This window comes from Hibiscus syriacus, unplaced genomic scaffold, assembly GCF_006381635.1.
Source record: "Hibiscus syriacus cultivar Baekdansim isolate YM2019G1 unplaced genomic scaffold, ASM638163v2 tig00001349_pilon, whole genome shotgun sequence".
NCBI lineage: Eukaryota > Viridiplantae > Streptophyta > Magnoliopsida > Malvales > Malvaceae > Hibiscus > Hibiscus syriacus.
In genome coordinates, this window is record NW_024061867.1 from 475,531 (window position 1) to 596,035 (window position 120,505).

The 120,505-nt window shown below is 34.4% G+C and overlaps 5 protein-coding genes, 2 long non-coding RNA genes and 2 pseudogenes across 12 annotated transcripts; 5 read left to right on the forward strand and 4 right to left on the reverse strand.

Annotated features, from left to right (window-relative positions):
- Positions 1 to 9,979: 9,979 nt before the first annotated feature.
- On the reverse strand, positions 9,980 to 12,525 carry LOC120125854 (syntaxin-71-like). The gene is made up of 9 exons (XM_039144188.1): positions 12,234 to 12,525; positions 12,025 to 12,150; positions 11,755 to 11,923; positions 11,579 to 11,664; positions 11,337 to 11,405; positions 11,171 to 11,215; positions 10,842 to 10,904; positions 10,685 to 10,761; positions 9,980 to 10,291 (listed from the first exon to the last, which is right to left on the reverse strand). The coding sequence occupies exons 1-9, from the start codon at positions 12,390 to 12,392 to the stop codon at positions 10,279 to 10,281; spliced, it is 807 nt and encodes a 268-aa protein (XP_039000119.1). The 5' UTR covers positions 12,393 to 12,525; the 3' UTR covers positions 9,980 to 10,278.
- Positions 12,526 to 13,583: 1,058 nt separating this feature from the next.
- Positions 13,584 to 15,079, forward strand: LOC120125403 (the record flags this gene model as incomplete). The annotated part of the gene is made up of 4 exons (XM_039143830.1): positions 13,584 to 13,767; positions 14,464 to 14,522; positions 14,772 to 14,874; positions 14,973 to 15,079. Coding segments are annotated over exons 1-4 (453 nt in total), but the record flags the coding sequence as incomplete, so codon positions are not given.
- A 9,124-nt stretch (positions 15,080 to 24,203) lies between these two features.
- LOC120125875 lies at positions 24,204 to 25,891 on the forward strand. The gene is made up of 4 exons (XR_005516409.1): positions 24,204 to 24,250; positions 24,437 to 24,541; positions 24,754 to 25,113; positions 25,423 to 25,891. It is a non-coding gene; the product is annotated as an uncharacterized LOC120125875 (long non-coding RNA).
- Positions 25,892 to 26,208: 317 nt separating this feature from the next.
- Positions 26,209 to 28,669, reverse strand: LOC120125864 (calmodulin-binding receptor-like cytoplasmic kinase 2). Its single transcript, XM_039144197.1, has 6 exons — positions 28,345 to 28,669; positions 27,638 to 27,870; positions 27,383 to 27,551; positions 27,211 to 27,300; positions 26,814 to 27,115; positions 26,209 to 26,633 (listed from the first exon to the last, which is right to left on the reverse strand). The coding sequence occupies exons 1-6, from the start codon at positions 28,598 to 28,600 to the stop codon at positions 26,370 to 26,372; spliced, it is 1,314 nt and encodes a 437-aa protein (XP_039000128.1). The 5' UTR covers positions 28,601 to 28,669; the 3' UTR covers positions 26,209 to 26,369.
- A 2,822-nt stretch (positions 28,670 to 31,491) lies between these two features.
- On the reverse strand, positions 31,492 to 33,816 carry LOC120125575 (annotated as a pseudogene).
- A 522-nt stretch (positions 33,817 to 34,338) lies between these two features.
- LOC120125883 (probable E3 ubiquitin-protein ligase RHB1A) lies at positions 34,339 to 37,556 on the forward strand. 3 transcript variants are annotated; one of them, XM_039144214.1, is made up of 6 exons: positions 34,339 to 34,479; positions 34,573 to 34,577; positions 35,316 to 35,437; positions 35,964 to 36,327; positions 36,492 to 36,601; positions 36,982 to 37,556. In XM_039144214.1, exons 3-6 carry the CDS (start codon positions 35,375 to 35,377, stop codon positions 37,012 to 37,014), a joined length of 570 nt encoding a protein of 189 aa, XP_039000145.1. In that variant the 5' UTR covers positions 34,339 to 34,479; positions 34,573 to 34,577; positions 35,316 to 35,374; the 3' UTR covers positions 37,015 to 37,556. The 3 variants fall into 3 exon arrangements, with proteins under 3 accessions (XP_039000145.1, XP_039000139.1, XP_039000150.1); XM_039144208.1 differs by lacking the exon at positions 34,573 to 34,577 and having other exon boundaries at positions 34,339 to 34,484; positions 35,318 to 35,437; XM_039144219.1 differs by lacking the exon at positions 34,573 to 34,577 and having other exon boundaries at positions 34,340 to 34,479; positions 35,311 to 35,437.
- A 25,542-nt stretch (positions 37,557 to 63,098) lies between these two features.
- Positions 63,099 to 66,244, forward strand: LOC120125586 (annotated as a pseudogene).
- Positions 66,245 to 73,864: 7,620 nt separating this feature from the next.
- On the reverse strand, positions 73,865 to 100,618 carry LOC120125904 (ATP-dependent helicase BRM-like). 4 transcript variants are annotated; one of them, XM_039144240.1, is made up of 15 exons: positions 100,171 to 100,615; positions 98,625 to 99,812; positions 97,198 to 98,520; positions 96,902 to 97,014; positions 96,547 to 96,634; positions 96,340 to 96,426; positions 96,098 to 96,190; positions 95,932 to 96,015; positions 95,649 to 95,852; positions 94,792 to 95,034; positions 93,152 to 94,708; positions 92,530 to 93,069; positions 91,623 to 91,874; positions 91,487 to 91,511; positions 73,865 to 74,664 (listed from the first exon to the last, which is right to left on the reverse strand). In XM_039144240.1, the coding sequence occupies exons 1-15, from the start codon at positions 100,348 to 100,350 to the stop codon at positions 74,039 to 74,041; spliced, it is 6,603 nt and encodes a 2,200-aa protein (XP_039000171.1). In that variant the 5' UTR covers positions 100,351 to 100,615; the 3' UTR covers positions 73,865 to 74,038. The 4 variants fall into 4 exon arrangements, with proteins under 4 accessions (XP_039000171.1, XP_039000158.1, XP_039000166.1 ...); XM_039144227.1 differs by lacking the exons at positions 91,487 to 91,511; positions 91,623 to 91,874; positions 92,530 to 93,069; ... (8 more) ...; positions 97,198 to 98,520; positions 98,625 to 99,812 and adding exons at positions 74,801 to 75,052; positions 75,704 to 76,243; positions 76,327 to 77,883; ... (7 more) ...; positions 80,384 to 81,709; positions 81,816 to 83,042 and having other exon boundaries at positions 73,865 to 74,689; positions 100,171 to 100,616; XM_039144235.1 differs by lacking the exons at positions 91,487 to 91,511; positions 91,623 to 91,874; positions 92,530 to 93,069; ... (9 more) ...; positions 98,625 to 99,812; positions 100,171 to 100,615 and adding exons at positions 74,801 to 75,052; positions 75,704 to 76,243; positions 76,327 to 77,883; ... (8 more) ...; positions 81,816 to 83,042; positions 83,406 to 83,950 and having other exon boundaries at positions 73,865 to 74,689.
- Positions 74,503 to 91,517, forward strand: LOC120125935. The gene is made up of 2 exons (XR_005516413.1): positions 74,503 to 74,570; positions 91,393 to 91,517. It is a non-coding gene; the product is annotated as an uncharacterized LOC120125935 (long non-coding RNA).
- Positions 100,619 to 120,505: the final 19,887 nt, after the last annotated feature.

The window sequence follows — 120,505 nt, forward strand, 5'->3', positions numbered from 1 at the left end:
GAAATCAGGTTTACTAAACATTGATGAATCATAGTAATTCCCAGGAGATGCGACAGTCACTGCAGCTCTATATGGTCCAGCATGCTGAGGTGTTCCATACGGACTTGATACCCATGATCCTGGATTAAAAATGTGAGTATAGACCTGAATAGGATTATTTATTGTTTGAGTATTATGCCTTCAATTTCCTCTAGCTTCTGATTCATTAGAGTTGATTCCTTGGTAATTACGATCAAAGCGATAATATTATTTTTGAGCTAAGTGCACATAATGACCACAAAGTTGACAGTGAGGACGATTACAGCTGAAACGTCCACATCTTTATCCATGGTATGAACCATTTCCCCACTACTTCCTTTTGAATAATTCTCCAATTCACGAGGTTGACTTTGAACCTCATATTGTCCTTCATGTCGTGAAAAACTCTATTATTTTTATCACCTTGAGCAATCGCCAAATTAGCTTGAGAAAGTAAAATTTAGATAAGAATTATTTTTGTCGAGTTCCGCAATCAATCAACATCTCTGTAAGATTTTCAAGAGACAACGCCTCCCTCGAAGCAACGACTATGACATATTCGTATTCCAAAGGCAAGCCAGCTAGAACAACACTAACTTGTTCTGACTCAGTTACTGTACTCCCAGAAGCATTCTACATGTCGCAATCTAATTTTATATTTTTAAGATATTCACCTACAGACAAACCACGTTTCTTCTGTGAATAGAGGCTATGACGTAAAGCGAAAATATTCGCAGCCGAGTGAGCTCCAAACAACCGAGAAAGAGTATTCCATATGTTCAGCATACCATTGAGTTCAATAAGATGTGGAAGAATATCAACATTAACTGTAGACAAGATCCACGAAGCCAGGAGCTTGTCTTGCTGTCGATGAGTTACAAACACTGGATTAAGAACTTCACGTCCAGCACCATCAATAATGATCTAACTTAGCAATTGAAAATCATCAGAAATATAACTTAACAAAACTAGTTTAACGCGTCTGAAAATGTAATATATTGGGTTGTAACTATTTTAAAATAACTTAAAATGATGTAACCGAAAAACCTATATTATTGGTTAAAAGAGGAACACAAAATGTTATAAAGCATAACCAAAAAAAGTTATCAATGTAATAACATAATATGTTACCCCAAAAATGTTATAAACTGTAAAAAAAAATAAGTTGTAAACAATTAAATATTGTTATGAACATTATTAACATTTTAGGTTGCTCCTAAAATGTCACCATAATTTAAGCTGATGAAACGTTAGACATTCTCGTGATAAAAAAAAAAGATGAAAATATTATGAATATATATAAGAAATATTGTTATGCCTAAAAATACCATGTTTCACAAAGAAATAGGTTGCGATATAAAATGTTAATATTTTTATTAATAAAACTGGTTGCACCCAAGAATATCATGGTTCACTAAGAAATAAGTTACGATCTATAATGCTAATATTTTATTAATAAATTGGGTTGCGCCCAAGAATGTCATGTTTCACTAAGAAATAGATTGTGATCTGTAATGTTAATATTTTTATTAATAAAATGGGCTACACACACAAGAATGTCGTGGTTAACTAAGAAATATGTTGTGATCTAAAATGTTAATATTTTTATTAATAAAATCGGTCTCGCACAAAATGTCATGATTCACTAAGAAATAGATTGTGATATGGAATGTTAATATTTTTATTAATAAAATGGGTTGCGTCCAAGAATTTTATGGTTCACTAAGAAAGTAAGTTGTGATCTAGAATGATAATATTTTTGTTATAAAAAATCAAAAATATGAATATTTTTCCACAAGTATCGATACTTTCGAATTTAAAATAAAACATGAAAAATAAGAAGATTGTAAAATATTAATATTTTTCCAAAAGTATCAATACTTTTAATTTCGAAAGTTAAAATATCATTTTTCGTTTTTTTTAATTCGAAAGTATGAATTTTTTTCCTTAAGTATCAATACTTTAGAATTAAAAAAATGAAATATGAGAAGGCTATAAAGGATCGATAATTTTCCAAAAATATCAATTCTTTTAAATCAACCATTTAAGTTATAAGTATATAATCGTTTATATTATGCAAAAGTAAGACAAAAAAATGTTTTTCATGAAAACATAGTAGGTAGTGCATTCTTTATGCAAACGTATCGATCAACATAAATTAAGTATCAATAATTTATATTTCAAACTACTTTTTTAAATAATTCTCTCGCGATTCACTAATAATAAATATCGACACTTCTCCACAAAAATTGATACTTTCAAATTAAAAAAAAGCATGGATCGAACTTTTCTACAAAAATATCAGTGCATAAGTATCGATATAAATAATATAATATCGAACCTCATAACATATTTATCGATATTTTAACTATCGATCATATTTATCAACTTGTTCAATATTTAAAAGTATCGATCATCATCACATAAGTATCAATATTTTAAATTTTGATCTTTTTATCAACTTTTTCAATTTTTAAAAGTATCGATCGTTACTACATAAATATCGATATTTTAACTTTCGATCTTATCTTCAACTTTTTCATATTTAAAAGTATCTATGATAATAGTATATTAGGTATCAATATTTAAAATTTTGAACTTTTTTTTTGCGCAACTTATTTTAATTAATAAAAATATTAACATAACATGTTATAACCTATTTATTAGTGAACTATGATATTTTTGGGCACAACTTATTTTATTAAAAAAATATAACTTTAAATTACAAATTACATCATATTTTCTTAGTTAACCATAACATTCTTTGGTGTAACCTATTTTACTAATAAAAATATTAACATTACAAATTGCAACATATTTCTTAATGAACCATGATATTATTGGGCGCAACAATATTTCTTATATTTATTCATAACATTTTCAATTTTTAACTTATTTTCTTATCGTGGAAAAATTCAAGGTTCTATTATCTTAAATTCTGATAACATTTTAGGTACAACCCATTTTATTATTAAAAATATTAACATTACAGATTACAACATATTTCTCAGTGAACCATGGTATTATTGGGTGCAACCGTATTTTTATATGTATTCGTAACATTTTCAACTTTTAACTTATTTTCTTATTGTGGGAAAATTCAAAGCTCCATTAGCTTAAACCATGATATCATTTTAGGCACAACCTAAAATATTAATAGTATTCATAAAATTTATCGTTTATAATTCATTTTTTAACCTATATAATATTTTAGTACAACCTATTAATTACTCTAACTAATAATATTTTTAAATTTTAATTTATAACATTATAAATAATATTTTAACTTATAATTTTTTTATATCAACTATACCATTTATTAACTTTATTTTAATCGCATCACAGCCTAATGTCCCCAATTCTCCTTTCAATGTAAGTGCTTTATTAACATAGATGGGACAATTAAAGCAAAATCCGACTTGCTAATCAATATCATCACACCTGTATAGCTTTGTTGCTCCAAGTGGCATCTTATTATTATAGGCCCGGAATCTAATGATTATATAAATTCCTTCTTCGTTGATCGCTGTCATAAGACATGTATTACTAATGCGAGAATGGATAAAAATAGTGTAATAAATATCATTTTGACTTTTTGTTATTCATTACATAAGCCCCTGTTACAATGGTGCACCTTCACTGAGACCAATTTAATTAAAATTTAAGTAATATGTTAATATTTTTTACAAAATAATAAAAAGCCGATTTCACGTTTTGTCAAAAATATAGTATTTTTTATTACTACATTACACATTTCAACTGTATGAGACAAATTTTATAATAAAAACCAATAATTATATAACTTTATGTAATTTTTTCATATAAAGTTATAATACTTTTTATAAAATTATAATATTTTAAAATTTTAAATTATAGTTATAATATTATTGGGGGAAAACAATAAAATTTGACATTACAATAAAACATAATTTTGCATCTATATTTCAAAATATTAAAATTATTGAGCAAGCTTTACCGACTTATGAGTTGTTATTTAATTTCGGATGGTGAGATGTCGGATATTACTACCTCTTTGCAGGCCTATTGGTGGACTGGTGACTATTTGAGTCGAGGTTGGGGCCTTGCCGCTTAGAATACTTGTTGTCAACCAAAACATTTGGACGGACTTGGATTCCATGATTTTCGACAGGTCTACATTGCGATGTTATGTAAACAAAGTTGGCTCGTGTTCACATTGCAAAATATTATCCTACATGTCACATTCTTAATTCTTCTTAAGGTTCATCTTTCATTTGTATGGCGAAGTTTGTTTATTGCTATCCCAGAACTGAGAGGATTTTTTCCGGCGAGTTGGTCTTAGTTCTTCTTAAGGTTCACCCTTCATTTTTATGGCGAAGTTTGTTTATTGCTATCCGAGAACTGCGGGAGGATTTTTTCTGACGAGTTGGTATCAACAGTACTGTGCCCATGCATCGTGTTAGTTGGAGTGGTCTCTAGCCGGTTCGACTCACCTTTTCCTATGTCGATGGGACTATGCAACCAATTCTATGTGGGGAATTCATGCTTCCTGATACCCCTCGTTGGAATTCTGATTTAATCCAGCGTGTTTACAATAGTTGATGCTTAGAAAATTTTAAATTGTCCATTTCTCCTTGTCACCCTTTTATGGCTCTTTCTATCTTGTTTACTCACACTTCCACAAGTGTGAATGTTTGGATGGAGGGCTGTCCATGAGGCTCTCCCTGTTGGTTGTCGCCTCTCCTATGTAGTGTTACTTCAACTAATTGTTGTCTGTGGTTCATCTGAGGAGACCCTGTCCCATGTTTTGCGTGACTGCTCGGAGGTGAATGTTATGACCCTAGGAGATTAGAGAAGAAAATTAGACGAAGAATGGACAGAATTGAGATTAAAGAAGAGAAGAAAAGGGATTCAAGAAAGCTGAGAATTCATTCATTCATTTCATAAGGAGAAGATGACTACAAGCAGGTATTTTATTTAGTTACAAAATAGTATGGGAATCTAATTAATGCCAGCTGGCATTTTTACTAACTGAATACTAACATAATGGTTTTGTTTCATTTCTTCTCTTCAGCAGATATTGGACCATCTCGCTTGGGCTGCTCCAACCTTCCTCTGATCCGTCTGGCCTGCTCTATCTCATCGGGTAAAATAATCACATGACTGCCTCGTGCTTTAATTCCCAAATTACATTTTCCAATCCCTAACCCTCATGCATCCATTCCCAATTCCTCTCCTCTCTCGTTCATTCCCAAATCCTCCTCTCCTCGCCGTTCTTCTTCTTCTCCGACCATAACAATACCCGCCCCACGAGAAGATCCTTGTCCCCAAGGATCGAAGCCAAGAAACCGTCCTTTTAGAACCAAATAATCTTCCCACGTGTCGTTCGACTCATCCAAATTTTCCCATCGAACCAAAAGCTTAGTTACTGGTTTACTGTTTCTGTTCACTATTCGTCTGGCCAAAATCTTCAAAGGTTGAATTCTAAACTGTCCATCTTTATCTACTGCAGGAGGAGCCGTTGCAGCACTGGAGGAATCCCCGATGTATTTCTTCAAAAGGCTGACATGGAAGACGGGGTTGAGGCTCGATGAATCTGGTAAGTTTAATCTATAGGTTATTGTTCCTATTTTTTCCAGAATTCGTTAAGGCCCATAAAATTTCGCTGCTAACCTCATGTTCTTTCGCAGGGCGATGGACATCTGCCTGTAGGGCTGCAATTTTAGGTATACTTCTTCTCCAATTTGAAACTGTCGTTCACTTCGATTTTTGTCGGTATGTTGTTTAATTCTGTTCTGCAACATATATGAGACCTTATGCACTGTGAATTCTAAACACCATAGCAGAGTAGGTGGTTTATCGGAATTCACATTCACTTCATACAACACTTCATCATTGTTTTGTGAAACTTTGATCTTCCCTATATATTTTGGCCTCTCATTTATTCATTTCAAAGTAACAAGTTGCCCAACTCGAAGACCATCAAAATGAAGAAGTAGAAACCCAATAGCTAGGCATGGATCATGAATTGGCAGCTCAATATACCCAAACTTATACCCCGCATATTTCTTATATTTGCCCCAAACCCATTGTTGAGTTTCAACTTTTGGAATCACTTCAACAACATTTAGTACATCACCTTCTATTTTCTTTCCGATAAGAGCAAGCATCTCTACCATTTGAAGTTTTAGAAAAAAAATTCAAATGGTTCAGACAATCTAAGTTCTCCAGCAACTGAATTTGATCGAACCAATGTGTACCCAAATATCAAACGGCTGTTATAATCTGCATCAGTAACCTCATAAGTTTTAGCATTAACCACATTGATGAGAATGATTGTTTTGTCAATAATTTCTCTATACCAGCTAAGAAGAGTTGATCCTTCATAGCCACTAGAATATTCTTCCTCCCTAGAGTATATCCTTGAATCCAGAATAGTCCAACGTAATACACCCTCATATTCCATCAGATGAGTACACATAATTTTCTTATCTGCCACCAACCCACTTAACATGGTATTTGCACTATACCGCGTATAGTTTCCAACACTACAAATTCCCCTCTCCTTCAGATGAACCTTGCTCTGAAATCGACCTCTTTCTTCCTTTACTACCATACAGGTTACATCATCATCAACTAGTTTGACATATTGTAATAACTCAACAACAACAACATGTTCTAGTCCTATTTTTTTAATGGATTCTGTTAGCACAATACCATCCTGCTTTGCAACAGTAGAACTTTTTTCTGCACCTGTTGAACTATTCTCAAATTTTGGAGATTGAACATAACTTCTTGACCTTGTGAAAACATCTTCACTCCTTGCTTTGCTCCGGCATTTTCCTTTTTCTTCAGTTTTTATGCCACAATATACAGTATTATAAACTGGTCTGACAAATTTTGACTCCAATAACTCATGAACATCAAGCTGTTGTCTTGATTTGCGGATGGATTCTGTTGGTACCGTACCATCCTGTTTAGCAACAGTAGAAGTGTTGCATGCACCTGAAAGCCCACTCATATACATGGAAGGTTGAGCAGAACTTCTTGATCTAGTGACTTGACTAGAGACAACCTGTTCATTTCTTTCCTTGCTTCTGCAGTCCACACTTTTACCCTTTTCCACCTCATAACTCACAACATTATTCTTCTTTGCAACAAAAGAATTATTGCCTTTACCCAACGGCCCACTTTCAGATTTGAAAGGATGGATAGAACTTCTCATTCTTCCAAATTTATTGGCAACAATATACCTATATCCACCTAAATCAATTACCACGATCTGTTCATGCCCAACAAACATATAAATAACAAGAAAACCTTTTCTCTTAAATGTTCGGATTATGCATGGATGAAATTTAATTTGTTGTTCCCCCTGACCTTTAGTACTACTTAGTTTCTTCCTAGTCCCATTGACTTTCAAGCTACACCATGCATGAAAACAATCTATGCCAAAACAGAGACTACCCAGTACATTCTTGGAGTTATGAAATAATTTTAGGAGACCACTGAAAATGCTCGATATACCCAACTTTAACAGAATAGAAAGCATAATGTGCAACCTTTGATTCACACTCCAATTCTTAACCAAAAAAATTGTACTCCGTCCCATCCACAAAAGTCTAAACATATAAGGATCAAGGGTCAAAATATGTTCATTGGCATTCATAAACATCATGAAATAAATTTCTCTACGCATGGATTGAACTAGAGAATTCAGCTTATTTGTGTTACCAGTTGTTTGACACTGTAAAAAATGAACCACATTTGCCTTTGAAGAAGAATCAACTAATTGTTTTTGTGAGTTTATAACCATTTGAATCTCGCCCTCCAAGAGTCCGGATAAATCCACGACAAATGGTTGAAAGGTAGCAACTTGAACCGACATAGGCAATTCTTGATTTTCTTGCGAAATCAGTTTGGTGTATCCAACTAGACTGACGTTATGCAGCAGTCGATTTTCTCTCGAAATCAGTTTGGTGTATCCAACCAGACTGACGTTCTGCTGCAGTCGTGAATTAGCTTTCATGGTGCTGGTGATAGATGGAAATACAACACTAGCTACACTTGCTGACATTTTATCGAACATTTGAGAAACATTATATGTGCCTTCTATTGCCACCGAAAACACCCTTTTAGGAGTGAGGAAAATGGGTTTAGACTCACCCATCGAAAGTTGACCCATTCATTTCTCCCCATGAATTTGTTGTTCTTGTAGTTGAGTAAAGCAATCCCCATGAATTTTCTTTTGCTCACTCTTTTTATCATTCAGAATCTGTAAGATCTGTTGCACATATCTTTGATTTGTTTCCAGTTTAGATTCCAACGTACTCAATCGGCTTTCCTGCTTTTTCCACCATTTAGGAGTAGTTTCATCCTGTGATTGCTTCATCAAAGCTGTTAAATCTTCAAGTTGTTTTCGTATTGTAGAAAGATCAAGATTTTCTGGCATTGTTTGGTTTCTTTTTGGCATACCCAGGCGTTGATTGCCAGGAGTGATGGCTCTGAATACCAATTGTTATGACCCTAGGAGATTAGAGAAGAAAATTAGACGAAGAATGGACATTATTGAGATTAAAGAAGAGAAGAAAAGAGATTCAAGAAAGCTGAAAATTCATTCATTCATTTCATAAGGAGAAGATGACTACAAGTAGGTATTTTATTTAGTTACAAAATAGTATGGGAATCTAATTAATGCCAGCTGGCATTTTTACTAACTGAATACTAACAGAACGGTTTTGTTTCATTTCTTTTCTTCAGCAGATATTGGACCATCTCGCTTGGGCTGCTCCAACCTTCCTCTGATCCGTTTGGCCTGCTCTATCTCATCGGGTAAAATAATCACCTGACTGCCTCGTGCTTTAATTCCCAAATTACATTTTCCAATCCCTAACCCTCGTGCATCCATTCCTAATTCCTCTCCTCTCTCGTTCATTCCCAAATCCCCCTCTCCTCGCCGTTCTTCTTCTTCTCCGACCATAACAGTGAATCCTTAGTTGTAGTCGATTTTTCCACCGTCTCTGATCCGACTACTTTTCCATCATTTCGTGATTGGTTAAAACATTTGATGGTCAAGTTGCCGGTTCACAGGTTTGTTTCACTTTTGGTGCTGCTTCGGAAGCTTTGGCATAGGCAAAACCTTTTCTTCCACGAAGGTCAACTGCTACCTGGTTGGCAACTTATTGCTTCTGACAACTCGTTACAGTCTGTGTATTGCACTGCATTGGCTTCTTCATCATCCTCAGCTGCTGCTTTGTCTACTAGTCTTCGTCCCCATCGATGGGCAAAGCACCTGGCAGGTACCTTTAAGGTGAACGTTGAAGGTGCATGTCCTGCCTCTCTTGCTTCTCTGGCTGTTGGAGTAATTTTGCGTGACAGTTAGGGACCAAGTAGTGGCTGGCAGTGTTCTCCCGGTTACTGAGTATCATGTGCCTGGTATAATTGAGGCCCTGGCAATCAGTCATGGTGTCCATATGGCTACAGAAATGGAGCTTCCGGTAGCCATTGTTGCGAGCGATTCTTAGGATGTCGCATGTCAGTTGGAGAATCATGTAGCTGATCGTTCCGCGTGTTTCTGTCGTATACGTCTGCCGTGAGGCCAATGGTGCGGCTCATGCACTCGCCAGTTCCACAACGTCTGTGCCATTATATTTTGAGTCGAATGCCCCCAACTGTATTTTCGTTGTAGTCAGTTCTGACATAACTTATAGTTACTGAAGATCGTTTACTTTAAAAAAAAATTATGCAGATGTTACAAAAAAAAATTAGAAGAGATTAATTTGTTCACATTCAAAATTGAAATACTTAAAATGTGTTTAAACAAAAATATATTCAATCCAACTAACAATAACTTTAATATATTAGATCAAAATATTAACATTAAAAACATACAGACTAAAATGTTCGATTTTCAATAGAGGGATTAAAATAAACTTTTAACCATAAAATAACTAAAATATTCTCTTTTATATATAAAAACGGATCAAAAAAAAACTTTTAGATTTAATACGAAAACTTCTAATAGACTTGAACTCCCCATGTAACAACGATTGCCCGTTCACATGTACCACATACTTTTGTCACTACTAGTATATATAATTCCGGAAAGTATAGTACATAACTGCAAATATCGTCAGATTATATAATACGTACAACAAATATCAAGTCAGATTATATAATACCGGTGTAAAGTCGAGACAGACTCGAGAGTTTATTTAAAATCCATACAAACTCGTACGCAGTAATGGAAGGAGCGTAATCCTCGTCATGTAGAAGAGTTTTTCATTTCAACACACTGCAGCAGAGAAAAATGAATCACAAAATTTGTGATAAGAGTAATATTTATGTTACTCTAATAGTCTTACTCAAAAGTAACTGTCGGCTATGGATATAGTCGATTTTTCAAAAAACAAAGTCCGAATTATACTTCCGCACCCATGTCTAGATGCTCGGATTTATTAGACATGAGCACTTTGGAGAGGTGAAGTTGAAGAATGGTTTGAAAGATTTTAGTTGAGCTTAGTAGGGGCACATGAGAAGCAATCGTGCAAATATATTAGGCAACGATATTTCTATTCCCTACATGCTTTAGAGACGACGCCCGAATACTTTATGGAACATAGAAAGGCAAAACCTCAAATACTAAATGCTTCATACCATATAATTCAAGAAGAATCAGAAAACTTACTTGTATAAATATGCAGCGATCCCGAGAATTATACATAAGAGGATGATATCAATGCAGAAGTTGCGACTTGATCTCAGCTGAACAAAATCAAAATAAGCATCAAGATATAGAAAGCATCTTCCATCCAAAATCAAAAGATATAAGGCAATAGAATTACCTTGTGCACAGTATCCTTAAGTCTCACATTCGTGCTTTTCAGATCCGAGGCTGCTCTATCTACCTGGAAGACACCGGAAAACAGGGTCAAGATTGGAATTCTAATCTGCCGAAACTTTCAGATGAAACAGGATAAAGATCCAGCCTTACCTTTTTATCTCAAAAAGACTAAACATCAATAGTTAGATAATCATCTTCGGATATTTTAAAAAGTGTTAAAAGGCTTCATATATGAATTTAATGTTTTCCAGAATGCTATTATCAAAATAACAGAAAAGTTGCCCATGTCCATGACAAGGAAAGAAGGATAACTTAAAACTAGAAAATCACCTTGTCATCTATTTCATCCATAAGTGGAACTTGTCTGTCCAATTCCTGTCATAAGAAAGAAATGGAAATCTTAGAACACAAATAACTAAAACGACTGGCATAAGATCTCAAAGTTTAATCTATGATTTATACCAAAACGAAAAGAACAATATCGGACAAAATTAACCTCGTTCATATCGTGAGCCATGTTCTTCAATGTGTCCAAACCTTCAGCTATAACCTCCAAACCTTGATCCTACATTAAAAAAAGAAAGGAAAAAAAAGAGTATTGCTATCAAATATAATCATTATAAAGGAAGATGAATTACTATAATCCTCCAAATCCGATACATTACAGCCATTAGAGTTATAAATGTCAATCTCTTAGCAACAATAAGACAAACAACAACAAAGAAAAGGAATTACTACCTGCTTCATTCTGCGCATTTCGTATTCTTGCCTGAACCGATCAGACTCTTCGGTTTGTTGAAAGTACTCGTTATCAAATCTCCCATCTGATTAATCCAATTACCGAACATTCAAAACAATTGATCATAGACAGATATCTTGAAAATAATATGATCCAATAAATAAATTGTTATTACCTGAAGACGAATCAAATTTAATTCCAGTGTAGGAACTCGAAGTTGCCCAACCACCACTACTTTGTTTAGTTGCAGCTGTTGATCCATCTGATATTGCTTCAATCTTATCTTTCAGTGCATAAACCAAATCGTTTCGAGCTTCAAGCTCTTCTTTTGAAATCCCCTTTACCTATAACGCCAGGGATTAATAATACCGATTAACGAATTCTTAGTCCAATCAAGCAAAGGAAAAATAAAATTCTTTCAAAATAATGAATATAAAGGAAAGACCTTTTTTTGAGCGAGTCGTTGCAATTTGGGGATTTCTTCAAGCAATCGAGCTTTGGTTCTTCGAACTTCCGCGTTCATAGCAACCGCCGAAGCCCTGTTCTTTTCCGTTGCAGCAGCTTCCGATTTCTAAAGGATTTTTGTAGAAAAAAGTCGGAATTTTTTTTGACACTAAGAAGCCAAAAAAAGTAACTTGAGGAAGAAGATTACACCTGAATAGCGGCGTCGACTTCGGCCTCGAAGACGCCGTATAGGCGAGCGAAAGCGTCTTCGCCGCCGGCGGTGTTGGCCTCTTTCTGCTTATCGATGTCGTACTTCTCGTATTTCTTGCAAATCGCGTCGACTCTCGTGATCAAGTCTATCACCGTCATCTTCTACCCTTTTTGTCTTTCAAACTACACCGTTTTACGCTCTTTCTCTGGAAATTCCTTTTTGCTTTTCAGAGGAAACTCTCTGCAACAGTTTTCGTATTTTGAGCTTGAAGTGGAAGAAGAGAGAAGGACAAAAAGGGACGGAGACAGCGAGAGTCAAAAGAAGAAAAAAGAGGGAAGAGGGAAACGAAGACTGCCGTTCGATTTTTGCCAACTGGGCTCAATCAGATCTTACGTTTAAAAGAAATAAATTAAAATGAGCTCGGATCTAGAAGATTACATCTCTGTTATTCTTCTACAAGTGCATTACCAAACGTTCGGTTAAAATACTAATTTCTTTTCTGTTCTTTAAATGGGGAATGTCTAATTTGTGAGCTTAATTAAAATGGTTTGAAAATTTATATTGATTTCGAATAAAATATTAAATTTTAAAATTAGAAATGTTCTCTCTACTATTATAAAAATACACAGACATAACCTACCTGGGTCCCTACTTATATAAATAAAAAAAAGCAATTTAAGGTTTTAAATATTATATTTAATTAAGGTTAAATTCTTATGTTAATATATATATTATATACAATTTATAAATTTAATTAACGTACTCTAATTTATTCATATTATTAAAGTGCAAATTCTTATATTAATAATTAATCCACATTTCAAATAAATATCCAAAATGACAATAATCAATAAAAGTAAATCATCAATTTCTTGTTTTTTGTTTATTTATTTATAATAATAAAATTCCAAACCTTAGCCTTTAATCTTGTTTAGTTAAGAGTACAAATTGCTTTGCTTTTATCCTCGCTTCACTACTTGTGGCTTTCTCGAGCCAAAGACCAGTGGCAAAGAGCATTGTATTCTTTTGAACGCCGGTGACGCGTGGTCCTACACGCTCCTCCAGCCTGAGCGTGGCCTTGCCTTGGACGTGACTTTTGCTGATATTGACTCGCGCCATAGGCAGCAGTCAACAGATGGCCATTTTTGAGGATATTAATATAATTTAAGCAATATCCCACTGAATTAGGGACTACAAATACAGTCCGGAAATTAGATCTTTTAATGCCTATTTAATAACCAATAAACCAAAAAAGCTATATGTTTTTAATTCCTTGGTATAAATTCTCTCTCTATTCATTAATATTATTATTTATGTTTTAGCTCCCTATTAAGAATTACCCCCAGAAAATGGCAGAGAATTCGATTAATTGTTGGCTTTCCAGCTCGATTCTAAGTATTTTCACCCTCTTTTCCTGTTTGTTTGGACATTGTAATTCGGTTGAGCAACTTGCTAGATATGATACCTTTACGATTTCAAGCTTCAATTACCCAGAAACCCAGATCAGACCTTTTGATATGCGTTATATAAGAGGTATGGGAAACTGATTTCTTTTGTCTTTCTAATTATTCAATCTGGCATTTTGGTTTAATGTTTTTGATCATTTAATTGTGGAATGCTATGAATAATGGGTAGCTTGTTTGAATTTGAACTTCACCAACAAATGCACATGAGAATCGGTTGCTGTTTCTATTTTGTGATTCACCCCGGTCTAATAAATTTCGATTTTAAATTTACTATGATTCTGTTCTTTTATGTCTATTTTAATGATGAAAGCAATTAGAAAATTTCCTAGTCAAATTTCTTGTCAGTTTAACTTACACTAAAAGAAATATGTTAAAAAATAACTCAATGAATTACTTTTCAAACTGTTTCAAACTAATTTGCCTTAGGCCGCAGCTGAAACTGTGCTATACTATAAGTAATTCTTTGATTTTTTTTAACTGACAATGGAATTTGACCCGGAAAATTCTAATTGCGTCAGCATTATAATAATTTCTCAGCCATGATGATTATTAGATTGCTTTCCTTTTATGGAAAGCTACTTCATTACTGTTGTCCTGGAAGTTAATTTCCCGCTTCTTGTATGCAAGAAAGAATAAAATGTTATATATTTTATGCAGTGCTTAGGTTAAGAAAAATGGCAATGAATTAGATTCTCTGTGTTGTCGTTTGAATCATTTTTTTTTTTGAAGTGTCTCACTGGGTTTAATATCTGCCTTGTATCAGTTGATTTACCTTCGTGGTTCTCTTCAATGTCAATAGCATTGAAGTCGAGTGTCAATCTTGTAAGTATGGTTGTTCAAGTTAATTAGTCTTTTATGTTTATCAGGTTTCTGTTTTATTTTTTGGCTATCCTGAATTGCTGATTCTTGAATTTCTTTTGTTTGTTCATGGTACATTTCTACTCTTTGTTGAGACAAAATCATGGATTAAAAATCACATTTCTAATCACTGATTTCTGGAGTCTAAACTTCTTGTAGTTTCCCTACTCACTCTTGCTCATCTCTTTTGCTGATGCTTGAAAATGCTTCCAGGATATAAATAGCTTCGAAAAAATTCCTAGAAATGTGCTGCCGATGATGTGCTTCAGATATGGCAGCCTCCCGTTACCAGATGTCTTGAGCAGTTCAATGAAAGGTATCCTGCAAGCAAACATCAAATCTTAGTTTCTTCTTTCAGTCACTGAATTCATTGACCAGGGTGAATCTTAGACGTTTCTGTTGTTGGTGCACTAGTTGCACTATCTAACAGATCTTTTGAAGGAATACAATTACTTCAAACTTCAGAGCAGTGCTATCCTGTTCCAAGAAATCTGACAATGAAGTTGATGAACGAGCAGGTTTGCTTTCATTACCAAATGAATTTTCTGAATTCTTAGGCGGGTATTACACTACATCATCCATTTGACATTTTTTAACCCACAATCAGGGGTGTGGGGGTAATATGTTCAATTTGGAACATAGGTTATTCCCCGACATCCTTTTTATTTTATTTTATTTTATATTATTATTAGAAATTCAACTTTAGGCATTATAACTTGAAAATTTGCTGTTCAGATATCTGCCGGGGTTTTGTATTTTGGTCTTTTCAATGGTTTTGGGCCTACTAAAACACAGTTGAAGATGGTAAATGACTAGCTTCATTATTTTGCACCTTATTCATCACTTGATCTATTGCATCATCAGTTTCATAGTTGCATCTATACTCGTAATCAATCCCCACGTCATCTGTTTAAGCATTTTACCATCGATTATATATATATTTGTTGTGTAATTCACTTCTGAAGAACATAACCATGCTCATAGATGGATATTCTAATTTTAAGATCGGCACAATGGAAACTTGTTAGTTGGTTATTAAAAAGATATATCGAGACCGGCTTCGGATCCCATACAACAAGGTTTCTCAGCATAATATATTTCTCACTTGCATTTAGGCTTGTGGAAATCTTATGAAAGTCAAACGACTGTTTGAAGAATGTTTGCTTTTGTTCCTATTCATCTCATTGTTTTTCATCACTGTCTGCTTATCCTCTTCTAGGAGAGCTTTGATATGTTTGTTTTGTACGTACGTTTAACAAAGAAATTGAATTCACGGCTACTGCTCTGGATTGCTGATGGTTCGGATCCCTGCTTACTCCTTTGCAGCCAATATAAGTGTGGAAGGATGTACCAACTCATTAATGCAAGGACAGTACTGCAACCAAACTATTGAAATGAAATGGTTCGATCTGGTAATGGCTCAAGAAATGGTTCTGTATCTGGCTTCAATCAAACCATGCTTACGTGCAGGAACAATTTTGAGACCTCTTGCCTCGGGGATGGAGAAATGAAAATCTACACCTTAGAGAGACTACAGATAACCGAATCCTTAACACTTTCAATACAAAATCCAAGGTTAAAGCCCCTGAACAGCACTGAGAATAGTAGCAGCGTTGATTTAATGTGCTTTGCTCGTTATGGTGCAATGGCATCAGCTACCCTACATGACTATTCTGGTAACTGTCCCCTCCGGTTATTCGCTTCCCAAAGGTTGGTCTCTGGTATTTTTCTATTCTAGCGCTTAATCTTTCAAAGGAAGTTGGAGAGGCTCCCAGTAATGTTTCAAGTGTTTGCTATTCCCTGGAACTGCAAGAGCTTGAATGTTCTTCGAGAAAGGCTGGAACAAACTGTTCACCCGAAAGATACATGCTTCAGGTGGGCATTGTTAACATATATTTATCTTATGTATTACTTCTTTACAGATTTCATCGATCCGATTTTCTTCTTGCATTATGCTTGGTGTTTGTCCGTAAGTTTTAATTCTATATTTTTACCCTATTAGATAATTATCTCCCTATTTGAAATTAAGTGCCTTAGTGTTTTAATTAATTCCATATGATTTTCATGTTATGTATTAGTTCATTTTATATTTGAGAAGTTTGCTATGGTAATTCAATTTTGATTCTAAATGCATATACCTGAGAATTAGATAACAATACAAGACATACATTAATATAGATATTATGTTCAAAGCTTTGACCAGATTTTCTGAAACATAGCGAGGGCATATTCTAGTTTCCTTAAAAAATGAGTAAATTCATGTTAAAATGCAATCCTTCTGAAGCCAATAGGGTAGATTTCGGTTTGGAAAATTTGATTTTGAAGCGTTCACTTACACATCGAGTAATGGGATGCAACCATAGATTTATTTTAGTTTAGTTTCTTTTCTTAACTTTATTTTTTCACTCTTTTTCCTTTCTGTTGATGCTTTAAGAAACACATTCGCAGGATTATTTTATTGACGATCTGAGAATGGTTGTCTGCAGACAGTTGTCAGGAAATATTCCGTCCCTTCTGAATCCTATTATTTGCCAGATGGTGAGAACCTGAGGTCAGATGCTGCTGATTTTCAGCTCCATCCCCTTTTAAGCAACTACTCAGTTGGAGGACTAGATACCTGGACATATTTTCTTCTAAATGTTCCTCGAGATGCAGCTGGTGGAAATCGCCATGTCCAGCTAATGTCAGATAGAAGGATAAATTATGAAATATATGTTAGAAATGGTGGATTGCCATCACATGTTAACTGGGACTATTATTATGTAAATGAGACAAACAGTAGTAACTCCATGTTTTTTGAATTATGCAATTCAAGTGCTGAAAAGGTCGAATTTTACATCTTATATGTTAGAGAAGGAATCTGGAGTATCGCATTAAGGCATCTAAACGGAACTGGTGGCATTTCCGATGGTCGACTACTATATCTATTTCACTTGAAAGAATATATGTTAGAAATGGTGGATTGCCATCACATGTTAACTGGGACTATTATTATGTAAATGAGACAAACAGTAGTAACTCCATGTTTTTTGAATTATGCAATTCAAGTGCTGAAAAGGTCGAATTTTACATCTTATATGTTAGAGAAGGAATCTGGAGTATCGCATTAAGGCATCTAAACGGAACTGGTGGCATTTCCGATGGTCAGACTACTAATATCTATTTCACTTGAAAGATGCCCAAAAAGATGCTCCCATCATGGCGATTGCAATTCTGCTCTTGATGCATTTGGATTGACTTCATACAGGTATTACATTGTTCTATCATCTGTTTTTTTCCTACACACTCATACATATATTCTAATTTCCATTTTTATAAATATTTGTTTCTCAGCTTTTGCACTTGTGATCGGAACCATGGAGGTATTGACTGTAGCATTGAGATTGTATCATATCAAGGTAAATGCCTTTTAGGAGTTGAATGCAAAAATATAGATGCCATTCCTGCCACATGTTTTCATCAACATTATTGTTTATGGTTTCAGTGTAGCTATTTCTTCCCTCTTTTTAGGCTCCAAATACTTTTTTGGGGGAATTGGTGGGGGGAGGGGAATGGAAAAACTATAATCATAGGCTCGGGTTATGGCCTTCTAAAGTTTATGATTCGGAGCTGTAGCATACAAGTTTATTTGCATTTAAGTGATTTCTGGACTTGCTTTTATTGTAATGCTATAAAAAAACAAATTTAGCCAATTATCTTGATACGGTTCCACTACCAAGCAAAGTCTCAACTACTTGACCTACACAGTCCCCATGATCTACAGGATAGGAGTTCAAGTCCCACCTTAACTGTCCTCTATGTTCCCACAACTATCATCTCTGCCATGTTTCCTTCCCCTATTTTATAGGACTTTAGCTTTGTTTTCCAACAAATAATGGTCCAGGCTATTACAAAATATCCTAGGAGTTATTTTCAGTTTCAGGCATGATTAATATTACTATGGGTTTTCTAGATTATGTTACAGTTGGAAGAGATGAGATTGAAGAGAACGATGATCGTGAAGAGAACGAAGAAATTGGGGAAAGAAGAAGTCTAGGGTTAGGGATTGAGGATGGAGAATTGGGAATCGAGGCGAGAGAAGGAATGGAAAGAGGGGAATTAGGGATTAAAACTAGAGAAGAGGGAAGGATGTATTTACCCTCTGAAGTGGAGTGTTTTGCTAAACCGATTCAAAAGATATTGGATCCAACCGAGTTTCATACCCCAGTTGAGTTGAAGCAGCCCAAGATTGGTGGCTTAGTAACCTGAAAGGAGGAGGATAAGATTAGTCTGTTATAACTGTTATAGTTGTAATGCCAGCTGGCCTATTTTGCATTTTACGTTTTTAGCCCTGTAACTAAATAAGACTGGTTGAGAGGCATTTGATTCCTCAGATTATGAATGAAGTGTTTTCTTATTCTCTAAAATTATTTCTTCCCTATTTCCTCATTCTCGCATTCTTCTCAATTTCTCTTAAACTATAACAATTTGGTATCGAGAGCCTTGGTTTCTGGCAAGTTTGGTGGGCATGCCGAAAAATCAGAACATGACTGAAGTTGATTTAGCTGGTTTGCAAAAACAGATGGAGGAATTAACAGCTATAGTTAAAAAAGGACAAGATGAGACTAGTCCACCTAAATGGTGGGAGACGCAGGAGAACATGATCACTGCACTGGAGTCTAGGCTGGCTACAAATCAAGGATATGTTGAGGAACTCTTGAAGATTATGACTGGTAGAAAGGAGGACCAAAAACAGTCTGATGATGACCAGGTACAGACCCCTAATTCATCTAATATGAGTGGCAAACAACCTGTTAAGGTGACAGTGATAAATGATAAGACTAGGTTTACTTATAAACCTGATAAACCTGGAATTCTTAATTCTAAGCCAGATGATTTGCCTAGCTTTAAAAATGACAATCTAATGGGGGAGAACAGTGCTGTTAGAAATCAGTTAGTGGCAGTAGAGGAGGATAAAAGAGGTACTGGGGGGTCTTCTAATATGTCGGGGACAATATGGCATAGACCAAAAATTGAGCTGCCAATTTTTGAAGGACTTAATCCAAGAGGATGGCTACAAAAATGTCAGAAATATTTTTCTCTCTGTAATATTGCTGATGAGCAAAGAGTCTGAAATCTGGTTTGATGGTTACATTATGAAAAAACATCATGTTACTCGGCATGAATTTGAGGCAGATCTATGTCATAGGTTCAGTGACATAATTTTTGCTGATATAGTGGAGTTTACAAAGTTAGGGCAAAAAGGGACTGTGGAAGAATATCATGATAGATTTGAGGAATTACAGCCACATATGTTACTACAAAACCCTACACTAGGGGAAGAATTTTTTATTTCTCTGTTTATTAGTAGGTTAAGGGAGGATATTAAACACAGAGTCAAGGCTTTGGAACCTAAGTCACTTTCTGAGGCATGTAAGCAATCTAAGTTATATGAGTTGTCTGTGGAGTTTGAAAGCAAAAGATTGAGATCAGCTTTCAGAAATTCATCATATCTAAATCCTCTATCTATTCAAAAGCCAAATCAGCTACCAATACAACAGAATAATTCAGCTAATATATCACCAAAGCAAACTTTAATGGATTACAGAAGACAAAACAATTTATGATTTAAATGTGGAGATAAATTTGCTCCAGGTCATCAATGCAAAATTAAGCAATTGAACATGATGATGGAGGATGATATTGTTTTACCCCAAAAAAATTCACCAGCAGATTCAGAGCAAACAATTATATAAGAAGAGGAGAGCCTAGAAATATCTATGAATGCAATTACTGGATGTATTGGTCATAATACATTGAGGATACAAGGAACAATTCAAGGGAGACCACTTACAATTCAGCAAGTGGAATGAGGGGAATGGAATATGCAAGGGCATTTTGTACATGATTTAGACTACTTCAGTTGGGGGGGCAGTGATATGGTATTAGGTGTGGACTGGATGAAACTGTTTAGTCCAATTTTAATGGACTTTAATAACATGACACTGAGTTTTGTGCATAAAGGGGGGCAGATTATTATACAAGGTCAGCAACAATCTAATTTTCTGCAACAGATCTCAGGAACTACCCTATTGAAGATGACAGCTTCTGATTCATTTATTTTGGGACATGTAGTCCTATTTACTATGTCTGAAGGGTCTAAGATTGTTCCTACAGCTATTCAACCTCTCTTGGACCAATATCACTCTATTTTTACTGAGCCTACAGGTCTGCCACCTACAAGGAATCATGATTTTGCTATTACTCTTAAACCTGAAGTTGCTCCTATTAATTTAAGACCTTATAGATTTCCACATAATCAGAAAGCTGAAGTGGAAAGACAGATTGCTAATATGCTATCATCCTCTATTATTCAACCAAGCAAAAGTCTATTTACTTCTCCATGTCTTTTAATAAAAAAAGAAAGATGGTACTTAGAGGTTTTGTGTAGATTACAGGAAGGTAAACAGCATGACAGTGAAAGATAAATTCCCAATTCCTGTGGTGAAGGACTTATTGGATGAGTTACATGGAGCAGTCTATTTTTCTAAAATTGATTTGAGGTCTGGTTATTGGCAAATCATAATTAAACCTGGGGATATCTACAAGACAGCATTCAAAACTCATCAAGGCCACTATGAATTTAAGGTAATGCCCTTTGGGCTTACTAATGCCCCTGCTACATTCCAAGCTCTAATGAATGAATTATTTAGTTCATTTCTTAGAAAATTTGTCTTGGTCTTTTTTGATGATATCCTAGTCTACAGTACCTCTATGGCATATCATGTTGTTCATCTTCAAATAGTTCTGGAAATTTTGAAAACTAATCAATTATTTGCCAAGATGTCCAAATGTTTCTTTGGACAAACTCAAGTGGAATACTTGGGCCATATTATCTCAGCTTCTGGAGTATCTACTGACCCTTCTAAAGTTGCAGCTATGAAGGAGTGGCCTGTGCTAAAATCTCTAAAATCTTTGTGTGGATTTTTGGGATTAACTGGCTATTACAGACGGTTTTATAAAGGGTTATGGTACAATTAGTAAACCCCTGACACAGATGCTCAAGAAGGACAGTTTTAAGTGGACTAAGGAGGCTTTAATGGCTTTTGAAAATTTAAAGCATGCTATGTGTGAGGCCCCTGTTTTAGCATTACCAGATTTTGGTAAATGTTTTTATTTAGAACCAGATGCAAGTTCAGGGGGAATTGGGGTTGTATTATCTCAGGATGGAAGACCTATTGCCTACCTTAGCAAGGCACTTAGTCCTAGACATACGGCTCTCTCTATATATGAAAGATAGTACCTTGCTATTTTATTAGCAGCTTCTAAATGAAGACATTATTTAGAAAGCAGTCCTTTTGTTATCAAAACAGACCATGAACCTCTCAAGTACTTATTGGATCATAAATTAACTACTGCTATTCAAAAGAAGGGCTTGACTAAACTGTTGGGGCTGGATTACACTATTCAATATAGGAAAGGAAAATCTAATGTAGTTGTTGATGCCCTCTCTAGACAGTGGGAAGATCAAGGTCAATGCTTAGCTATGGGTACTACTTTTATCATTCCTAGTTGGGTGTAAGAGGTGGAAGATAGTTATAAAGAAGATAAATTGGTTGCTGACTGGATATATATCTTATCAGTTAATCCTAGTGTTGATCCTAGGTGGAAATATTCTAAGGGTATCCTTAGATTTCAAGATAGGGTTTATATTGGGGCTAATGGAGCTCTGAGATTACAAATCATTCAAACCCTACATGACTCACCCCATGGTGGTCATTCTGGTACACAGGCCACTTATCAGATGATTAAGGCTTATTTTTACTGGCCTAGGTTGAAAGCTATGGTAGCAGCTCATATCAGGGCTTGTACAGTGTGTCAACAAACAAAAGTGGAGCATGTTGCTAAGCCAGGACTCTTACAACCAATTTCTATTCCTCAACAAGCTTGGGAGGTAATTACTATGGATTTTATAGAGGGTTTACCTACATCTTTGAAGAAAAACTGCATTTTGGTGGTAGTTGAGAAGTTTACAAAATACAATCATTTCCTAGCATTATCACATCCCTATTCTGCTGCTGATGTAGCCAAATTATATTTGGATATTGTCTATAAACTTCATGGCCAACCTAAAATGGCCATTTCTGACAGAGACGAAACATTCATTAGTCTCTTCTGGAGAGAACTAATGAAGCAGTTAGGGACTAAAACATTATTTAGCATTGTTTACCATCCAGAGACTGATGGTCAAACAGAAAGGGTAAACCAATGTTTAGAACAATATTTAAGGGGGCTATGTTTTTTCAATCAAAGCAGTGGGCTAAATGGTTGCCACATGCAGAATGGTGGTATAACACTACCTATCACACTGCCTTAAAGCTTACACCATTTCAGGCTTTGTATGGTTATAAATCTCCTACTATGGTTTGGCAGACAAAAACTAATGTACATTCTGTTAGTGATTTAATGAACAGCAGGGAAAATATTAGACAGTTAGTAAAGTTACAGTTAGAGCAAGCAAGCAGCAGAATGAAACAACAATCAGACAAAAAGAGGAAAAAAAGGGTATTTGCAGTGGGAGATAGTGTTCACCTGAAGTTGCAACCATATCGCCAAACATCACTGGTCCTGCGAAGGAATTTAAAATTAGCATCAAAGTATTACGATCCTTTCAAAATTCTTGAGAAAATTGGTGAAGTTGCATATAAATTGGGCTTACCAGATTCTTCAAGGTTGCATCCAGTTTTTCATGTAAGTCTCCTGAAGAAACATGTAGGTGACTCGGTCATTACTTTAACTGAAACTCCTGCAATAAACGATGATGGTCAGATTAGAGTTGAGCCGTATAAGGTTATGGGCAGAAGAATAATAAATAGACAGAAGAAACTTGTATCACAGTTACTGGTGCGATGGAGAAACCTCGATGAAACCAGTGATACGTGGGAGGACTATATTGTTCTCAGAGGACAGTTTCCAGAGTTTGATCCTTGGAGACAAGGATCGATTCCAGTGCCGGTTATTGTTACAGTTGGAAGAGATGAGCGTGAAGAGAACGAAGAAATTGGGGAAAGAAGAAGTCTAGGGTTAGGGATTGAGGATAGAGAATTGGGAATCGAGGCGAGAGAAGGAATGGAAAGAGGGGAAATAGGGATTAAAACTAGAGAAGAGGGAAGGATGTATTTACCCTCTGAAGTGGAGCGTTTTGCTGAACCGGTTCAGAAGATATTGGATCCAGCCGAGTTTCATACCCCAGTTGAGTTGAAGCAGCCCAAGATTGGTGGCCTAGTAACCTGAAAAGAGGAGGATAAGATTAGTCTGTTATAACTGTTATAGCTGTAATGCCAGCTGGCCTATTTTGCATTTTACGTTTTTAGCCCTATAACTAAATAAGATTGGCTGAGAGGCATTTGATTCCTCAGATTATGAATGAAGTATTTTCTTATTCTCTAAAATTCTTTCTTCTCTATTTCCTCATTCTCGCATTCTTCTCAAATTCTATTAAACTATAACAGATTATTGGTTGTAATAGTGTCAAGATTCTTCAGTGCTACATCTAAAAATATTGTTTTGTTCTTTATCATTTCCTTCCTTCGAAATTTTGCTTCTATAACATCTTCTTGGAAACTGATGCAGGACACCTGTGGCGATCTATTGCTTTGATCACATCTAATACAGCAGGTTTGCTTCCTCCTTTCTGGTCTCTACACCAGAGGGTAAAGCTCCATTTTTTTCATGGATTCACTTGAAGATTTTCTGAATTATAGCAAAGGGTGCTAACCTTTTGTGATGAAATATCAAAGGTTTCTCTAAATTTTCCAACCATGTCAATGTCAGACCTAACCATCAATTGTTGATTCTGTATTTAGTTAAAAAAAACATAATTACTCGTTTATATGTAGGCATTTGCAGAATGGGTGATCTACACATCGAGTGGAATAGCAAGTGCATTATATCATGCATGTGATTCGAGTACCTGGTGTGCATTATCCTTTCATGTTTTGCAGGTATGTTATGATTTATTTTCTAAGAAGGGTGAAGTTATTGGCAATGAAAAACTTGGAAAAATCATGTTGGAAATCCATATGCAAAACTGAAATCCAACTTATATAAACATGTAGCACCTCTATTTGTCTTTCGTTGTTGCTAGAATTCTCTTATCCTATTTTCAGTTACTAGTTTGAACTAATATTGACTAGTAAATCCGGAAATGTTTCAGTTTATGGACTTTTGGCTCTCTTTCATGGCTGTAGTGACCACCTTTGTATACCTCAAATTGATTGATGAAGCCCTTAAAAGGGCAATCCACACAGCTGCGGCTATCATTAATTCCCTGATGGCTGTAACGAAGACAACCAGCTATATGAATATGGCGACATTTGTGCTATTCTCAATTTATGACCCTGTTCTAGCAGCTACGGAAGATATTTGACCAAGCTAAGCTGTGCAGCACATCCAATATTATCCTTGTGCTGGCAATCGGGGCAATTGGTCTTCTTCTTGGGTGGATGATAGAGTTCTCTACCAAATATTGACCGCTTTCCTGTTCAACGAATTTATGTTTGAGCAGGCTCGAAAGGTGAGTTTCTTTTCTGTACCATCATGAAGTACTCAGGGTTTTGTATGGCAGTGCATAAACCGCCTTTAGTACCGTAAGAATCAAACTGTTACTATTATCTTGATTTAGCATCTAATATTCAAGTTCATGATTTCACCTGAAAGCTTCTAAGATACACAGGAAGCTATGCTTTGTCATTAGAAAAACAGGACCCTATAGAAGCACATCCTGTTAGATATGTTGTAGATTCTCGCTAAGATAATGCATTATTATTTAGATGAATAATTAAACTTGCCCTTCTAGGAAATCTGACTGTAATTTTAACTGTAGATGGCCGAGCACAGAATGGGTGCTGAGTATTGTAAACACTGTAAAGAAACAATATCGATTGGATTTCATGTTTGCTGGTTTTATTGGATTAGCCATGGCAGCACTAAGCTGGAACCTCGAAAGCAGTGAAACTTACTGGATTTGGCACAGATTGGAATTCTTTCCCTTCTTTTTGGTATATAAAATTGTTTTGATTGCTCTCACTCTCTCATATTCGATTGTAAAATTTCCGTGCAGTATATGGCATTTCACCATATTTTCGTGTTCTTTCTTCTTCCTCCATTCAAAAGTAACAACCATGAACAGCAGGAACAAAACACAGACCAACAGAAACTACCAGTTAACTCGGCAGGATTCTTGCTCTCGAGGTGTATAGGAAGAGGGAAGAATTCTCATAGAATTGAAGGAATAAGAATGAAATAAGTTATTTTCTAGACATGTAGGGTAACATCTTCATCTTCATCTTCCAAGATTATATCTCTTTTGTAAATAATGTATACCCCAACAGATAGGGTGAAGAGCTGTCCCCTTTTTAGACTTTAGAAAAAGTAGAGCAAAATGAGAACAACAGATGCAGGTATTTCCGTTTTTCATCATGCAATTGTAAACAGTATTTGGATTATTTTCAATGATTTTCATGATTATTTTTTATTTATCAATATGATATATTCTGTACTTTAGATGGAGGGAGGTGTATCTCCTAAATATATAAAAAAAGAATTAAAGAAATATACAAATAATAGAAACACAGTTTTACACAAATCAAAACTCAAAAACTAACAAATCACAATGATCTTGCAAAAATCTAACCTCCCTTGAAGGCCTAAGAAATCATTTCTGTTTTCTTCACTAAAAACATTTTACCTTACAGATGTAGCATTAAAAAAAGCACTGATACAAGCAGACAACAAGACTTGTACTAGGTTCTGTGCAAATCATACCTGGGTTTATTGTTCTTTAACTGAGACACTCCTTTGAGAAGAGGATGAAAGAGAGCGAAAGTCTAAAGCTGATTGTTCTCTATAATCCTTACGGATGCTCCACAACACCTCCCCACAGCTCCTCATACTCGGCCGACTCTGCCTACGGGGTGCCAGGCATTGTAAGGCTAGCTCGAGAATCTTTTCGAGGGCTAAATTAGTTCCGGCAGTTGGTTCTAGACAAGGGTCCAAAGCTGAAATGGCATCGCCATCAGTGAACTTCTTCATTGCCTGCAATTGGCAAAACAGGTAGGTATCTGTAACCATTGAATAATTATGTCATTGGTTTACCAATGATACAAAAACTTTTTGTTCATTTTAAAAGTAGAGGATCAAAATGCACTCTTTAATATAACGCAAGGATCAAAATGAACAAATGAAGTGAGACTGGAAAAGAATTTCAATGCATACCCATCTTGGCGTTATCCGCTCCTTGAGTTCCCTTTTAGATTCAATGGGGCGCCTGCCTGTGACTAGTTCAACTAATAATACCCCAAATGAATAAACATCACTCTTTTCTGTAAGTTGATAGGTCCTGAGGTATTCTGGGTCCAGGTAGCCGGCAGTTCCTTTAACCTGGGTCGACACATGGGTTGCGCCGGAGTCCATATCCGCAGCCAGCCTAGCGAAACCGAAGTCGGCAACCTTGGCTCGAAGCTTTTCGGTAAGGAGAATGTTGGAAGACTTTATGTCTCTGTGAATAATTGGGTGATCTACACAAAATTCAGTTCCGTAATCTGATTAAATTCTCTCAAAGAACATCAAATCACTTAAATTTTAAACCCCCAAAACAAAAACAAAAACAAACCTGTATACATATGAAGATAGGTGATCGCATGGGCAACATCAATGGCTATATCAAGCCGTGCAGCAAAGTCAAGTTCTTTCCCAAGAACACCTGCAGCAAAATTTTCTCTGTTTTTGATCATTTGAAGTCTCAAAATATTCCAGCAAAAGAAGAAGAAACAACAAGAACCCACCATCCAAGTGCTCCCTGAGAGTTCCATTGGGGACATATTCCACAACCAATATTCTTTCATCTCCATGCTCTAAACACCCATAAAATCTAACCAAATTCAGATGCTCCACTTGTGCTAGCGTCGTCACTTCACTTTGGAACTCCGCACCCAAATGCTTATCATACACACTCTACAAAAACAATCCCACCATTTTTTTTATCATAAATCAAGAGAAGAAACCATGTTAAAAGTAAATTCATTGTTCAAAATCCGTACACTTTTAGCACGTTTAATAGCAACAAGGGATCCATCATCAAGTCTTCCCTTATAAACTGTTCCGAATCCACCCTGGCCGACCTTGAAAGCAGGGGAGAAGTTCCTTGTGGCCTTGAGAATTTCGTCCATTGTGAATTTCATGTTCCCAGGCGCTGTCTCCTTTCGGGCATTCGAATAAATCACTCGATTCGAACCCCGTCTCCCGCTAGTTGTTCTTGACATTTCCGATGAAACTACGAGTTCATCAAATTATAAGTTTAAGTGGTTTCTTTTATGTTACTTGATTATCGGAAGGTCGATCAACATTGTGGATTTTATTATGAATGAAATTTTGATTACTTAACTTAGGACTAAATCAAAAACCAACGGTGCATTCTTTCTAAAATCGATCAAATAGAAAATTTTGGGTTTTTTGTTCGATAAGAAACTTTTAAAAAAGTAAATTAGTAGAAGCAGAGCCTTATAGCCGGGGAGTTGTTTGGTTGACGCGAAAATTTCAAAACAAGGAAAATAAATAAGCACCGGTAAGAAGAAAAAAAAACAGAACAAGAACAACATTCACGTGCAAGAAAAACACTAAAAGATCTTCAAATAACACTAGAAAACTGGATTTTTATTGCTTTCTCAGATCCGAGATCGAAACTCGGACTCTGCAAAAGTTTTGTAGGTCAACATCGTTTAAACTAAAAAAGAGAAACAGGACATACCAGACGGAGCTCCAAACTCATTGGAAACTATTAAGTTCTTCCTTTCAGCTGTCTCCGGCGGCGTAAAGCACGAGACAAAAGCTCCAGCAATGGACCGGACAGCAACCGTTAGTGGATTCCGACCCGAATCGGGCTTCCGAGAGTCGGGTGGTGCAGAGAAGGAAGAAACGCTAGGAGAGTTAGCAAATCGGTCCGGCGTTGATCGTGGGCCGGAGCTAGGATTCCGGCTTCTTGAGCTGCTGGTAGAGCTGGCCATCACGAAAAATATGATAAGGTAAAATGAAAAAAAAAATTGTGTACGTAATGACTTAGTAATGGCGGGTAGTTCATGGGATGGAGATAGTATTAAAGAGACGACTTTTTTTTAATTCATTATTGTATAAAAGTAGGTTACTCTAACATGCGCCGTGTATGTTCAGTTTGCTACATACAACATACAACTTCACGTTGGAGGATTAACAAATGATTAGTAGGGTTACAGGTTAACAATAAGAAACAATTATTGGATTTCATTTAAAGCATTTTCACAATAATTTGAATATTTTTATTACTCATATTTTTCTTCATTCATAAATGAAAAAAATATCAAATGTTAGACTTTACATTTTTTATGTTTCATGTTAACAATAATATTAATTGAATTAATTTTAATTAATAACTGTATTAAAATTTAAATATTATAAAAATAACATTATAATTAAACGTGTTTAAATATTATACCCACATCAAGATAATATTAATGATTGAAAATATAATTTTTTTATCAATCTATAATAATTAAGTGGCAATATATATTCTAGAAACTCTACACTATATTCGAACCTAGGATCTCTAAGAATAATTTGATTGGTATGAAATATCAAAATTTTAAACAATAATAAAATCATTTTTAAATATAGTATATATTTAATTGTTAATTTTTGGGTAAATTACACATTTAGTATTTAAACTATCAATTTTATTCTATTTTAGTACCTAAACTCAAAACAATACCTAAAGTTTAGTTTTTATTTCCATTTAACACCCCCACTGTTAAAACTTTAACGCGCTTAGTACTTAAATTATCAATTTTGGTCTGTTTTAGCACCTAAACTTTCAATCTTTTAAGATCTTACTGTTAAATTTTGAAAGGGATACTAAAATGAAACAAAAACTAAGGTTTTTAATGACGGATACTAAAATAAAACAAAAACTAAATTTTATGTTATGATTTTGAAAAATAAAAATTTAGATACTAAAACATATCAAAAACTAATAGTTCAATTACTAACTGCGTAATTTTCCACAAAGTTTTTCTTATTGTATTCTTAACGGCCAAATTTGTGATTAAAAGATAATTGAGGATGCCAGATTGAATAATTTAACACATATTATGAATATTTAAATAAATTAATGTATGCGATAAATTAGAAAGAATGATATGCTGATTCAAATTTATTTGACTAATAATATTTAATAATATATTTAAACTTCTTTATTTTAGACAGAGACTGTAAACATCAAATTAGTATTTGGCAACTAAAAAAAGGTTGCCCGTTGTGGAAGGGCATTTTATACGGTCAAAGTCGAGCAATACTCAAAGAAAAGTAAAACAAATAAAATTCTTCAAAATTGTTTTAAGAAGATAAAATAACCCCAACGTAGTACTATTTCCAATTTGATTATTGAATTTTTTTCATCTGTATTAGTCATTGAATTTAATATTCTTTTCATTTTAGCTGTTTCAATGACATTGTACACGTAAAAATAAACACATAAATTTATATTAAAAGGTGAATTTCTAAAATCTTAAAAAGAAACAAATTTATAAAAAAAAATTATAGGGGACGAAAATAAATTACTAATAAAAAATATTAAAAAAATAAAATACATAATAATTTAAACTTTTTAAAGAACAATTACCTCAACCGTCCCTCACTGTTCATCCATGCTTTTAAGATATCACACATCAAAATAATTAAAAATTCATATTTATGAACTACTATAGATTAGGGATGGGCATGGGATCCGAACCCGACGGGTTACGACCCGAACCAACCCGATTGAGTTAGATTTTTTTTTTAAAAATCGGGTTTAGGTTTAAACTAAAAAATACCCGACCCGACCCGAAAATATATAATTTTACATTAAATATTTAAGAATAATTATAATAATACCCCAATATATTATTTTTTTTAATTAAGTCATTATTTTTATTGAATAAAAATATTTTTTTATTATTTCGAGTCGATTCAGACTTTTAAATTATATATCAAATCAAGATCAGGTTGAGTGAACTTATTTTGATCGGTTCGGGTCGGGTCTCGAGTGGAGATCTATTTGTTCTCGGATCGTATCGGGTAGACCAAAAACCCAACCCAACCCACCCATGTCCATCCCTACTATTGACAAAAGAATTTAAGTGATCAAATTCAAGAACCAAAAGTTTAACGGGTTTAAAATAATTGACAGGTGTCAGTTAATGACAACGTTAACCTGGCTCAAACGCAACATAATAGTTTGATTTGATCAGGTCACAAATATATTTTTCAACCAAATAAAGTACGAGGGTAGGTTTGAACAGGGAATTCTTTCTTGCAAACTACTGCTACTACTACCTTTAAACAGCAATGTCCGAACAAAAACGGGGTTGGCAGGTTGCTTAGCTCAAACTCAACTAAGGGTTTAACATTGATGTTCCACTCCATGTATGATTTATGATATTGAAAATTCGGTATAATACACGTACCAAATATACAATTAACTTAATGGAAATAAGCAATTTTGTCGGTCACCTCAGAATTAGCTGGTTCTTCTAACGTCAACAGCTTAAAAAGTAAAGTACATATTTAGTCATCCAATTATTTATATGATTTATTGATCATTTAACTACTTTTTCTTAAAATCATACTTAAATTTATGTTTTGATCACCTTTTATTAAAAAATAAATATAACTACTCACAGGATATTTTTTTTTCCAATGATAATATGAAATTATCTTATGGTGACACGTTAGCATCATCGTTAATATTTTAACGGTGAGTGACCAAAATGGAAGTTAGGTATGTTTTTTTAAAATAATTGAATGGTCAAAACGGAACCGTGAAAATAGTTGATAGACCAAATACGTAGTTTGCCCTAAAAACCAACAACCACAATTACCTAAAACTGATAAGTTCAACTTAGGTTCCATACCGACTTGCAAGCAGTTCATCAACATACCACGTAGAAAAATCAAGTGTCGTTCCTCAATTCCACTAGGAGTAAGGCATTTCCCCTTAGATTAGAAGTCAATCAACTGTGATATGCAGTGTTTAAACTTTAAACCAATGATTAGTGGCATAGTTGGAGAGAAGATTGGCATAGTTCTCTAGTTAGTTGAAACTTGAAAGTTGCCAGACTTTCAAGCAAACCTTCCAATCAGCTTAGAGGACACTAAAATAGACTAGTATTAGACCTTTTGTTATCAATAAAAGCCATTGACATCTATCAACAATCACCATAACTTTGTGCTTCAATTGGATAAGAAATGCCATATAGATGATTCAAAACCATACCGTTGTAAGAGTTATTATCGGAACACTTGGCTTGTGGTTAATTGGGCATGCAGATTCATTTGGAGTGTGCAAACCCTTACCTGAAAACAATAAGAAAAAGAGTTAAAGAGCACAGTCATCCAAATTGCTGAAGAACATATCCCGAGCAGTCAATGTATTGTATCCCTGCTTCGTTGAACCAGGTGACATAGTTTATATGTCCAAAGTTTCGGACGAGATTATCATCTGAGGCGAAAACATTACATCGGCAGCAACCTCCACCCGGATACAACCAGGAATTTTGTAATCACAATGATCTGTCGTCATTTTCCTCACACTTGCCATATCTAACCATCTTCCTTTGCAAGCATACCTGTTATTTGTTGGGCTCCAAGGCAACGAGCTTTTTCTTCTGCCCACTTGACCAATATCACGTTGCAATGGCTGCTACATTGCCCCTACCAATGCTCCCAAGGTGTCTGGTGTACATGCAACCGGCTGAGATGTCGAAAATTCAAGCCTCATCGGCAAGGCCAGCTCGTCCAAGCAGATCAAAAAGGCAAGTATAGTGCTCTGAATCTGGAATAATTCGATAGTCATTCATCATCATATTTAAATAACAAAGCCCCTCATTCACTATAGCCCCACACGGCTACATGCAGATAGAATAGCAAGAAAGGCAAACTGATCTGGATTTACACCAGTTGCTAACATTTACTCAAACACTATAATACTTTCTTTTGAAAGACCAAGCGATGTCCAAGTAACAAGATCAGGCTCTGAAACTGAAACATTTGCAACCGATAAAAAGAACTCAAACTAATTTTTCACTTCATAAGTGTGGACTTGCAACAATTCAGCAGAGGTTTATAAAACTTCACAAGATTGAAATTTGCTTGACACAGTTAATTCATCTGAACAGAAATTTAGTAGCCTCATTTCACTAAGAAGCTATATAACCTTCTCCACATCTCCATGTTGTGCATAACCCACGATCAGAGTGTTCCAAGACATAACATTTCTAGCAGTCATTCCATCAAAGGCATTTCGAGCATCACAAAAATTTCCATTCTTTACATACATATCAACAAGTGCACTCACCACGTGAACATCTAAATCAAAACCAAGTTTAATATTGAGATAATGAATCTTGTTATCTGCCTTCCCGGTTCATAAAATCCCCAACTACGGCAAGATTTAAAGCAAAGAACAAAACGTATAACCTCCCCCTTTAACACCTTCCTTCTTCATCAAATCAAAAACCTCAAAAGTCTCTCGTGTTAAGGAATCCGAAGCATAACAAGAAGCCATCACATTCCACAACACCAAATCTCTACAAGACACTTGATCGAAAGCCCATCTCGCTTCTTCAAATAGACTGCATTTCTCATATAAATTAACAAGAGCATTGCTAACAAAAGAATCATATAAAAATGCCGATTTCACAATAAAACAATGTAACTCTATGCTAAAACGATGTTATTTAGCTCAGAGGAATCACTGAGCAAAGAATTCAAAGTTATGTGATCAAAACCTACGTTGTGTAGTGTATCAATATTTTCGTGAAATAAGAAAAACCCAGACGAATATTCGACTTACAAATCATTGTGTTCTACGCCACCAAGTTTCTAACACGCATTTCATCGAACAACTTCTCTGCATCGTAAAATTGTTCGAATTTAAAATATAAACCTAGCATTTGAGTTTGCAAAGGCAGTACGTTGTTCAACCCTTGTTTTATTATGCGCGAAGGGAGTTGTTTCCCTTCGTTAAGGAGACCTATTTTGGATGAGATTTTGAGGGCGTGGGAATAGAAGCTGTTCGACTCGGGATGCAGTGCCGACGCCGTGTTTCTGAGTGTACTCGACGAGAGATTGGGTTTCAGACTCAGCGCGCGTAACTGGGTGGTTTCTCTAGGAGTGCTGAAGAAGAAGATAACTGTCGTTTGAAATGCATTTTGAATGCATAGGATCAGAAACTGAGTTAGTCAACGATGTTCGATGCTTTTATATATTTTAATTTTTTTTATTAATACCGGTAATTACAATAGTATTATCCGATGATATTATTAACTATTTTATATTGATCTTTTATATTTTAGATTTGATTATTAAACAATTTGTATTATTATTTTATAAAAATAAAATTTAAATAAAACAATTAATAATATTTTCTTTTTAATATTTAGATGGTAAGATGTGCTTGCAATTCACAAAAAAAGAAGCTTCATTTCCTTCACGATTATTTTTATTTTGCTATAACATTTTTATATTTTGATTCATAAAGTATTTTGTTAAAATTTGATTTAATCTAATTAGAAGCTTTATTTTATTATCTACATAAAGATAGTAAACAGAAAATTCTTATGCGGTTTTGGCACTCAATAATATCAATAAACAAACAAATAAATCATGAAAGAGAGAAAAGCCAAGTGGAGCGCATACTGTTGAAGAAACCGTATAACAACAGACAAAAATTAAAATAAAATAAAATGGGGAAAGCATAAAGCTTCTTTCTTTCTTTTTCTCATTACCAAGTTTCTTCTTCAACTTCTTCCGACTTTTCCAAGTTGGAATTTTTGGCTTGAAATCCTTCGCCTATTCTCTCCGCCGCCGCTTCAAAAGGTAAAATTTAAAATTTTCACGTTTTTTGTACTCCTTGAACTTCCTTTTTATTCATTATAAATCATTTATTTTTTTATTCCCCCCTCCTTTCATCTATTCCGTTCTTCTCTAATTAGGGTTTATGAAATTGGTACGACTTTCTGTTTTCCCGTTATATGGATTGTTTTGTTGTTTGTTGTTATTCGAGTTAATTAGTACTTTAGACTTCTAGGTTTCCTTAACTTCTGATGGTTATATGTTGGATTGACTTTATGGTAGATTTCAAAGGTATGAATATTGGAAATTCAAGTTCTTTAGTGTCTTCTTTATGGTGATTTTCAATATTTTTTTATATTCTGTTTTTGGATAATCTGGGCATGTGGCTCTGAGAGGCTGATTATTGTAATAAACGTTTGAGCCACTTGAGTCATGCTCTGTTTGCATGTCATCATTTTCTTATCTTTTGTTTCCCTTCTTTAATTGTATATTGTCTGCTAATGCATACACCTGCCACTATGAGCTGTATGGTTGTGAAGCATGCATAGAAAGCTGGTAACTTGCTATCCTCGACTAACCGAAGAATTTGTTTGAACCGAAATTATGATTGTCTGAAGCTTTTTACTTCTCAACATGATCTTCAGCATCTGCTTAATTGTTTGTATTCCACCTTGCTTATTTCACATTTCTGTTTGGCATGATTAGTGAGGATATATTCTCTTTGCTTGTTCATGCTTGTTAAAGCTTGATTCTATTTTTGTTATTATGTTACATGTTTTTTCTGGCTTGTAAGTTGTTTTTTTCTCCTTTTGTTTAAAAAGTATTACATTCTACTTGACCTTTGATGTCAATAACAGGAGAAAATGCACCAAACTACCTTTGCGTTGAGTGGATGACAAATATAACTGTGGGATATGGGAGGCTGCTGTTGTTCTTCTCAGAAGCCTCATCTGCATGGAACACCTGTATATTATTATGTTAGTAACATGTTCATCTTATGAATATGTCTAATGCCTTTATATTCTTATAGGACTTTGTCCTTCTTCAAACATAAGAAATTGAAGGTGTTTTTTTCGGAATATTGGAGTATTCACTCACCGCTATCCACAATAACAAATTGGAAAAGGAAGAGGCAAATGAGAAAGAAAACTGAATATTTTTAATACCCTTAGTTCAGCCTTTTTATAATTAATTATTCCACAAAATCAATCCCATTCATTCCTTCTTCTTCACTGGAACTGGTTGTAGAACCTGTTATCTGCAGCTGATCTTTTGACTGGATAAATGTTGGAAGTTCTTTCATAGGATATAGTGTGTGCATATGTGTGTGAAGGATGAAGCTCATGTTTGTTTTTCGCCATTATGCTTATATGATAACTTACCTGGTGATTTCTAATTTGTTTAACTGGAGATTTCCTTTTAACTACTATCTTGATAAAAATGTTCTTTAGAGTCTCTTACTTTTATGTATCATTCTTTGAATTTTCAAATGCCTTTCCACAGTGTCCGCCTACATTGGAAGAGAACGAGTCTTTAAGAGCTCACGATGGGTCGGCCTCTACAATGGCTGCAGTTCTGGTTAATTTGAATCTAGAAGTACCTGACACATTTAGGCCACCTCCAGCACCTTTGCCATATGATGGGGTCTTAGGGTATCCAAATTCAGCTGATACAGAGTCTTTCAAGGAAACTGTCAGTGGGGACAGTTTTCAGACACTGCCTACATGTGAAGATCTTGAGGAATCAGATTGCAGAACACTGTCTAGTTCTTTAATTCTTTCACCAAGAAAACCAGAAGCCACAGCATTAATTGAATCTAATAAATCATCAACGGAAGAAGAGGATACATGTCCTATTTGTCTTGAAGGTAGGTCTACTCTTACTGCCTAAGGCATTAATTGCTAGTGTAAGATCTAAAAACCATGTTTGCTGCTACCTGATTACTGTATGTTGGAAACTGTGTCAATTTCTTAATTTAATATCTTTAGCAGCTCATAAATGATAGCTTGTATATGGTGCCTGGACATGCAGAGTATGACGAAGAGAATCCGAAGCTTGTAACAAAATGTGAACATCATTTTCACCTCTCATGCATTTTGGAATGGATGGAAAGAAGTGACACCTGCCCTTTATGTGATCAGGTTTTTTCTCTTTCAAATTGCTATAAATTTTACACTCATAGTTGGTTACCCGCATGAGATTAGATTATAGTCACACTCGTAGTAGAGGGATTAACTTGAGACAAGGCTTATAGTCACACTTGTTGGAGCAATATACTGTGCTGACAAATGAACTCAAGTATACTGTGCTGACAAATGAACTCAAGTTTTCTCTAACTAGTGGATGGTGCAAGAAAAGAAACGGGAATTATAGTTTACTATTTTAAAAGTAAATAGAATGAATCTGCAGACTTCTAATCCTGTGCCAAATCTCGCACATTACATAACTTTGCAGGTATTTGTTTATGGTGATGTTGACAAAGTAGTGATAACTGATATGTTGTATTATTTTAATGTTACAGGAAATTATATTTGATCAGACTTTTGATCAATAACTCCTTATTCAAGATAGAATTCTTTTGTTGTTTGAGAGTAAATTTCCACCAAGGACATTGCAGATGCATATTAGGTTTTGGTTCTGCAGCTGGTCAGACGGTGTTCCCACAAATCGACTTTTACCATTGTTATATGAAAGGTTGCATGTATTTAGGCTGCCAATATTTATATCACTTCTTCAAGGCGCTTTGACTCGGGAGAAATAAGAATCTAGTTGACACAATGTTAATGCAACTCTGGATGTTGATGCTCCTCTTCTGTGGTTGAATATTTTGTCATCAGCTTTTAGATCAGCGGGAGAAAGACGGTGTAAGCTACGAGGTATTGAAGGGGTTGGAATCAGTTTCTGAAATTGAATGTTGAATGCTTCCTTTCTTGTTTGCAGAACAAGATGAGTTTACTTGTTTATATTCTCTATCATTTCCCTGGTTTTCTTCTATTTCTGAAATTGAATACCGTGTGCTACCTTTCTTTTGCTATGGTTTTGTATATATATATATATATATATATTGGTATTTAAATGGATTTATGATTTCGGATGCTCGACGTGTTAATTGAAATATACACCTCATATGAATAAAATTGTCAATTATCAAAGTTAATTTATATTAATCAACTTTTATTTATCATTTTTAATGTATTAAATATTAGTATTATTAATAAATGTTTTCAGAATGCCATTTAACAAAATAGTCTAAAGGTAAAATTTTCTCTGAATGACGACTGAGAATAAGTCTGCAGAATGTGGTAAATTCTTAGAATACGGTTGTTTTGAAACTTTTAGGGAGGGGGTCTACTTAAATGCTTTGCATGGCAGAGGTTTTGCACTTTGGAAACCTTCACATCCTTTCCAGCTTTTTTTTTTTTTTGATAGAATAAGGCCTCATTAAAACCCCCCTTCTTATCCTCCATGTTACAAACATAACATGAAGGACATTGGAAGGAGGGAAAGAGTGCCTCTAACTTTTATTAATAGGAACAATAATACACCTCCACATCTCTACAACAACTTCTTACACAACAAAACAACCATAATTCTGAAAGCATAAAACACCCTAATACACTTTTAATAGTAACAACCAAGACAACACCTTAACAGTTACACAACTAAAATCAGCCTATGCCAGCTTTAGCTAATTCATCAACTTCCCAATTAGCTGTTCTCGAGATGTGCCTTATGATAATACCCTTCCTCTCCACAGCAGAAGCTATATCCGTTATCAAGGATTGGAACAAAGTAGGACTAAGGATCGGATTATTAATCCACTTCAGAGCATTAGAAGAGTCTGATTCCAAAATAATCCTCTGTTTTGAAAAAAAATCGGTTTCAACTTCCTCAATAAGAATCAACCCTCTATTAATAGCCAAAAGCTCCACGAGTAAAGGAGGACCTCCCCCAACCTTCTCTGAAAATGACCCAAGCACCAACCCGCTGCCATCCCTAATCAAGCCACCTATACCACCCTTATCCCAATCTTTAACCATTGCACCATCAACGTTTACTTTTAAAAACCCTTCCGGAGGAGGACTCCACCTGGAAGAAGGAAGATTCTTCTTATGCGAATTGCCAAGTTGATCTGCAAGTTTTAAATCACCCATCAAAGAATCGAAATGAAAGTGAACATCCTTAACTGATGTTTCGAACCAAGAAACAGTTCTGAAACGTGTAATGAAGAACAACAACACCGGATCAACCTTCCCATTCTGAAAAATCACCTCATTCCTACATTTCCAAACAGACCACAATACCGCTCTTGGAATAAACTTCCATATGAGAGATCGTGGCACTAGATCATCCCAGGCCATAAAGAAATCCATCAACGAACCAGGAACCACAAAGAAAACATTCCATAATTTTAAAAACTTAGCCCACAAGACCCATACCACTTCGCAGTGAAGAAACAGATGAGCGACCGACTCATTATACTTCCTGCACATAGGGCAGACAGAGTCTTCAACCCCAGTAACTCCTCTCTTCAGCAGTTCCTCTTTCACCGCAACTCTATGATGAGCAAGTTGCCAAACGAAAGATTCCACACGTGGTGGAGCTACTCCTTTCCAAACATATCTTTCCCAATTGCTTTCTAATTCAACATTACCCTCTATATCAAAATAAGCATTCACACATGATTTTGCTGTAAAACAACCCTCTCCATTTCCCAACCAAATCCAACAATCTTCCTCAACTAGGGACAAAGAAGAGTTGTTCAACAGAGAAATAATTTGTAGCCACTGTTCAACCTCCCAATCTACCAAATTCCTTCTCGTTTGAATATCCCAAACCCAACCCGCATCAGAATGCAATCTGAATTCTGCAACCTTACCCTCTTTATTATTCGAGAGAGCAAATAACCTTGGAAACCTATCTTTAAGAGGAACCGAACCCAACCAAACATCATGCCAAAACTTAACTGTTTCTCCATTTCCTGCTCTAACACACAAATTTCTCCGAAAACAGTCCCCAAATGCATCACATGAAAAGAAATTCTTAACAACTCATCTCCAAATCCAAGAAGTACGAGCTATCCAAGAATTCCGAATCATCAAAGAATTAAGATCCAAATTGTAGACACAGCACAAAACAGATTTCCACCAAGAGTTTTTCTCTGCAGCAAATTTCCACACCCATTTCCCCAAAAGAGCCCTGTTTAATAACAACAGATTCGGGATCCCTAAACCCCCCAACTTCTTAGGCTTACACACCAAATCCCACTTAATCCAATGAATGTTCTTTTTCTCTGATGCTCCCCCCATAAAAACGATGCCATGATAGAGTTTAATTTGTTGAGAACGCTACTAGGGATCCGAAAAATAGAAAGGTAGTATATTGGAAGAGAGCACAAAACAGATTTGACCAAGATAGCCCTTCCAGCCAGAGATAAAGACTTGGCCTTCCAACCAGCCAAACTCTTATAAAATTTTTGAACTACCGGTTCCCACATGGAAAAGGAATTCCTCTTGGCCCCCAATGGAAGACCTAAATACTCCGATGGAAAAACTCCCTTTACACACCCTATTTCCTTTGCCCATGTAACTAACTCCTCCTCTCCCACGTTAATTCCAAAAATTCTACTCTTGGACAAATTCAACTTCAAACCCACCAGCAGTTCATAAATTAGAAGCACCCTCCTAATATTCACCAAATCATGACTAGAAGCCTTACTAAAAATTATTAAGTCATCCGCAAATTGCAAATGAGATAACATGAAAGAACGGTCATTAGAGCCTAATTCAAAACCCGAGAAAAGCCCCTTGTTCACTGCTTTCACCAGCATTAAATGTAGCAATTCCCCTCCCAAATTAAACAACAAAGGGGATAACGAGCAGCCCTGCCTTAGACCTCTAGTAATGTTGATTTTCTCCGTAGGAGTGCCATTTACCAGGACTGAAATGGAAGCTGTTGAAACACATTTATACATCCAAGAACTCCATCTAGCTCTAAATCCCATTTTACTCATTATTTTCAACAAGATCTTCCAATCAACCGAATCAAAAGCTCTTTTGAAGTCCACCTTAAAGACAACTCCCTTCAATCATTTTTTCCTCCAACAATCAATGCCTTCATTTGCTATAAACGCACAATCTAAAATATGTCTCCCCGGAATAAATGCGAATTGTGATGGACTAATAACATCATTAATACACAAGCTTAACCTTCTAGCTAGAACTTTTGAAAGAATTTTGTAGAAACCCCCAACAAGACTAATAGGCCTAAAGTCTTCAAGCCCCTCCGGATTGTCCCTCTTTGGAATAAGAGAGAGGAAAGAGTGGTTTGTTTCCATGCCCCATTCTTTACCCTCATAAAATTCCTTAAAAAACAGCAGCAAAACTTCCTTCAGATTTGGCCAAAACTTCTTAAAAAAACCTAAATTCAGTCCATCAGGACCAGGTGCTTTGTTACTATCCGAATTAGCTATTACACCCCAAATTTCCTCTTCATAGAAAGGCTTCTCGAGGGCCATACTCTGCTGTTCCGAAAGCTTTAAAAAATCCAAGTCCAGTTCTTCAACTTCCAATGTATTGTCCTGGTTTAACAACCCCTTGAAAAAGTGAACCACCGAATCTTTAATTAGTTTTGGATCTGAAATGTCTTCGTTATCAACTTTGATGGATTTGATGTTGTTTCTCCTCCCTCTACCTCTTGCACACTGATGGAAAAATCTGGTGTTTTTATCCCCATTCAAATTCCACTTCAACCTTGACTTTTGAAACCAAATCAGTTCATCTTTTTTATACAAGTCCCACAGCTCTTTCTTTGCTACCACTAGGTTCTTCATAGACACCATGGAGATACCTTGTTGCAAATTAAGTTCCATCACCTGTATTTCTTTTCCCAGGAATCTCAAGATAGCCCTTCCCAGACCATTTCTTCACTGCTCCCTGCACTCCTTTTAGTACACTAGAGATTGGTTGCCTATTCTCCACATCACAAAGCTTGACAAGTTCCCCTTCCAGCTTGTTGATTATTTTCTCATTTTGGTTTATGTTAAAGTGTTAGCTGAAGATCCATGGATTGTATATGGCAAGTGTAGACGTCAGTTTTTATTCGGGTTATTTTTATTATTATTATTATTATTATTATTATTATTATTATTATTATTATTATTATTATTATTCAGGCATAATACACCAAGCCCAGCAGTAAATCGGGCCCAAATCAAACCCAAACCCAAAAAAGGCCTAAAATCAAACCTAACCTAATATACTTTAAACATTAGCCCCTGTTTAACCGTCGCCGCCGCCTACCACTGTCTCTTCTTCTTCCACCATCGTCGTCGTCCCCTTTTAGTCAAAGCCACTACTATTGTCATCGCCTCCACATGTCAGTCAAAGCCACTACCACTGCGCCGCCTCCAGTCATCATTGTCTACAGTGAAAAGAAAAAAAATTATCACTATAAAAAAGAGGAGATCGATTCTAACAAAGAAAAAATAAAAAATGAAGGAAAAAACTGAGAAAGAGGAAAGAAAGGAGAATCGAGAAATAAAAAATGGAGAAGATAAAAAGGGGTTCACCTTAGGCTGAGGTCCCTCGTCGGTGTTCGGACAATCAAATCGTCAATTCAGACGGTGAGGAGATGCACAAGAACGAGGGAACCCATATACTTTTGTTTGTACTCTATCCAACGGTGGACGATGATGGATCGAAGATGAAAAAGCCAAACGATTTTTGGCTATTTCGTGTATTTTGATATCACTTATGGCGGTTTGGACCCTAGATCTGTGATCCTAACGTCAAGTCGAGACCGTCAGGGAAATTTTAAATCGAAAGGACGTCGGAGGACGATGGCCGACGACAGAGCCAATCGTCGGAGTTTGGAGCATATAGAGAAGTGAGAGAGTGAAAAAAAGGGAAGAAAATGAAATGAAATAAAAAAAAGGGAAGAAAAAAGCGTTATACATCAGTAACGAAACAATGTCGTTTTGGTTTCTCCAGCTTGTGTATTTTGGGCTTCCAGGTATAATCTCTTCCGCGATACCTCCAGGTTTTCAATATTTTCAATTTTGTCCTTAATCGCACGAATCAAATTATGTTCTTTGTAATTTGCCCCCCAAAGTTTCAATGTATGCAATATGGTCACTAAATGAAATCCACACTTTCGTATCTCAAGCCTTCAATTTCATACGTGTTTTATTTTAATCCCTACTGCATGTAATTTTAAGGTTAAAGTATAGTAATGGTCACTAAACTTTTATAAAGCATTCATTTAGGTCCCCCAACTTTTAAAACTTACAATACAGTTCTCCAACATTTAACTCGTTTGTAATATGGTCCTCGACGTAACCGGTCGTTTGACGTCATTACACTATCGTTAGTACGTTTACAATATGGTCACTAAACTTTTCAGGCGCTTTCATTTAGGTCCCCCAACTTTTAAAACTTGCAACACAATCCTCAATTTCCAAAACATAAAAAAATCCAATTCGTTCACGATATATCAGTCCCATAATCAACATGAACTTATTAAAAAGAATACGAGCTCACAGGACGCCGAAAACCACATGTCGGGTAAATATAATTGTAATATCCCAAAATCAGGGTTAGTGACTAAAATAGAAGTTTTGAAATTTTGAGGTCTAATTTTAAAAAATTAAAAAGTTTAGGGACTTAATTGGGAATATTTATGAAGGATTGTTTAGTAAATATTTAATGAAGTAAGGGTAAATTAGTCTTTTCTAAGGAAATTTTATTATTATTCCTTTATAAGGATATGAAACACGTGGAAATGGGATAAAAAGGAAAGAAAAGTATGGAGACTTGGTTTTCTTCTTCTCCCTCGTTGCCATGAGCTCCATTTCTAAGGTGAGTCTTGGTAAACTGATTATTTCTTGAGTTTTAAGCTTAGTTTTGATTCTTGGAGTGTTAAGAAAGCTTAATAAGAGATTAAAGTGTGTTGAAACTCCAAGATAGATAAGTTATGAATGATTAAATATGAGGAGTTTTTAAGTGAATTGATGAGGAAGAAGTTATAAATAGATTTTTAAGTCAAATTTGACTTGTCAATGATCTAATTAAGAAGTTGGAAGTAATAGAAGTGAATTAAGAACATGTTGAATAATTGGCAAGATTTTTAAATTCAAGGGTTCTAATGAGATATTTGATAATTTGATGAGTTAAAGTGATATAAGATGGTTTGAGTAGGTATATTTGAGTTTAATTAATCAAAAGAAGTTAGTAGAGTGGAAGTTAGACAAGTTACGGAAAATTTTTGAGTGAAACAAGTGAGTTATGGGTATGGGGTATGGGTATTGTTCATATAGTACCGATACTTCAAAGCTAAAAAGAGTATAAATTGAGCCTAGGGTATCGATACTGAAGGAACAGTATCGATACCATATAATATAATTGGATAAAATCTTTTAAGAAGTATCGATACCTAAAGTGGTGGTATCGGTACTGGTTAAAGAGGTATCGGTACCAATGTGGAGGTATCGATACCATTCTTAATATAAAATTACAGAATCGAAAATAGGTATCGATACCATGGAAGGGTATCGATACTACAAGCATGAGGGTATCGGTACTATAACAGTAGTATCGATACTACTTAGGTTGGGATTAAGAAAGTATTGCTTTGGTTAGTTTATATTCGTAAGAATATTTTTGAGTAATTTGAATCCCGATAATTATTGGATTGTGTATTCGTGTAGATAACGATCGAGAACAAAGTCTGGACAAGTCGACCAAGTAGTAGTAATCGGGAAAGATATAAGAGATCGGTATTGATTAATGAGGCCAAGTGAGTGCATCTTATTTTGATATAGGATTATGTGGAAATTAGACTTGCGATAAGTTTATTTCCTATAATTATAATGCATGAAATCATGAATATAAGTATGTGAATGACATGATTTGTATGTATGCATTTTTATATGTATTGATATGTTCTTATATGTGCTATAGGATTTATGTAAAAGAAAATATTATTATGTGATAATATGAGAATATAAAATAAGTTATGTAAGTTTATGATCATAAGAGATAAGTCATGTGACAAGATATATGTGATACACGAAAATGTAATATAAGCTATGTATAAGTTATGAGCCATGTAAATATATGTCTATGAGAAGGTTATAGGAGTCATGTGAAACTCAGCTAAATAAATAGATTAAATTAGTATATAAATAATGTAAGATAAGTGATATAGATTATATGATTGTATAGGTTACATGATCCGTATAAATTCAGGTTAGTGTAATAAACCATGTGAACTGGTATAAATGATTTATATGAGTAAATAGAAAAGTGGGATAAGATAAGTAGCATTTACTTATAGGATAATATGAGATTATATGAACATGTAGTATAAACTCTATGAGGAAGACTTAGGTGTTATATGATTTAGGCATGGAAATGAATCTAAGATATAGTCAATTGAAATTCTTATGTGATATAAGTATATGGTATTGCTATGCAGATTATATGAAAGAGTATACATGAGTACATGTGTAAGTTTATATGGTATTGATAAGATATATGAGATGATATGTCTATGTGATAACATGAGAAAATGAAATAAGTTCAATGACATTGAACTATGTGAAAATAAGTATATGAAATATGCAATATATGACAATGAGCTATTAGAATATACAAGAATGTTATATGATCTATGTGATAAGAAGTTATGAGACTACATGTGCATATGTGATAAACATAAATGGTAATGCCCATGTTATGTGATGTGAGAGCTATAGGTATAGTTGGCATGTCAAGAGTCAAGGGTTACATAGGTCATTCGGGACAAATTTTATATGCCACTAAGTGGGAGTTATATGAGCTGTGGTGACATCATATGCGCACAACCTCAAAGTACTCACATACCTTAAGTTCTCAGAAATATACATGGGCTAATAAAGAGATAATATTAATAAACTTGGTACAATGTTATATGTGTTTCTTTGTGAAATGATATATGTATCATATGATGTATAGGTTATTATGATATGAAATATATTACGTGAATCATATGTAATTGTGTGTATTGTTTAGTTAAATGATTCATATGATAGTTAAGAATGTTAAGTACAAGAATATATGACTAAAAGATATGAATGAATATAATAATGATAAGAAAATGAGGTTAATGACGATAATGACAAGATATGTAGATGTATACAATTAACTATATGAAACGTGATATTATTTTGTGTGATATCATTGATATGAAATTTTCATGCATTGTTAATTAGTTAGAGTTTCATTATATGTTTTATTATGCCTCACTAAGTCAATGACTTAGTGTGTGAGTGTTTCATACGTAGGTTCTGAGAGGATGAAAAGAGAATCAAAGATAGGCAAGACAGGTCAGCTTATCATTTCCAAAAATCATATCAGAAACATATGTATTTTATAATATTGATTGTAGTTGACATGTAAATAAAGATTTATTAGATTATGCTCTGATCAGTTTTGTAAAACTACATGATTGTATTCAATGCAATGTATTCAGTTTTAATGTCAATTTGAATTATCAACTATTTTGAAAAAGAAAACGTTTTGAAAAGTCAATGTGACACTTCAGACTCGTATCTGGGTCGGGTACCGGGTTTGGGGTGTTACAACAATTCCCAGTAAACTAGTACCAGCAGTCTCTCGAATTGAGTCTGACGCCACTATGTCGATACTCTCAACCAATTCCCTGATTTAAAGGAAAACCAAACAAGAAGATTAAAATAATTTAGCCTAGGACCCTCTTTCACTTCTATTATGATGGATTGAATATCTTTCATAAGGAGTACTAAAAGTTTTTATTAAGAATAAAGGAAGAAAATTAGATGGTTTTGGATCAAAACTAACACTGAATATCCAGATCATTGACATGCAGTTCCAGAAACATAAAAATTTCAACAAAAAACACACAATGCTAGCTGAAAATGGGAAAGTGCGAAAAAGGAAAAGCTTACTTCCGAATGACCCAAAAGAGAAAATAAATACCTTATTGCAAGTGAGGGAAGAAGCTGAGAAATAAACGCAATCGGTGTTGCGTTCTAACAATTCTTCCTCAATTTGTTCTTTGTAAATAAAAAGCTTAAAGATAGAGAACTGTTTGGGTTTACAATTTTACATGGCGGAAAATTGAAGAACAAAAACCAAACGAGAGTGCATGTGAGCGAAAGAGACTGAGAGGTGAATGTGTTGTTTGGGATTTTGTTATATTTGATCATATGTTGGAAAATCTTTAACCACAAGGTTTAAACGAAGAAATTATTATATGTCATTTATACAAAATAATTCTAGCTTTGTTGGTGACTTTCAACAATGATACTTAGTTCATCTTAGTAGTATTTGTCAACTCTGCATTTCTAACCCCATTTTTTTCTCACAAGCATTTCATCGAACATCTATGTTTCACTTGAGATGACATGTATCTAACATTACACCTTGAATCGTTGATGGTTCTGATAGTCCCTTGGTCTGGTCTTCTCTTAATGGACCCTTATTCAATTCAACACTTCCACATAATTCAAAGTTAGATTAGAATTTCCCATGCATCCCTGACTGAAAAGTTACGCTGGAAATGAGAAGAGAGAAGTAAAAAAGGAAATTCGAGATCGAAAAAGAATTTGGGATTTAAAATGAAATTAAGGACTGTGTTGCAAGTTTTAAAAGTTAGGGGACCTAAATACAAGCGTCTGAAAAGTTTAGTGACCATATTGCAAACGTACTGACGACATTATAACGACGTCAAACGGCCAGTTACGTCGGGGACCATATTACAAAAGGACTAAATATTAGAGGACTGTATTGCAAGTTTTAAAAGTTGGGGGACCTAAATGAAAGCTTTAGAAACGTTCAGTGACCATTACTATACTTTACCCTAATTTTAATTACATATTGATATCACATTTGACTTGCATATTTAATATTTTATTTATTTATTTTTAGTCACTATTTTTGTAATGTTTGAATATTCTTGTGAAATTATTGCATGTATAGCCCTTATATTTTCTCCATGGTTAGGATTCGCCTTTTCATATTAACCTTAAATATTTATAATTATGTTGATCTAATATGTGTTTGTTATGTCATTGAGTTATGTTTGTTAAATATATGTATTTAGTATAGTAATGTACCTATATATTACATTTATTATATGCTCGCATATAAATGCATACATTGTTTAAGGTAATACTTTTTTATTTGTTACTCATATTTTATTTCTAATACCATTATTTATTTAATATTTTAGTATCTATGAAATCTTTAGTTGCTCGACTAACCTATAGATGACCTCCAAAAACCTGGGGTGTCCTTCTGAAGGTTATTCGAATAAAAATTAATTTTCATATTATTTAATATTTATTTATGTTTCTGATATATTAAGTTAATTAAAATATTTTACCCCATTTTAAATAAATGTATAATTTTTTTATATTTTTATTATTTTTTTAGTGAAATTATTCTAACAAAATGAATAATTATAGTTGGTTTTATTTATCATTCCATTTTCTATTTAGTCATCTATTACATTAAGTTCGATATTCTATCCATCTCGCATATAGCATCTATTATTTTCGCACTCATGAATCACAAATTTATTTTCCTGTTTCCCAAATTAATCAAAGGCAATGTTGTAATACGTCATGTGTTAACGAAATTACGTCCAACATAACTGAATTCAAATTTCTGTTAATTCACGTAGTAAGAAAACATCCTTTTTAAATAAAGCCAAGTAAATTAAATCACCTTTATCGAGTCAAGTATTTCATAAATAAACTCATTCATTTTTTTAATTCATCGAAATAAAAGGATCGTAACTTAAAAATTGAATTAAAATTTGTAAAATCCCACTATTTAGACAATGTATAATTAAAAGTACAAATTTTGGGCACTGTAGTGGTACTAATTATTCTCCACGCGTAATCGACTTCCGAATCCTTAAAAATAGATTTCTGGTGATACATAGACCATTTTTTTTAATTGATTTTTCTTAAAATTATTTTAAAAGACATTTTCTAGGTATTCGACCTACCTAACCCAAAGGTCAATGACGACTCCAAATCATTTCCAAATAAATTTCAAATTAAACAGAAATCCCAAATTTTCCAAAAATTATAGTCATAATTATTTTTTAAATTAAATTATTTATAGTGAAAATGGTTATGACAGCTTGACGACTCTGCTAGAGATATTTGAGAGTTAGGCCTTATTCGATTATACGTTTTCAGAGTGGTTGGAAATTTATAATTTGAACCTTTACTTGGATTACGATCCTTTTAATTTTAATTTTCATAATCATGCATCAGTTTTTTTCACTCTTGTAAACAGTGGTACTAATGTTTGTTTTCGTGTTGTCAGACTTGTTAAGATTTTCGAAAACAAGTCTTTGTTTTTATATTTGCCAAAAGATTTGTGAGTTACTCCTCACACACAACACGTGCATTTGCATGTCATAAGATTTATACTCGATGTCTGTCTCGCTAAGTGGGAGTGAATTGCTAGTGTCTTCGTGATTAGCCCTCCACATAGGCTAGTGAGTCACTCCAGGATTACATGCCTTTTGATCTTCGTGAGCAGCCCTCCATGTAGACATAAGGAATGTGCTTCCTCAAATTAAACTCGATCTGCTTAAGTCTATAATGGATAAAGATTGGGGGTTTGGCAACTCAAGGGGATACCAACATTAAGGAAAATTCGAGTACCATTTCCTTTATAGCTGAAACCATACATATAGATATTTTCATACATAGATGCATAATTCTTATAGGTCTTCCAAGGAAAGAAGTGAAAATCAAAATTCAAGCCTTTACTATAGGGAATTACATTTAGAGTGATAGAACCTTAAGAATTTAAAATCCCAATCCACAGAACAATCATTACTTTGAAGTGGGGCATGTCACCCGACTGATATGATATTTTTCAAACTAAATTTAAAGAAACAAAAATTGATTTTAAAATATTGGGTAAGTCATTTGGGCCATCAGTAAGCCTTTCAAGAATTATGATTAAATCCTTTGAGTCATCTGTAAACCTTTCAGCGAGATAATAAGCCCTTCGGGCCAAATCTATAAGACATTCGGGCAATATATATGATAACTTTTTATAAATTTGATTCCATCACATAAGGAGTTAGATCATGTCATATCGCTTAAGATAGTTTGCCTCGAAACTCATAATCATCTCACTTAAGATTACTTTTCTTAAAACATATTTTACCTCACTTGAGATTGTTTTTCTTAAAACAAATTTTATTTCACTTGAGATTATTTTTTCTAAAAAATAAATTTATCTCACTTGAGGTTGTTTTACAATGAATGCAGTTAAATGCATTTAAGTGTAGTGCATGAAGTTCTCGTATGCAGAAATATTGATCATCAATATTCTTTTGATTATCAAGTTGATATTTTACTTGATCATTCTTGAATAGACCCTGCCTTGGTATCAATGTGGCAACTCAATAGTTCAGGCTTGCATCTTTTGGGGAATAATTTGATCATCTTATGCAATCATGTCATCTCTATCTCTTATCTTATATTTTCATTAAATTTTAGAAGTACCATTTTCTCTCTTGAGTTCTTGTTATGGTTTTATATATGATCGGAAGCCCTGTTTGTCCTTGAATCAATTGCTCAATCATTTTTTTCCTTAGAACCCTTTTGCCAATTGAAGCATGAATAATTTATTTTTTCAAGGTCAACTTTTCTTGTCTTCATACTTTACCCCTATTATTTCAAGCGGCGAAGCTCATCTTCAATGTCTTCTTGATCTAAATCTTGTTATCTCAACGTGATCAATACTTTTGGAAATATCCCAATGGGTATTTTATGGCTCATCCTTAGTGCCAAAAATTTGACTTTGAATGGTTTCATCTTCTTGCCATTTATTAGCATTTCATATCTTCAACTTGGGTCAATAAAGTTGTCACCAAATATTTCTCTCTTCCTTCTTATTCTGATATAATAGCTTAAGAGTTTCCCTTTTTTGAGGCTTCAAAACTAGATGGACACTCAAGAAATGATCAATACTTTTGACAGAAATACCTTGAATCTTTGCTAAGAATTGAGATATCAGAAGAACTCAAAATAAGCCATGCCATATCTTATTAAGGTTGTTGTTTTCTTCTAATTTATTATTAATGTTGATGATGTAATGAAAGTGTGAGAAATTTATTATTGAGTCTTCTAATCTTTCAGGCTTTATCGATTGAAAATCGTATAATGAACTCATAGCTTATTTTCTTTGCTTTGACTTTTGTTTATTGTCTCACTTATTCATTTAATGTAGAATGGGCCTCATCATCTTCAATGATCTCCTTTATTATCTAGAGATTGTCATGTTTGAAAATTTTTATCTTCTTTTTTCATTTTTCAAAATGTGAATAAGTTTGATGATGAAATTTTAAAAATGATGTCACTTTCTTCGAGCTCACAATTGAAACAAATTGCAAAACAAGAGTTCACTAGATATCAAATTAGTTAACTACTCTTTTAATCCTTCAAAAATTATATCCCTTTGACAAGTGTCAAGAGTGATGCTAATTTTGAGGCTTAGGCTGATTTGGAAAGGTAGTGTAACACCCCAATTTAGGGCTAAATTTTAGAAATTATAAAGTGGTGAATTTAATTAGAATTTTAGAAGAAATTAGGGATTAAATTATAAAATCGTAAAGTTGGCAGACCATTTTAAGAAGTGTAGGAAGTTCAATGATTAAACTCATGGTTTACCCATTTTTTATGGGATGAATTATAACCCCTTTTCCCGTGCGTTTCTGCATAATGTTTTCTCATTTTCCTTTTCCCGTTAACCCTCTTTTCAACTCCGATTTACTCGCCGTCCGACCTCCGATTGATGAACCAAAAACACCATCCTTTTCTTTGTCGAGTAAAGAACAAAACCCCTCAAACCTTTCATTATGAATCGTCGTCATTTATCGTTAATTTCAGTCGGAAGTATCGTCGGTATTAACTCGATTTCAGTTGGTTTTTTGTCGATTCACGACAATCCGACCATCCGTTTTTGACACCTCCCGCACCATCGTGTTCCTTGCATCGTTCTGAGTCCACCGATGTACTCCAATTCTCCTTCGTCGTTGGCGTGTGGAGGGGTGAGAAAGTCAAAGTTTTCGATGTTTCGGAATCGAGCTCTCTGTCGTTCAAAATTTTAAACCGAGCTTGGTAAGTGTCTCAAAATCCCTTAAAAATAATTTTTAGGAATTTTTTCAGGAATTTTTTCAGGAATTTTCCGATACCGTATCACTGTTCACGCGCCGCCACTGCGTGTAGGGGTGTTAGTTTTGTAATTAATTTATGTTACAGTGATATTTGTGTAAAATTCAGGTGTTAGTTTTGTAAATATTTTTCGAAGGTGGCTAAATTTGTAATTAATTTCTGTTAGGGTGATATTTGTGTAAAACGGTCGATTGTCGACCTGCTTTGATCGTTGACTGACGTTGACCACTGTTGACCAGAACTTTGACCGGCGTTAACTGACCTTTGACTTTGACTGAGTATATCTATTCTGACGTTTTTCGACGTCCTGAATCTATTTTTGGGGTCTGTTTCACCAAATTCGAAGCTGGTAAGCTGTTTTTGACTGATTTATCACCCGATTCGATCCGTTTTTAGAATTAAGCTCTGTTTTTTATGTAATTTATGTTGATATGCATCTGAGGAATTATTGGAAGTTGATTTCAATATCAAGGGCGTTCAAATGGAATTTAACGGTTGATCAGTATGGCATGAAAATCGAGGTAATACATTATTACCTCTTTATGCTTTATAGAACATGTTGGTATTGGTAAATTCATGAATGGAAATGTTTGGTCTCATATGTATAATTAATGAAGTTCTACACTCGATATGAATGCGGTAAAAATTCAGTAATTGAATACGGTTCGGATAATTAATATAAGAAATTGATGGATTGTTAGAATTAAATTATGAGTTCTGTGATTAATGATAAAGGAATCAGCCCTGGATATGTAACTTATACTTTATTTCATCAAAGGTATAATGTTAAAGGTACTTGGATGAGAAATTATGAGAATACTCTGGTAGGGTAAAATTATGAAAATACCCTTTTGTTGTAAAAAGATAAGAATTGACCATGAAAGTTGGATAAGAAGTTGTAAAGACATATTGATCTGATGAAACTACTGAAGTGCATAGAAATATTAGTTTTGCTTAGGAAATTTGGATAACAGGTTTTTAACCCCCAAGAAGGTTTATGCAAGATACTAGAAGTCTGTTAAGGAATCATTTCAAGATCAGAGAATGTTTGGGGAAATAATTAACCATAGGATCTCTAAATAATAATTATTTTTGTTAAGAGTTAATACCAAAGTTATATGGTTAAAAAATTACAAAAATACCCTTGAAAGGTAAAAATAGTCCAAGTTGACCATGAATGAGAAAGTACTTTGAGGATTTGTAGTTAACTCGATAAATTACGGATTTAATTGTTAAGATCCTGTCTTTGTACAGAAAGTTCCTGATAACATGTTGGTAACTTCTGAGAAGACAATTGACCTGAAAATCTCCGAGTTAAGAATAAATTATCAAGGGTGCTCTTTGGACAGAATTGTTTGAAATGACTGAAATAAATGATAAGTTTAAATTCGAGAATAAGATCAGACGGAAGGAAATGATTGTAATACAATGGATATGTAAAATGACCAGAATATCCCTGGAATAGAAATGACCAAGAATATCACCAAACTCAGGAATGATTGGATATCCCCAAGCTCTGAAATTAATGGAATAAAACTAAGCATCAAAATGACCAAAATACCCTTATGACCTAGACTAAGTAGAAGTGGTGGACTAATTAAGAAATTCAAATAAACATAGGTGTTGTACTACCCTTAAAAGTAATGGAACACAATTTAAGTGAGTAGATCAACCCTAAAGCTATGTCAACACCTGAATAACATAGATATTACTTGAATGTGTGTTCGTCTTCTCAAGTTTAACTCGATGATAATTTTGGAAGTATTCAGCTTGGCTCAACTCTAGATCGCATTCAGTACTAAGAATTAGATATTTGTTTGACTAATCAACCACAAAGACCAAACTGAATTGAACGAAACGAAAGTACAATATGTATCCGAAATTCAGAAACGTCCGAATTACTCTAGGAAACTCTGAAGTAACTGAATTATACTTGACTATTAAATGAACTTAGTAATCTCAATGAATGAGGATTAAGTAATTGATTTGGATAAGTCTAGAAACTCTGATGAGTTTACATAGTATACCGTCACTATGGGTTATGAACCAAAAATCAAGTGTGTCAGCATTTCCCAATATCGTTGAAGTGAGGAAATGAAATAAAGACCATTGGAAGATTTATTCAACGATGACTCAAATATGATTTATGAACAATAATTGTTGGTATTAAAGAGTGAATACCTGGAAGGACAATGAATGGACCAGCCAACATGCATTAGTTCTGGGAGTTGTTCAGCTTGAGTGATTTCGATAATCCGATAGATCGACACAGACTGTAAAGGTCCTAAATCTTCGTTTCTCCCTTTTCAGCTCAAGTCACTCAGGTTATATATGAACATGTAAGTAACTCAAATGCAAAGAATTCTGAATACCTCTGATTATTGACTGATGTAATCACTCTCCGTAAATCTGAATCTAGAATTTATTCTGTATAAAGGTTCCTGAACACTTTCCTGATACACATGAATCATGATGTGATTCTAAAGTATCAACCTTAAATGTCGGATTAGACCGGTTAGTAATTGATTCCCTTCAATAGGACCTCGTTCATGGAATCTGATCAAATTTAATTAGTTCATGTTATCCATTCTGATAACTATCAAGTGTCTCTGAGAAATACTTAGATATCCTAGTGTGTTCCACATGTACTACCTGACGATTTTATATGTTTATAAATGAGTTTCACTGAAATTATTGATTTACTGGTTTATGAACCGTGGCAACATATTATATGTACTTTGTTTATGGTTTAAACCGAAAAATATGAATTATTCCTGATTTATGACATCATGGAAACTACTAATTTTATGAACGATAGTTACTTGAAATATGTTATCGAGTTTCCTATTTTCACTCGAAAATATGATCTTAATAAATCACATATTGAATATTTTTATGAGACAATACCCTATGTTCTGAATACAGTTTATTTTGATATCTGATTTACCACATATTTCTGATATGGTTTATGGTTACAGTATTTTTGTACCTGATTTCTAAATATGAAACATTTTCATATTTTAATGGATTAATTATCGTTGCAACAGGTTCCTTTGATGTGTGCAAGGGTAAGCCTTACAATTTCCCTAGGTTATTTTGCTGTGTGTAAGGGTAAGCCTTACAGTTTCCCCAGGTTCCTTTGTTGTGTGCAAGGGTAAGCCTTACAGTTTCCCCAGGTTCATTTGCTGTGTGCAAGGGTAAGCCTTACAGTTTCCCCTAGGTCCCTTTTGCTGTGTGCAAGGGTAAGCCTTACAGTTTCCCCCAGGTCCCTTTGTTGTGTGCAAGGGTAAGCCTTACAGTTTCCCCAGGTTCCTTTGCTGTGTGCAAGGGTAAGCCTTACAGTTTCCCCAGGTTCCTTTGTTCTGTGAAAGGGTAAGCCTTACAGTTTCCCCAGGTTCCTTTGCTGTGTGCAAGGGTAAGCCTTACAGTTTCCCCAAGTTCCTTTGTTATGTGCAAGGGTAAGCCTTACAGTTTCCCCAGGTTCATTTGTTGTGTGCAAGGGTAAGCTTTACAGTTTCCCCTAGGTCCCTTTTGCTGTATGCAAGGGTAAGCTTTACAGTTTCCCCCAGGTCCCTTTGTTATGTGCAAGGGTAAGCCTTACAGTTTCCCCAGGTTCCTTTGCTGTGTGCAAGGGTAAGCCTTACAGTTTCCCTAGGTTCATTTGTTGTGTGCAAGGGTAAGCCTTACAGTTTCCCCAGGCTCTTTTGTTATATGCAATGATAAGACCTTATCGTTTTTGCATGCTCCTCTGACTTGTGCACAGGGTAAATATGTTTTAAACTGTTACTGTTTTAAAAGATATGTATCTTTTCACTGGTTTTACGAGAACACACTAAATAACCTATTTTGATCTCCTGAATTCAGTCATTCAAAATATTTATCTGAACTGAAAGCTCATTGTCTGTTACCATCTGAAATATCAGTAGGATCTCCGATCATCATAAAAATCTGTAGATGTTCGGAAACAATAAGGAAATATATGTTTATCTGTATATGCACGTTCTTCAGCATCATCTAGTAGTTATGTATTATTGAGCTTTCCGAAGCTCACTCTATTACTCACCATTACAGGTTAAAAGAATTGTACCAGTGCAACTAATGACATCAAAAAGGAAGTTCTTTCGGCGTTGTTGCAGAGTATGGTATATGTGATTTGGGGGCATGTAATTGTATTTTGGTTTATATATGAGTCTGAAAATCTGTTTTAATTATGTATACTGATTTAAATATTTTATAAGTTTACAAGTTTTGATAAAAAGTTTTAAATTTTCCGCTATTTTACAGTGGGTCGCTCCGGTGGCCCTAATGTGACACTTTAAATCAGATCGGGTTACCCGTATCGGTTTGAGGGGGTTACATGTAGAGTATTTCAGGTTGGCTTCTTTAGTCAAGATCTAGTATTCTTGATTCTAGTGTTCATTGATATAATGAAGTATTTAATATGCTCATCTTTTGGAAATGTTCACTAGTTCCCAACTCTCGTGAGTATTTTAGGTGGTATGACACTTTATCAAGAGATTTATGAAGCCACCTATTATGCAATAGTTGTACAATCTTCATATTCGAGCATATTTTTATGTTTTTAACTTGAATCCTCTTTTGGTTTCAAGAAGTGTTTTAAATTTACGTATTGAACCCCATTAGTTAATTTTTCTATCATGTATTAAAGATTTTGGAAAATCATTTTTTGCAAATAAAAAATTAACCTTGAGAGGCGGAATGAAATCTAGATATAGTCTCTTCCACTTAGAAATCCATGTATGATTAGAAGAGATTTTTTAGGCAAAAAATGTAAGGTTGTGTTGATGGTTATGAAATAAAGGGATAAATAGGCCAAAACAAGTGTTTAAGGGTGATCAAACCAATGATCAATTCATTCTGATACCTTCAATCTTGTTTTGTCTGATTTGAATCTGCTTGCAACTTGTCCTTTATTTTCTTTCTTTTTGTATCCATATATACTACCCATTTTTGAGTTTTCACCCTAGAGTTCATCTCTATTTTTCTATACCTTTGGTATTTCTCAATCTTCTTATTGAATATGGATCTTTGAACCAGTTGTACTTGATTAACCTTGTAGTTTGAGGATCATTGAGTCATTTTATTTTGAGGGACTCATTATTTGTACATCTTGTCCTCTTCATTGATGAACTTTGAACTTCACTTTGATTTGAATGCATTATTTATTCTCTTTATTTGGAGAATTCACCATTTACTTTTTGTATTTGGAGCATATTTTGTTATTCTCAATTGAATTGATCTTCGAGATTTTTTATTTGGTTTACCATGAGGTACCTCATTATTTCTCACTTTATTTCACAAAAACTTGTCCTTGTAACAAAATCTGAATTGATAGTCTTCACTCATGCAAGCAATTTTCCTTCACCTTGCCCCCCAATATAGAGGGTGATCCTTAATTAAGGTTGAATAAGAAGAAAAATATTCCAAGCTCAAATGGGGACAACAAGGGATATATTTTCTCCTTTTGTGAAGGGATAATGAAAGAATGTCGTTCATCATTTCATACTCGAAAGTCCTTGCAAAAGAGGTTTCATCAGGGGGATGAATATTTATGATTACTTTAATTCACATAAAAACAACGTAATGAATGCATGATAGAATTATTTCAATCATTCCCTTTATTTCTTCTTCTTCTCTTCGCTCTTGGTATTCTGCAATTATTTAGGCTTACCTTCAAAAACTTAATCTAGAATACACTATCTCGTTTTCCTCACATAAAAATGAACATCTTGTACTCAATGCCTTAGGTTTTATTGTGGTTGAAAAATTTTGGTTTTGAATCTAAGAAGGCAGGGGTGTGGCTTTGAAGTCATATATTTGGAGAAAGGTAATGTTATGATAAGATCGACTCTGTCTAAGAAGGTAAATGTATAAATTTGGTGCTTCAAAAAGGATAAATGTATGACTTTGGTATTTTAAAGGGATGTAATGTCAAGGTTAGGCCTTTTGGTAGTTACCATAAATTATCTCGTGTAAGGAATCGAATAATGTACTTTTGGCTTTGGACGGGATACGAGAGGTCTAATATTGTCATTTGTCAAAGATCTATAATTCTTGAAGAATTAAAAGAACCTTTAATTCATTTGATATTCAAAGAAATGTAAGATTAAAATTTGATTCATTGCTCATAACCTTATAAGGTGGCATAAGTTCAAACATCAAACAATTTACAAAATATTTAAGAAAACAAGAAAGAACAAAAACAAGTTCAAACAAGACAATTCAAGTGCAACAAAGATCATGGTGGATGGAATGACTTATTCTTAGTTAGCATCAGAATGTCTCATTACTCATTAAAGGTCTATTCTCATGGGTCAATTAAATTATGGGCCTTGCTCTTTGGTGCTCCACATTTCTTAATGATATGCCCTGAGCTTCTTATATGAATATACCCTGAGCTTCATATATGATGTTAACATCATATCTATGGCTCTCAATTATTCTCTAGGTATGAACGGGGTGGCTTCAATTACTTTTAATATTTTCATCACAGATAGGGATGAGCATGGGTCGGGTTGGGTCAGGTCGGGTTTTTGGTCCACCCAACCTTACCCGAGAACAAAGAATTCTCCACCCGAGATCCGACCTGACCCGACCAAAACAAGATTTTAACCGACCCGATATATAACTTAAAAACCCGACCTAACCTAAAATAATAATAATATATTATTTTTATTCAATAAAAACAGTGACTTAATTGAAAAGAAATAATATATAGACGGGTATTATTATAATTATTCCTAAATATATAAAGTAAAATTATTTTTTCAGGTTGGGTCGGGTATTTTTCACCCTAAACCCGAAGCCAACCCTGACCCGATCCGACCCGAACATCACATTTAAAAAACTCCGACCCGAACCGAACACGATTTTTTAAAAAACCCGACCCATGCCCATCCTTAGTCACAGAATCCTCCATAAATTACTCCCATGCTCCAGGATTAATGCACGTGGAAATGCTTAAATAATATCATGCAATGTATAATGTAGAGATATGAATGCATAGATGTAAATATGCAAATGCAAATGCAAAATACAGATGCAACAAAGGTATTGATCTCAAAATAACTGTTCCTAAAACAATTCTTGAAGAACTAACAATGTCTCGGGAATTACCAGTGGTCACCCCCTAAGCATAAGTGGAGGATACACTATTAATTCCTTGATAAATGAACATTACCTTATTATTTTTAAAATTGGAATGCACTCAGACAACCATTTAAAAACATAATTATACTAGGTGGGTTCATTAAGGTTTTCCTAACTTAAAGTTTCAATTTATGAAAATTAAAGAAACTAGAGGACTAATCCTAAAAATTGAGGCTCTAATTTTAACCATAATTAATTTAACCAATTATTGAGTTGAATAATCAAAATGGGCCCTCAAGTATTTTAATACTAGAGCCAAATCGAATTATTCCCTAAATTAAGGGACTAAAGTGAAATTAAGCCTAAAGTGGAGACTTTAATTATTAACCCCAAGTAATTATGTTAAATGAATACCTAAAAAAGGTTCAGGGACTAAAGAAATCTAATCTTAAAAGTTAATCATTAAAATTAAAGATTAAAGTAGAATCCAAATCCAAAATCTAAATATTAATAAAAACGCAAAATAAAACATGAATTAAAATGATTACAAAATAAAACAATGCATATGATAAATTAAAAGATTAAATGTAAATAAAAAATTTAAATAAGGACTGCAATACAATAATTAAACATGTTTTGTTAATATAAATGGAAACTTAAATTCAAAATAAAATACTAAAAATATATTTGGTATCTAATTTTTTAAACAAAAATAAAAAGAATAGTTATTAAATAATTAAATTAGATTATAATTATTAAAAATCATTATATAAATTTAACATATGAGTTATACAAATATAAAACAATAAAGTTGATAAAAAATTTAATAACAAAAAAATTCATAACAAAAAATTTATTTTAGTTTATAATAAGAATAATATGTTAAGGAATATTAGACATTGATTAAGTTTTAAAAATACGCAAATATTGTTATAAATAATAGCATACAAAAATGTCATTAACATAAAAATATGTTTAGTGGTAAATGAGACCCTCAAACTTTTGGGGAAAACAATTAGTGTGATCCTTGAATTTTTTTTGCACCAAATGTGATCATTGAACTTTAAAAACTTATATGACAATCTACAATATTGATGTGACAATTCACGATATTGTTGTGACAGTACTTGAGGACGATGATGTGGTAGATAGACTTAATTAATTATTTTAGAAAGTTTGAGGACTTGTTAATTTTTAAAAAATTAAAAAATAAATTAAAATATAAAATATAAACAATTATTAAGATATTCAATAAATTAAATATAAAAATAATACAAAATTAAATTATTAAAAATAATTTAAGGATTACATTGAGTGTAAAAAAGTTTAGGGACCAAATTGACTTGTTTACAAATATTTGAGGGTTTCAAATAACATTAAATCCAAAAATTATTGTTAGAATGATTTAAACATGTATAAGTTAAGTTTAAAATATAGTTATAATGTTTTCTTATTTTTATTTTTCTAAAAATTGTTTTTCAATATTACAACCAAATATGTTTTCTTCAACGTTTTCTATTTTCTATAAAAATGAAAATAAACTATATTTTTTTAAAACCAAACAAACCCTAAATCTTTTATTAAAATCTCCCTCCCTTAAACAGGAATCGTTCAGGAAAAAATTCAAATTTCAACTGAGTAGGAAGGTAACTATTTAAAATTTATCATAATCTTATTTCATTTAATGAACCAGATTTTATTATAAAAAATTAAACTTAAAATGTAATTATTATTTAATTAAATGTATATTTTATATTATTAAAATTATTTATACATTTTTACAAATCTAATAATATATGTATTGAATATTTTTCTATATTTATTTTTTAGGGTAAAACACACATATGGTCCCCGACTATAGGACATTGCTTTGTTGAGTCATTGACTATTAAAAATTACAAAACGATACTTTAACTTTAGGATGTTACTTTGTTGAGTCCCTCGACTATTAAAAATTACAAAATGACCACCAGACTAATTCATATGTTCTAAACTCGTCATTTTATGTTAAAAATTTATCGTCGTTTAAGCTAGATGTTAACATGTTGACTGAGATGTGATAGTCATTTGAGATTCTGATATCAAATTTTATCATATCTCACAGCAGGTTAACGTATAGCTCAGTTCATCATCATTTTTTAATAAAAAAGACGAGTTCAGAACAAATGAATAGTTGAGTGACAATTTTGTAACTTTTAATAGTCGAGAGACTCAGCAAAATAATATCCTATAGTTGGGGGACTATTTTATAACTTTTAATAGTTGAGGAACTCAACAAAATAATTTCTTATAGTCGGGAACCATTTGTGTACTTTATTTTTTATAACTACTTTTATTTTATATTTATTTTTAAACTTATAGAAGTTTTATAATATCTTTTTTTAAAAGGCTTAAGAGATGCTTTTCCTCTGTAGTAGACTCAATTTATCATTTTTATCCTTATAATTTTTTACATCAATTTAACCCTTGAAGTTGTTTAGGGGCATCATCCTAGCCTTCGAAGTCTGTTGACCATTTTGACTAACAGAATCGTGAGTTTTATGTGTTTGTGTATTAAGGGATTATGTTAAAATATTTACTAAACAAAATAATTAGAAAATTTTCTAAAATTTTATAATTTATTTCAGCGAGATTAATGGATTATGACAAAATTTTGGGAATTTTTTTCTAACCGTTGTAATTAGTAAATGTTTTATTATTTATTTTTAATAAATATCACGTCATCATCAAGTCATGACAGTAATATTAACTAACATGGAAATTGCTTGTGTCGACAAACGCATAAAACTAACAGTTCTGTTAGTTAAAATGGACTTCGAGAGCTAAGATGATGTCCCTAAACAACTTCAATGATTAAATTGATATGAAAAAATCATAAAGGTAAAAATAATAAATTTGATCTATTACAGGGACAAAAGTAACGCTTAAGCATTAAAAAATATCGAAACACAATATTCATGTATTTTAAAAATACAAATATTTAAAAATATCGTCAAAATGTTAAACTTCTACATCCAAACGCACACTATATTTCTTTCTCTAAACCACAAATTTTCAAATTATCCCATGACACAACCATGGTTAATAATTAACCTAGGTTGAGACATCATTCTATGGCAACTAGTATAAATTAATGGGTTTGGAGTGTTTTTGAATCCTTAAAAACCTTTTCATTCTCCAACCCTTTTGCTAGTATCAAAGAGTTCATCAAAAGTAAAGTGAGAGAATGGGTTGAGGGTACACACCAAAAGAGTCTTCCAAAAAAATCCCTAAAATATAAGGTAAAAATTTAGGCAAAATCATAGGTGCAAAAAGAGGACACAGAAGGCAAATAAAGTCTCATCAAAATTTCTAGGTATGTTTTTCTCCTTTTCTTCTCTCCTTTTTAGAATATCTTTTAAAATAATTATGTTAGTCTTTTGTACTTTGTAAAATTTGAGAGTTGTTCTTTGTATTTAAAATTTTTAAAATTATTATTTTTACTTAGAAATTCAGTTCAACTATTGATATTGTAGATATTTATTCAAAAGTTTTTTTAACCATTTAAATATAATAACAATAAGATTCTATTAACATCATATTTTAAGTTATAAAGTATGATAATTTAAAGCCATAATGCCAAAGATGTTGGAATTCTAAAATAGAGACTTTTATCTTAAAATGAAATATTCTTATTAAAATGTTAGAGAAAAATAAAAATTAAAGTGATGATTTAATTAATCATAAGAATTTATTATCTTAAAATAGAGATTAAAAAGATTATCTAATCAAATGTTAGAGATATTTTTTGGTGTTGTGCCCATTTTAAAATGGTTGATTTAATATTTTGAAATAGAAGTTCTTGAATGGAAGGCTTGGAATTATTTTCAAACAACACGACCCAAGTGACTTCAATGTTGAAAGGATTTATTGTTATTTTTTGATGTTCTAGGTTTGAGTAACACTACGATCATTAGAAGTATGAGTATTTATTGTTAAATGGTTGAGAGTATTTAAATAGATATGATTTTGTATACACCTTAGACTTATCAAGAAAAAACTTATTTTCAAACAAGGGTTTGTATCTGTTCAAAATTTGTAGTTTAGCCCTTCCAAATTGTAATCTTTTATGCGTCTATCTTCAAAGGAGGAGGGAGAGAAGGCGGTCGTAGACAAAATGGAATTTCTTTTCTCACGGAAAAGAAAATCTTAGATTAGCTCATGTCTCACCCGAATCACTTATGATTTTCTATTGATGTTTTTAATTGTTTATCATTTTGGTCCCAATTTTCTTATTTGTTATGTATGTAAAGAGCTTGTTTTTTAAGGGTTTGAACTCGAAATCCAAGGGTAACCGATGAGGAAATACCCCATAAAAGGTTGACCCAGCTGGTTCCTTGATCGACCTTAGTTTCATTAGAGAGATTGTTGAAGAGATTCGTTCGAAGTGAGGGGTTGAAGCTCGAGATGAACTTCGGTGGTCATTTGATGGAGTTAAAAGCTGAGCTTAACGGGTTTTTATTGGAATCAAAGAAGAAAGATATGGAGTATTCTCACGTGGGAGAGAAATGGGTAAAAGATGAAGAACCTAAGCAAATAGATGAAAAATTGCAGAATGAAGATGACATAAAGTGCATTTATGATGATGATGATGATGATGATGTGATTATGGATCTTGACACAAATGAAAAGTTATCGACTCACAAGAGGAAGCGTGATTCTATGTGGGGAATGCTTAATTGGGTTACTGAAATTGCAAAGGATCCATGCGATTCTGGGATTGGTTTATTGGCAGAGAGGTCAAGGTGGAAATCTTATGGGAGTCAGAATCTTTGGAAACAGATTTTATTGTTCCGAGAAGCTGCTTTTCTTAGAAATTATGATTTCCCAAGCTCCGACCAATCCGATTCCCAGGTATATACCAATTGCAATCCCTTTTTCTAGTTTATTGTTAATACTGGGGGTAAATGCTTAATTTGAGAGTACAATTTTGAGGTACTGTTTATACTCACACATGACCGAGAAGTTCTATTGTACGCCAAATTAATTTAAAACTAAGGTACGATAAGAATTGGTAATATTTTTTTGTTTAGCATAATCTAAAATGTTAATTTTTTAATATTTTCGGTTTAACCGAAAAAGTTATTAAGCAAGCAAAATTTTTATTTGTCAATCGAAAATGTTACGAAGAATGTGTGCAACCGTAAAATGTTAATACAAAGTTAACATTTTAGATTGCGTCCAACCGAAAATGTAATATTTTTATAATCTTTTCGATTTTTTCCCTTTTCTAATGTTTGTTAACCTTAAATTTTGTCGTTGTATAACCAAATCTTTCCAAGTAGATAAATGAGAATTGAACTTAATTATCAAATAGAAATAGGAAGATAGTAAGATGGAATATTTTTTTTTCTTTTTATTGATGTGTTTGGTTGAATTGGTAAAAAAATTCTTAGAGGTCACGAGTTTGAGTATCGACGGTTGCAAGAGTAATTAAATATTCATTTTTAAATAATTGAGAGTACGTATAACATATACTATTTTATAGTCATCTTAGCTTAATAAAAAAAATCTTCTTGGATCAACTAAAAAAATAGAACTAAGGTTTATGGTAATTATGTTGTATTTCTTTAGTTATAATGGTGTGAAGAAAATCAAACATGTATGCTTTACCGCAGCATGGTGGGTATTGAACATAATAGAATTGTAATAATATTTCATGGGTTAGAATATACTTATATTGTTTTACATTTTTAGGATTGTTGGATGAGTGAAAATAATAAAATCGATTATATCATTACTTTTTTCAGCGAATATATTTTTATTTCTACTCTTAATCTTAATGGTTTATTCTCATTCATCTGCTAATCCTAAAAAGTGTGAAACTAAAAAAATTTGCACGGTGTAAATAGATTTGTCTCATATTTTATTGGTCATTATATGTAGAATGGTTTATCTTAGTTCTTATTAGAGCATATCTAAAAGCTTTAGCCTTTATTTTACCACTTTAAATTGTTTGATCTTTTGCAATCATGATCTCAGAATTTTAGACCCAAATTAAGCATTTAGCCTTTATAATGGTCTCTGTGATTTATAAAATTTCAGGAGGTAAAAACATATTTTCAATATAAATATACAGAAAAAAAATTAAAATATATAATAATTTTAAATTTTAAAAGACCACTATCCCACACGCCCTTTTATCCATCCTTGTCTGTTTAGCTGCGAAATTCAGAGGTGTAATCATCATTCAATCAAGTTTGTTGCTGTTGTTTTGTGATGTCCGAGGCAAGCAAAATATTTTGTTTTGCTAATTTTAAAACATCTAGGGTTTAAAGAATTGAGAAGACTTGAAAACTTTCCCTGTAATTTCTAGTTGGCTGTGTATTACGCTACCCAGAGATGAACCGAGGAGTGAGTATTTTAGATTTATACTTAAATTATTAATGTAACTTTTTAAGTTCACATCCCGGACATAAAATTGTATCCGTCCCTGAATGACTACCGTATTTCTCCATACACATGCTTCTGTGTTTTTGTTTCTTTCCGTTTTGTTCATGTTATAATGAATGCATGATGTTTACACTTTGTAGAAAAACCATAGGGTGCATCCATGTGATGATCTCACTAAATTGGGGTACAATCTTAGAGAGAGGTTGAGTAGCACAAAGCAACTCCATTTGGGGAAAATGGCATCAAAGAGGCTTGATCGGTCACCGTCTTCTTCCACCGGGAATCATAGTGGATTGTGCAGTTCTGTGTTGAGTACATATTGTGATTCTGCAACTCTAGGTTTATTGTTCAACTATAATGTCAACATTCATGTTCCTATTGGGCCACTTTTTCAAGTTGAGGTACCAGAGTGGACTGGTGGAGCTTCAAAAAGCAATCCGAAATGGTTAGGGACTCGTGTTTGGCCATCGGAAAAAAAGAAAAATAAATTCATGATCGAAAGGGATCGGATTGGAAAGGGAAGACAAGATTCATGTGGCTGCCAGATTCGAGATTCGATACAATGTGTAAGGTTTCATGTTGCTGAGAAAAGGTTGAAAGTAAAGCTCGAGCTCGGTTTCGCTTTCTACCGGTGGAAATTCGATAAGATGGGCGAAGAAGTTGCATTTTCTTGGAAAGAGGAACAAGAGAAGATGTTTTCATGTATAGCGAAGTCGAATCCTTTATCACTATGGGATGAAATCTGCAAACATTTTCATAACAAGAGTAGGGAAGAGTTAGTTTGCTACTATTTCAATGTCTTTCTTTTGCAACATAAAGCATATCACAGTAGAGTCACTCCGAGGAACAATAATGACGACGACGATTACGACGAGGAAATAGGAGCTGAAGCCGAGGTGGTTGGAGAAGGCATTGGGCATAAACCTACTATGTCCTACACCTCCATCTTAAGTTCCCCAAAGAAGGAAAAGAAGTCAAGATACTCTCCTCAATTCAATATGGAACCCTTTGACAATATAAAAAGGTTGAAAATCCTATGAAAATTATAGTTGAAAACGAATCTTTCAGTGGCAAGGGTTTTGTTTTATGTAGCAATTTGAGAAGAAAGGGCTGAAGAACTGATCATACCTTTTGTCTATTGCAGCTTGGATGCTCTTGAAAGTGTTTTTGGTTCATGCTTTTCTGTTTCATATTTCGAATGAGATAATCACATATATTACCTTATGATATATAGTTTTATATACTACCATTAAATTATATAACATCATATCATTAATAAAAGTTTAGCTCTAATATAAAAAAATGTAACTTAACATTAATTAATATAAGTGTAATCTTAGATTAAATAAAATAGTTTTCTCAAGTTGCATGGGTCTAAAACATTAGATGAATTTTAAAAAAAACCTTAGTTTTCTTTCTTTTATTGGTGTGTCGTTTATTTTTTTTTTTTGTCTTTTTTTACAGCGACATCAATTTTAATATTAATTGCCGATCGTTGGTATATTTTATTGTCTTTTTGCTTTCTTTATATTGTATCTCTATTTTTTTAATTTCATTTATCTTTTTTAAGGGTTGATTTAACATCGACACGACTGATAAGGATGTCGCTTATCTCAAATCTTGTTGATCTTCCCTACTTTGGACCATCGGATTGGATGTGGATACACGATTTGCGTTTGTGGATAGCTTTTCACATCGCTCGAGTCTGATTTGCGATTTTTCAATGTTCTTTCAATAGCCTGATCCCCTTTTGTGGTTTGTTTATCGATGCGATCAGATATGTTTGTATATCTCTTTGTTCGAGTTTCTTGGTTAGATTTTTAATCTTTCCTTGTTTGATTCTTATGTAATCTTAAGTTGCTAGTTTTATTTCAATGATTATAAGAAAATTTTCTAATTTTGTGATTCATTTACTATTACGATTGTAAATCTTTATTTTAATTTAAGATATTTCTTATTTTGAATAAAATTGATCGTTTCTATAAAAAAATAGTTTTCTCATTTCTAAAACCAAATATGACACTTTTTTTAGGACAAATGAGACTAGTTATTTATTGCATCAAAAATAACTAAGTTCGAAATACAACTTGAAACATTGAAAATAAACCATATAGATGAACAATCACACGCCCAATGGGCAAGAGCCACAACGTTTACATCTCGACGAGTGAATGCAATTTTAAAGCTCGGGTGGAGGGTTAGAAGTCCACGGGCTTCAGCAAGATGGATACCAACGGTTGAGAAGTCAACGGTAGGATTTGTAAGTCGTCCTCCTATGCTCAGGGCATCCCCTTCTATTATTACTTCCTCCCAATCATTTTCAGCGGCTAGTAAGATGCCTTCGAAGAAGGCGCGTGCTTCAACAATTTCAGCCAAGAATGGCTTCGACCCAACTAGAATGGCTTCGACCCCAAATATTCTGATCTTTGGAGGGACGTGAGCTTTGACCAGAGCGTTAAGTTTTTTTTATAATAAGGAAAGTCTCATTAAAAATCCCCTTTATATCCGTCAAACAATAAGGACTTAACGAACATTGAAAGAATGAAAATAGTACCTTATAAATTTTATTGCATAAGAACCAAGTACAATAAGATTACAAGACCGCCAAAATCCTTAGCCGCCCACAACACTGCGTAAAGATGCAGTAAAATTAAGCAGTAGAATTACCCCACAAAAAACAACCTTCTAATAATACTCAACCTGGAACAAACTTAAACATAAACATAAGCAGTCAAAAATTCCCTAGAAGTAGGACAGAAACAAAAATAGATCCCCTCCACTAAACCAATCCCTAGTTTAACGAATTTATCCGCTTCTCAATTAACTGTTCTCACCACATGACGCACAATGACACCTTTATCTACCACAATCTCTGCAATATCTTTTACTGCCATCGGGTGGAACTTAATGGATTTTTTATCCAGTCGACTGCCACAACACTATCTGATTCCAAAATAAGCCTTTTGTTTGTCGACAACCCCAAATCCAAAAATAATTTCATATCTCTTTTTATCGCTATCAACTCTGCCATAATAGGAGGTTCGGATCCAATACCTTCAAAGAACGAACCCAACATCACTCCTTTCTCATCTCTAATCAACCCACAAATGCCACCTTTCGACCACCACTTATCCATAGCGCCGTCAACATTTGCTTTAACAAATCTTGACGGAGGAGGAGACAAAGTAACTACCTTTAAAGTCCTCTTAGCAGAGCACATCGCATGATCAGCTAACGCAAGGTCCCCCACAAGACTATCAAAGGAAACCATCAGATTTGGAAATTTCATAGAAAACCAAGTTGTCACTCTATACCTCGATATAAAAGATAATAGAACACAATCCAATTTTCCATTATTAAAAATAATATCATTTCTCATTTTCCAAATCGATCACAAAATGACTCTTGGGATGAACCCCAAACCCTTGATTTGGGTACAAGATCTACCCAAACAAGAAAAAAAAAACTATAGGACACTCCAGAATTGCAAAGGAATCCTTCCAAATATGCAAAAAGTTAGTTCATAACCCCCAAAGACATTTTGCAAGAGAAGAAAAGGTGGGAAACCATTTCTTGAGCCGACCTACATAACGGACACAATGGGTTTTTTATACCTTTTACCCCACGTTATTAACTGTACTTTAACAACATTCTTCTTGTGCACCACTTGCCAAACAAAATATTCGACTCGAGGAAGAGTCACACCAGCCCATACGTTACTTTTTACTGAAAACAATCGATAACTCTACTAAGAAAAAATTTAATGCAAGATTTCACTGAAAAGCACCCATCTCAAAGACTCTCTCTCGGTATTGCTTTCTTTAAGCAGCCAAAAGTAAACGGACCTTGTTGAGTAAACGCTAGTCCAATGGTGATTCCAAATCCTTGGATCGTGTCTAACCGAAGAAATGGGACAGTTGAGGTTCTTCTCTGCATCATCAGAGTTAAAACCTTGGTTGACTTTATGCGCATCCCATGCTGGTTCACCATCAATCATGAACTCTCCACACGTGATTGAATTTTCAGGATTGTCGGCATAAGTATTCACAAGTTCGATCCGAGAAGAGCTTCCCCAATGATTTGCATAAAATTTTGCCTTGATGTTCGTCACAATCCTCCAGAAGAAAGCTTTTTTTTAGGGTTTCCTTTTCCTTGAAAATACAATTCCAAGCATATAAGGCTCTGTCGTATGACTTTGCATCAAGGATGTCACACCTCGAAAGGATTTGGCTATCAAAACTTTATAGCAAAGAGTGTCTTTGTTATGTAGTAACCTCCACACATGTTTTCCTACAAGGGCAATATTAAAGAGCTTTAAATTATGAAAGCCAAGTCCACCGTTTTACTCAGACACAGTTTTTCCCAAGTAATGTAAGTCAATCCTCTTTCATTGGATTTGCATGACCACCAGTAAGCTCTCATGGCGGAGATGATATCATTAACGATTCCTTCAAGTATGAGATAACAAGATATTACATAGGTTGAAAGAGCTTGTGCAACCATCTTTAGGAACACCTTTCGGCCTCAATATGACAAGAGATTCTTGATCCAACTTTTGGTTTTTCTTGTTTCTCGATCTCTAAGAAAATCAAATGTGTTGATTTTGTTTCTACCAATGGGGAGAATGGGGAGTGAGACCCCAAGATAGTGGCCTGTAGCTGGCGCAATTGGAGCTCCCGAAATTCCTGCAATGGAAGCTTCAGTTTGTTCGCTTGTACCTTTACAGAAGAAAATTCGTGATTTTTCAAAGTCGACTCTTTGACCTGAAGCTTCCTCATACACTGTGAGGGCATCTTTGAGGCTCCCAGCTTTTTGTTCGTGTTTTTTATAAATAGGAGACTGTCATCGGTATATAACAGGTGATTCACTTAAGGTCCATGTCGGATTGCTTGTATTCCACTAATTTGACTTGTTGCCTCAAGCAGCAAAGTAGAAAGGCCCTGGGTACAAAATAGAAATAAGAAGGGTGATAGAGGGTCTCTTTGGTGCAGCCCTCTTTCCGACTTAATCGTAGAAGATATTTTATCATTATTGTAGATACCAATTTTTGTCTGGGTTCTCATTATTTATTAATTTATTTTTTTATTATTATTATTACAATAATTATTTACATTTATTTTTGTAGGCCCAAACCCAATTACAAGACCCAAGAGGATTTAACCAAGCCCACCCGGATCTGACCTGGTCCAACATCCAATCGAAACCCACTAGGGTTTTTACCCTAAAGCCCTAGCCGCCCTAGATTCCAACTGTTGTACCAGATTTTATCCAACGGTCCAAGATCGCCTAAGATAAGGTTTTTAAACCCTAAAATATCAGCAGCAACCACCGCCAAATCTTCAGCTCTCCAATCGACGCATGAATCCCATTGTTCATCTCCCCGCGCGCGTGTGCTACCATCGATCAGTCCCACCGTCGTCGTCGTCAGCCATCCGTACCACACAATGACCGAACCTGCATAAATCAACCTATCAGTCAGAAAATCCGGAAAAAATATTTTAAATCTTATCCTAGATACTAGGGTATCATTACCCTCCCAAATGCCATTATTTCACCCAAAAACAGACCATAAAACAGGAGGAAAAGGAGAGAGAGAGGATTCTGAGAGATTTGAACAAAAGAAAAAAAATCAGAGGAAACCCCATTGTAAAAAAATATTCGAAGAAAATTGAGCTAAAAAAAACCAAGCCACAGTCGAACAAAAAGAAAACAAAAAGAGAGAAAGAAAATACCTCATTTTCCTTCGTCGGACTACAGTCGTGGTCTTCTCCGGTCTCTAGCCTTCAATCTTGGAAGGTAATCACTGGCAATGTTTTAGATCTGGGGTTGAGGGTCATGGTTTAGGTTCGGTTTTTGGTTTAAGGATGAGGAGAGACGTCGTTTGGGACCATTTTTGTCCCTGGTTGACGCCAACCCACGGTGGCCGAAGAGGGGCTGTTCATCTCCCTCGGGGATGGAAAGGAAACTTGAGAGAGTTTTACTCTCTCTAAACAGAAGAGAAAGAGAGAAATGAGGCAAATGAAGAGGATGGGTCGGTTTTGGCTTAAGTGAAATATATATACACCATACACGAAACGACGTAGTTTCGATAGGGGTAAGGTTGTATTTTAGCTCGTGGGATAATCACATTTTTAGTCCCTCTGTCTTTGTAATTTCATCTTTCGGTCATCGAATGAAGTATGGTGTTATTTTGTTTCGAGCACTTGTTTTTAAATGTATGTATTTAAGTCCCATCTTATGTTTTATGTTATTCTTGTTAATGTTTGACTTTGGTCACGATATTTGTAATTATTTCATTTTAGTCATTGCTTTGTAACATTGTTGCATTTAGGTTTAATTGTTATTTTATCCTTTTGTGTTTCTGGTTTATTTCATGTTAGTCCCGAATAATATTTATGGGTTTATTGTGTCTCTGATATGGTTCATTTATTTTAATTTATAAAATGTCCACTTATCAATATTTTTTACTTAACAATAATATATTTTGAATATTTTATTCGTATATTTTCAAGAACTTTGGTTTATAGAACGGGCGTGGAAAGCACCGCTTGATCGAAGTAGTGTAATCCGATACGACATTCTAACAAAATGTGAACATTAAATAAATCAAATCTATTTTCAATGATACTAAATTCGTTATTATTCAAATGATGCAATATGTGTTATTTTAAATAGCAATTTATTTTATTTTATGTAAATGTTTATTTTCAGTTTATATTCGATTGGAGTTTTTATCGAGGAGGGAATATTATTTACATATAAGAAATAGATGAGACAACTTTCCCGATGGAGGATTGCTAACCTCGAGATTTCTTTTCAAGAAAGAATTTTCCCTAACAAATAAGTTGAAGCAAATTAATTAACTTTAATAAATGGATCATACTTTACTTATCGATGCGAATTCACGATTTCCACAATTACGATAACGTGTAAGCGACTAAGTACTAATTTTGGGCGTTGTGGGGTGCTAATCCTTCCCCACACGTAATCGACTCCCGGACCTATTAAATCAGATTTTTGGTAAATGCAGACCAATTTTTGTCTTAAAAAATGATTTTTCTTAAAATTGTTTTAAAAGATGTTTTTAGGTATTCAACCTACCTAATTCAAAGATCGATGATAACTCCATTTTCATTTAATTCAAATAAATTCAAAATCAACAATTTTCCTAAATAAAAGTCATAATTCTTTTTTTAAAATAATATTTAATTGTTTTAAAAAAAATATTTTTAAAAAAATGATTATGATAATTACAATGTATACAATAAGTAACGATTGTAATACAATTCATAATAAGATTCACCTAACCGTCAGTGAAACCTATTTTGAGAATTACTTATCTAAGAAAAACCTATTCAACTCTATCACATAGGTAAAGGTATATTTTATAAGGAACATTTTTTGATGATGTAATAGAAGTCAGTTCGAACTTTAAAGATTAAAGTAAAAATTAAAAAAAAGGTCAAAATATTAAGACACGTATAGTGTACATTTGATGTTTTTGGACAACATTCATATACATTTTTTATATTTTTGACCTTTTTCTTCTTTTATTTCATTTTAACCCAACCCAATTCAACCCAACCAACCAACTTTTGTAGAGGTCGTCAAAAAGGCTCTTCATATAAAACATGCCTTACATTTTTCATTATTTTGATCTTTTTTTTTCTTTTATTTCATTTTAATCCAACCCAACCTACTTTTGTAGAGGTTGTCAGAAGACCCTTCATACAAAACACGTTTTGTATGATGGCTAATTTTAACTTGGCCACTTGAACTCGTATCTTTCTGCTCTCTCACTGTTGTTTCATATAGCGGTAACCTTTCTCTTACCTAATCCCCTATATTTTCTCTTTTCAAAATTGTTTACTCAATTTTATTTGGTAGAGTGAAAAAAAAAGTAAAAATGAAGCATTAGTTTGCTTTGTATGAATGATGAAAACATAGAAAAAATAATAATTTTCTTACCATTCATTACCTGATAGAATTAAAAATAAGAGATTATCATTTTTTTATCATGTAAAAGTAAATCACCCATTTTGGAAATGATCTATAGATTCCTAAAGACCATGATTTCTTTGCTTTGATTTGTCACTTCGTATGTTTGGTTTACTAGAGACGGAGCGTGATACATATTGAGAAATAATGAGGTTCTTCAATAAAAATTTATCTTATTTCTCAAACTTCCTTGTGATCGTGGGATCGAGTCTCATGATGGGCAATTCATAATTGTCGGAGGTCTTCAACAGAAATTGCTCTCAACCTAGAGTTGGGACAACCTACTACCCTACCTCCTCTTATCCCATTACATGGAATAGGGTCAGCTAATTTATGGTGACAAATGAAGGCTAGAACGTTTTTCTTCAGCTGCTGTCCAAAACCTTAGTAAATCAATTAACCTGCTAATTCTGAACTTGTTAAACATCATAGATGTCATAACTGAGAACGAACACGCTGGTTCAGTACAACTCTTGGTGACCATGTCGCTATTGCTTTTTCGTTCACACAAACAGATATCTGCTTCTTCATTGCTATCTGTCACCATTACCTAGCTTTTCTCACAGAATAGGTATTAGAACAAGGGCACTTATAAGTATCAGCTATCAAATGGACAATAACACATGCAAGGTGCAGAGATAAGAAAACTACTGCATCGATTGAACCACAGAAAGGCCAATAGACAATGTGGGCTCAAGGAACCTACTCTATTATAATGTTATGATCTAATTGCAATTGTACAGGCCATGAAGAGCCATAAAATACAACTCGGTGATTGCAGTCAATTTACCTGAGGTACTATAAAATGTCATTGAAGGCTTGGTCTCCTTTTACCGGCGTCAGTTCTCAATTTTTTCACGGGATTGGCCCAACCAACGAGACCACTAGAACTGTTTGATGGGTGACCAGGCTGGTTGAGCAAACCTTGCTGATGGGTGGTCTGTTGGGTCGGTCTAGCATCCTTGGAAACTGAACCTGCACCTGGGCTCCTGATGTTGCGACCTATACTCGGGGGTGAAACAGGGCCAACCGATCCACTCCTAGGCTTTACCGTAGACTTTTCCCTATCCTTCCTCTTCTTCTTGCAAATAACCAGCTGCCCAGGATGAGTTAGAAGAGAATTATCATTATGTTGATACTGTTCCCTGGAAATACTGCTCCCTTTCCCAAGCCTTGATTCCTTTTGGGGCATATGCACTTTAACCCTTGTGTCCTCACCAGCATGAGTGGATCTGCGCTGCAATGTCTTTTGTGTGAGGCTTGAATCAGACTCCACCTCGTTTATCGATTTCTGCCTCTTGTTAACCGCTACCTGTCTTGCAGAAGGACCAGACACGGGGGTAGATACCGGGCCAGAGAAAGCAAGTGCATTTCTAGCTTCTCCGAAATCTGAATCCGGAAATGCAATCTTCAACAAGTCAAAAAACAGATCATGTACTTTCCTCACTTCAGATCTGACCTGTGAATCCCAATTACATTTGCATAGTAAGTACAAAGAATATGACATTGATGGGAGCATTACAGATATAGATACGAGTTCAATTGGCCAAATTAAAATTAGCCATTATACCTCATTTGAAAACCCATAAAAATGCATACAACTTTTTAGTACCAACTGTACATCCGAAACAAGTTCCATAACTCCACTGTACTCTAATCTGTCAACACGCTGATCAATCTTCCGCAAATCTAAATGATTAGTCCCACTTCCACCCATGTAGCCCGAGTTTTCAACCCTCTTCCACAAATCTGTTAAAAGTGGTATAATCTGTTGGCCCTCCTTATCTATTCTCCTCTGAAGCTTGCTAATCACATTTTTGCACTGGAAATCGGATAATTATCTAGTCAATTACTTAAGTCACAAATATCATAAGATAGCATGCAAGACACGAGCAATTAAATAAAGTATAAAGTCGATTCTGAAATGATTTCTTAAAAGTTAAAACGGTAGATATTTCGGGACACAAGCTTCTAATCACTCGGCATATCCAATCCATGGAAAATACCAATGACTTTAAGATCAAATAACATGAAGACTGAATCTAAAAAGCTCAAAAACAGATGTACATGGCAAAATAACCAGGTAGGACAAATCATAAAACCATTATAGACACATTCAACTTCCTAAATCTCAAAAATAAATTCACATGCATCAAATGCACCTGACTTATACAAATGCATGTCCAGCAAAATCTAAACCCAATTTGCTAAGAGAACATTTGGATGAAATAATGTATGTTGAAAAATTAGATGCAATAGAAAGGATATAAATTATGAAAGTGAAGAAATTCAGGACAATCATAGCTATGGTGACTGGTCAGAGCCAGCTACAAGCAATTAAAACAAGATTTCTAAATCCAACTTATCACCACTGACCTCAAGAAAAGAATGTGGTGATGCTTTAAACAATTAGGGTAAAAGTAAAAACATTCACACAATCCAGAGACAAGCATTATAGTCACTTCAAGTATACCTTTCTTTGGATGACATCAGACATCTTCACCCCAAAATTCAACAAACCACTTGTATTAACCAGTTTACTGTCCCGATTCTCTCTCGAGGGTTCACCAACATTTTCCGAAGTAATAGCCATGTTCACTCTACCAGAATTGGGTGATGCATGCAACTTAGATGTATTAGCTATTTTTCTTGAAGGTAAGTTCCTCTTAGTTTTAGAAGATGAATCATTTGGATCATGCCTGAAAGCATTACGCTCACGAGTTGGGTTTGTTTCAGTATCAATCCTAAGTTGTAATTGGAACTTATGATCCAGCTGCGAAGGAAACAAAGATGATTCTCCACGTTGGAGATGAGGCAGTTCGGTGAAAGATTTCTTTGCCCTTTCCATAGTATGACGAGGTCGAACCCGGATACTACGCTTTCGTTTTATCTTGGGCTGGACAACTTGTTCATCTTCACCTTCCTCCTGATCATGAATCCAACTTTCAGATTGCTGGTGGTCTATGTGAGAATCTCCAGATATCGCAATTTCGCCTTCCTCAAGTTCATCATGCTGCCAAGATTAACATAACATGAGAAAATAGCAGAAATCAACAAATTCCATAATAACAAATCATTATAGGAAAAGAGGCATACCAGCCTTCTTGCAACAGCACTCGGCCTAGCATCTAATGCAGAAAGAGATCCAAATTTCTGAGGAGAAACAGGAGACACCATCTGTATTGGTCTTCGACTGTCTAATGATGATCCTGAAGAACCACCTTCTTCAAGCATGCAATTGTTTCTAATGTGTTCTGAAGTCTGGTCATACTCATAACCATTATCACCAAGTGGTCCGTCTTCTTCTGACTGTTCCTTATTTCCAGGCGGTGCACCAACGGCACCACTTAATTCATCTTCTTCAAATTCACCAGTTTCACCCTCTTCATCATTAGCAGAATAGCCATTTCTCTCATCAGAACTTGCCTCAGAGTATTCCCCATTAGCATCTTCTATTTCCTTGTAGTTCAGACGCTTTTTCCCCTTAGGTCGCCCCCGTTTTCTCTCTGTTTCCGTTTCATTTGAGACACCAACAACACCAGCAGTAAACAAAATGTTCTTTGATGGCTTTTTTGATAAAGTAGCGACAGTAGTATTCACTTCTTTTGTACTGGTTCGAAGCCACTTAGGTATTTGTTCATGGCAAGTCATCTCCTCTATCCAATCTAGTTCTTCATCCATTTGATCAAACAACTCAACTTCTTCTTCACTTCTTGCTATCATGCGATTTACCTGGTGCAGTGAAGGAACATCATGGACAGTTTCTTGATACCTCTCCTCGTCATGCAATAATGTTTCCAAAGTCATGCGTCTCTCTTCATGTGTCGTTCTCTGATCAAAACGCCCAGCATTAATTACTTCATCGGCCATGTCAATTTTATACTGCTGAATGTTATTCCTTATGAGGCTCTCAATAGATCCCATATATCTATCCTTACCAGCAAAATCGTCCTCAAAATCAACCGTACCTCGACTCCTTAGTTCATCCTCTTTTTGCTGACTAGAAATTTTGTCAACAACTGCTTCCATGTAAATGACTTTGACTTCCCTTGTTTGACCAATTCGGTGAGCCCTAGCTACTGCTTGTTCCTCATTTTTAGGATTTGGATCAGGATCATATATAACAACAGTGTCAGCAGATTGAAGATTTAGACCACGTCCAGCTGCACGAATGCTTAGTAAGAATATAAAGGATTCAGAGTCAGGGCTATTGAAGTCAACAATAGCTGATTCACGATCTTCCAAGCTAGTTGTTCCATCAATACGTCTGTAGACAAGCCTCCTCCACTGCAAGTATTCCTCCAAGATATCCAGAAGCTTTGTCATGGTACTGAAGAGTAATACACGATGCCCAGTTCTCTGCAGTTTTATTAGGATCCTGTCTAGTATCCACAATTTCCCACAAGATTTTATAAGGAAATCTTTGGATAAGTCGTTGAAAAATGGGTAATTAAGCAAAGGATGATTGCAAGTCTTCCGAAGCTCCATACACCGGTTATTTAAAATTTTGTACACCCTAGCCTGGTATAGCGGATTTTTTTGAACCCTGAGCTTCTCATCTTCAGGATCAACTCGTAGAGTCCCAGTTGACTTTATCCAATCATAAATGGCACTTTGAATAGCTGACATTCTGCATTTTAAAACTATTGAGACCTGCAATTCAGAAATGAAATAACATCATTAGAAGTAGCAGTATGATAAGTATATATTAAAATAAGGCTGCAATAACACCATACCTTTGGGGGAAGGGATCCTTCCACATCTTCAACACGACGTCTAAGCATAAAAGGCTCCAGAATTTGATGAAGTCGGTGGATGATGATAACCTTCTTCTCCGTCTCAAGCCAATCATCCTCTGCACTATGCGTAGGGCCTTCCTTTTGAAATGGTTGTGAAAACCAATCATGAAATGACTTGCGATTGTCAAAAACTTCAGGAAGGAGAAGATTTAACAGTGACCAGAGTTCTTTCAAGTCATTCTGTTTCATAAATAAAACTCACTATTCAGCTCTTCAAACAAATAAAATAATCAATAAACATGGGCAACACTCATAAATAAGAAGCAAAGTGGGAAAAAAAGGCGAATAGGCTTACTACTTCAATACATCAAATAATCGAAACGAATGTATAAACAGAAGTGTTAAAAAACAGGTTAACTGAACAAGCCACAGAGTAAGATATAAGCTAAAGAATGGCAACAAATCCTATTAATTTACCAGCTAAAAGACAGATAGGAAAGACCATCAAAATTTCAACAATGACAAAACAACAGTCTAAGGCATAAATAATCAAGCACTAGCTCCTCTTTCATCCTTCCAAAAGAGATTTAGTGATGAACCAATTAGAAAAGTGATCGTTCAAACTTAGTGCTTGTTAAGAGACTTGCCTATCCCTAAATGCACAGCTGTCAATGTGCATGTGTAACTGCATACACAGTAAGGTTGGTCAACAAACAATGGTGTTCAGATGCCAGTCATGTCAGTAAAGCAAATTTGTTTTCAAATCTTTCTAAATGTATATGCATGTGTGAAAAATTTTCAATTTCTAAACATATCAGAGAGTTTCCTTGGCAGACCTGTAATGGAGTCCCAGTAAGAAGTAACCGCCTTTGGCAGCGGTATCTATCAAGATCACGAGCTAAAACAGATTCTCTGTCCTTCATCCGCTGTGCTTCATCAATTATGATGTACTTCCAATCAATTTTAGAAAGTTTTGACCGATCATACATGATGAATTCGTAAGTTGTCACGAGGACATTAAATTTCATTGCCAGAACCTCCTAATAAACAAGCAAGAGAAAGTTCAACAAATTTTGACACTTGCAAGAACAACTAAACAAAGAAACTTATAATTCTTACTTGAGAAAATAATCTTGAACGCTGATCTTTTCCTCCAACATAATAGATGCATGACAAAGACGGCAGCCAGTTATGGAGCTCACTCTGAAACAAAGAGTACTCATCACTGTTCAATAATATTGGAAAAATATCAAAATAATTAACATAAAGCAAAAATAACACCAACCTTCCAATTTACCAGAACAGCATTTGGGACAATTATAAGATGTGGACCATAGTTTCCTTTGAATTCCATCAAATAAGCAATCAATGCCATAACCTGCACAATAAGGAAAAACCTAAAAAGTAAATAGCAACCCTATTGTATCATATAACTATCTAACAAAATAATAAATGCTGCTCTGGTTAATACTAACACCTTGTCTAACTCACAAATAACATAAGAAATCGCAGTGTACAACTAGAACTTTTTAATATCTAAATACCTGAACAGTCTTCCCAAGACCCATCTCATCCGCCAAGATACCATTTAGTTTATTATTATACAAAGAAAGCATCCATTGCAAACCAACCTACAAAATAAAATGCACAGATTATATGAAAGTTTTAACTTGGTAGGCTAAATAGTTGGAAATTAGAATGAACAAAAACCAACAAAAAGGAAACCCAAGATTTTATATGTAGCAACCTACAAGCTGATAGTCTCGTAATGTTCCAGCTCGTAGCATTGATGGTTGCTTTATGACTCTTTCATTCACCGCATGAGCAAGATTATAGTACCTGTTAATGAGCACGAGAAATGACAACTAAAATTGCCAGAAATTTGGCGACCTTTGCGAAACAAAAAGACTTTGGTATTAAAAAGAGGCTAAATCTAAACAGACCATGAGAGATGATAGTTATCGAACTAAAGAAAACGTGAAAAGTTACTGCATAATCCCCATTTAACTGTCTCGAAATTTAAATCTCATTCCACTCATGATTCATGACTGAAGCACCCTTCTGAATTATCAATAAGTCATACGAAACAAACTATAATCAAATTAAAAACATAACTTACTTGCTAACAGATGAACCATCCTTGGGTGCATTCATTTCCATAAACTGATTTCTTATCATTACTTCCTCTCCAGCACAAGCTGCTGCAACCCTAACTTCTTCTTCTGATAGACCCTTTTGTCAAGAAATATAAAATAAGTAACACGGATTCTACCTAAATAAACAGATGAGGGAAGGATATGTAATACTTTTTTAGCTCAAAATAGAGTCCAAAATTTTAAAGGAACTGAGAAGGGAAAAAACCCTCGAAGATGACCAGAGTGCATACAAAAGAGGCAAAGTTCAGGAAATCCTACCTGCAACCGTGCAGCGACAGCGGCAGCATTTGCTGCCTCCTCCACTTCCTGCTGATTCTTGGCTATAGTTATCTTACTTCCCAATTTGTGAAGATACTCTTCAGTCTGCGTCAGAAATGATGAAAGAACTTCATATCTCTCAGCAGCATCACCAGTTGTACTTGTCTGCTGCTCAATCAACATCTCTCTGTACCTTTCGACATCATTATTCTGTAAGGCCTCCATCCTTTTATTCCTATCATCATCTTTTCTCTTTGAAAACTCCCGTACCATTTTCTCATGGTACTTGGCAACTCCCCTGTTACGAGCAGTTCGTGCATCACGGATGGCCCAGTGAGCCTCCAAGAGCTTCTTACGCCACTGAAAGATGGATTTCAATTGTTTCTCTCTAAGGACCTTCTGAGTGGTTTGTACTTGTCTGGCCAACTCCATACGCTGACGCTCACACAAGCGGACAAATTTTCTGTATGGTCTGTCAGGCATCGCCATTATCTCTTGTTGCTGCTGGTCAACTTCATCTCTTAAACGTGCCTGCAGATCTATAAGTCGGAGCTTTTTTTCTTCAATTTGCAGTCGCAGAACAAGATCTGGCCTAATCCTTTTCCTTTCCAAATTTACTGCTAATAAGCCACCAATTTTCCTTAAACTTTCTGATCGTTTCTTGCTAAGGACTTCAATCCCTTCCTCAAAGAGAAGATCTTTGATATCATATGCCAAAGTCAGATTATTGTTTCCGTTAGGCATAGCTGAGCCATATGAATTGTGTTTCCTAGTGAAGAAGGGGAAATCAAATAATGGTCCATGATACATTCTGGCAGAGCCAAGGTCTTTCGGCTGGGGAGCAGAGTTTACTTGTGCAGGTTTCTTAATTTGCCCTCCGTCAGATGCAGCAACTTCTGGTGCAACAGTCTTTCCTCTCTCTGCACTAAAATCACTAGCGACTGCTGTTTTTGGAAGACCACGTTCTACTTCTTGATCAGACTTTGCAGGAAACACGGCACTTTGCAGTTCGTCTTTTCCAGAAGGTAAAATAGAAGAAAATCCCTTGGCAGTGGTTGACACGCCTTGCATTTGAGCTATTGATGTAGTTGCTTTATCATCTCCACCATAAGCTTCCTCTTTAGTAGCATTCTGTCCATTGGTAGATGGCCCGGCCTGCAAAACTTTCTCCTTAGACTCCAAATGATTCACTTGATCTTCTATACTCTTTCCACCATTTCTGTCCTGAATATTTCCACCTACAGGAGGAAATTGGAGCTGCTGCAGCTCAAGTGGTGGGGGAACAATGGCTTGAAGAAGTTCCAGTGGAAGTGTACGTTCTCCTTTCTGTCAATGACCACAAGCAGCATAGTCCATAAGAATCTTTTTTAGTGAATTCAATTCAAATAGTTGGTAGAAAGGAAAATAAATATTAAGCTGTTGTATAGTATACCTTAATGCGCCTAAATGCTAGTATTTGTGCTTTGAGAACATGAAGTTGTTGTTTAGTGAAACCAGAATGTTGCTGGGGGATCTTGGTAGCTACTCCCCCTTGTGACAGTGAGTTGGTAACTGATCCTCCATCATTATTAGGAGTAGCAGGCAGTGGAGAAGATCGATTTAATTGTTTGATACATTGTGTTTGCGGTGTTTCAGTTCCACCTAATGATTTTTTTGTCAGCAAAGATGGATCGGCACTCTGGCTAATATTTGCAGATGACTGTGGAGGATGCATAAGAGGCATCCCATTTCCATGCAAAACTGTCTGCCTCAGAGGCACTTGATTATCTCGGCCATGAATAGCCAACTGTTGCATTCCAATGTTGTTAGCATTGTTAACCACCCCAGAGGTGGAAGTTGAGCAAAGAGGGCCCGGTATACTTGTCTGTCTGGTTTTTGCAGGGCCAGACTGGGCAGATATATCATTAGATGAATTACCACGGAGAGAACTCTCACTTGGAACTGATGGAGAAGAGACCTGCTGCTTGGATAAATGCATAGGTGATGAATGAGAAGCCATGCTACTTTCATTTGCTTTTTGCTGGGAAGCCATCTTAGACTGCATGAGTAGCTGAGCCATCAAGTTGGCATTTTCTGGTTGCGACAGGTCAATATTGCGCTCAAGTGCCCATGCCTGCAGCTGTGCAGCCATACCAAGTTGATTGTTTCCTGTGTTTTGAACAGTTTGCTGAGCTTGTTGGGCCTGCATTGCCCTTAAAACATTTACAGGCATCGATTTTTTACTAACTGGCGCCTGAGCAGGTGCCTTGAACTCATTTCTGTGCTCAGAAGCTGACACCGCTCCTTGCTCCATCTGCTTTTCAACACGACCAAACTTCTCAGATGTGTTCTTAGAGGATGATGCCTGAGCCTGTTTAGCTTGCTGATGTGCTAAAAGCGTCTGCTGTTGCTGAGCAATGTGGTAAGCATACTGATAATAAGCTTGCTGAGCAGGATTCAGCATTTGCTGCTCAACAGCTTGACTCCTATGCAGGCTATCCTGGGAAGAAGCATGTTGTTGAGCCAGATCAAAGAACTTCTTGGATTGTTGAGGTGATTGCATGGAGCCTGGAGATGAAGGAAAATTGCTTCCACCCATCATACCTTGAAGACCACTGACTTGATATGTTAGGATGGCATCACTTCCTTCAGGTTTTTTAAATAGCTGTTGTTGTAATGACTGCAAGAACAAATATCAATGCTAAAAGTTAAAGCATGAACTTCTCAAACAAATACATAATCTTTGACTAGAAAAAAATCCGCCAAAACTCACTAATTCATCACATCCCTCCCAAAAAAAATAAAACTCCTCTGAACACCCCACAAAAAAAATAACTAATTACTGAGAATTAACTAATCGACTTTGTGTATTATCGCAATTGCATCAGAATTGCATTTATTATACAAAATTAAATTCCCAAAAACCCGCCAAAACTCACTAATTCATCACAAACCTTGCGTAAAAACATATTGAATTCGCAAAATCACGGGTTAAGTCAACCGAATATCCATTGCATTGACCGAAATTTTATAAATCCCATACCTGCCTAGAAGCGATTTGCTGCTGCTGTTGCGCCGAATCAAACCCGAAGTGAGGGGCTGAAACGGCCGATGACGAGGAAGTGGGCGAAGCAGCAGAAGATGTGGACACGGTCCGCCCAACCGGAACCACCCCAGGGTTCCGGCTGGGCCCACCTCCTCCACCACCACCAGATTGCATAAAAACTAAGTCCAATTTTCTTTAACAAAAAGTTCCCGCAAAATCCAAATTATTACACCAAAATTTAAAAAAGAAAAGGAAAGTCCCTCCAAAAATTAATAGATCCCCTTTATTTTCCCTCCGATCCCAACGTTCAAAAGAAAATTAACAAAAAAACAAATAGATGAAATTTGTTTTTGTTTCTCTCTCCAGAAACCCGGAATTTTCGGTAGAAATGAAAGGTAGATCTTGATGAGCAAAGCGAGAGAACCCAATTTCGACGGGACCGAAAATTAAAAAAAAAAAATTCGATGATTCAACTCTCTGCCCTCTAACCACTGATCTCTCTCTCTCTCTTTCTCTTCAGTTTTCACGCAATTTTGCTATTTCTTTCTTCCTCTGGGGTTTTAAAATTTTATTTTCCTTTTTCTTTCTTATTTTCTCATTTGCTTTTTTATTTATGCTCTCCTTCTCTCTCTGCGCTTTGCGCTTTGCGCTTTGCGCTTTGCGTTTTGCGTTTTGCGTTTTGCGTTTTGCGTTTTGCGTTTTGCGTTTGGTGCTTATTAGTGTTAGTTGAGAGGTGGGTGGGGTCCTCTAGGGCCTGGCTCTGTGCCTACGATTAGAAATTTACGGTAAGGGTATAAATGCAATTTAAAGCCCACGTCTTACTGATATTTAGTTTTTTACTGGATATAACGGATATGCCCCTTAAAAAAGCGGAAAATGAAATTGGCAATTGTCTCGGGAATTTATATAGCGTAACACCTTTAATATAAAATTAAAAAAAGTATTATTAATTTTATTATTATTTAAATAATAAAAGTAATAAAATATTATTATTTTTACTTAAAATATTAATATTTTTAACATTTTCGATAAAGTACGTAATAATAATAAAATTGATAAAAATAATAACAAAATTGATAAAAATAATAATATTTATAATAATTTTTTATCAGTTTTATTATATAAATAATAATAAAATCGATAATACTTTTTTTAATTGTATATTAAGATTATAGCATATAATAAGTGTCTCTGACTTCACACTCTCGATAAATAGTACAAAAATCCAATCAATCAATTACTGCCTGACACGTACCCACTACGTTTTGGTCTTCAACTCAAAATTGGAACTTAGTTTTTTTTTTCATGTAAAATATCCATAATATAAACTTTTGAAAGAATATGTATAAAAAAGCTATATTGTTTAAAATTTCAAATTATGTTTAAATTAAAGGAAGATAGAAAAAATATTTTGGCATAAATACAATATAAAATGTATCAAAAATTTAAAATTAAAAATTAATAACTATGTCGAAACAGATTCATTATAAGGGTGATAGTGCAATTCAGATAAAAGATTATGTTCAAAAATTAAAAAAAAATTAAAATCATCCATCATGTGTCTGTTTAATAAAATTGTGACGCGTGTTGTATTTGGTAAGAAAGATAAGTCCCACACTGAATCTGTTTTCTTTACATACGACGAGGAATCATTTTATTCATAAAGTATAATATCTGTAAAGTCTGACACGTTAATCTTTTAATGGTATAATATTTATGATGATAATATCAAAAAAATATTATTACCTTAGCATTGTGCTCTTTCATTAGATTATTTTTGTTCGAAATTTTATTTCGGGTTTTAAATTATTTGATAATATTATAATATAGTATATTATATAGTCTTTTAAAAAATGTATATGTTGATATATATATTCTAATATTTTTTCTTGAAAAAATATACATAGCTTTTAGAATATATATATATATATATATATATATATATAGGGTCGGCCCTAGGCATAGGCCAGGGGGCGACCGCCTAGGGACCCAAGCTTAGAGGGGCCTATTTTTAAATTTAATAATTAAAAAATATTTTTAAATATACTTTTTATTTCAAATACTCTAAAATATAGTAATTTAGTGGGCCTCAATAATTAAAAAATATTTTTAAACATCATTTTTTATTTAAAAAACTCGAAAATATGGTAATTCAGTGGGTCCTATTTTAATGATGGGAGAAATCTAGGCATGAGCCTTCACTTGTCTTCTTGTCATCACCTTCTGGCCTAGGGCCCTTAAAATGTCAGGATCGGGCCTGTATATATATATAATATTATATATTTTAAAATACATATAATTGTTGAATATATATATATAGTTCTAAAAATATATATTATATATATTACATATTATTATAATATATAGTTTTTAGGAAACTATATATAATATATTATATACAAAAAATATATTAGTATGTATATATTATTAGTACTAATAATATTAACTTATTGTTTTGTTTTTGTTTTTGTTTTTCAAGGTCCACAGGTCTAAGTCCATGTCAAGATCCAGTCCAAGTTCAGGTCTAAAATCCAGTCCGTAAAGAGCTAGGGTAAAGGCCCAAATTGAAACCCAATATGCATGGCCCAGCAAGATTAGAGTTTCATACTTACGTCGAGAGTCGCACGCATATCAGCCCTTGGATCAGGTAGAAAACCAACGACTGAGATCAAAGTAAACTAGGAACCGGTCCAGGCTTTCAACCAAGTAAGAGATGTTACATTAGACATAGATGCAATATATACAATCTAAAATAACTTATTAGTCATCATTTCATGAACAAGCAATTAATCACATCATTCAAGCTTCTAGAACCATTTTGAAACTACCCTAAAAGAACTAAATCGATTAGATTTGAAAAATATGGTTGAATGTAATTTATGAACCTTAGGAACTATATTGTAAATATAAAATTTATGAGGACTATTTTTAAAACTTACCTTTTTATTTACTAAATAATGGTTTAATAGATAGATCTTTCAAGGATAAGATTTCTAAAAAATATGGTGACTGATTCTCACATCGTATGCAAAAATTATATAGAAAATACTAATTTCATGGTGTTTCGAAACAACAATTTTGAGCATTCTACCGAAATGGTTTCGAAACCTCTGTTCTAATTCACTATAAATGTAATTTTAAGTCCCAAGTGACCCTCATTTGGTCCCTTGATCACTAAGTGACGTCAAAATATGAATTTGGACATCAGAAAATACTCAACATGCATTACATAATCTCTAAACTCTACTTATATGGCCTATAAACATTCTTGGTCCATTTAAAGACTCTTTTACAACACAATCAAACACTTCTCAACACCTATAAACCTTGCTTGTAGTTCCTAAAGCAAGGAGGAGTGTTAGTTGATGTGTTTAAGACATTTATTTTTAATTTATTTGTTATTTGTGTGTTGCTTAAGTTTAAGAGCATGTTGTTAGTGAATTGTTAATTTTATTTTATTTAAATTTTGGAGGTTGTTAAATAAAATTAGTGTGTTAATTAGTTAACTTTTCTTTTCATTAAAATACCAATAATTTCCTACCCAAATTTTATTTGCCTTATTTATTAAATTCCATCTTTACCTCATTGATTTATATAGAAATTGACAGAAGGTAACGATCAAGGTTATCGGCTATGAAAATTTCAAATCCTATGTATTTTTTTATATTTTCTATTGATAATTTGTTTATTCCTCTTAAAATTTTATAAGTTTGTCTCTCTTCAAATTTTATAAATTTGGTCTTTAGTATAAAATCATGTGTCCGTCCCTAAATAGACATTTGATCCGGATCTGATGAATTTTGACCTCATCTGATCGAGTTATTTTTTTATTTCGAGTTTAGAGTTTATGATTTATAATTTAGGTTTTTTTTCACCCGGCACATCACGAGACATGCATTGGATTGCAACAAGCATAACTGGGACCGGAATAATATATCGGATACTCGAAAAATTGTGATTCTTGAAGATTAGACTGAGTTTGGATGCATTACGATCAACTGCAAAGTCTTGCTTAATGTTCGCAGGGACATTCAAGTTTCGTGGATTAAAAGAGTTGGTAATATAGACTCATAAGCTTGCTCGAAATGTCGCCTTTCGAGGATTTTCAGATTTTGGGAAACTTTATTGTTTTCATTTTGTAGACACCTATTTTTGTTCGGACTTTTAAAAAAATATTATTATTATATATTATTATTATTATTATTATTGTTATTTTTATTAATATTATTTATTATTGTTGCAGGCCACCCAAAACGCTCCACTCCAACAATCGAAAGCTTCTAGAATTGTCACCAACAAGCATCGTCATTCAGCAGCCCTAAATTCATCATCACCAAATGCAAAAGTCAAAAACAAACCTTACCTACCCAATCAAAATCCCACCTAATCTTACCTAATCCACCATTAATCAATGATTCAATTATCCAGTCATCTTGCATGCAAAGACAAAAACAAAGAAAGATTAAATGGAGGCATTCGAACCATTTCAGAGGAGGAGGCAAGCAGAAAACACAAACAGAGGGGGGGAAAGAAAAAACAGAGAGGAAGACTTCCCCTCTCTCTCGTTGATTATTCTCTAAAAAAAGGGGACATTTTGTAATAGCTTTGTAACCGAGGCTCCCTCCAGATTTTCGAAATATATGCAATAAAAAAGGGGTTCGTTGGAATCTTTTCCTTTCTTTCGTTTTCTTTTATGTGTATGTGCTTCAAGAATAAAAACAGTAGAGGGAAATGGAGAGAAGAATACATTTACCTTAAGAGTGACCCTCGCCGGAGAAGGTAGTCGCGTCTAAGGCCACGTCGTCGTTTATGGTGTCGGGTTTTAGTTTGATTTAGGTTATCGATTAGATTCCAAAGAATGAAAGGATGTTGTTGTGGGTTTGTTTTAGGAAGAGTGTTGGTCGTTTGGACAACCATGGGTGGTGGCCGAGAGGAAGACCGATGAGGAACGACGATTGGCGTCATGGAGGGCTCGAGTTTGGCCGGCGATGGCTTGAGGTTCTTTGGATTCCACGGTTGAAGTTAGAAAATGAAAGAAATGTGTTTAATTTTTTTCTGGTTTTCACGTTTCTGGAGTGTTAAAAGGAGGTGTCTTTATTTTAATTTTTATGGTAAATCACGTGTTAGGTCCTTGATTTCTTGAAACTTCATGTTTTGTTCACTTATTTTAGGAGTTAATCATTTAATGGTCCCTTTAATTTTAGAACCCTTTTCGTTATGGTCACTAATTCGTGGTATAATCACCCCTAACTCCCCATAGTCTAGCCGTGTTTTCATATTATGGTCACTAGGTGCATTTATTTTATTTTGAACTCTATATTTTACTTAGATTTAATTTAGTCCTTAAACTGTCATGTTTCTTATTTGAATTTAATTACTGCTTTTTACATTTATTCTTTTTTAGTCACTGCTAGTGTTCTGTTAATTCTTGTTTTAAGTTTTTTTTAATTTTAGCACTTAATTGTGATAATTATTGTTTTATGCCTTAATGTTATTTCATGGTTTATCGGCATTACTAGTGTTTTATTATTTAAAATTTCCGATTGTTACCTTAATTTTTGGTTTTACTATTTAGCTATTCAAATTAATGTTAATATTATTATATATTAAAGAAATTCCTATATACGAGTATTAAACATGTTAATAAAATAAGTTCATTTGAGTTTTCCAACTGTATGTATGTTTACTTATATGTATATCATTTCACCCTATATGTGTATTATTGTTTCATGTATTCTTTGTATGGTAGGTAGTTTATTTACCTATGTTTTAATATGATATATTTACCAGGTATTATTATATTTTCATGAACAAGTATATATATATATATATATATATATATATATATATATATGTTTATGTAAATAAGATAAATGTTAGTCATGTTAAATACATTATATTTTACTACGTGTATGTATACTTTTTCATTAAATACATCTAAATTAATGTTTTAAAACAAATATATATATATATATATATATATATATAATATTTCTTTGTTCTTTAGTGTCAATCTTTCAAGAACATGTATTCGTAGAACGGGCGTGGAAAGTATCACTTGAACGAAGTGGTACAATCTGATACGACATTCGAACGGAATGGAACTTGAAATAAATCTATTTTATTTTATTAATTAAATATTTATGTGAATAATTCAAGGTGTTTTTATTAATTTATTTTTATGCAATTATCAATATTCATTTTATATTATTTTATATTTGATTTGCGTTTTTTAATGAGGAAATTTTCTTTTACTATTAAGAAATAGACTAGTTAGCTTTCCCGATAGAGGATTGCTAATCTTGAGATTTCTTTTCAAGTTAAAGAATTTTTCATAATAATATAAATCATTTGAAGCAAATTAATTATATTTTAATAAATGGATCATATTTTAACTTGATATTCGATTTGTGATTTCCACAACTACGATAGTGTATAAGCGATACAATACTAAGTTTGGATGCTGTGGGGGTGTTAATCATTCCCCACGCGTAATCGACTCCCGAACTCGTTTTAATCAAATCTTTGGTAAAGGCAGACCAGCTTTTGTCTTAAAAATGATTTTTTTAAAATTGTTTTTAAAAGACGTTTTTAGGTATTCGACTTACCTAACACAAAGGTCGATGGCGACTCTTTTCAATTTTATCCAAATTAATCCAAAATCATCAATTTTCCAAAATTAAAAGTCGTAATTGTTTTTAAAATAATATTTAATTGTTCCACCTAAAAACGGTTATGACACATTTTATCTTTGATCCACTAAAAGTGAATTTCTTTACGAAAAGAAAATCCCTCATTAGTTTCATGGCGTGGAAGTTCATATTGAGAAACAATGAGGTCCTTATATTGAAATTTATCCTCTTATTTCTCGAACCTCCTTTACGTGTTTACCTCTATGTATATAGATATAATAGTGGCAAAAAGGTGAAAACATTTCCGGCATCTATCAAAGCAAAGATGTACCGAGGGGTGCTTGACGGTGCAGTTGGCACTCCCTAAATTTTTTTTGAAGTCTCTTATGTTTTAGATTTTTTTTTATATTTTTTTTATTGATTATTTATTTTTATACCCCTAAAATTTTTAATATAACTTTTAAATTCACTCTTCCTCACATAAATGTCTACTTCCTTCCCTGTATGAAAGCTAAAACTTGTTTTATCTGCTGATGACCAAAACCTTAGTAAATCAATGATGCTGCTAGTAACGAATTGAATGGAGTCATTTTGTATTAGATCTTGACAAAGGCTATTTATATTGTCAAATGTAAACCTCTCAGACAAGTTCTAAAACCACTAGCTATAATTAAAAAGAAGGGGGGGGAACTGGTGTTCTGAACATCTTAAGCCAAATGTACTGTAATAGATATTATAAATACTGATTCTAATTCTCAACTTGTTAGACATCATAGTTAGATGTCCCAGGGGATAGAACGGGCACACTGGTTCAGTACAACTCATGGTGCCCGTGTCATTGAAGGCTTGGTCTCCTTTTACCGGAGTCTGTTCTTAACTTTTTCACGGGATTGGCCCAACCAACAAGACCACCAGAAGTGTTTGACGGGTGACCAGCCTGGTTGAGCAAACCTTGCTGATGGGTGGTCTGTTGGGTCGGTCTAGCATCCATAGAAACTGATCCTGCGCCTAGGCTCCTGATGTTGCGACCTATACTTGGGGCTGAAACAGGGCCAACTGATCCACTCCTAGGCTTTACTGTAGACTTTTCCCTGTCCTTCCTCTTCTTCTTGCAAATAACCAGCTGCCCAGGATGAGTTAGAAGAGAATTATCATTACGTTGATATTGTTCACTGGAAATACTGCTTCCTTTCCAAAGTCTTGATTTCTTTTGGGGCATATGCACTTTAACCTTTGTGTCCTCACCAGCATGAGTGGATCCGCGCTGCAATGTCTTTTGAGTGAGGCTTGAATCAGAATCCACCTCGTTTACAGATTTCTGCCTCTTGCTAACTGCTACCTGTCTTGCAGAGGTAGATACCGGGCCAGAGAAAGCAAGTGCATTTCTAGCTTCTCTGAAATCTGTATCTGGAAATGCAATCTTCAACAAGTCAAAAAACAAATCATGTACTTTCCTCGCTTCAGATCTGACCTGTGAATCCCAATTACATTTGCACAGTAAGTACAAAGAATAGGACATAGATGGGAGCATAACAGATATAGATACGAGTTCAATTGGCCAAGTTAAAATTAGCCATTATACCTCATGCGAAAACCCATAAAAATGCACACAGCTTTTTAGTACCAACTGTACATCCGAAACAAGCTCCATAACTCCACTGTACTCTAATCTGTCAACACGCTGATCAATCTTCCGCAAATCCAAATGATTAGTCCCACTTCCACCCATGCAGCCTGAGGTTTCAACCCTCTTCCACAAATCTGTTAAAAGTGGTATAATCTGTTGGCCCTCCTTATCTATTCTCCTCTGAAGCTTGCTAATCACATTTTTGCACTGGAAATAAGATAATTGTATAGTCAATTATTTAATTCACAAATATCATAAGATAGCATGTAAGACATTAGCAATTAAATAAAGTCAATGCTGAAATGATTTCTTAAAAGTTAAAAGGGAGATATTTTGGGATACAAGCTTCTAATCACTCGGCATATCCATTCCTGGAAAATACCAATGACTTTAAGATCAAATAAATGAAATAACATGAAGACTGAATCTAGAAAGCTCAGAATCAGATGTAAATGGCAAAACAACCAGGTAGGACAGATCATAAAACCATTAGACACATTCAACTTCCTAAATCTGAAAAATAAATTCTCATGCATCAAATGCACCTGACTTATACAAATGCATGTCCAGCAAAATTTAAACCCAATTTGATAAGAGAACCTTTGGATGAAATGATGCATGCTGAAAAATTAGATGCAATAGAAACGATACAAATTATGAAAGTGAAGAAATTCAGGACAATCAAAACTATGGTGCGTCAGAGACTTCTACAAGCAATTCAAAATACCAATACAAGATTTCTAAATCCAACTTATCACTACTGACCAGGAGAAAAGAATGTGGCAGTGCTTCAAACGATTAGGGTAAAAATAAAAATATTCACACAATCCAGAGACAATCATTATAGTCACTTCAAGTATACCTTTCTTTGGATGACATCAGACATCTTCACCCCAAAATTCGACAAGCCACTTGTATTAACCAGTTTACTGTCCCGATTCTCTCTCGAGGGTTCACCAACATTTTCCGAAGTAGAAGCCATGTTCACTCTACCAGAATTGGGTGATGCATGCAACTTTGATGTATTAGCTATTTTTCTTGAAGGTAAGTTCCTCTTAGTTTTAGAAGATGAATCATTTGGATCATGCCTGAAAGCATTACGCTCACGAGTTGGGTTTGTTTCAGTATCAATCCTTAGTTGTAATTGGTACTTATGATCCAGCTGTGAAGGAAACAAAGATGATTCTCCACGTTGGAGATGAGGCACTTCAGTGAAAGATTTCTTTGCCCTTTCCATAGTATGACGAGGTCGAACCCGGATACTACGCTTTCGTTTTATCTTGGGCTGGACAACTTGTTCGTCTTCACCTTCCTCCGGATCATGAATCCAACTTTCAGATTTCTGGTGGTCCATGTGAGAATCTCCAGATATCGCAATTTCACCTTCCTCAAGTTCATCATGCTGCCAAGATTAACATAACATGAGAAAATAGCAGAAATCAACAAACTCCATAATAACAAATCTTATAGGAAAAGAGGCATACCAGCCTTCTTGCAACAGCACTCGACCTAGAATCTAATGCAGAGAGAGATCCAAATTTCTGAGGAGAAACAGGAGACACCATCTGTATTGGTCTTCGACTGTCTAATGATGATCCTGATGAACCAGCTTCTTCAAGTATGTGATTGTTTCTAATGAGTTCTGAAGTCTGGTCATACTCATAACCATTATCACCAAGTGGGTCGTCTTCTTCTAACTGTTCCTTATTTACAGGCGGTGCATCAACGGCACCACTTAATTCATCTTCTTCAAATTCACCAATTTCTCCCTCTTCATCGTTAGCAGAATAGCCAATTCTCTCATCAGAACTTGCCTCAGAGTATTCCCCATTAGCATCTTCTATTTCCTTGTAGTTCAGACGCTTTTTCCCCTTAGGTCGCCCCCGTTTTCTCTCTGTCTCCGTTTCATTTGAGACACCAACAACACCAGCAGTAAACAGAATGTTCTTTGATGGCTTTTTTGATAAAGTAGCTACAGCAGTATCCACTTCTTTTGTACTGGCTCGAAGCCACTTAGGTATCTGTTCATGGCAAGTCATCTCCTCCATCCAATCCAGTTCTTCATCCATTTGATCAAACAACTCAACTTCTCCTTCGCTTCTTGCTATCATGCGATTTACCTGGTGCAGTGAAGGAACATCATGGACAGTTTCTTGATACCTCTCCTCATCATGCAATAATGTTTCCAAAGTCATGCGTCGCTCTTCATGTGTCGTTCTCTGATCAAAACGCCCAGCATTAATTACTTCATCGGCCATGTCAATTTTATACTGCTGAATGTTATTCCTTATGAGGCTCTCAATAGATCCCATATATCTATCCTTACTGGCAAAATCATCCTCAAAATCAACTGTACCTCGACTCCTTAGTTCATCCTCTTTTTGCTGACTAGAAATTTTGTCAATAACTGCTTCCATGTAAATGACTTTGACTTCCCTTGTTTGTCCAATTCGGTGAGCCCTAGCAACTGCCTGTTCCTCATTTTTAGGATTTGGATCAGGATCATATATAACAACAGTGTCAGCAGATTGAAGATTTAGACCACGTCCAGCTGCACGAATGCTTAGTAAGAATATAAAGGATTCAGAGTCAGGGCTATTGAAGTCAACAATAGCTGATTCACGATCTTCCAAGCTAGTTGTTCCATCAATACGTCTGTAGACAAGCCTCCTCCACTGCAAGTATTCCTCCAAGATATCCAGAAGCTTTGTCATGGTACTGAAGAGTAATACACGATGCCCAGTTCTCTGCAGTTTTATTAGGATCCTGTCTAGTATCCACAATTTCCCACAAGATTTTATAAGGAAATCTTTGGATAAGTCGTTGAAAAATGGGTAATTAAGCAAAGGATGATTGCAAGTCTTCCGAAGCTCCATACACCGGTTATTTAAAATTTTGTACACCCTAGCCTGGTATAGCGGATTTTTTTGAACCCTGAGCTTCTCATCTTCAGGATCAACTCGTAGAGTCCCAGTTGACTTTATCCAATCATAAATGGCACTCTGAATAGCTGACATTCTGCATTTTAAAACTATTGAGACCTGCAATTCAGAAATGAAATAACATCATTAGAAGTAGCAGTATGAAAAGTATTTATTCAAATAAGACTGCAATTACACCATACCTTTGGGGGAAGGGATCCTTCCACATCTTCAACACGACGCCTAAGCATAAAAGGCTCTAGAATTTGATGAAGTCGGTGGATGATGATAACTTTCTTCTCCGTCTCAAGCCAATCATCCTCTGCACTATGCGTAGGGCCTTCCTTTTGAAATGGTTGTGAAAACCAATCATGAAATGCCTTGCGATTGTCAAAAACTTCAGGAAGGAGAAGATTTAACAGTGACCAAAGTTCTTTCAAGTCATTCTGTTGCATAAATAAAACTCACTATTCAGCTCGTCAAACAAACACAATAATCAATAAACGTGTGACACACACATAAATAAGAAAGCAAAGCGGAAAAAAGGCGAATAGGCTTATTACTTCAATATGTCAAATAATCCAAACGAATGTATAGACTGAAGTGTTAAAAAACAGGTTAACTAAACAAGCCACAGAGTAAGATATAAGCTAAAGAATGACAAAGAGTCCTGTTAATTTACCAGCTAAAAGATTAATAGGAAAGACCATCAAAATTTCAACAATGACAAAACAACATTTTAAGGCATAAATAATCAAGCGCTAGCTCCTCTTTCAGCCTTCAAAAAGAGATTTAGTGATTAACCAATTAGAAAAGTGATTGTGCAAACTTAGTGTTTGAAACTTATGATTCCGAAAGTTAAAGAGACTAACCTATCCCTAAATGCATAAGTGTCAGTGTGCATGTGTAACTTCATACACAGTAAAGTGGGTCAACAAACAATGGTGTTCAAATGCCAGTTATGTCAGTAAAGCAAAATTGTTTTCAAACCTTTCTGAATGTATATGCATGTGTGAAAATTTTCAATTTGTTAACATATCAGAGAGCTTCCTTGACAGACCTGTAATGGTGTCCCAGTAAGAAGTAACCGCCTCTGGCAGCGGTATCTATCAAGAGCACGAGCTAAAACAGATTCCCTGTCTTTCATCCGCTGTGCTTCATCAATTATGATGTACTTCCAATCAATTTTAGAAAGTTTTGACCGATCGTACATGATGAATTCGTAAGTTGTCACGAGGACATTAAATTTCATTGCAATAACCTCCTAATAAACAAGCAAGAGAAAGTTCAACAAATTTTGACACTTGCAAGAACAACTAAACAAAGAAACTTATAATTCTTACTTGAGAAAATAATCTTGAACGCTGATCTTTTCCTCCAACATAATAGATGCATGACAAAGACGGCAGCCAGTTATGGAGCTCACTCTGAAACAAAGAGTACTCATCACTGTTCAATAATATTGGGAAAATATCAAAATAATTAACATAAAGCAAAAAAAACACCAACCTTCCAATTTACCAGAACAGCATTTGGGACAATTATAAGATGTGGACCATAGTTTCCTTTGAATTCCATCAAATAAGCAATCAATGCCATAACCTGCACAATAAGGAAAAACCTAAAATGTGAACAACAACACTACTGTATCATATAATTATCTACTAAAACAATAAATGCTGCTTGTCTAACTCCCAAATAACATGTGAAATCGCAGTGTACAACTAGATTTTTTTTTAATATCTAAATACCTGAACAGTCTTCCCAAGACCCATCTCATCCGCCAAGATACCATTTAGTTTATTATTATACAAAGAAAGCATCCATTGCAAACCAACCTACAAAATAAAATGCACAGATTATATGAAAAATTTAACTTGGTAGACAAAATAGTTGGAAATTAGAAAGAACAAAAACCAACCAAAACGAAACCCAAGATTTTATATGTAGCAACCTACAAGTTGATAGTCTCGTAATGTTCCGGCTCGTAGCATTGATGGTTGCTTTATGACTCTTTCATTCACCGCATGAGCAAGATTATAGTATCTGTTAATGAACACGAGAAATGACAACTAAGATTGCATGAAATTTGGTGACCTTTGAGAAAAAAAAGGCCTTCGGTGTTAAAAGGCTAAAGCTAAATAGACCATGCGAGATGATAGTTATCAAACTAAAGAACATGAGAAAAGTTACTGCATAACCCCCATTTAACTTGCTTGCACAACCCCCATTTAATTAATGACTGAAGCACCCTTCTGAATCATCAATAAGTCATACGAAACGAACTATAATCAAATTAAAAACATAACTTACTTGCTAACAGATGAACCATCCTTGGGTGCATTCATTTCCATAAACCGGTTTCTTATCATTACTTCCTCTCTAGCACAAGCTGCTGCAACCCTAACTTCTTCTTCTGATAGACCCTTTTGTCAAGAAATATAAAATAAGTAACACGGATTCTACCTAAATAAACAAATCAGGGAAGGATATGTAATACTTTTTTAGCTCAGGATAGAATCCAAAATTTTAAAGGAACCGAGAAGGAAAAAAAACCCACAAAGATGACCAGAGTGCATACAGAAGAGGCAAAGTTCAGGAAATCCTACCTGCAACCGTGCAGCGACAGCAGCAGCATTTGCTGCATCCTCCACTTCCTGCTGATTCTTGGCTGTAGTTATCTTACTTCCCAATTTATGAAGATACTCTTCCGTCTGCGTCAGGAATGATGAAAGAACTTCATATCTCTCAGCAGCATCACCAGTCGTACTTGTCTGCTGCTCAATCAACATTTCTCTATACCTTTCGACATCATTATTCTTTAAGGCCTCCATCCTCTTATCCCTATCATCATCTTTTCTCTTTGAAAACTCTCGTACCATTTTCTCATGGTACTTGGCAACTCCCCTGTTACGAGCAGTTCGTGCATCACGGATGGCCCAGTGAGCCTCCAAGAGCTTCTTACGCCACTGAAAGATGGATTTCAATTGCTTCTCTCTAAGGGCCTTCTGAGAGGCTTGTACTTGTCTGGCCAACTCCATTCGCTGACGCTCACACAGGCGGACAAATTTTCTGTATGGTCTGTCAGGCATGGCCATTATCTCTTGTTGCTGCTGGTCAACTTCATCTCTTAAACGTGCCTGCAGATCTATTAGTCGAAGCTTTTTTTCTTCAATTTGCAGTCGCAGAACAAGATCCGGCCTGATCCTTTTCCTTTCCAAATTTACCGCTAATAAGCCACCAATTTTCCTTAAACTTTCTGATCGTTTCTTGCTAAGGACTTCAATCCCTTCCTCAAAGAGAAGATCTTTGACATCATATGCCAAAGTCAGATTATTGTTGCCGTTAGGAATAGCAGAACCATATGAATTGTGTTTCCTAGTGAAGAAGGGAAAATCAAATAACGGCCCATGATACATTCTGGCAGAGCCAAGATCTTTCGGTTGGGGAGCAGAGTTTACTTGTGCAGGTTTCTTAATTTCCCCTCTGTCAGATGCAGCAACTTCTGGTCCAACAGTCTTTCCTCTCTCTGCACTAAAATCACGAGTGACTGGAGTTTCTGGAAGACCGCGTTCTACTTCTTGGTCAGACTTTGCAAGGAAGACAGAGCTTTGCTGTTCTTTTCCAGCAGGTAAAGTAGAAGAAAATCCCTTGGCAGTGGCTGAAACACCTTGCATATGAGCTATTGATGCAGTTGCTTTACCATCTCCAGCATAAGCTTCCTCTTTAGTAGCATTCTGTCCATTGGTAGATGGCCCGGCCTGCAAAACTTTCTCCTTAGACTCCAAATGATTCACTTGATCTTCTATACTCTTTCCACCATTTCTGTCCTGAATATTTCCACCTACGGGAGGAAATTGGAATTGCTGCAGCTCAAGTGGTGGGGGAACAATGGCTTGAAGAAGTTCCTGTGGAAGTGTACGTTCCCCTTTCTGTCAATGACAACAAACAGCATAGTCCATAAGACACATTTTCAGTGAATCAATTTAAGTAATTGGTAGAAAGGAAAAAGATATTAAGCTGTTGTATAGCATACCTTAATGCGCCTAAATGCTAGTATTTGTGCTTTGAGAACATGAAGTTGTTGTTTAGTAAAACCAGAATGTTGCTGGGTAACTGATCCTCCATCAATATTAGGAGCAGCAAGCAGCGGAGAAGATCGATTTAATTGATTGATATACTGTGTTTGCGGTGTTTCAGTTCCACCTAATGATTTTTTTGTCAGCAAAGATGGATCAGCACTCTGGCTAATATTTGCAGATGACTGTGGAGGATGCATAAGAGGCATCCCATTTCCATGCAAAACTGTCTGCCTCAGAGGCACTTGATTATCTCGGCCATGAATAGCCAACTGTTGCATTCCAATGTTGTTAGCATTGTTAACCACCCCAGAGCTGGAAGTTGAGCAAAAAGGGCCCGGTATACTTGCCTGCCTGGTTTTTGTAGGGTCAGACTGGGCAGATATATCATTAGATGAATTACCACGGAAAGAACTCTCACTTGGAACTGATTGAGAAGAGGCCTGCTGCTTGGATAAATGCATAGGTGATGACTGAGAAGCCATGCTGCTTTCATTTTCTTTTTGCTGGGCAACCATCTTAGACTGCATGAGTAGCTGTGCCATCATGTTGGCATTTGCAGGCTGCGACAGATCAATATTATGCTCAAGTGCCCATGCCTGCAGCTGTGCAGCCATAACAAGTTGATTGTTTCTTGTGCTTTGAACAGTTTGCTGAGCTTGTTGGATCTGCATTGCCCTTAAAACATTTATAGGCATCGATTTTTCACTAACTGGTTCCTGTGCAGGTGCCTTGAGCTCATTTCTGTGCTCAGAAGTTGACACCGCTCCTTGCTCCATTTGCTTTTCAACACCACCAAACTGCTCAGATGTGTTCTTAGAGGATGATGCCTGAGCCTGCTTAGCTTGCTGCGTTGCTAAAAGCGTCTGTTGTTGCTGAGCAGCGTGGTAAGCATACTGATAACAAGATTGCTGAACAGGATTCAGCATTTGTTGCTCAAAAGCCTGACTCCTATGCTGGCTGTCCTGGGCAGAAGCATGTTGTTGAGCCAGATCAAAGAACTTCCTGGATTGTTGAGGTGGTAGCATGGAGCCTGGAGATGAAGGAAAATTGCTTCCACCCATCATACCTTGAAAACCACTGGCTTGATATGTTAGGATGGCATCATTTCTTTCAGGTTTTTGAAATAGTTGTTGTTCTAATGACTGCAAGAACAAATATCAATGCATAAAGATAAAGCATGAACTTCTCAAACAAATTCATAATCTTTAACTAGAAAAAAAAACGCCAAAACTCACTAATTCATCACAGCCCTCCCGAAAAAAAAAACCTCCTCTGAACACCCCCTAAAACATAACTAATTACTGAGAATTAACTAATCGACTTTGTGTACTACCGCAATTGCATCAGAATTGCATTTATTGTACAAAACTAAATTCCCAAAAACCCGCCAAAACCCACTAATTCATCACAAGCCTTCATGTAAAAACATACTGAGTTTGCATCACGGGTTAAGTCAACCAAATGTCCATTACATTGACCGAAATTTTATAAATCCTATACCTGCCTAGACGCTATTTGCTGCTGCTGCTGTTGAGTCGAATCAAACCCGAAGTGAGGGACCGAAACGGCCGATGACGAGGAAGTGGGTGAAGCTGCAGATGATGTGGACGCGGTCCGCCCAACCGGAACCACCCCAGGGTTCCGGCTAGGCCCACCTCCTCCACCACCACCAGATTGCATAAAAACTAAGTCCAATTTTCTTCAACAAAAAGTTGCCGCAAAATCCAAATTATTACAACAAAGTTTCAAAAAGTAAAGAAAACCCCACCAATAACATAACTCGAATCCCTCCAAAAATTAATAAAACCCCCTTATTTTCCCTCCGATCCCAACGTTCAAAAGAAAATTAACAAAAAAACAAATAGATGAAATTTGTTTTTGTTTCTCTCTCCAGAACCCCGGAATTTCCGGTAAAAATGAAAGGTAGATCTTGACGAGCAAAGCGAGAGAACCCAATTTCGACGGGAACGAAAATTAATTATGTTTAGTTTTTTTACCGGATATGCCCCCTAAAGAGCACAAAATGAAATTAGGACGTGCCTAGAAAATATCCGACTTCACACTCTCGACAGGTAGTACAAAATTCCAATCATCCAATTACTGTCTGACACGTACCCGCTTGGGGTATTTTTACCGAAATATCACCCGTACCACCAATAATTACCTGTCAAACACCTTTACCCCTAATATTTCCAATCTAGCTCCCTTTCTAACACGGTGGTAATAAAGCCAGATCGTCATCCGTGCCTTCGAGGAGTTATGTCCGAGTTGGTGCCATGTAAAAAAAGACATGGATCGTCATTCGCGCCTTTGCGGGGTTTTGTCCGAGCTGACGACCGTCTATCGATGATATACATATCATCGAGATTTTTAGGTGCTTTCGGAATAGAATGTACAAAACTAAATTGGCAGAGCATACGATCAGTAGGATGCCACTTAACAATAACATAACATATCAGAGTGACCACCGTCATCTAAACATCTAATATGTCTATTAAGTGATGTGGGATATAAATCCTCATTTCTTCAGTAGAATAAGGAGTCTATTGAAAATAAAATAAATATATATAATTCTTATCAAAATAATATTCTAGTTATATAACGATAATTAAAAGTAGATAATAATATTTAAATGCATACCTATATTCAACCTTCTGATTCATCAGGTAAATCCTGATGATCATATATTGCTCTTTACCACTTATTCAATGAAATAATTTTCATTATATAGTCAACAAAATTATTTATATATGAAATCAGTATTGAAATTACCTCAATAATAAGATAAAGATCAATGAGTTTTTCACCATTAGACATAAAAAAGGCATGCAATACCACGCTCAAAACTAGAGAAGAATGAAACATCTACCGATAGCATTTTTTCGATAGTCAAAAACTTGAAACATTTTCCTATATGAAAATGTCAAAACTGCATAGCCCCAACTGAGTGTGTCAACATGATAAAAATTTGCAATGTGGCGCAACCACATACAATGAACTTGGTTACGTGATTTGTCGAGCGTCAGGATCCCTCCTATAAGTTGTAATATGCAAGATCGTACATACATTTTAATATGCTCTTCGAAAGCGTCGCGACTCAAATGTTTAAAAGTTGTATTTAATCAATTTAACGGTATTCGACCACCTTTGAAATTAGACGGGACACCTCCAATATACTCCTTGCATAAGGAATGTCAATCACCATCCGCCAACCCATAAATCACATCTTCATCTACCGGAAGCCCCAAATATATGAAAACATCTTCCAGCGTAATTGTGCACTCTCCACATGAAATATGAAATGTGCGTGTCTCTTGTCTCCACCTCCCAACCAATGCAAAAATAAGGTTAGATTCAAGGCTACAGTGCCCTTCATATTTCGTTACGTAACATAATCCAACATCGACTAAATATGGCTACACACGAATAAGTATCTCTAACTTAAGTTACGAATGAATGAATATAATATACAACATCTCTTCTAATTTAATAAATATTATATAAATTAAAATATAAAATAATACTAAAAATTAAATAAATAAGATATTCACAATAATTAAAATTACAACAAAATTTAAATTTGTTACCGTATCGACAAAATACCTCCAGATATGGTTATAATCTAAACGTAGCAAACTGCCTTCCATTTTATAACTGTAAAAAGTAATAAAAATAGTATAATGAAATTTAATAAAATAATAAATTATTGATTAATAATAAAAAAATAAAAATATTTTACATTCTTAATAGAAATATTGATACTGAGAAGAATGAGAAAATTTGAGATTTGAGTGTGATTTAAGTGTAGTTTGGAAGTTGTGTTTGGGTGTGGTATTTATAAGAAGACGGGAAGGGGGGAGACGGGCTCTCATAAATGTGGGAGGCAAACGGTTGGGGTATTAAAGAAACTCCGCGAAAGCGCGGATCGCAATCTACGTCTTTCCTTACGTGGTGCCAGCTCGAATAGAATCTCACGAAGGCGTGGATGACGATTCGAGCCTTTCCTTACGTGGCGCCAGCTTGGACAGAACCTTTCAAAGGTGCGAATAGCGATCCGTGCTTTATTACCACCGTATCAGAAAGGTTACTAAATCAATAATATTAGGGGTGATGGTGTCTAACAGATAATTATTGATGATACGAGTGATATTTCGATAAAACGCTAGGTATTCGACTCAGGAACTTATTTTTTGCATGTAAAATACTATAATATAAACTTTTGAGAGAGTATGTGTAAATTATTAATGAATAAAAATGTTAAAATATTTAAATTATGTTTGGGATAAAAATGTTTTTCATTAATATAAGTATAAAAGTATATTAAAATTTTAGAAAAAAATAAATAGTTATATCGAAATAGGTTTTATTGCGAGTGTTATTCTAATAAAAAAGATTATGTCAAAAAATAAAATATTTAAAATCTCAATATAATATGTCGGTTTAATAAGATTGTAACACATGTTGTCTTTGATAGAGAAAATAGATCTCACACAAAATATATGTTCTTTATATACGGCGATGAATCATTTCATTAATAAGTTGTAATAGCTGTAAAGTCTGACACGTTACCCTTTAATGGTATACAGTGTTTATGGTGATAATATCGAGAAAAACAATTTACTAGCAACCACTCAAACTCGAAATGAGATGTCTTAGCACTGCTTTCAATAACACAGTCTTCTTTATCTTTATAATAAATCTCATTAACAATGAAAAATAATCATTGGCATTTTTTTAATTTCACATTTACATTAAAAAAGCATAAAAATTAGAATATTATCATCGTTTATCACGAAATTTGTGTTGGCAAGCATCTTTATAATAAATTTAAAAATAAATATTATTTATAAAACTATTAAAATTTCAAAATTAAAATAAATAGCGATGTCGGACTAGGTTCATCACAAGGATAATATTCTAATAATTATATAACTAAAATAAAAATAAAAAACCCTAGATTGTTATGGCTCATTCGTTAACTGCGTTTACGGCTATTTGGATCTTTATTTATTGCTGTGACGATTTGGTACGTTTTTCTATCGATGGAACATTTAAACCATAAGTGACAAGAAAGGATCGGTTCCATGTTATGTATTGCGCATTGATGATTTTTGGAGAAAACTTTGGGCTCAGACGCTCAGTTTTTAGAAGCTTGCAATCGTGATATTTCCAACCCGATTTTCATTTGTCAGCTTATTTATTAAAAATCATATTTACCCCATTAATTTATATAGGAATGGGTATTAAGTTTATATATTATCACCTTTATTCCATCAATATATATAGGAATGGACATTTTATTCGGATACGATAGATTTACCCGATTTAGTATGATCGTGTCAAATTTTTAATTCGAATTCGATCAGATCCATTTGAGTTTAAAATGAAATACAAATGATTTAACTGGATCCAATATAATATTTATAATTATTCCTTACATGTTTAAGGAGAATTATAATGATACATTTTTCTATATTTTTTTTCAATCATGTCATTATTTTATATAATATATGTATATATGTTGAGTTAATCGATTGACGGAATCGGCCAAGAGGGGGTGAATTGTCAATTAAAATTTTGGTGGAAGCTTTTGTAGAAAATTGAAAGTAATTGCACAACGATTTAGAGTGGTTCGGCTTTCTCAATCAAAGTCTACGTCCACTACCTTAGCTATCCACACTAAGGATTTTCCAACAAATTCACTAATTTGTTCTTTCTTTTGAGTCTAAAGAGATAACCTTACAACTCCCTCAAGAATATACCCCAATTCTTGAGAACACTCTTTCTCAAAGAGAAGATTACAAATTTGCAAACTTACAAGAAAATCCTCACAAGGTAGATTGTTTGCACAATTCTAGAACAAAGAAAAGAACACTAAAAATAAATACAATTGAGTACAAGTAGTGTTATTGAAAGCAAAATGAATTTTGAATGAAAAATAGGATTGAAATGCTCAAACTTGAGGTTTGGTGCTTTCTCTTTGATTCTCTCTTGATTCTTGTTGATTGTTGTTTCTTGTTTTTGATCAATGGCTTCTAAGCTTGTTTAAATACACCTTTAAATGATTCTGAACGTTGGGGATGCTTAGTGGAGTCAATATAGTCGTTTAAGTGTGAAAACAATTAATAAATTCAGTTGGGAGCGTTAGTGCATCGCGAATCAGTGTAAAATTCAAATATTTTGACCGTTGGACCCTTAGTGCATCGGTGCACTAAGAGTGCATCGATGCATCAACTGCATTCGATGTTTCAAAATAGCCAGAGTGCATCGATGCATGGCTGGTGCATCGATGCATCAAATGCATTCGATGTTTTCATAAAATCCTCAGTGCATCGATGCATGAAATGCATTCGATGTTCAATTTAATTCATGGTGCATCGATGCATGGATTGGTGCATCGGTGCATCACTCTGAAAATTTGATTTTAGGCTTGATTTTGGTTCAAAATACTTTGTGAAAATTGTTTCAAAAATATATTAAGTATAAAACACAATTTTACACATTTAGTAAGGTTTGAATTTGAACTTGAAAGACTTGGAGTAATAATTTGATATTCGATTAATTAAATCTAATACTTAGAAAATCATTTGTAAAATCTTAAAATTCATTTAAACTTAATTTGTTATATCGAAACACAAAAATATTTTCAACAATCTCCCCCTTTTTGATATAACAAAACATTTTTGTTATTTTAAGATTTTTAAAAAAAATTGAAAATGTAACACCCCCAACCCGTATCCGACCCGGATACGAGTCCGAAGTGTCACATTGACTTTTCAAACATTTATTCGTATAAAATAGTGAGTAATTTAAAAACTTGGATAACATTTAACTCATTCAAAACGTTTACAAAATATATCAGAGTTCATACAATTTATATCTTTAGACTACATGCCAACTACACTCTATATACCGTACATATATTTTCTGATCTGACAATTGGGTAAGGAGAACTGACCTGTCTTGCTCCTCTTAGCTCTTTACTCTTCTCACTTCTGTAACCTACGTGTGAAACAATCACACGCTAAGTGGTTGACTTAGTGAGGCATAAAACATATAATAAAACTCTAACTCGTAATCATGCTTGAACAATTTCTACTAACATATCACGTACAAGCACCATACCCACATATACATGTAATGATTCCTACTATGCACCTTTCATATAGATATATATATATATATACATATCCACACATACATATAATTATCTTCTTTCCTATCATTATCATATTATCACCTTTCATATTTCTATTCTCTTGTTCATATAATCAATTAAGCTCATATCCTATATCTTATAGCATATACAATAATCACTAACACACATTTATCATATACAGTACTTTCCATCTTATCTCTTATTAGCCCATGTGCACCTGTGAGAACTGTAGATATGTGAGTCTATTGAGGTTGTGCACCACTATGCTGTCACCACAGCTCATATAAATGTCCCGAAGGACCTATCCAGAGGTCACAAAGACCCCGGTAACTATCCAGAGGTCATAAAGATCCTCGGTAACTGTCCAGAGGTCATAAAGATCCTCGGTAACTGTCCATATGTTCCTTAGAACATAGGTATACTGTCCATATGTTCCTTAGAACATAGGTATACTGTCCATATGTTCCGTAGAACATAGGTAAACCCTCGACTCTTGGCATGCCAACTATACCCCTAGCTCTCATATCACATAACATGGGCATTATCATTTATAACATTTCATATCACTTGTATCACAAGTGCATGTATTCACGTAGATCGTTTCATATGACTTATACCATTTCTCATTTGTTCATGTAACTTGCATGTCATATCATGTACATATAACACATAAACTCATATATATATAAATCATGTCACATAACTTATCTCATAACTTATTTGATCTTCCTATATATTCTCATCTTATAACTTATATTACCTATGCATATAACCTTATGAGCTATTCTTATATTACCCTATATCAACCATACTTTGTTTATCTCACTTTTCATATCATTCATTCAAAAGCATGTTAACACCTATAATCATGCATACATACAATTTATGTCATGCATATACATATAATCATATATTCATGCATTAAACATAGGAAATAGACTTGTCACAAGTCTTGTTTCCATTTAGCACCATAATTGAATTAATATGCACTCACCTGGCCTCACTAGTTCATTTCAATCTATTATCTTCCCTTTTTATCGATCTTACTTGTCAATGATTCCGGAACTCGTTTAGGCTTTGAATCTACATAATTATACATTTTAAGACAATTATTAGATACCCACACCTTTAATTGGATACTAGCAACTTAAACGAACATATTAAACCAATATTAACATTTTCCTTTAGGGGGGAATCGATTCCCTCCTGTGGGGTATCGGTTCCCCTCTGGCATTCTGGAATTCTCGTTTGAAGGGGTATCGGTTCCCCTTGAATGGGTACCGATTCCCCTTGCCCAGAAATCATATTTTTAGCTCGAAAATCACTTCAATTTCTCTCAAACACTTCATATATCATCCCCTTTTCTTCTTAACTCTAGTACACATACTTAAACCAATCTAGATTCATTATTTCATCTTAAACCTTAGAATTCTATTCTCCATATAGAATTCAATAATCATATCAAATTTTTCATGTTATTCAAACATAATTCTAACACTTCTAACTTCTTAATCTCATAGATGACAAGTCAAATTCAACTTAAAATTCAACTTATCAATTCTATTTCAAGATTTGATTCAAGAACTCAAAATCTTAATCTCTCATATACCTTTCATCTTGTTGTTTAGAACAAATTAAGCTTTCCTTAAGCTTAATTATCATCTAATAATCAAAACCCAACCTTGAATTGAACAAATAATCAACTAATGAAGAAACTTTACCTTTGCCCTTGCTCTAGGAGGGGAAGAGAAAGGAAGAAGAAGATGAAATGCTTTCATCTTCTCATGTTTTTATCTCTTAATAAAGGGATAAAAAATATCTTTCATGACAAATTACCATTTTGCCCTTTAATTCTTTAGATAATTACTAACAACTTTCAGGAAATATCCTCAAATAAATCATTGAACTATTCAAGTATTCTACTTTTATTATCAAATTCTGAAATTTACGATTTAGTCACTAACCCGTAGTTTGGGATGTTACAGAAATCAATTTTGAAAAATTACTCCCCCTTACTATAACACTTCTCACTTTTAAAACATTGTAACACTTGACATTTCTCCCCCTTTTTGTTAAATAAAAAAGACTCGAAAATTTAAACAAGGCTGTGAAAAACATTTAGCCAATTGATTAGTAATATAGCTAAGCTACACACAATCAAGAGAAACGTTAGCCATTTTTTCATAATCATATTCATAATCAAATGTGAAATGGCATATTTGGTCAAAATGAACTAATATGATGCAAAAATTATAATCATTAAGCTCAAATAATAAATCAAACCAAATATATATATATATAATAAGTTCAAGAACCATAAAACATCTAACTCCTAACAAATTCAAACATTTATCAATCCAAAACAAACAATCCAGAAATATAAAAAATTAATCCAAGTTTGAAAATCCAAGAAAACAAATTCACTCCATAGGAGGATCGGGAGGAGGAGGATAATGAGCTCAAACTTCAAGAGTGAGAGCGTCCATACGTTCACACATCTCCCACAGAAACTCAGTAATCTGAGACTCCATGGAGGCAAACCTCAGATCAAATGACTACAAGAAGGATCGAAAATATGGTGGCACTTGATTTTCTTGCTGTGCCGGTTCTGATGCAGGCTCATCGTCTGGAACGTGATCGTTGATATCTTGCATAAGTTGTTGAAACTCAGGATCATCGTCAGCAGCCAGTGCCGGAGAAGGAGGATGAGGAGCACGAGAAGAGCTAGGAGTAGCTCGTGAAGAGCTAGCTCCCGGGGTTTGCTTACCGGGTCAAATACCCAAAGATCAGTTTCCTCGTCTGCAGGCTCATCGTCTGGAACGTGATCGTTGATATCTTGCATAAGTTGTTGAAACTCAGGATCATCGTCAGCAGCCAGTGCCGGAGAAGGAGGATGAGGAGCACGAGAAGAGCTAGGAGTAGCTCGTGAAGAGCTAGCTCCCGGGGTTTGCTTACCGGGTCAAAATACCCAAAGATCAGTTTCCTCGTCTTGTTTCCAATCCGCTTTCTTCAAAGAAGTAAGATTGATTTGGTTTTGGAGTGGGATAGGATTGTCGAGAGAGACGTCTAGACCAAGTTTGATAAAGAGGTTACTAAGAAGACATCCATAAACTAATGTTTCGACATGTTTTGAAGGAACAATGTTTATGACATCAACTAGTTGACTGAAGATAATATGGGGTAGATTGATTTTGATCTTATGCTTGAGATAGTGCATCCACCACAAATCCCTAATACGAAGAGTGAAGTACCTACCTCCGGATGGTCTAAACCACCAAGAGATCATCATATGAAGAAAACGATCGTGATGAGATCGTAAAGTACTAACACTAGCATTTGGAACATAGGGATAATCTACAGTTTCATTCTCATTATATAACCCATCATCATCTAATCCAAAACCTGAAGCTATAATCGCGGGGTCAATATTAATAATTGGCCTAAAAGATATGATCTAATGGCTATAGTCCCACATTGAGTTTCGTTTTGAATACATACCGCATTGGAATAAAAAATGTAAACTAACTGTTGATAAACGATAGGTTTGAGCTGAAACATTTTATCAAACTTCCAAGCTTTAAGAATCTGAAGGTATTCAAAGTTAATATCTATCATAGCTTGAAGAGAAGGAATACGCTCTTCCCGGATTCTATAAGTTTGAAAAGAATTTTTGTACCTAGAGTACAATTCGTCTCTACGACGCTCAGGCATGTTAAAACAAGATCCTAATAGGCTATTAGGAGGTTGAGGAATGGGATTAGGAGGTTGGTTTGAAAGAGAATGACTCGATGAAGTTCTAGGGCGTTTGGGATTAGACATGGTTTATGAATCGGAATAGGGAAAATAACCTGCAAATTGAAACACATGTGTGCAACTTAATTAATCCCAAAACTCAATTGAGTCCGCAATAATTCAAGGTTCTCTAACTGAATCCTAATGGGAAAAGTTTTGAAAACTATTTGTAAAATTTTAATATGTATAGTTTTCATGAAAACAACATAATTAAATCAAAAATATCAAATTTAAAAATTAAATTCAAATTTTTGATTTTGTTTTATTTCGAAAATTTAAAAATTCTTTGAAAAATTGTGAGTTTTTGATGAAATTAGTTATAAAATCTAGTTTTTAATCATCAAACAATCAATGCCCGATATAATGTTCATCCTAGACTAATTAAAACTAGTCCTAAGATCATAAATCAATAATATAGAGATTTTTGAAAAATTACCTTGAAAATTTTGGATTTGATGAGAATGAGATGATGTTTTGCACGATTTGATGATAAGAGTAGGATTAGGAGTTGAAAATCTTGAAGATTCCGATAAATTGTTATTGATTTGAGATAAATGGAAAAGTTTAGAGAGAGATGAGGACGAGCGACTGTATGAAGGGAGAGAAGGGTTTTGAGAGAATGAAGGAAAATCAGGGTTTTTAACCAAAAACCCGACGGATGCATCAATGCATGGGCTTGTGCATCGATGCACATTCAAGGCGTGCATCGGTGCACCTTCATGGTGTATCGATGCACATTCAAGGATGCATCGATGCACTGTTAGGTGTATCGATGCATGAAGCACAAAAATGTAAAAAAAAACTATTTTAAACACTCAAAATGCTAAATTAATTAGCTCTAGTGGTATTGACAACTCATATATTGAAAATTAATCATGTTCAATCAATTAAATTAATCCTTAAACTACTTTTGAACATAAAATTAATTTTCATCAAGCAACATAAACTCCCCCTAACTATTAGCAAAGAATGCAATAAAAGATTATCATTATAAGCATTTTTCATTTATTCTTAAAAGTGCTAAAATTATTTTAAACACTAAGTGAAGATAGGTCAGTTAAACCTAATTCTCTCCTAAGTGTCCAAAATCTTTCCTTGTCTAAAGGTTTTGTAAAGATATCCGCTAATTGGTGCAAAGTATCAACAAATTCTAGAACTACATCTTCCTTAGCAATATGGTCTCTAATGAAGTGATGTCTAATTTCAATATGCTTAGTTATGGAGTGTTGGATAGGATTTTTAGTGAGACAAATAGCACTAGTATTGTCACACTTGATAGGAATGGTACCTACTTCAATTCCATAATCAAAATGTTGTTGTTTCATCTATAAAACATGTGCACAACAACTACCGGCTGAAATGTATTCCGCTTCAGTGGTAGATAATGCAACACAATTTTGTTTCTTTGAAAACCAAGAAATCAACATATTTCCAAGGAATTGGCAAGTACCGGAGGTACTTTTCCTATCTAATTTACATCCTCCATAATCCGCATCAGAGAAGGCATGCAAGCTAAAGCTAGAGTCTCTAGGATACCAAAGTCCTAAACTAGGAGTGTCCTTAAGGTATCTAAAGATCCTCTTAACAGCTAGTAAATGTGATTCCTTAGGGCATGATTGAAATCTAGCACATAAACAAACACTAAACATAATGTCCGGTCTACTTGCAGTTAGATAAAGCAAAGAACCAATCATTGACGTATATAATTTTAACATCCACACATTTACCTCATTCATCTATGTCAAGCTTTGTCGATGAGCTCATTGGAGTGTTATGTGGCTTCTCATTTTCCAATCCAAACCTCTTGAGCATATCTTTGACATACTTAGCTTAATTGATGAAGATGTCATCTTTTCTTTGCTTGATTTGGAGTCCCAAGAAAAATAAGAGGTCCCCCATCATGCTCATCTTGAATTCACTTTGCATTAGCTTAGAAAATTCTTGGCAAAGAACATCTTTAGTAGAACCAAATATTATATCATCAACATAAATTTGAACTACTAATAAATATTTACCTTTATGCTTTAAAAACAATGTAGTGTCAACCTTCCATTTTGAAAAACCTTTTTCAATTAAAAAATTTGACAATCTTTCATACCAAGCTCAAGGAGCTTGTTTTAAACCATAAACTGTTTTTGTCAATTTAAGAACATGATTTGGAAATTTTAAATCTTCAAAACTTGGAGGTTGTTCCACATACACTTCTTCCTTTATAAAACCATTTAAAAATGCACTTTCAACATCCATTTGATATAATTTAAATTCATGAAAACATGCAAATGCTAATAACATTCTAATTGTTTCCATCCTAGCTACGGGAGTATATGTTTCATCATAATCTATGCCCTCTTCTTGAGTATAGCCTTGAGCAACAAGTCTAGCGTTGTTTTTCACTATATTACCACTTGCATCAAGCTTATTCCTAAACACCCATCTAGTACATACAGTAGATTTATTACTAGGCTTTTCAACTAATGTCCATACATTACTTCTCTCAAATTGATTTAACTCTTCTTGCATAGCCATAATCCAATGTTCATCTTTTAATACTTCTTTAATATTCTTAGTCTCTATGAATGAGATAAATGCAACATAATTACAAATATTCTAAGAGAAGATCGAGTTGTTACCCCTTTTGATGGATAACCTATAATCTCACCATCCTTGACATAGTTTTACTCTCTTGGGTAAGATACTTCCCTTTCTTCAAAGTTTGGATTCTCGAGAGGATCTTGAGTTTCCTCATCTTTCGTTTCTTCCTTTGATGATGGTTCTCCAACGTCATGTTCACCGTCATTTATATTTATAATACCTACACCATCATTCAAACAAGAATCCTTCCTCGGAAGGGGATTATCATCGAAAACAACATGTATAGACTCTTTTACAACTAAAGTTTTTTTTATTAAATACTCGATAAGCTTTAGAATTTAAGGAATAACTCAGAAAAATTTCTTCATCACTTTTAGCATCAAATTTGCCAAGATTGTCTTTACCGTTGTTTAAAATAAAACATTTACATCCAAAAGGATGAAAATAACTAATGTTAGGCTTTTTATTTTTTGAAAATTTCATATGGAGTTTTCTTTAAGATTAGCCTAATTATTACTCGATTTACAACATAACAAGCGGTATTTGTGGCTTCCGCCCAAAAATATTTTGGCAAATTGTTTTCACAGAGCATGGTTCTAGCCATTTCTTCTAAAGTTCGATTTTTCCTCTCGATAACTCCATTTTGTTGAGGGGTTCTAGGTGCTGAAAAATTATGACTAATACCATTAGAATTACAAAAATCAGTAAATCTAAGATTTTCAAATTCAGTTCCATGATCACTCCTAACACTAGTTATAGAGTAACCTTTTTTGTTTTGGATTATTTTTGAAAACGTGATGAATTTTTCTAATACTTCATCTTTAGTAATTAAGAATAAAACCCAAGTATATCTAGAATAGTCATCTACCAAGACAAATGCATATTATTTTCCACCCAAGCTAGTAGTCCTAGTTGGCCCAAAAAGATTTATATGGATTTAAAAGAAATTCGCTTTTGTTTTCCTTTAGTACAAGCATCACAGATTTTATCATTATCAAATTTAAGCTTAGACAACCCTCGAACTAAATTTCCTTGAATTAGCCATTGCAAAACACTCATACTAGCATGTCCTAGTCTCCTATGCCATAACCAACTATCATGCTCATCCTTAGCAACTAGGCATAAATTAGTCATATCAATAGAGTCTAAATGCACCATGTATATGTTTCCTATTCTATGACCAACAAGCATAATTCGATTAGATGCAATGTCAATAACTTTACAACCATTAGTTTCAAACATGAAATTGAATCCTTTATCACAAAATTGACTAATGCTCAAAAGATTATGCTTTAATCCATAAACATATAAAACATTTCTAATTTGTATGGAAGAGGTATTACCTATTGTACCTATACCTTCGATGTAACCTTTTGAATTATCACCAAAAGTCACTTCTCCTCCATTTTTGGCATTAAACTCTATGAATCGGCTTTTGTCTCTGGTCATGTGTCTCGAGCATCCACTATCAAGGTACCATGAATTTGAATTTGTTTCCCGTGCCTTGTAGCAATGCTCTTTTTCCTACAAACATAGATTAATTTCTAATTTTTGGTACCCAAATTCTTTTGGGTTCATATTCATTAGTTTCCAAAATCCTAGTCCCCTTGGGTATCCATTTGTGTAGGATATACTTATCTTTAGTAGTAATGAGCTCTTTAGGAACCCATATACTTATAACAATTTTTCCATTAGAGGTTCTTCGGGGACCTATATGATTGTAGTTTTAAAACTTTTTCTAACAAAGTTGGATTTTGAATTTTCTCCATTTTCAAAACGTTTTGTTCCAACTATATCAAAAGAGGTTTTAAGATCATCAATTTTCTTTTGATGATCATCATTGACCTTTGAATGTAAACTTTGCAAATCCAAAATTTTCTTTTCAAACTCTTCTAGTTTGATTCTTTGATTTTACTTTCAAAATCGTTGTTGGTTTTGGATATGAGTTTATTTTCATTTTTCAATTTTGAAACATCATTTTTATATTTTAAAAATAATTTCTCATAATCCGAAGCCAATCCATTATATTCCTCTAATAGCTCATCATAAGATAAATCATCAAATTCAGATGAGTTAGAGGTTACTTTAGAATCTTCCCCGAATGCCATCAAGCACAAGTTTGCTACTTCTTGTTCCTCTTCATCGCTCCATGTAGCCACATGAGCCTTCTGCTTATTTTTTGATTGACCATTTCTTTTCAATTGTGGGTAATCATATTTGACATGCCCCGACTTTTTGCATTCATAGCAAATGATAGGGTCATTCTCTTTTGGTTCATTTTTTAGGCCTTCATTTCGTTTGAATTTTCTTCCTCGGTAAGGTCTCATCATTTTTGTTGAATACATTTTGATATTTCGATAAAACAAATTAAGATAAATGAATTTTAAGATTTTCCTAAAGATTTTCTAAGTATATTTGATATAATTATTCAAATATCAAAATATTACTCCAAATCTTTCAAAAGTCATTTTTAATCCTTACTCAAGTGTAAAATTAAGTTTTAATCTTAAAATAATTTCAAAATAATTTTACAAAGTATTTCGAACCATTTCAAAGCCAAAAATTCCAGTATGTCCAGAGGGAACCGATTCCCTCCCCCAAGGGGGTACCGATTCCCCCCCAAGGGGGTACCGATTCCCCCTGAATGGTTTGGCTTAGAGAAATTCCAGTATGCTCGGAGGGAACCGATTCCCCCTGATCAACAGTCGAAATATTTGAATTTTACACTTAGAGAACCGATTCCCTATGAGGGGGAACCGATTCCCCCCACGCTCCAAGCAGAAATATTAATTGTTTTCACACTTAAACGGCTCCAATAACTTCATTAATGATCCCCAACGTTCAAAAGTGATTCAAGGTGTATTTAAACAAGCTTAGAAGCCATTGATCAATAACAAGAAACATCAAGCAACTAGAATCAACAGAGAATCAAAGAGAAAGCATCAAACCTCAAGTTTGAGCGTTTCAAGTCTATTTTCCATTCAATATTCATTTTGCTTTCAAGAACACTTATTGTGCTCAATTATATTTATTCTTGAGTGTTCTTTCTTTGTTCTAGAATTGTGCAAACATATTTGCCTTGTGAGGTTTTTCTTGTAAGTTTGCAAATTTGTAATCTTCTCTTTGAGAAAATAGTGTTCTCAAGAATTGGGGTATATTCTTGAGGGAATTGTAAGGTTATCTCTTTGGCCTAAAAAAAAGAACAAATTAGTGAATTTGTTGGAAAATCCTTAGTGTGGATAGCTAAGGTAGTGGACGTAGACTTTGGTTGATAAAGTCAAACCACTGTAAATCGTTATGCAATTATTTTCAATCTTCTGCAAAAGCTTCCACCAAAATTTTTATTGCCAATTCACCTCCCTCTTGGCCAATTCCATCGATCGATTAACTCAACAATTGGCATCATAGCCTAACTCATTTAAATGTTTAATCGCCTCTTGAGTCGATTCGAGAAGAGTTACATCGATAATCAAAGTCATCAATGGCTTCTACTTCAAACTTCGACTCCGGTCTCGATTCGATGCCTGTCAACAAGCCTCCTTTCTTCAATGGGGCTAACTATGCCTATTGAAAAAATAGGATGATGTACTTCATTCAAGCAAGTGACATGGGAGCATGGAATTTCGTAGAAGAATGATACATCAAGCCTCTCACTCATCTAAGAATGTGGAGTGAAGGAGAGACAAGAATGTTCCAGCTCAACTCCAAAGCCATCCATATCATATTTTGTGCTCTTGGACCAGATGAATACGGAAGAGTTTCATCTTGTACAATCGCCAAAGAAATATGGGACAAACTTCAAGTCACTCATGAAAGTACCGATGAGGTAAAGAAATCTAAAATTAGTATTATAACGCATAGCTATGAAAATTTCATGATGAAACCAAATGAAGATATCAAAGCTATGACAGATAGATTTTCAACGATTGTCAATGGTCTCAAGTCATATGGAGAGATCATTTCAAATGAAAAGCTTGTGAGGAAGTTAGTCTACTCCCTTCCAAAATTGTGGCTATAAAAGAAGACGACAATCATCGAGTCTAAGGACCTAACGTTCTTAACTCTTGAAGAACTAATCGGTTCCCTTCTCACTCATGAAATGATGATTGAAGATGAAGTGGACCTCGATAAGATTGACGAGACACCAAAGGAAAAGGAGAAGAAGAAAAATATTGGAGTTGCTCTCAAATCCACAAAAGATGAGAGTGACTCGAATGACGATGATGATGACGAGGAAATGCATTATTTGTCAAACGATTTAGAAAGTTGATGATGCTCAACCGAGGAAGAAAATTCAAACGTCATGAAGGCTTCAAAACTGAATCGAAGGAGAAAGACCCGATCATTTGCTATGAATGCAAAAAAGTCGGGGCATGTCAAATATGATTGCCCATAATTGAAGAAAAAGGGTCAATCCAAAAAGAAGCACAAGGCTCATGTAGCTACATGGAGCGATGAAGAAGGTTCCGATGAAGAGGAATAAGAAGTTGCAAACTTGTGCTTGATGGCTATCGGGGAAGATTCTAAGGTAACCTCTAACTCATTTGATTTGGATTAATTATCTTATGATGAGTTTTTAGAGGATTATAATGGGTTGGCTTCGGATTATAAGACTCTATTTTCAAAATACAAAAATGATATTTCAAAATTGAAAAACGAAAATAGTCTTATATCCAAGACCAACAATGAGCTTGAAAGTAAGATCAAAGAATTGCAAATCAAAATTAATGATTTTGAAAAGAAAAATACTGATTTGCGTAACTTACTTTCAAAAGTTCATGATGATCATCAAAAGAAGATTGATGATCATAAAACTTCTTTTAATAAGGTTGAAACAAAAAGTTTTGAAAAAGGTGAGAATTCAAAATCCAACTTTGTTAAGAAAAGTTTTAGAAGCTATAATCATATAAGTCCTCAACGAACCTTGAATGGTAAAATTGTTAGGAGTATATGGGTTCCTAAATAATTCATTACTACTAAAGATAAGGATGTCTTTCATAAATGGATACCAAAGGGGACAAGGATTTTAGAAACTAATGAATATGGACCCAAAAGAATTTGGGTACCAAAAATTATAAATTATTCTATGTTTGTAGTAAAATGAGCATTGCTACAAGGCACGAGAAACAAATTCAAATTCATGGTACCTTGATAGTGGATGCTCGAGACACATAACCGGGGATAAAGACCGGTTCATAGAGCTTAACGCCAAAAATGGAGGAGAAGTGACTTTTGGTGATAATTCAAAAAGTCACATTGAAGGTATAGGTACAATAGGTAATACCTCTTCCATACAAATTAAAAATGTTTTATATGTGAATGGATTAAAGCATAATCTTTTGAGTATTAGTCAATTTTGTGATAAAGGATTCAATGTCATGTTTGAAACTAATGGTTGTAAAGTTATTGACATTGCATCTAATCGGAATATGCTTATTGGTCATAGAATAGGAAACATTTACATTGTGCATTTAGATTATATTAATGTGACTAATTTATACCTAGTTGCAAAAGATGAGCATGATAGTTGGTTATGGCATAGGAGACTAGGACATGCTAGTATGAGTGTTTTGCAACGGTTAGTTCAAGGAGAATTGGTTCGAGGGCTGCCTAAACTAAAATTTGATAATAATAAAATCTGTGATGCTTATGCTAAAGGAAAACAAAAGTGAATTTCTTTTAAATCCATTAATGACATATCAACTAGTAGAGTATTACAATTTATCCATATAGATCTTTTTGGGCCAACTAGGACTACTAGCTTGGGTGGAAAACAATATGCATTTGTCTTGGTAGATGACTATTCTAGATATACTTGGGTTCTATTCTTAAATACTAAAGATGAAGCATTAGAAAATTTCATCACATTTTCAAAAGTAATCCAAAACGAAAAAGGTTACTCTATCACTAGTGTTAGAAGTGATCATGGCACTGAATTTAAAAATCTTGGATTTAATGAGTTTTGTAATTCTAATGGTTTTAACCATAATTTTTCAGCACCTAAAACCCCTCAACAAAATGGAGTTGTTGAGAGGAAAAATCGAACTTTAGAAGAAATGGTTAGAACCATGCTTTGTGAAAATAATTTGCCAAAATATTTTTGGGCGGAAGCCACAAATACCGCTTGTTATGTTGCAAATCGAGTAATGATTAGGCCAATTTTAAAGAAAACTCCATATGAAATTTTTAAAAATAAAAAGCCTAACACTAGCTATTTTCATCCTGTTGGATGTAAATGTTTTGTTTTAAACAACGGTAAAGAAAACCTTGGAAAATTTGATGCTAAAAGTGATGAAGGAATTTTTCTGGGTTATTCCTTAAATTCTAAAGCTTATCGAATATTTAATAAAAGAACCTTAGTTGTAGAAGAGTCTATACATGTTGTTTTCGATGATAATCTCCTTCCGAGTAAAGATTCTTTTTTGAATGATGATGTAGGTATTATAAATACAAATGACGTTAGACATGACGTTGGAGAATCATCATCAAAAGAAGAAACGAAAGATGAGGAAACTCTTGATCCTTTCTAGAATCCAACCATTGAAGAAAGGGAAATATCTTATCCAAGAGAGTACAACTATGTCAAGGATGGTGAGATTATAGGTGAACCATCCAAAGGGGTAACAACTCGATCTTCTCTTAGAAATATTTGTAATTATGTTGCATTTATCTCATGCATAGAGCCTAAGAATATTAAAGAAGCATTAAATGATGAACATTAGATTATGGCTATGCAAGAAGAGTTAAATCAATTTGAGAGAAGTAAAGTATGGACATTAGTTGAAAGGCCTAGTAATAAATCTACTGTAGGTACTATATGGGTATTTAGGAATAATCTTGATGAGAGTGGTAATATAGTGAGAAACAAGGCTAGACTTGTTGCTCAAGGGTATACTCAAGAATAGGGCATAGACTATGATGAAACATACGCTCCCGTAGCTAGGATGGAAGCAATTAGAATGTTATTAGCATTTGGATGTTTTCATGAATTTAAATTATATTAAATTGATGTTAAAAGTGCATTTTTAAATGGTTTTATAAAAGAAGAAGTGTATGTGGAACAACCTCCAGGTTTTGAAGATTCAAAATTTCCGGATCATGTTCTTAAATTGACAAAAACACTTTATGGTTTAAAACAAGCTCCTAGAGCTTGGTATGAAAGATTGTCAACCTTTTTAATTGAAAAAGGTTTTTCAAAAGGGAAGGTTGACACTACATTGTTTTTAAAGCATAAAGGTAAAGATTTATTAGTAGTTAAAATTTATGTTGATGATATAATATTTGGTTCTACTAATGATGTTCTTTGCCAAGAATTTTCTAAGCTAATGCAAAGCGAATTCCAAATGAGCATGATGGGGGAGCTCTCATTTTTCTTGGGACTCCAAATCAAGCAAAGAAAAGATGGCATCTTCATCAATCAAGCTAAGTACGTCAAAGATATGCTCAAGAAATTTGGACTGGAAAATGGCAAGCCTCATGACACTCCAATGAGCTCTTCAACAAGGCTTGACTTAGATGAAGGAGGTAAATGTGTAGAAGTTAAATTATATAGGTCAATGATTGGATTTTTACTTTATCTAACTGCAAGTAGACTGGACATTATGTTTAGTGTTTGCTTATGTGCTAGATTTCAATCATTCCCTAAGGAATCACATTTACTAGCTGTTAAGAGAATCTTTAGATACCTTAAGGACACTCCTAGTTTAGGACTTTGGTATCCTAGAGACTCTAGCTTTAGCTTGCATGCCTTTTCTGATGCAGATTATGGAGGATGTAAATTAGATAGGAAAAGCACCTCTGGTACTTGCCAATTTCTTGGAAATATGTTGATTTCTTGGTTTTCAAAGAAACAAAATTGTGTTGCATTGTCTACCACTGAAGCGGAATACATTTCAGCCGGTAGTTGTTGTGCACAAGTTTTATGGATGAAACAACAACTTTTTGATTATGGAATTGAAATAGGTACTATTCCTATCAAGTGTGACAATACTAGTGCTATTTGTCTCACTAAAAATCTCATCCAACTCTCTAGAACTAAGCACATTGAAATAAGACATCACTTCATTAGAGACCATGTCACTAAGGAATATGTAGTTCTATAATTTATTGATACTTTGCATCAATTAGCGGATATCTTTACAAAGCCTTTAGACAAGGAAAGATTTTGGACACTTATGAGATAATTAGGTTTGACCAACCTATCTTCACTTAGTGTTTAAAATAATTTTAACAATTTTAAGAATAAATGAAAAATGCATATAATAGTAATTTTTTTACTACATTCATTGCTTT

What these genes read in the sequence shown, in the direction of transcription:
- LOC120125854 (XM_039144188.1), bottom strand. Translation starts at nt 12,392, where the DNA reads ATGACGGTGATAGACTTGATCACGAGAGTCGACGCGATTTGCAAGAAA. An exon ending in AACGACTCGCTCAAAAAAAG is followed by an intron (nt 11,924 to 12,024) that starts GTCTTTCCTTTA and finishes CTGGCGTTATAG; the next exon opens with GTAAAGGGGATTTCAAAAGA. An exon ending in TGGATGAAATAGATGACAAG is followed by an intron (nt 10,905 to 11,170) that starts GTGATTTTCTAG and finishes GGTGTCTTCCAG; the next exon opens with GTAGATAGAGCAGCCTCGGA.
- LOC120125864 (XM_039144197.1), bottom strand. Translation starts at nt 28,600, where the DNA reads ATGGCCAGCTCTACCAGCAGCTCAAGAAGCCGGAATCCTAGCTCCGGC. An exon ending in CTATTAAACGTGCTAAAAGT is followed by an intron (nt 27,552 to 27,637) that starts GTACGGATTTTG and finishes TTGTTTTTGTAG; the next exon opens with AGTGTGTATGATAAGCATTT. An exon ending in AGCGGATAACGCCAAGATGG is followed by an intron (nt 26,634 to 26,813) that starts GTATGCATTGAA and finishes TGCCAATTGCAG; the next exon opens with GCAATGAAGAAGTTCACTGA.
- LOC120125883 (XM_039144208.1), top strand. Translation starts at nt 35,375, where the DNA reads ATGGGAGGCTGCTGTTGTTCTTCTCAGAAGCCTCATCTGCATGGAACA. An exon ending in GAACACCTGTATATTATTAT is followed by an intron (nt 35,438 to 35,963) that starts GTTAGTAACATG and finishes GCCTTTCCACAG; the next exon opens with TGTCCGCCTACATTGGAAGA. An exon ending in CCTGCCCTTTATGTGATCAG is followed by an intron (nt 36,602 to 36,981) that starts GTTTTTTCTCTT and finishes TTAATGTTACAG; the next exon opens with GAAATTATATTTGATCAGAC.
- LOC120125904 (XM_039144227.1), bottom strand. Translation starts at nt 100,350, where the DNA reads ATGCAATCTGGTGGTGGTGGAGGAGGTGGGCCTAGCCGGAACCCTGGG. An exon ending in GTTCAAGATTATTTTCTCAA is followed by an intron (nt 79,010 to 79,088) that starts GTAAGAATTATA and finishes CTTGTTTATTAG; the next exon opens with GAGGTTCTGGCAATGAAATT. An exon ending in AAGGATCCCTTCCCCCAAAG is followed by an intron (nt 77,884 to 77,966) that starts GTATGGTGTTAT and finishes TCTGAATTGCAG; the next exon opens with GTCTCAATAGTTTTAAAATG.